This window comes from Anabrus simplex, chromosome 7 (assembly GCF_040414725.1).
Source record: "Anabrus simplex isolate iqAnaSimp1 chromosome 7, ASM4041472v1, whole genome shotgun sequence".
Lineage (NCBI taxonomy): Eukaryota > Metazoa > Arthropoda > Insecta > Orthoptera > Tettigoniidae > Anabrus > Anabrus simplex.
Window position 1 is genome coordinate 138,486,022 of NC_090271.1, and position 144,179 is coordinate 138,630,200.

The following is a 144,179-nucleotide window of genomic DNA, read 5'->3' on the forward strand; positions in this document are numbered from 1 at the left end:
ATTTTCCTTGATATTTTCTTCTCATAAATTGTTTTTCTTCTCGAGAAGTATTCTCGGCGATACTCATCTACCATGCCATTCGCGTAGTTAGTGACAGAGGGATGCAGAAACTTCTGCAGTATTATTCTGCTTTGTTCCTCAGGATGATCACTTATCCCACACTGTAGAATAGGACTTTTAGCAACACGTGGCAACAGTATTTCGGTTAATGTTTGTGCTATTTTTGGACTGCCCAGCGTTACCGATAACATTTCGTCCCTTACTTGCCCCAGTTTCATCAGCAGTGAAACAAAACTTGGCTCTGGATACCTGAGACGTGAGACCACCTCTGTCTTTGATTTTTATTAATGACGTTAGTGGAGATGGACTCTGGATACTACTAATTTTTTCAACACAATCTTCACATGGCATTTGGTCTTTGACAACTCTTACAAAATACCCTCCAATATATGCCATTGCAGCACTCGACGGAGCGGTCACTAGGGTTCCATAACTTATCCTTGGTACCACTTACACAACAGAATAAGGAAATTATCATCAGAACAGGAGCAATAATAATAAGTAACCTAATTTTTCCCGTCACATGATCTGTGTATTTACTGTACCATACCTTGTCTGCTTAGGCCTATTGCTTTAATCCATAATTCCCTAGTTGGCTCTTAGCAAGGGAATTCATGGAAACTAGTTCCAAGAACTTTATTTCTAGAGCCTTGTTCACAAAACGGAACGCAGCAGTACACCAGTGTAATATGATTGACGTATTTTAACAATACCTTGATTCCCATTTGGTTAATGTGTGAATTAAGCCGAAAGTGTCAGGTTCCAATTCATCCTCAATTTACAAGAGTTTACCCATTTCACATCGGATGGTAAAATTATATTCTGTGACGTTTGCAGCAAGTGGTGAGTGAAACTTGTTTTATATTTCCCCATAACGAATTATTATCAATTTAGCAAAATCAACACGGTGTTTTAAATAATGCATATTAAGATACGTAAAACTGCAGCTGTCTAAAAATATTGTAGAGCCTATTTGAGAGTCTGTTTTAGGCAGCTAAAATAACATTTTAGTACCTAAAAATCCGGGGTCTAGTAATCACCATATCAAGAAACACAAACACCAGTCCCCGAGCCAGAAGAATTAATTAGACGTGATTATAATCACCCATCCGGCCGGCAATCGAATCCGGGACCTTCTGAACCGAAGGCCTCAACGCTGACCATTCAGCCAAGGATTGGGACAAAACAAAATCATTATTGAGTTTCATTATTTCTATCAGTATTAACATTCAACTTTCGTAGTAAACGTCACCAGTAAGCATACAACGTGTAGAAATACCGCCAACGTTCATGTGAGGTTGAATTGCAGCGCTTCTAGCGGCAAATATAGCATCCACAGGGCGGACAGCTATGAGTGGCTATTGAACAGGCTTTGTATTCCTTGTAGGATAAGCACTGAGCTGTACTGTAATATATACTGGAGGTAGCACTGCATGATGTAAAACCGTGACGACAGAGTTCGCGGTCCGCCATGACAGTGAACGTATGCCTCTCGCTCACTTACTCGTGTCCTGCATATAGTCAAGCTGTGGCTATGTTGAACAGTCTTGCGCACATGGGGTCCCCTTGTAGTACAACATTTGTCTGCCTGATTTTGTTAGATGATGTTATTCCATCATCTACTACAATGTCGTTGTATGTCAAGATGTCTTCTATTATTTTACTAATGTAGTGTGTCTTTCCAATCATGTCTTCGATGTTTTGTAGTAGTTGTTTTCTGTATATGAGATCGAAAGCCTTTTTATAATCAATGAAGACTGCGTAGTATTTTCCCTTGGGCATTCTTAGTGCTGATTCTATTTCGTCCAGAAGAAAGTTTACAGCTTGTGTTGTTTTTCTACCCTTCCTGAACCCGAATTGGCATTTTGGTATTTTTGGGTCTACTTCCTGTTCAAGTCTCCTCGTTAGTATTTTAGTATAGATTTTGAAGGTGTTATTCTCCAGTGCTATTCCTCTGTATGAATTTGTGTCTTTTGTTTCCCCTTTACCTTTGTATAGCATTTTAATCTCCGCAGTTCTCCAGCTTTCCGGTATTGTCCCTGATTGCAGGCATTTGTTGAAGAGGTTGGTCCATAAAGAAAGTAGTGTTTCCAATGAGTCTTTTAATATTTCCATGCAAATATTATCTGGCCCAGGGGCTTTCTTACTTTTCGCTTTAGTGATGACGTCTGTGATCTCTTCTGGTGTTATCGGTGGTGGGTTTTGAGTCCGTTCCTCAGTTATGCTGCTGCACACAGCTACATTAATGTTCTGTTTATTTAGTATTTTCTTCAAGTGTTCTTCCCATTCCTTCATCGGTATAACTGTGGCTTGTGTTACATTTCGTTTCCTCAGGGCAATGCATGGGTCTTTCTTTGCTGCTTCTGCGATTCTATTCGCTTCCTCTTCCATGAATGCAGTTTGGCTAGGTATAACGCTTCTACTGTTTCTGTACGCATTTTGTAACATTTTTCATTAAACCAGGGCTGAGCTCTACGTTGTCTTGGTGGAATAAGAGCTTGTTGAAGTATGTTATTTATTAGTTCTAATGCTCCAGTTGTGTTGCCCTCATCTATGAGCTGCACTGAAGTTTCTATTTGCGTCTCGCTTTTGTTTGAGGATATTTATATCAATCTTTCTTGATGATCTGTCGTTGGTGGTCTTAGTAATGTATTTTGTCTGCATATTTTCTATTTCAAATGTAGTTTCAATGGGGATATGTTTTCTGATTGGTGCTGCAGAAGACGACCATAAACCTTATTGGGCCAGATTTCGGACATATTTTTCTCTATAAAATACTAAATCAATTGAACTGGTGCCGTTGTGTCCGAAGTATGTTTTGAGTTCTGGGTCGTTTACGAGTTTGAAGCCTTCCTCGCTGAGTGTTTCCAGCATCAGTTCGGTCTTGTTACTGATTTTATCTATTCTGCAGTTAAGATCTCCTGCTAAAAGGACTGACTCATCATGTTTCACCCACGTCAATGCTTTCATTAGATGTTCTATTGCATCTTCCGTTGTCCAGTGTGGGGGCATGTACAGGCCTACTGTTGTGAGAAGTGTTGTTCTTGTAATTAGCAAATTGTCTTCTTTCATGGCGCTGGTTATGTTTCCAATAGTCGGTTTGAAGAAGCATGAAACACCTCCCTCCGGCCTGCCGTCGGTAGACTTTGCGAATGAATGTGTACTGTAAAATCCTTGGATGTGTATTGGTTCTAAGAGGAAAGTCTCTGTTGCGATTATAATATCAATGTTTACAAGCGTTTCGTGGGGAATATGTATCAAGGCATTTCTCGCACCTTCAGTGTTCCATAGCAGTAGTTTTAGCCGTGTGGTTTTATTAGTGTTGGGGCGGAAATTCCCATTCATTTCTTCCCTGGCTTCGCATGAAGCCAAATCTTCGAAATACTATATCCTTTGGCCAGAAGTCTGCACTATATACAAGATCCATATATTTGTATGGTATCCCTACCTTGAAGGATTTCCTGTTGCCAACCGTTCTGAGTTCTTCACATTCTGTCTCCCCTTCTATTTTGTTTTTCTCTAGATATTTCTTTATTGATTCTGTTGAAGTTCCCTTGCTTGCTCTACCAATAAATAGACGACATTAAACGCCCTGGCAAAATGGGCACTGGAGAATGGTTTCGAGATAAACATGAAGAAATCAGCGCAGATGGCATTCAGGAAAGGGGGAGCAGCATCACCAAAGGACACGCTCTTATTGAACAACGAAGAGATGGAAGTGGTTAATAAATTTAAATACCTAGGCATCACCCTGCAGACAACGGGTCGATCATTCAGCTACCATGTGGAAGAAAGGACAACATAGGCTATTAAATACATATGTGGACTCAAGAACCTTCATCGCTTATCGCTGAATACAGCTATGACTCTTTTCGACGCCACAATAACACCAAAAATAACATATGGCATAGAACCAATATGGGAAAATCTAACGTACAAGAACCTAGACAGAATTGCAAAGGTGAAAGCAAGATTCATAAAGCACTGCCTGCGAATAGGGAAGTATGCAGCATCGAGACTTGCCTATGAATTAGCAAGAGAGACCTTCTTCATAGAGGATATCAGGTATAAGCTAAGCCTGCCATCTACTGACGTTTACCAGGCACTTCTAGCTGCTAGACAAAGGAAACGAATGGACATCGACTTGGAATTTTACAGTACCGATACAATGCAAGACAGATCATGGACAAACGCTAACGAAGAACAAAGACACACAATCACAAGACTAGCCATTCATGGCTACCACCACAAGTTATGTACCAATAAGAAATCCCACCTACCAAACGGGAATTGCATATGTTCGCTCTGTGGAAAGTGCTGCGAAAAATACTATATTGCGTTATGTTCAAAAAGGACCAAAAGCATCACGCAAATTAGCAAAGAATAATTTCAAATTTGATGTAAAAATATTGTATATGCCCTTTCGGGTGCTTTTCCTAATATATATATAGTCATGCAAACATTACTGGAATCATAGAAAAATATTGGCCTTTTTAAACCACTATTATGAACGAATATTTTGAAATTTAAACGACTTGATGTTTTTAATGTAAGTTGTGACGAAAATAATTTAATACCAAAGCGGTCTGTTAAAATTATTCGTTTAATCCGAATCTGGTGTGAATGCACCTTGAAGGTAAACGGTAGTAAATAGTCGCTTTTGAAAAAGCGGAAAATAGCTTTTCATTACAAACTTTGTGACATTACATTTTTTGGGCACTAATATTTTAATTATCTTGAGGCTGTCTTAAGATTATTTAGGCCTGTACGTGTGTTAACTACTTGCAACCAACCTTATGTGATCGCCCAACTAGGCAGGTTCGATCCTGGCTGTCCGGTGATATTTGAAGGTGTCGAAATACGTCAGCCTAGTGTTAGCAGATTTACTGGCACGTTAAGGAACTCCTGCGGGACTTAATTCCGACACCTCGACGTCTCCGAAAACCGTAAAAGTAGTTAGTGGGATGTAAAATCAATAACCTTATGTGATCAGCACACTTTTGGTAATGATTATAAAATTTGGTTGTTTGTTCTATTATTATTTAAATTTAAATCTTCCAGTAAAAGGGAACATTTTAATATTCATAGGTTTTATTAATAATAAATTTATTGGCTTTACGTCCCACTAATTACTTTTACGGTTTTCGGAGACGTCGAGGTGCCGGAATTTAGTCCCGCAGGAGTTCTTTTACATGTCAATAAATCTATCGACACGAGGCTGATTTATTTGTGCACCGTCAAATACCACCATACTGAGCAAGGATTGAACCTACAAAGGGGGGGTCAGAAGGCCAGCGCTTCAAACGCGTGAGTCACTCAGTCCGGCAATCTTACTATGTAATGTTGCTTCACATTACATTACACTCCCAATGTTCGTAACCCTTGATACTTCACAAACCCTACCTCCCTACGGTTAAATGCCCTTGTCTAATATAAGCATGTCGTATCTGAAAGAAATATATGAGAAAAGTATTGTCTATACAGTATGGGTCAGGGATTAAAAAATATAGACAGGCGTACCTACATAGTTGTGTATATGTAGGATCTGGCTATGACAGCAGAGGAGAAGGTACAGATTCTGATTCCCTGAAATATATGTCCTAAATGAGTTAATTCATAATTCCAATATAAATGGAAATAAGTTTTCCAGCAAAGTCATTCTTGGTTCCCAGCATTTCACCTCAGTGTGCCAATTTTGGCTCATCAGTTGGTAACTAGCACACCTACCAAGATGCATGACTAATGCATGTAGTGGAGGTTATCTATTCAAGATTTAATTCCTCCCCTACAGGGTGAGACAGGCCACCTAGTACGGGGGGATTTAAGGTGATGTGTTAGATGTGGGGGAGGGTAAATAGAGATGATAGGAGTGGGAGAATGGACTGTTTGCGTCTTGGCTAGGGAGTCCTGTGGTATACACATTGTTCTGTACGATAGTCTTTCTATTTTTCTCTCTCTCTTCTGGTTTGTTAATTTTTATTTTTACTGAATTAGTTTTGTTGTCTTCTAACATCTACATGTGAAAAGAAGATTTTGCTTGATTACGCATACCAAGAAACAATAATACGATAATACAGGCTTATTTCTTTAACAGCAAAACCATAGAAACTTCACTATTTTCTGCAGTATTATTAATGAGAGTATTTAAATAAATAGACCTAGTATGCTTTCTGCCACATAATTATATACAAATACAAAATTAGTGTTATTAGTTATGAAACGAATGAATAAAGTCAGCAACCTGCTAAGAGAATATTGAATGTTACAAAGTACTTATACGGTACATAATATTGATCTATATCAACTATATACAATACAATTTGGAACATGTACAGCTTGCCACATTTTAGCAATAGGCTACATCAGTTCTATACCTGGAACACATTCTGGGTTCTAATTTTGAGTTCTTGACAACATAACCAATAGCAGCTTAGCTATTTTCGCCGACTAAATGAATAGACTTCTGATACGTAATGTTCAATATATGTAAAGATTATTGAAACATATAATAACTGAAATTAAATCAACTGTATGCTATGAACGTAATGTCTGAGTAAATAAATTGGTGATAAAACATTGATCTATATTAACTATATATAACAGAATTTTAGGAATATATACATCCGAACAGAATGTCACGTTGTAGCAAGAACCTGATTTGTCTCTATGGCAGGAACACATTGTAGGCTCGAATGCTTGCTAAGTGTAACTAAAGGGGAGTGTTATTTCAGGGTCAATGGTGAGGTGGTCAATGTAGTGTCTAAGGAACTGGAATATATATATTTTTTTTGCTAATGGCTTTACGTCGCACCGACACAGATATGTCTTATGGCGACGAGGGGACAGGAAAGGGCTAGGACTGGGAAGGAAGCGGCCGTGGCCTTAATTAAGGTACAGCCCCAGCACTTGCCGGGTGTGAAAATGGGAAACCACGGAAAACCATCTTCAGAGCTGCTGACAGTGGGGTTCGAACCTACTATCTCCCGAATACTGGATACTGGCCACACTTAAGCGACTGCAGCTATCGAGCTCGGTGAACTGGAATATTGAAAAGTAATAGTGACCTATGAGATGGACTAGGCAGCTAATGATGTGTGGAGAGTGTGTGGGGTACACAGTCGTCTCTACAGGGGTGGCCGGTCTGTGGGTTGGATGAGGATGTGGTAAAAGTGGAGCGGCGATAAGCTATGTCGAGGGGCCTTAAAGGGTAGTGACCAGAGTGGGGATGTGACGGAGTTGTTGGGGATCAGGGTTTTATCGAGGATACTTTGGAACAGGAGGGGGACGTGGGTGTTCAGTTTGGGAATATGATATAGTGGTCCTCGGTGCTATAGAGAGGTGGGAGACGGAGAACAATGCAAACAAGGCAACATTCCATGGATGGAAGAGGCTCGTAGAGGGTGGGATGGGTAGTGGAGGCCACTGCGTAAGCTACTAGGAGCCAAAAGCAGTGCTAATGCACTATGAGAGACTTGGTCTCTTTTACGAAAATTGATGCCTGCTAAGCCATTAAATGAATATCTTGCTATTGGCTTTACGTCACACCGACATAGGTAGGTCTTATGGCGACGATGGGATAGGAAAGGCCTAGGAGTTGGAAGGAAGCATTTGCCTGGTGTGAAAATGGGAAACCACGGAAAACCATTTTCAGGGCTGCCGACAGTGGGATTCGAACCTACTATCTCCCGAATACTGGATACTGGCCCCACTTAAGCGACTGCAGCTATCGAGCTCGGTATTATTCAGCTGTAAACTACACATTGGAAAATAAGATGAGCTTTGTCAGCTTTCGTCGTACAGTAGCATTTGTAGCACTGTTTGTTACTGCTCTTGAATGTGCTCTTAATCTAACTGAAATATACTGTATGTAGAGACAATGTCTTTTAATACCTTGATCTCATGTCAATCTTCAACATCAATAGCAGAATTAATTGTGTGGTTAATTTGAACAATATTTGGGCAATGAAGATTAAAATAGTGAGACACAGAATAAACAAAGTGAGCATGCATATATGGCTTGCTCCAATCTGAAAACCCCATAAGAGAGCGGGACCACTTCTCTGAGTACTGTACTATTTTAAACATTGCTTCTGAAGCAAATTTAAGACCACCTCTGGAAACTTGCTGTGTCAAAGCAGTTGGATCTGATGCAGGAGTTTTAACCCTTTGGCACTCAGCCTACATGCAGGTGTTTGCTCGAAGACACTCAGACTAATTTTTGTGATTTTCCAAAGCAAATTACAAAAATTCAACACGTAAAGAGTTTAACACACATTAAAATAAAATTAATCACACTAATACAGAAAACTATGAGCATTTCAGAAATGAATATACTTTGGACGTATTGTTATTGGTTAAGCCCAAAAAAATTATTAAATTTCGAAAATAAACTTTAAAAAATAAATTATTGTTTTCAATGACAGAAAAATTAGACATTGTTGCGTCTTCCTCCTTTACTCTTAGACTTGAATGAAAGAACATTTAATTCTGAATAATTTGATATCAATATGATGCGTGTGCTGCAATTCACTCATGAAGCATTGCACAAAGTTATTCAGTGTACATGTAACGGTCTTCGATGTCAGGTCCTCGCGGTCCGATGCACGGTGAGCAGTTACGACCGTGTCACTTCCCACATAACGGGAATCACTTTCGGCAAAAGAAGGTCATTACTACTGTCCAAATCATCTGAAAATTCAAGGATATCGGCCTCATTTGGCCTTGAATATGGCCTAGCCATTACGATAAAAAGATGACGCAAGCACGTGCAACAACGGAGTTATGAAAAGGAGTAAAATTGTAGTTTACGAAGTACATCGAACACACGATATACAAAAGAAACGAAATAAACTATAAACAAAATTCATAGCAAGATCAACTTGTTGTATTCATAAGCCAATCAAAACAGATCCACGCAATAACAACTTCAAATAACCACAACATAAACATCCACGGTCAACAGATTCCATTTGTCGAAAATAAAAATATTTTGTAGGGCTGGTGGATATATCTGTTGAGTTAAACGCAAATTCAACGCTTTAAGGTACCGTCAGGATCAACTGTTACGATTTAACAGATACGCAAATGACCAAAATCCGTAAATAAGACAGAGCCGATGTATCGGCGCCGTGAGCGTTTTCGCCATAACCTCTCGCGCCGATAGATCGGCGCGCTGAGTGCGAAAGGGTTAAAATAAGCATGATCTATGGTCTGGTTAATAGACACTGTCAACATTGCAGCACATTGACAGCATTGTACGTTTTTTCTTTTTCTTTTTTTTTTGCAACTGGCTTTACGTCGCACCGACACAGATAGGTATTATGGCGATGATGGGATAGGAAAGGCTTAGGAGTGGGAAGGAAGCGGCTGTGGCCTTAAGATATAGTCCCAGCACTTGCCTGGTGTGAAAATGGGAAAATACGGAAAACCATCTTCAGCGTTGCCGACAATGGGGTTCGAAACCACTATCACACGGATTCAAACTCACAGCTGCGCCCCCTAACCGCACGGCCAACTCGCTCGGTACTGTATGGTCTTCAAAAATTTTTTAACAACAAAGCCAGCTACATAATAAACAATGTTGTTCACATAATCACACAGTTCTGCTGCATCCAGTGCATTACAATAAACTAAGCATTCTGAATCCAAATAGTTATCATTATTTGATTCTGATTGCACCTTACGAGGCATGAACTGCGCAACAGAGAATTCACAGTTTGATTCTAAATTAATCACATTGGCATTTGAACTAGCTCAACAGTGATTTCAGAGCTGACTGAAACTCAGTGGCGTATACTGAGGGTTACCAAGGCTATCGGTGAAGCCCACACCTCAAATGAGAACGATGGAAATCTAAAGCAGATTATAATGTTTTTTTTGCTAGGGGCTTTACGTCGCACCGACACAGATAGCTCTTATGACGACGATGGGATAGGAAAGGCCTAGGAGTTGGAAGGAAGCGGCCGTGGCCTTAATTAAGGTACAGCCCCAGCATTTGCCTGGTGTGAAAATGGGAAACCACGGAAAACCATCTTCAGGGCTGCCGATAGTGGGATTCGAACCTACTATCTCCCGGATGCAAGCTCACAGCCGCGCGCCTCTACGCGCACGGCCAACTCGCCCGGTATTATAATGTTAGCATCTGACACATTATTCCATTGACAAAATTACAAAGCAACTGGAAAAAAAAGTCGCACGTATTTCTGAGAGCAAGGCATAGGAGGCAGATATTGCAGCCCAGGCTCTGCGCCCCTTTCGCCTCAACCCACCTCGCGCGGCTTGCTTATATTTGCCCAATAGGTGCAGGGATCGCAGGCGGGGGGTGGTTGGGAATAGCTGTGCTAGGCTTCAGTCCATCAGATCGTCACTGCTTACTAACAGCCATGCTTTCCTAAAAAGAAATGCAATCTTTCAGGTTTAGTGTTCTCTTTTGTTGGTTGGAATCGAACCCGTGATCATGGGTTGTATAACACCACTGATCTCCCGAGGAAGCTAATAAACCAGTGAATGATGTGTACGATCTCTGGTAATGCTTTAAGATTCAACATTTGTATTTAATAATAATAATAATAATAATAATAATAATAATAATAATAATAATAATAATAATAATAATAATAATAATAATAATAATAATAATAATAATAATAATAATAATAATAATGGTCCATGGCATCTGTATAGAATTGGAGGTGACCTAATGTGGATGAAATGAATGGCAAAGACATCATAAAAACCCAGTCCCAAAGCCAGGGGAATTAACGGTACAAGGGGTTTGAATTTTAGAACTGATCCGGGGCCAATGGACCAAAGGCAAGCATTCTATCCATTTAGCCACAAAGACGGACTTTAATTTGCTAAACATTAGGCTACCATCTCCACTGATCAGGCGTTGAGTATTGACAGTAGCAGAGGCCAGGACAGTAGCTTGTGATGGAGCCTAGACAACACAGTAGGCTACAGCTCAAAACTCTTAAAAGGCATGACATTCACTAAATCAGCCATCGAAAAGGGGTAACGTAAGTAGGGAGTGGTAGCCCATGTCTTGGACTCAGCATATGCTACTGCTGAAACTGTAGTGTGTCTGGATTATTATTCCAACTACATCTAGCTAGAATATAGGAAAAATACAAATTCAGTATGATCTTGTAATACCTTGTATGTCAAAAAATATTTGAATGGGTCACTCTCTCTGAAAAGAAATTCTGGTACCAACATGCCTATACTTTTCATACAGAACAGGAAATCTAATGCGAATGTTTTACGGGGGTGTAACAAAATAGGAACATCATCAATAGTCAATGACTTCAAGAAACTTTCCATTTCATCAAAATAATTTTGATAGAAATTCACATTTTCTAACAATCCTACGTTGTCTGAATCCTTCACTGAAGACATTTTGAGAATTAAGAATGTCAAACAACCTATCTATTTTCCTTATAAGAAAGAAACTGTTGAAGCTGAACCTTTAAAATCAGGACGCTTATGCGCCTCAAGGAATTCAAGTGCATCTGCAACACTTGAACTCAAGGTCTGAACAGCAAAGGACACATTCATTTTTTGTTATAAGATTGAAAATGCTGTTTGATAATGAATTGTCAAACTTTAAGCAGTCACTCTCCTGTAATGAATGACGTTTGACAATATAGTCCCATTTCATATCTCCATCCACAGTTTTAATTATTTTCTTATCTGCTAGAGTATTTCTTGCTAATTTCAGATAATATGACATGGATCCAGTACGATATTGCATAAACATTACAATCAGTTGATGGTTGTTTAAAATGAGATATACAACACACTCACCTTCATAACAGCATCCCAATTTTCTCAGAGCTTGAACATTAACAAAAGGACTATCACACGAAACAATACGTATCACACCAACTTCATACAAGTTAATATGACAAGTTGTTATTAACTGTGTCAGTTGATCAGCAGGAAACTTATTTACAAAAAGATAGGCCACTCGTCACTTAAACTTTTCCTAGTGTGTCATAATTTGAAAAACTAGAGCTTCCCTAGCCAAATCATCTACCTCTGTTGAAACCATATGACCAAAATTAACATAAGCTCTTTAAAATATATTACTATCATCACATAGTAACTGCTTTTTAATCAACATACTGTCAAACACTAAAGCACATTCTTTTAAACGTGATAACTTATCACAATTTTCCTTCAAAAATTCAAACACATCAGAAACAAATCTTGGTTCACAATTCACTGATGAAATCCATGACCTAATGCGGTTAGGTTGTAGCAATGGAAACAGTGTTCTCGCATATTTGTATGCTCTTGGGGAATGAACGTGCAGTGTTAAATCAAAGTGTTTCATGATATCACTGTACATTCTTGCTGATTTACATACTTCAGAATTCTGAAACTGGTTCATTATGAAGTGCAACGGAAAGCCACTGAAATGAAATTTCAAAATTCTTTCTAAGTAAGTACTTAGATGCCCCTTCTTTTTCATAACTGAAATTAATTCCGCCATGTTACTTATCTTCTTATTCCTGCTATAAAAATCATCTGAAGACTTTTGATCTTCTTTATCAATTCTGTTTTCACAGGAGATTGTGGGACACTATCTATTTGAGTCTGATTGTCTATTTTCATATTATCGGGAAACTCTTGATCTTGTACAGAAACACCTGCCACTTCCTTTTATTTCTGCAATGAAAAACACCAAACATTTACATGCATAAGAATAATACCTTTGCAAAATATATTTTTCAATAAAAAATGTATGGGTCTCATACTAACCAGATTAAGGACTGGTCCTTTGAGAACCAGCTGTCGTCTTGTAACAAACTTTATTTGAAGATGGCCTGGAAAATTGAAGATTGATGGCACAACATCTTATTTCAGTAAATTTACAGGTGTGCAGTTCTTGACTGATAACTATTAGGTGTAAAATGTTTGCTGCATAATGTAGTTTTAAAAAAAATGCTGTATGCTATGGGTAACCAATAATTTCTGCATATTGCTTGAAACTACTTATTCAGAATATCAGGCCGAGGAAATGGATACCTGTATAAACAAGCAAATCATAAAAATGAATAAATAAGTAAATAGTCTTGGCCATGTACCGCCTGAGGTTATGTCCTACATCAACAAGTTTCCTCCTTTGTTACGTACTAAAATAACTTACCTGTGAAACTGAACTCCACATCCTTTTCTCTAGAGCTCTTTACAGCCATACACCACGCAATATTTCACCATTTTATCATTCAAAAATGACGAAAACTCATCTAGAAATATATTTTCCAATAAGAATCAAGAATGACAAACACACATTCAGTACGTACACAGTTGCCAACGTAACAAAAAACGAACGTCACGATTTTTGCCATTCCAAAGCATAGCTGTTGTGTATCCTGTTTATATATTGAGATCACTCTGTTGGGCTTAGTTTTAAGCCCGTACCCAATAACTACACCGTTTGGTAATGCATTTGTTTGCGATGAGTTGATATCCGTAGGATAGTAATCTTGGGAATTGCAAGTCTTGCAATTTGGTTTTCGTGAATAAGATTGGATCAGAATCCTGAGGGATTTATTATCATTCTCAGACAACTTCTTACATATCGATCACTGAGATTTAAATCGACACATTATACAATCCAGCCCCGGCAGGTAAGTAATCGGTTGCCACAGGGCGATATTCTGAGTGGCATTCTTTTCGCTTTTTTTATGAAGGATTTCGAAACGGTCATTCTCCGTCATGCTCGACTAAAGGCGTATGCTGACGATTTTTTGCTTTATTATACGCATGAGAATTTACAGCTCTGTAGGCAACATATTAGTTACACGCTTCACGAAGCTAGAGCATGGTTAGAAGCCCATGGGTTAAATCTTTCCATAGCGAAATGTCGAGCGATGATATTTACACATCACCGAACCTATGACCGATCACCACTTTCCTTTGATCAGTATGAAATCCCCATAGTTAGTTACCATAAATATCTTGGGTTATTTATCGATCAGAAACTTACATGGAAACAACATTTTTTATATTTGTGTTCGAAAAGCGAACGGTATATTCAGGTAATACAAGCTGTAACCCGTAGGCAATGGGGAGCAGATCCAGTTGTGGTGCTATCCTTGTATAAAACCACTATTAGGGCGATATTGGACTACGGATCACATATTTTTGACTTGGCATCGTATACGAACTTGAATACTCTTAACATTTTTCAATATAAAGCAATACGCTCCTGTATTGGAGCTTTAAAGTCCACACCTACAAATACACTTTTGGTCGAATCCTGCGAAGCTCCCTTACGTGTGCGTAGAAAAATACTTGCTACACAATATTTACTCAAAAAATTTTCTCTGACAAGTCATCCTTTAATTCCGAAGTTACAGTTACTCTCGGAGTATTATTCCTTACGGTGTCAGGGTTTACGACGATTGCCAGTTCTGTTTCATGCTTTTACTACATTGAAGTCGAAACAGTATACATTAATACACAGTGTTAACTTAATGCCCTATACCTTACCCTATACGGTTTCTTATTATAAGCCTCAAATAATATGGCCTATACGTAATGGCTCTACTAACGTTATTTGTTTGCAGGGGACCGAGAATCGTCCTGTTAAAAGAGTGAAACTTTCCAATATTCCACAAAGCATAAACATTTTTACAGATGGGGCCAAGAACATTACTGGAGTTGGGTCCGCTTATTATATACCTTCTCTAAATGTTAAAAAACAATATGGTTTACCTAGTGATTGTTCGATTTTTACTGCGGAGCTATTCGCTATACAGCAGGCTCTACTTTTTGTTCAGCGTCAGGGCTATACGCGAGTTACGATCTATACGGATTCGCTGAGTGCATTACAGTCTTTGGTCTCGTACGAGTTATCCTATAATTGGTATGTATACAATGTCAAGAGTCTCCTTTATATGCTTGACAACTTCGGTATTTACATAACTTTAGTATGGGTACCAGGCCATGTGGGTATCTTAGGAAATGAAAAAGTAGATTGTCTTGCAAAACAAGCTTCTCGTCTCCCTGTTCCGAATACTAACAATATTGTTCCTGCTTCTGACTATGTAGTTGTTATCCGACAAGCTGGTCGTCAAGAATGGCAGAATTATTGGCGACAGACTGCACAAGTCAAAGGTAACTTTTATTATCATTTACAACCAACAATTCTGGTTAAACCATGGTTTATACGAGGATCATATTATAGACGACATATTATTAACATCATTCGGTTACTGTTTAATCATGGCCTTACGCCACAATATAGATCTCGTTTCCATTTAACGCAGGATACAAACTGTTCGTGTAGAACAAATACTACTGACTGACAGAGCAAATGCAACACCAAGGAGGAATGGTTCGAAAGGGATGAAAGTTGGGGAAAAAACAGAGACGGCACGGACGAATAATTGATGTTTATTTCAAACCGATATGCAGGTTACACAATGCGCACGACATCGACTCAGTAGGATGTAGGACCACCGCGAGTGGCGATGCACGCAGAAACACGTCGAGGTACAGAGTCAATAAGAGTGCGGATGGTGTCCTGAGGGATGGTTCTCCATTCTCTGTCAACCATTTGCCACAGTTGGTCGTCCGTACGAGGCTGGGGCAGAGTTTGCAAACGGCGTCCAATGAGATCCCACACGTGTTCGATTGGTGAGAGATCCGGAGAGTACGCTGGCCACGGAAGCATCTGTACACCTCGTAGAGCCTGTTGGGAGATGCGAGCAGTGTGTGGGCGGGCATTATCCTTCTGAAACAGAGCATTGGGCAGCCCCTGCAGGTACGGGAGTGCCACCGGCCGCAGCACATGCTGCACGTAGCGGTGGGCATTTAACGTGCCTTGAATACGCACTAGAGGTGACGTGGAATCATACGCAATAGCGCCCCAAACCATGATGCCGCGTTGTCTAGCGGTAGGGCGCTCCACAGTTACTGCCGGATTTGACCTTTCTCCACGCCGACGCCACACTCATCTGCGGTGACTATCACTGACAGAACAGAAGCGTGACTCATCGGAGAACACGACGTTCCGCCATTCCCTCATCCAAGTCGCTCTAGCCCGGCACCATGCCAGGTGTGCACGTCTATGCTGTGGAGTCAATGGTAGTCTTCTGATCGGACGCCGGGAGTGCAGGCCTCCTTCAACCAATCGACGGGAAATTGTTCTGGTCGATATTGGAACAGCCAGGGTGTCTTGCACATGCTGAAGAATGGCGGTTGACGTGGCGTGCGGGGCTGTCACCGCTTGGCGGCGGATGCGCCGATCCTCGCGTGCTGACGTCACTCGGGCTGCGCCTGGACCCCTCGCACGTGACACATGTCCCTGAGCCAACCATCTTCGCCACAGGCGCTGCCCCGTGGACACCTCCCTATGGGTATCGGCTGCGATTTGACGAAGCGACCAACCTGCCCTTCTCAGCCCGATCACCATACCCCTCGTAAAGTCGTCTGTCTGCTGGAAATGCCTCCGTTGACGGCGGCCTGGCATTCTTAGCTATACACGTGTCCTGTGGTACACGACAACACGTTCTACAATGACTGTCGGCTGAGAAATCACGGTACGAAGTGGGTCATTCGCCAACGCCGTGTCCCATTTATCGTTCGCTACGTGCGCAGCACAGCGGCGCATTTCACATCATGAGCATACCTCAGTGACGTCAGTCTACCCTGCAATTGGCATAAAGTTCTGACCACTCCTTCTTGGTGTTGCATGTGCTCTGTCAGTCAGTGTATATACGTTTTTTCACGATTTTACGCTAAGCTTTTAACATTCAAAGACCGAACATTACTGCCTACTGGCCATGGGTACGTATTGCAAGGCGCAAGTATACTTGCACGACCGTAGTTCGGTAATGTATTTGAGGTTGAGCCAGAGGTACTCCTGGAGCCTGTAGTAATATGATGGGGAGGGCCCACGTAAAATAAACGGTGGTTAGTACGCGTGGATGTTGACGGGGTGGAAGGAGTGCCTTTGGTTGTAGGGCTGTTTTGTCTTATGTTATGTAAAAAAAACAAGGCATCACTGGAATATATGTTTAATTGATTGTACAGTTGAAGGTGTTAAGTAAAACTACCTCTGCCTACAATATTTATTCATGTATACAGGTGAAAAGTTATTTGTTGCCTAATGGCAACAGTATGCAGTAGATGGTTAAAATGCAAGCTACACACTCGAGAATAATTGTTAGGTACCCAAAGAGATCCTACTTTATCACCTTGCCTGGAAATAGCTTGCCACCACTTCTCTCTTAAACCGCGCTCCGAAGGGAAACTATGAAACGTCACATTTTCTTGCTTTTTAGCAGTATCGGAAGTACAAAGAGGTACACAACAGTTCTCCATCTTCTCAACCTCACATATACACACCGACAGAAAAAATACTGACAATAAATTGCACAAAATCAACACACCATCACTATTAGTCCGCGCATCACAATGTCTAAAGTCCGCCAAGAACAGAACGGAAACCTGACATCTAGCGGCCAAGCCGTGAACACGGTCGGGCCGCTTTTTCAGCGGCAAATTGCTTCCTATTTCCTGGCCTTGTGTATCTCGTAGGCAACGCCCTCACTCACCCCTTCACTGCTCAGTTCTTCTGGATCACCGCCATCTCGATTCTCCTATACTGCCTGCTCTATACGAGCATTTTTGCGACTACGCTGCGACAAAATTTCTCCGCTAGATGGCAGACATAGACGCACAATTTTCTAAACTTATTCCAAAGACGACAGCCTACAAAACACTATTCAGCATGGTCATACGTTCACTGAAGTTCGTATATTACATTAGTAATTTTAAACATCGGCAATATTACCTATATGAAGTCACAGTTGGCCCCTTCATGCACAATTTAAAGATTTTCCTGGACGAAGGCTTGGAGTGGGACCGTATTTTTTGTGTTCTTGCCAACGCAATATCAGTTAATAGAAGTGTTACGAACTTGGTTAGGATAATATCACTAACAGTTTGCTGATATTCTTTGACCTCACACTGTAAAAAATACATTCTGAAAGGGTTGTCTTACGTCGCACCGTCACAGATAGGTCTTTTGGCGACGATGGGATAGGAAAGGCTTAGGAATGGGAAGAAAGCGGCCGTGACCTTAATTAAGGTACAGCCCCAGCATTTGCCTGGTGTGAAAATGGGAAACCACGGAAAAACATCTTCAAGGCTGCCGACAATGTTGTTCGAACCCACTATCTCCCGGATGCAAGCTCACAGCTGCGAGCTCCTCACCGCACGGCCAACTCGCCCGGTATTCTTAAAGGGAAGACGTCGCAAATCCTCGTATTACGCTCGTACGTTTGAAGGTCTTCGACAATGGGGCACAGCAGCTTAAACGAACTCCTGCAGATGCTTCACCAGAGCAACAAAGCAAGGTTTTGGGTATCGAACTCCTCCTCTGTCTTGATGCATAACCAGTTCCATTTAGGGGTGTCGAAGCTCTAGTCAGTGAGATGTTGCTGACACAAATGTCACATTCCAGCCTCGCTTCAGCAACACGAACAAAGTCCCCGCAAATTAGGATTTGATTTCCTGTTTCTAGTTTAGTTGGAATATTGTCGTCTGGATATCTGAGGTTGTCCAAAATGTCTAAACATGAAGACGTCTGTTTTGTGATTGTCCGTCACAGTTGTTATCACAAGGAATCATCTATCCTCCACGGCTCTAATCACCTTCTGAAAAAACCGCAGCCTGTTTCCAGTCATTTGACCTGGTCAGGAATGGAATGAATGAGGCCCCCGTCTAGCACCGAGGATAGGAATTGTGCTGGCTCCCGAAGCCTGTCGCACTCCTCCGGGGCAATGATTAATGAATGACAGATGAAATGAAATGGCATTCGAGTGTGTTGCTGCAATGAAAGATGACAGGGAAAACCGGAGTATCCGGAGAAAAACCTGTCCCGCATCCGCTTTGTCCAGCACAAATCTCATATGGAGTGACCGGGATTTGAACCACAGAACCCAGCGGTGAGAGGCCGGCACACTGCCGCCTGAGCCGCGCAGGATCCATCACCTCCTTAAATAAGGTGTAAAGGCACAGATGCAGGATTAATCTGAGGATATCCAATTTCTTCCTTTATTAGGTCCTTGCCTAGATAAAGCCGAAACCCGCTTTTCTCTTAATTTCCTTCTAGACGGTATTTCATGGAGTCGTATCTTTTCTGGCTACGAATCACCTTGCCGAGATTGGCAAAATGGTACACAACAGTTGAATATTTCGGGGGAAAGAATCTGAAGTTTCAGTTCTGCGAAAGATATACCTTTGCACAAACGGAAACAAGTGCCAACACCTTAAAATCACTTTTGAAATATCTATAAGCATAACATGATTAATTAATTTCACTGTTCCATACAAAATATCTCTTGTACGAACGGAAGTGACCAGATACGTTTACTCATTTACGAAATAACTCAGGTTTTCACACACATTCGTGCACCAATAACACAGTGCTACACCAACACTGACAGCGAAGATTGTGCGTCTACTGCTGCACTCTTACGGCGACTTGGGGAAATATTGGTATTCGTGCCTTCCTGTGTTAAACTTGTGGCACAGAGCAGGAAGTATAAGAGGATCGAGACAGCGGTCTTCTGGATCCACACTGCGTTGTCCACTTCCACCTGGGTTGGTCTGAACCCTTTCCTGCACACCATCCCTTGTTGTTTCTCCTTCCTTCCTTCCTTCCTTCCTTCCTTCCTTCCTTCCTTCCTTCCTTCCTTCCTTCCTTCCATCTTGTACTGCTATCACTCCCACCTCGGTACTGACGTGTACGTCCATCTCTTTCAGTTTCGACACTCAATGTTCTGTAACCCCTTTTCTATTCGTCGCCACCAGTCTCTGACCTCTTATGCGGGCTTTTAGCCCTTGCGTTCTCACTCTCCAAAGAGGCCTGTTCATAATCTTCATATTTTCACCATCTTCTTTTCTCATGTCTCTTTTCACCCATACTTTCTGACCCTGTAAATTGTTACCGTTTCTTCACACAATTTCTTCCATTGGGGTAGAGAAAAACTTTACCCTAATTGGTCTCCGTCCTTTAGCCTTTCCCCTCTCTCCACATCGTCTATGTCAGCTTCACTGTAATTTATTTTCTTCCTATTCTGTATTACCTCTACCACCTTATAGACTATGTCAATCATACCTTCCTTCTCAACTTCTTCCACACCATATATAAATATCGTTTTTTTTTAATTCTCTCTTGACTGTACCCCTCTGCTTCTTTCTTCATCTTCATCACCTCCTCTTCTAGATGTTTTACCTTCCCTCTTAATAACTCTATTTCTTCGTCGTTGTTGCACAATGATAAGGCTTTTTGCAGATGATATTATTTTGTACAGAGTAAGAAATAATTTACAGGATTGTGAGCAACTACAAAATGACCTCCATAACGTTGTGAGGTGGACAGTAGGCCATAGCATGTTGATAAACGGGGTTAAAAGTCAGGTTGTGAGTTTCACAAACAGGACAAGTCCTCTCAGTTTTAATTACTGCGTAGATGGTTTGAAAGTTCCTTTTGGGGATCACTGTAAATACCTAGGTATTAATATACGGAAAGATCATCATTGGGGTAATCACATCAACATGATTGTAAATAAAGGGTACAGATCTCTGCACATGATTATGAGTAGAGATGGGAATTTGCCTATTTGCCTATTTTATTCCTGTGTTTAGAAACGTAGGCATTTGTGATATAAATCCGTTCTAGGGTCTTTTTAGCTATATTTCGTTGGTTTTACTGTGCCTATAAATGCATATTTCAGGAGTTTGCGCCTATTTGGTGTATAATTGCCTATTTGATGCATTTTGACTGTATATTTTACAACAGCCGATTTTCTTCCAGTACATTATATTGTAGCTAGTGTGCTCGACAGAATTATCTTCTTTTCTCAATATCTGTTTAACCCACGAACAAAAATGGGTATTCTCAGAAGTCACCAGAAATAGTTCTAGGGAAATTTCCATCAGGAGAAATAAGAACAGTTCGACCTCGAAGCCTTCAACCCCTCCAACCTCCTAAGACGTATGCGAGAACCAGTCAACGTCGAACTATCTTGCAGAACCCATATGCCCTGTACCTCCCTTTCGATGCGAACTGTTGTATGTGTACGCCGTTTGTTCAGAACGTGCTGTGATTTATTGTGAAGTGGGATAAGAAGAGGAAGAAGAAGAAGAAGTGTGTTTGCGGCAATGCCCGAAGGAAAATCGTCCAAGTCCTACTGACTGAAGCAGTGGATCACAGGGGATCCCAATTTCACTACGGATCTATCAAGCTTGCTGTAAGGAGGTAAGATATTTTATGTGATTAAGAACTATGATCGTATTTCATTGTAGCATATATAGGCCAATTAATTTATGTATTGTGGCAAGTTATTTTGTTAAAATTCTGAATTAGTCGTAAACTTTCAATAATTTATATTGCTAAAATGTTGTAACGCCGGTGGTCTCTTGTCACAGAATGGATGTAAATTAAATCGGTGTTTTGAACTGTGATTCATTTCCTGAGAAAATAGAGATTTAAAACTGAAATATGATTTTTAAAACTCCCTTTAAAAATCGTGAATTCTATTACACTTCCGCAAAACCTTCGCGAAACACAGGTTGCAGGTCCATGTGGCCCGGCTAGAACGATGCCACAGTGTGTTTTAAGAGGTTGCTAGGACTATATTTACAAGACCAGGCCTGCGAAAAGACCGTTGGTCTGGATTGGTGAGGTCCGGTAAGTTACCATTGTGCTTGGGTGGGGGGGGGGGTGGATATAGTCCGAGGGGCGTAAGCTCCCAGGTTAACAAGCCTCTAGCATCTCCTGTAGAGTCTTGCTATATTGTGACAAAAATAAAGGTTATAGGCGAATGCCACGACAATTTCAAATTACGTGGTTTTTAACTTTCAACGAGGGCGGAGGCCTTGTAGGCACACATGATGCAGAATCTATTGCAGGCAACATAAAATAGTCTTCATGACAGCTAACTAAAGCCGGCGAATAGAAACAAATTAAATGTTCACACATCTGAGATTTATAGTACCTCCGTTTTCATTCTTCTATATAAGTAAGAATATGTCTAGGGCCAGCTTGGCGGGTCCTTGGCAAGCAAAAAGGATGGTCTCTCTTTTACGCTACTCCGGTATCGTTTCACGTCTTTTTTATTATATTTTTCACCCGGTGAACTCGACACGATACTGCCAAATTATGACTGAAAATCCTTGAGGGCTAATTCCCTTGTTCCTACTTTAAAGTTTTGTACTTCTAGAAACATCATCTCTAATAGTCTTTTTTATGAAACAAATGCATGATATATATAAAGCATTATTGCCAATTACCCCAACTGTAGAAATTTAAGATATAGGGACAATACAATTTTATTATTTTTCAGATCAAATGTGAGAAAAATACCACATAGATCAACTTAGAAGTAATGCGATGCATCTGATACGAGTACAGATATCTGTATCAACGCAGCCTTTCTACCACTCCACTTTAGGCAGCGACCAACAACCATTTTCTTCAGACCTATGCACTGCCATGTTAGGAGCTAATATGCCCCTGCATAAACCGGAGCAATTGCCGGGATCAATAACCAAGTTGGAGAAGAGTGGTATGGCCTTGGTGGAGTCATTTAGGATTGTGGAAGATGTCAGGGGTAGTTTTGACCGAACCTCTGGGAAGGCAGCCGCTGTCAGCGAAATAAAACCAGATGAATTGACTTCATTGACGTTTTGTCCAATCACTTCATGTGTTGTTGAGAGATCTTTCTCTCAGTACAAAAACATTATGCATGAGAGGAGAACAAGATTCTTGCCGTAAAACATTGAAACGTTGCCTGTAAATTCCTTTTATGGTAATTGAGTGTGTTATTAATTTATAAGTAATTTTTCATGCCTATTTTACACGTTAGAGCCTATTTAAATGCCTATTTTGGCTAATTTAAGAGCCTATATGCCTGCCTAGTTTAACTGTTTTTAGTGCCTATAATTCTCGTCTCTAATGAGGGTATGTATGGGTTGTAGTAAGGATGTAAAGGAGAGGGCATGTCTCTGGTAAGACCCCAACTAGAGTATGGTTCCAGTGAATGGGACCCTCACTAGGATTTCTTGATTCAAGAACTGGAAAAAATAAAAATAAAACAGCTCGATTTGTTCTGGTCGATTTCCGACAAAAGAGTAACGTTACAAAAATGTTGCAATGTTTGGGCTGGAAAGACTTGGGAGAAAGGAGACGAGCGGCTCGACTTAGTGGTATATTCCGAGCTGTCAGTGGGGAGATGGCGTGGGAGGACATCATTAGACGAATAAGTTTGAGTTGTGTCTTTGAAGGTAGGAAAGATCACAATATGAAGATACAGTTGGAATTCAAGAGGACAAATTTGGGCAAGTATTCGTTTATAGGAAGGGGAGTTAAGGATTGGAATGACTTACCAAGGGAGATGTTCAATAAATTTCCAAATTCTTTGCAATTATTTAAGGAAAGGCTAGGAAAACAGCCGATAGGGAATCTGCCACCTGGGCGACTGCCCTAAATGCAGATCAGTAGTGATTGATTGGTTGTGTTATTCGATTCTTCAGTCTTCGTTTCTAACCATTTCTTCATGTTCCCTATCTCCTTTCTCTGCTCTTCCATCATGTCCTTCATTTCTTGCACCTTATCCCATTGGCAATTTTCTTGTACCCCTTCCCTCACTAACACCGTAAGTGCTGCCAAATCTTCCACGCTGAATTTGCCACTGGTATTTGGGCCCCTCCCCCCACCCAATGACCAGTAGCGCAGCTAACACTGCTGCTACCAGCACCGCTTCACCCATTTTTACCCCCTCTTCTGCTATTACCAGTCCATTCTTGAACTCCTTCTTCTGCTTCCACTGCCATCTCCCATTCGCGGCCCGGTACTGATCAGTATCAACTATGTTCACGGCACGCACTGCACAGCGTGATCTCGCTCCTCGCTTGCTCAAGCTAGACTGAGTGTTACAGTAACATTATTATTATTATTATTATTATTATTATTATTATTATTATTATTATTATTATTATTATTATTATTATTATTATTATTATTATTATTATTATTCCGCACTCCATCACAAGAAGGCTAAGCAAAAAGCAAAGTCATCTCCGTACAGGCCATGGAGGCCCTTGGAGGGGTGGAAGGAAAGGCTTCCACTATCCGAAACCTCGGCACCTTGTGGGGTAGAGTGGTTAGCCCTACGCCCTGCCGCCTTTGCCTCCAGGAATTAACCTGGTACTCATTTTTGGTGTAGGCTGAGTGAACCTCAGGGTCATGTGCGCCTCCGGAAGTGGATATCTCGTTTCTTAAATTTTACGACTTCCTGGCGGGGTTCACAAGGTGGTTAACGCCAACAAATATACATCGGAAGGAAGTTATCTCTGTATCCTACATAATTATGCATGACATTAAGATGACAGGGAAAACCGGACTAGCCGAAGAAAAACCTGTCCTTCCTCCGCTTTCTCCAGCACAAATCTCCCATGGAGCGACCGGGATTTGAACCACGGTATCCAGCGGTGAGAGGCCGGCGTGCCTCCGCCTGAGCCACGGAGGCTTAGTTTCGACCTATCAGTTGTAATAAAAGTACCCGTATACGTATTATTTAAGATTACTCCATAAGGTATACAAGAAACGTAAACAATCCAATGAGGAATCTAGTAATGATTCTAGAAAAAGAAAAGGAAAACTGCACGGAGTGCTTAGCAGAGTCCAATGACTTTCTTCCATGGAGCACTGTTATTCATTGACTTGTTGTGTTCTCGGTTAAATGGTTAAATTGTCAACAAATGGTCCGATAAGATCCAAGGGGTGGTAATGCTTTATATTTAACGGATATTTAAGCATATATTTTTTGAGTTTTAAGTGCGCTGCTATGGTTGATCGTATTCAACATTTACTCTGAAAAGATAAAATCGTTTAAAACTGGTAATTTATTGAGAACAAAGTCGAATAAGTTAAAATAATGGTGGTTATTTTGCATCCTGTGATGCAAAATAGTAATTCTTTATAGTTGGTACCTAAATAAATGGACCTCATTTCTCCCCTTTTATCGTGAGGAGATTAGACGGAAGTAAATCTACAATTCCACCTTCGTTTGAAATTTTTTGGTCTCTTGCTAGATTGTGTTCTGTGAAGTGCTGAAGACTGAAAAAAATGTGGTGACCATGGTTTAGACATATGCGGAATATTTATGTAAGAAACCACACAAACATTGTCTTGTGTGTTTGTTCCAGATAATGTTGTCTTGAGCGTGACAGTGCGTGCGGCGGTGTGTTATTGCCTAGTAATACTTTCTTCGGTGTTATCTGAACAGAATTCGAGCAATGGGTGGTAAATGGATTGTTTTGCTCGGTATCCTATTCTTCTCGTTTTCTACTTTTCCAGCTACTCCGGCATCGCCTCATATTCATACCCATCATCATGGGAATGAACGGGAAGAAGATGGAAGTTACAGTCCGAGGGATAGCAATCATTTTGCCGGTGGAAGTCATCATTCAGAATTCGACCATGAAGCAATACTTGGTATGATGTTTACTCACCTTTATGTGTATTTATATTGTCGTGAGGCTTTAGTCTAGAAGTTAGTAACTCAACAGCCCTGTACAGTATTGTTTACATTGTGTAAACTAGTCAACGATTAGGCCTAGGGATTGGTCATGTATGTCCAACCCTTGTCCCGTTTCCCTACTGGGTCGGGTATGAACTAAGATTAATCTTCGTAGCAAGTTTATGATCGGATGTCCGGCTAAATGGTTAGCGTGCTGGCCTTTGGTCACAGGGGTCCCGGGTTCGATTCCCGGCAGGATCGGGAATTTTAACCATCATTGGTTAATTTCGCTGGCACAGGGGCTGGGTGTATGTGTCGTCTTCATCATCATTTCAACCCCATCATGACGCGCAGGTCACCTACGGGTGTCAAATCAAAAGACCTGCACCTGGCGAGCCGAGCCGAACAAGTCCTCGGACACTCCTGGCACTAAAAGCCATATGCCATTTCATTTATTTATGATCGGATGCCCTTCCTGATGTCATCCTCATCAGAGAAGTTAATGAGATGAAATTAATGGTGATATATAATAACCGGAAGGGAGAGTACGAAACCTGGTGCCAGCACATAATATGAACAAATAATGAATGTATTAGTCCTCCAGACATGGTTACTGAAAGTAATGGACGACAGCAGCTAAGATAAACAAGAAATTTCCAGTGACGGTAGAGGACTTATACATTCGTTATTTGTTCATATTTGTTAATAGCATGACCAATTTATAATCATTGACTAGTTTACACAGTGTACATATCTGTGCATGGCTTAAAGTAATTTGATAGAATCTGAGGATGTTCTTGTAGAATGTAACATATTATTCTTTGTTTAATAGTGTTCTGTTTTTTTTCATGAATGTTACAGTGTTATACACTGCCTTGCAAAAAAAGTTAAGCACCCAGAAGAAGTAGTCCAGTATTATCCCATTTTGGTATCATGCATACCATTGATGTGTAAGTAAATGATTAGATTTACAATGATCTATAATGTGTAGAACGCCCACCAGAGTGCATTCGTGATAGCACCGTCCTGTTGTTGAAAAGTTGTTACCAGTCAACTAATGTGAGTCAGACAGTTAAGCAAGATTTGCAGAGAGGATTACATACAGAACGAATCACTCGCGATGTCTCACAGATGTGTTAGACACTCTATCCACCATTTGACAGAGGCCGCATTGTGGGACTGCATAAGGCTGGTTGGTCGTATCGTGCAATTGCCAGGCATGTCGGACATTCAGATGTCACAGTGGCCCGATGTTGGACTCTATGGGTACATGAGGGCACCCAGTCACGTCGTGGAAATTCGGGTTGACCAACAAACACTACCTTGAGGGAGGACCGCCGTATGTGAGCCAAGCATTGCAGGATCCCATAACTTTGGCACTTGCCATCCATGCACAGTATTGCCAAAAAGTTTAGGGACAACCATATATTTCAGACTTGAGCAGAGTGTCCCTATACTTTTAAACTTATTATTTATTTTAAGTACAACTGATATAAAGTACTCTAATATAATGTTTGTTAGAAAATTCAAGTCAAATAGTTTATGAGTTATGAATTTTTTTTTGTCTTTTATAGTCACCCAAAATTGACCTCGGTTTTGAAGAAACAAAATAATACAATTAAAAAGCCATCCAACAATGTATACTGATTGTTACGTGGTTGCTAGGCGATACCAACACCTTTAAAATGACCCCTGTTAGAAGGTGTTAATTGTATTATTTGTTTCTTCAGTATCAAGGTCAATTATGGGTGGCCATAATAAAAGACAAAAAAAAAATATCGTAACTCATGAACTATTTGAGTTACAGTCTTCAAATTACCGGACGAGTTGGATGTGCGGTTAGGAGCGCGCGGCTGCGAGCTCGCATCCAGGAGATAGTGGGTTCGAACCCCACTGTCGGCAGCCCTAAAGATGGTTTTCCGTGGTTTCCCATTTTCACACCAGGCAAATGCTGGGGCTGTATCTTAATTAAGGCCAAGGCCGCTTCTTTCCCTTTCCTAGGCCTTTCCTCTCCCATCGTCGCCATAAGACCTATCTGTGTCGGTGCGACGTAACGCAACTAGCAAAAAGAAAAAACAGTGTTCAAATTTTCAACCAAACATGATAATAGAGTACTTTATATCATTTGTACTTTAAATAAATCATAAGTTTAAAAAGTATAGGGACACACTGTTCAAGTCTGAAATATACGGGTGTTCCTAAACTTTTTGGCAACACTGTACATGTAGCCTACTGGAGACTCTACAACATCCTGTAAGTTCCAGCAGAGTGTCTTGATGACTCGCATTCACCGGGTTGGGGTCTTACCGCCCCATGCATCAGTTGGTATTGGCACCAGAACACCAACGCCTGCGTTTGGAGTGGTGCCTTGCCCGGGAGGCATGGACAAAGGACGCCTGATATTGCATCATGTTTTGTGAGGAGCACCGTTTGCTCATAAACGTCTGATGAGCATCATGTGTGGGTTGGGGAGCGTCGAGGGCAGATTCTGCCCATATTGTGGAAAGACACACAGGCGTAATCCCTGGCATAATGGTGTGGGGAGCCATAGGATATGCATTCAGCTCACCTCTAATAGTGCTTCAGCAGACTTCAACGGCACAGCAATACGTCACAGACATTCTGCGTCCGCACGTCCTTCCCCTTATGGCACAGCACCCTGGGTCATTGTTCCAACAAGATAATGCACATCCACACACAGCACGTGTGTCTATGGACTGCCTAGAGCATGTGAGGTCCTCCTGTGGCCAGCAAGATCCCCGGACCTCTCCATCATTGAACACGTGTGGGATGACATTGGAAGGGGACTCCGTCCCAGTAGTAACCTGCGGGATCTGGAGGGACAGCTGCAACAACTGTGGACGAACTTGCCTCAGAGAGGATCCAAAGGCTGTTTGTCACCATTCCAAACTGTATAAGGGCAGGTGGAGGGTGCGACAGCCCCCCCCCCCCTTAAAAAAATGCTATTTGTTTGGGGCGTCGACCTAATAGAGATCTTTTGCCCCTACTTGCACCATATGATATGAACCTGCATGTAATTGGAATTGCGGAAGAGTAGAGTCTTGAATGTGAGGAAAGGAACATCAAGAATGACACAAACACCCAGTCCCCAGGTCAAGGATATTAGTCATTTACAATTAAAAATCCCTGACTCTGCCGGGAACCCAGGGCCACCGCGTGACAGGCGGACGCGTTGACGCCAACTTTCCACCTGTAACTGCCAATGGCCTTGACTCTTTCATCCAATATTGTAATCAGTTCAATAAAGCCACATGGTTGTTCATCATATGTTGTTTTATTCACTTTCAACCACTTCTTCTGGGTGTTTAACTTTTCTTGTCAGGCAATGTATATTATATTTTGAACTTGTGTGTTCAACAGACTAAAAAGCTTTTAAATTAAATGAACTAAGTCAACACTGGAAAGTAAAAAAAGTATTGAGTACACGTTATGACTATCTGTGTTAACATAAGCAGTAGGCCTATCTATGCCAGGTTTTTCATAATCGGTCTGTGTCCATCAGAAATAAAGAATCATACTTGTGTAATGAAACAGTTTTGTAACTAATCTAGGGAATATTATATATCGGTATTAGTTTTTTAATGTCATCAATAAAGAAGGGGCTCGAGTAATGAAGGGTCCTACCTCCTTGTAGCAACTGTTGGTTGTCTAAACATATGGTTTCTACTCGGCAACAAATAGATGCTTACTACCGTTAAATTGCGCAGCTGTATCTTTACATGTTGCTGTTTTTCCAATAAAAATAATTGTATGGCCTCAGGTACCGTATGCAGTTCCGATATTTTAATTTGATGTCATGTAGGTAACCTGAGGTAGGATGATGAAGCGCTGATCCTGGTTGATAGTGCAGAAGAACTAGAGATCCTTATAGAGAAGCTGATGTTGACTAGAAGGGAGTATGGCCTGCATTTTAACAGAAGGAAGACAAAGGTGATGATTGTCGACAGATAGAAAGCCTACGAGCCTAGTGTGAGGGAGATAGCTGGTTTTGAGGCTCCACGATTTCTAATATAGGAGGATGCTTGGATGAAATCAAGAGAACAATAACCATGGCCAGCGTAGCCACAACAAAGTTGAGCAGAATATGGAAGCACCAGACTGTTTAAAAGAATACACGAACCCCACTGTCGGCAGCCCTGAAGATGGTTTTCCGTGGTTTACCATTTTCACACCAGGCAAATGCTGGGGCTGTACCTTAATTAAGGCCATGGCCGCTTCCTAACCACTCCTAGCCCTTTCCTGTCCCATCGTCGCCATAAGATCTATCTGTGTCGGTGCGACGTAAAGCAACTTGCAAAAAAAAAAAAAAAAAAAGAATACAAATTTGCAACTGGCTCACTCCTTCATATTCCCTATTTCCACCTATACAGCTGAGGCCTGGACAATTAAACAGGTAGATAAGGTGAAGTCAGAGTGCTTTGAGTTATGGGTTTACCAATGCATTCTCCACAATTCTTGGACTGAACACCATACTAATATGCCCATGATGTAAGAACTAGGCATCCAGATTAGACTTCTTGAGCATGTCAGCCAGGCTTACCTCTGTTACTTTAGACACAGTGCCAAAACATGCATCTTAGGCAATATTCTGGTGGAGGAAAAGGTCAATAGCAAACAATTCCGAAGAAGACACCTCAATCACATGGGTGAAATAGCTGCAGACCCTGGTGGGGAAATCTTACCGCGAGGCTACCCTGATTTCGACCGACTACCAGACTTGGAACAACCAAATCTGGACAGCAAAAATATAAACACTGCCATAGGATTAACACTAGAACCGCCGGAGCGGTCAAAATGACCGCTACACTTTTTCAAAGCCTTATATTGATCACATTTTCTGTCGTATTGCAAAGAGCTTCAGTGACTTTTCCTGATTACCGGTCAGAATCAACCGTATTAAATGTAATTAATTTTACGTCATTGGTTAGGACGTAGGTAACGAGTATACCTAGAACCGCCGGAGCGGTCATTTTGACCGCTGTATTGATTATCATAATAAAATATATTAGAACATGTGCTTATTCCTCTGTTTGAGATAACATTTGTTTATAATTATTCTCCCTGCAATAATGTAAGCACAACTTTGAAACTCTGATAGTATATCTACGGCCATTGTTCATTCTCTTCTTTATTCAATTTTCTAAAGGCGGCTAATGGGTCACTCTCCTCTGAGAGTAGCGAACATTCTTCCGCTGTCACAATTCCCTAATGATATACGTTATTTTGATGTCAACATCACAACCTTGATACTGAAATTCAGCAATTAGACTGCAATTGTGCCTGGTGTAGGCCAAGAACTGAAAGTTTTCGATTGTTCTATTACAGCAGTAGAAAATGCGATAGGAAAAGCTGGAAGAAAGAAGGGACGCATCAACACAAGCCTCCCAGGACCAAGTAATACGTTACTAGTACGGATGGCATCACGTAGTGGACTGTAGGAGAGTTTGTGAAGACTACACCTGGCAGGATGGCTTGTCACAACATCTTGAAAGAAAATCCAGGACCTACTCCATACTCAAAGCGGTATGTTTCTGACGACAGTGTAGCGTGTGCATGGCGTCTTTTTATTGATGAATCTATATTGAAACACATCAAACACCTTACGGAAACTGAAGCAAAACGCGTATTAGGAGATAAATTGTGGAGTGTAAGTTTAGAAAACTGGAGGCATTCATTGGCTTAGTGTATGCTCGTGGTGTACTTGGAGCCAGTAGCACTATACCTAATGAACTCTGGTCTAAAAAGTGGGCGCCACCATTCTTCAGTGAAACAACGGGGAGGAATTTTGTCGAGAAATACAAAGATTTTTGCGTTTCGACGTCAGAATTACAAGATTAGAACGTTTGAAAACTGATAAATTTGCATTAGTATCAAAAGTATGGAACAAATTCATTGAAAGTTGTCAATTGTCTTATATTCCAGGTGAAAATCTGCCTGCTGATGAGTAGCTTTTTACGGTACATACCCAACAAACCAGATAAAACTGGAATTACATTTTGTCTGCTTGTGGACGTTGACTCAGTTTCCGTGCAATGGGTTTCCTTACCTAGGAAAAGACGATCTCAGACCACGTGACGAGGCTCTACCCGAAAGTGTAGTAATGAAGTTAGTGGAGCCTTTTCAAAACACGGGGCGAAAAGTGACTACAGATAACTTTCTTTGCAACAGTGAAACTTGGTAAGAAGTTGAAAAGTAATAGTTCGAATATTGTTGGAACCATTAGACGATCAAAGAGAGAAATTCCTAAAGCTGTGAAGGCTATGAAAGCTAGTCTTTATGACTCAACTCTCCTGAAACGTTCCAATGACACACTTACTGTTTATCAAGGAAAACGAAACAAGAACGTCCTTCTATACAGTACTTAGCACTCAGAAGTTGAACTTCAAGCGAATCCCAAAAGGATTCCCGAAACAGAAGACTTCTACTACAATACAAAATATGACGTGGACATGGTAGATCAAATGGGAAGAAAATATACTATTCGATCCCTTACACGAAGATGGCCTATTCATGTACGATCGTATTTCATAATATTCTTGACTTGGCAGCTATCAACTCCTGGATGTCTGGCTCCATGGCTAAAAGGTTAGCATGCTGGCCTTTAGTCACAGGGGTCCCGGGTTCGATTCCCGGCTGGGTCGGGAATTTTAACCGAAATTGGTTAATTCCCCTGGCACGGGGACTGGGTATATGTGTCGTCTTCATCATGTGTCCACGGACACATCCCGGCACTAAAAGCCATACGTCATTTCATTTCAACTCCTAGATCAATTTCAAACACTGACAGGGAAGAAGATCAGTCGCCGAAATGACATCCTGAAACTAGCAGTGGAGCTTCGTATGGGGTACATGGGATCGAAACTTAAGTCTGTGGATACAGAACCCGAATTTAGGAAGCCTGCGGAAGGAAATGTACAGACTAGGCAATGCCAAATGAGGAAATGCAGGAATAAGACAAGTTTTACCTGCAGAAAGTGCAAACAGCGAGTGTGTGGTTCTTGCTCAAAGGACATAACTAAGATCGTGGTATGTAGTTCCTGCTTCTAAAGACGCAGGATTGCATCAGCGTGTGCAAATACACTGAAGGAAAAGGAGACAAATATGTTGTGGTACGTGGATTTGGCAAACAAGTTTCAGGTCATAAATTGTACTAAATGGAATGTTACAGTAATTCTATTTTCTGATAATGAGTAATAACTATTTTTACCGTTTATACTAATAGAATTTGAAGTAACAACAATGTTTTTTTTTTAGATAAGTGTGTTTTACAGAAACGTTTTTGTGTTTGTAATAAATTAGGAAAATATCACATTTGCAAAACTGTTAAATATTTTGAACCTTTTCCGTGTTAGATCCCATAATTTATGTTTTATAAATTTAGTATTACATATCTGAAACAATGACAATGAGTTACTATACGTATTGAGCATAAAAATAATAATTAGAATACAGCGGTCAAAATGACCGCATCGGCGGTTCTAAGTATACAGCATGTTCCGGCGGTCCTAGTGTTAAGGAGGAGGAAGAGGTTGCTTGTGCATGAGTTTCAACTTCCTGGTTTATTGTTCCGGAACAATCAACATCAGAATTAGTGATATACCACTAAGGCAAGTAAATGTCTTTACCTACTTAGGAAGTAAAATCACTCCAGATGGCAAAAGTTCAGTCAACATAAAGAGCAGAATTGCCCAAGCAAAGATTGCTTATTACAGGAAAAGGATACTACTTTCATCAAGGAATTTAAATGTGGAGACTCAGAAGAGATTTATTAAGTGCTATGTCTGGAATGTGGCCTTGTATGGCTCAGAAACGTGGACTATTAGTGCATGTGATAAGAAACGTCTGGAAACATTTGAGATGTGGTGCTGGAGGAGGATGGAAAAGATCTCATGGAGAGAAAAACTCACCAACGAAGAAGTTCTTCGATGAATAGGTGAAAAAAGATTCTTTTTACCAACAATAAGAAAGAAAAGAGACCAATTAATTGGCCATCTGTATAGGCACAATGGTTTCATAGTTCGTGTCATGGAAGGAATGATTCATGGTAAAAGAGGAAGAGGAAGACCTAGACTGCAATGTTGAAGACAGATCAGAGATGATGTAGGAACAGGTTCATAAGTGGAAATGAAGAGATTAGCGGATAACAGAGAAGAATGGAGAAGACGAATTGCTGCCAACCAATCTTAGGATTGAGAATTAAGAAGAAGAGAAGAGAAACACCAAATGTTTCGCCAGAGATGTTTTACACGTTGGCATCGTACAACATGGATTGTCAAACAGAATTTTATCTGCCTTTCAAAAATGCGATTACGGATTTGAATTAGAGATCTTGGAATCTGGATACTGACACTCTTGTTAAATACTATAGGCCTATATATATACAGTATATATATGTTGAAATACATTTTTGTCAATCTCTCGAGCTACTTTTTTCCCCACTACTGTTCAGTTCATCTTCATAGCTTAGTATGCTAAGAAACACTTGAACACTATGGCATCGACTACCCCTGCCAGATTTGAACCTGCGATCGTCGGAATTGGAAGCCAACGCTTTACCACTAATTCTCTAATCTACTGAGGGTAATAAAGGAGAAAATATTATGTTTGTCCGATTTCTGGTTATCTCAGAAGAAAACTAATATTTTGCAAATTAAGTGTTGAAGAGAGAGAATAGCTAAGAAGCTTTGACCTTCTTTTGGGATATGTCGGCAATTCAACTATTATTCTGTAACATAGCCCTTTTCAAGATGAAATGACCGTCTGGGTGGTCGCCATAGGCTACTGTTAACTTTCTTCAGTTTATCCCAGTTATTTCTGGGGTCACTGGAGCCTCGCAGGCTCATTTTGGTTTTGTCTGTGAAGAGACTTGGTGGTGGCACCAGTGACAGCTTGCCTTGCTCTGAGATTGGTGTTGTCTGGCCCTACGCTTAGTGACCCAGCCATTCTTCTGAATTTTCCGTTTTCAAAAATATGCACTCCCCATGGAGATACAATTTCAAAAATTCACTTCTCCTTTAACAGGTTAGCAATCCCTATTTGTTAACACGGCGGGACCACGCAGTTGGTCTTCCACTGCTAAGCAGAGTCTTGGAGGGGCGTGTCAATCTAACCTAGACTGCAATGTTGAAGACAGATCAGAGATGACGTAGGAACAGGTTCATAAGTGGAAATGAAGAGATTAGCGGATAACAGAGAAGAATGGAGAAGATGAATTGCTGCCAACCAATCTTAGGATTGAGAATTAAGAAGAAGAGAAGAGAAACACCAAATGTTTCGCCAGAGATGTTTTACACGTTGGCATCGTACAACATGGATTTAAGCAGTCATTATGTTTTGCAGTTTATTACAATGCTGTTTTCCTGTGAAATGCTTTTCAGCTGTTACTTTCATCCCCATAATTTACAGAATTACAGTACACAACCGGTACTAAATATTTTTGTCACCAAATTTTCAAATATAACGTCCAAAATTTTCACTGACTGAACTTCACTTGAGGCAATTCGATTATACACTGAGAGTGAAAATACAATGAATTTTGTTCAAATATACACTGGCATCAAAAGGTTTAAACTCACTTTAATAAATAACAAGCATTGGAATTTTCTTAGGCATCAGATTAGTGATATTTCAAATGACTTACTTTAAAAATCAAAGTACAAACATAGTCACCCATTATATACAAACCAACACATTATAAAGCAATTTATCCTAAAATAATGGAAAACAATATATTTTAGAGTTAAAACTCTGTACTCATATGTTCCCCTTTTGCTCTGATTACTGCTTGACAAATACGTGGCATTCTTCTGGTTAGTTTTTCTAACATCTCTGTGGCTACTGTTCCATGTGCTTTCAAAAGACATTGCCAGAGATCTCCACAACTGTTTATAGAAGTTTGTTTTGCCTTACGATTGGGTTCATCCCACAGCAACTTAATGGGTGATTAATTGGGTGACTGAGGTGTTTGTTTCTTACATACAACCCCTCTTCCAATATCTTATTTACTCGCGTAATCTCCCCCCCCCCCCCCCCGTTTTGTTTTGACCTCAAAAAACAGGGAGGGAAAATTATGCGAATTTAAATTTAAAATAGAAATGAAAAGATTAAACATAATTACCGGTACCTTAAGTTACAAAATTTATTTAGGCTTAAAATAGTACAAAATAATAAAAAATGTGTATTAACACAATTAATTTCAATAAAACATTGAAGGCAGTAATACGTTCCCTAGCAATAATTATAAGGAAACAGTCATCTTTTAATTTCACGCGAGAATTCACTGAAGATAGGAACCAGATACCTGAAATAAATTAGAGTATTGTATTGTGGTAAAATCTGTAAAATTGCCTATGCTAATATGTATTTCCTATTTCACTTCAAAGAAATAGACTTACCATTTAATTCATCGTCGCTTTCTTCTGAAGTCGTCTGCGATGAATCACTCCCGTTCTATTCCATTTCCCAAATGCAGTCATCCTCAGTTCCATCTAGTTTGTTGGAAATGCTAGTTTTCTTGAAACTTTTGACAATAATATCTTGTGAAATCAGTCCCCATGCACGAACAATCCACTCACATATTAATTCTAGTGAAGGCCTCTTGATCTTCCCAGTAGGCATCAGAGTATAAGAACCTCCCGCCATCCATTCAGAATCAAGGGTTATAAATTTCATTTTTTCCTTCCGTATTGAACTGAGATCACATATAATTTAATTTCACAAAAATTGTTTTTTCCATCTATTCAGTACTTCATATTATTTGCACTGCTGCATATATTTACATTACAATGAATCACTAGGGACTAGTTTCAACCCTACTTGGGGTCATCATCAGCCTTAATTAAGTACACAGGTCTCCTTATTGCTAGAGCTCTCCCTAAAATACATAAGGCCGGTGTTCCCATTCGCCCAATCACTAATTATAGACCAAGTCCGTTATACAAAAATCACAATTCATCCAAAGTTTTTTAACAAATAACTATCAATTTTTATCTAAAAAGTCTATCAAAAATACATATGAGCTAATAGATAAATGAAATAAGTTCAATATACAACCCCATCATTCTATTCATTCCTTTGATATCGTAAATATGTACCCCAGCATACAAGTATCAAAACTAATTCCTATAATTGAAAATAATTTAAATAGAAACATCCACCTAAGTAAATTAGAGATCCAAGACTTCATCACTATACTAAAATTAGTTGTAAACAATATCTTTTTCACGTTTGATGGTGTTATTTACCAACAAGATGGCTTGGCACTGAGATCACCTGCCTCAGGTATTTTGACAGAAATATACCTTTATTTCCATGAACACAACAAAATTGACAATAAATTTGACTATATTCACTTGTGGGCTAGGTATGTTGATGATGTCTTCGCAGTCATAGATGAAAAATCAGTTAACGCTACCACCACCCTCCTTAGGCTCAATAGTATCGTTCCCCAAATAAAATCACATTAGAATCAGAAATAGACCACAAAATAAACTTCCTAGATTTAACTATCACAAGACACTCAGATTCTTTAACTTACAAAATATTTAGGAAACCTATTCAATCCGTTTCTACTATTCATCAAGACTCAACGCACCCCCAGTCCCATAAATGAGCGACATATAACAGCTTAGTTCACCTAGCTTTCAAGATACCTATGACCAAAAAGGATCTATCAAATGAACTGAGCATAATCTGCAGTAGAGCGAAATTTAACGGCTTCAGCAGTCATTTCATAGAAAGTATAATTAACAAACATAAACATCACCCTAAAACAACACTTTACCGAGCTCGATAGCTGCAGCCGCTTAAGTGCGGCCAGTATCCAGTATTCGGGAGATAGTAGGTTCGAACCTCACTATCGGCAGCCCTGAAAATGGTTTTCCGTGGTTTCCCATTTTCACACCAGGCAAATGTGTACCTTAATTAAGGCCACGGCCGCTTCCTTCCCACTCCTAGCAATTTCCTGTCCCATCGTCGCCATAAGACCTATCTGTGTCAGTGCGACGTAAAGCAACTAGCAAAAAAAAAAAAAAAACACTCAGGAAAGAAGTACCTAAATCTGTATCATTCTCCACCTTCTCTTTTAACAATGAAATTCACAAGATTACTAATATTTTTAAGAAGCAAGGTGTTAAAATAGCTTTCAAAACCAATAATAAAAATATGAACATTTTACATAACACATCACATATCAACAAGATTAGCAATTTCTCAAAATCAGGTGTTTACAGGCTCAAATGTAATACCTGTAATAATATTGCGTATGTAGGGCAGACCAGGAGAAATGTTAATATAAGATACTACGAGCATATCAACGCAATAAGATATAATAAATTTTCAGCTATCGGCCAACGCGTTTGATTATAACCATAAATTCACCAATATCAATCAGGATATGGACATTCTTGACATAGCAAACAAGGGTCCTTTACTCAGTATAATGGAAAATTACTACATACACCTAGATCAATATTTTAATGCCAATTACAGCCTCAAGGAAATCTCAGAGAAATCCAACATTCTATTTGGTTTATTCATTACTTTTCTCAGAAATAATAATTTGGCTGACCAAAATTTGTTCCTAAGTTTAATTAAAGGTACTTCGCCGAAGCAATTGCCATTACTCCCTCATCCTCCGGCTCCGCCTTAAGTTACTCCCTTTCCCCTTCTTCACTTCCCTCCCCACGCCACTCTGCTCAACCCGTTTGCTCCCCCCACCTCCCCTTCCTTCCTCCTCTTTCCCTGTTCAACACACACTCATACTAGTTGCACACTACCAGCCAAGCTGCACATACTGCTGCACAAGATGAGTGTTTCCTCACTTTGTTTTTCTACCCTCTTCTTTTTCTTCGCAAACTTTGCATTAACTCTGACTTTTCTTTTTCTCATCATCAGGTTCCATTTGTTTCCGCTGTGAACTGAGAATTCCATCCACTCACTCCACCATATGCAGAGCTTTCTTGCAATTCTATGAGACTTTCAAGTATTTGTTTATATCCAGGCTGTATATATCTATTTCTGAACCCTTGCAAGCTACATTACCACTTGAACTTTAAGCAAGTTATATGTTACCCTCTGTGCCAGTGTCGTAAAAATAAAATTTCACTCAATTGATGCAAAGTGCAATCGAGCTACAGAATTTACTAGAAATATCTGGATATTGTACTCAGACTGTTAACGAAATTCTATACTTTCAGCATAATGCAATATTTGAATGTTCATGTAATATCTGAAGCATCGTCGTAAAATTGATGCAAAGTACAATTGAACTACAATTAATAGAACTCACCGACAACATTTGTACATTTAAACTCAGACATTTTAATGAAAATGTATACTTTTAATGTAATGAATCTGTATCACGAAATATTTTAATATTCATGTAACATTTCATGTATCTAACCACATATCATACGATTGTTATAGCACTGTACATAGAGCTCATATTAGTAGTTTTAATACTTTATAGAAAGGTATTGTTCTAGGACATTTGACAAAAAATGTGTACTTAATTAAGGATGACCCCAAGTAGGGTCGAAACTAGTCCCTAGTGACTCATTGTAATGTAAATATATGCATTGCAAATAATATAAAGTATTGAATAGGTGGAATAAACAATTTTTGTGAAATTAAATTTTATGTATCCATTCAGAATATACCCGCCGCACATCTTAAATGGCCTGTTGACGCTTACATCAAGAGGCTGCAAGGCTTCTGGTTGACCATTTCTTGGCAAACGTCATCAACAAGATGGCTACGGAAACTGTCCAAAACCAGGAGAGACCTTTGGTTTAAGAGATGGCCAGGCCATCTTCCCCACACAACGCGCAACCTTGATGAATAGAAGAACCAAGTGTGAGGACTCAGCCGTTATAGCATGGTAGTTTGTGACTCCTCCACTGCAGGCACTGCAAGTGATTCTGTCCAGCACGTGCTCCAGTAGTTCCGGCAAGCCGGGTATAGGAAAGTGAATTGTTGTATAGAGTAGTGAAGAACAGGAGTAGTGAGCAAGATGATATAAAGGCAATAGAACAGGAAACAGAACCTTGGTGCAAGAAAGGGATGAAATCAGGAGTGAATATAAGACCTTTTTCAAGAAGCTGTTAAATGGAGTGACAAGCACTATATCAGACAGTGAGGATCCATGTACTAGTAATGAGCCAAGTAGAAGCATAGCTGGAAATGGAGAAGTTACTGAAAACTATGTGGAAAGCAGTTTGCAGGAGTTGAATGCAGATATGTTGCGAGCAACAGGAACTCCAGCAGTCCATTGATTATATAGACTCCTCAATACAGTATGGAGGAAAGCATCCCAGAAGAGTGAAAGAAGGGTAATAAACAGAAATGCGCCAACTACCATGGCATTACGCTGCTCTCTCAGTCCACCTCCGGTGCGTAACGATTAGCACTATTAGCTGCCGTCCTCGGTGGCCCGGGTTCGACTCCCGGTACTGCCAGAAATTTAAGAATGGCAGGAGGGCTGGTATGTGGTTAAAATGGTACATGCAGTTTACCTCCATTGGGGGTGTGCCTGAAAAGAGCTGTACCACCTCAAGATGAGAACACGAGTATACTTAATAGCATAACATTTCTTGAAAAATCGTACAGAATACGGGTAGCTTATGAGGAATTGCAGAACCTTTATTGGAAGAGGAACAATATGGTTTTAGGCCTGGAAGAACAACTACAGACCTTTTCTTTGCTGTCAGGATGTTTATGGAGAAGCACTGGGAAAAAAGGGAAACCACTATTTCTACTATTCTTAGACATCAAAAAGGCTTGTTAGCATACCAGAGGAGTGCATGTGGAAATACCCAAAAGAGCTGAAGGTTCACAACGGCCTTATTGCAAAAGTAAAAATGCTGTATGGAACCAGACGTTCATGTGCAAGTAGGTTGCTTGCAGTACAAATGGTTTGAAACAAAGAGAAGAGCTTTGTTATCCCTCCTATTTATCACCTGATAGATGCCATAATAAAGGCAATAAAGACAATGTGTTGATTGGAGGTGAAACTGGAAAGGCTGCAGAGATGGAGTCAGGAGTTTGAGAGGCAGGTTTAAATACAGAGGTGGGATGATGAACCACAAATCATACTAAATGACACCAGACTGGACTGTGTTGGGTAGTATACTTGGGTAGTATAACATCCTTGCGAAATATGAGGTGGACAATAGAATTAGCAAGGAAACACAATTTTACCACCAAGCAAGACAGCTGCTGTGGGATAAATAAGTACTGTTGAAAGCTAAAATGGTACTATATAAATCCTATTATATCCCCATCCTCACATATAGCCTGGAAACTACCACATTAATGAGGCATGACAACTTAAAACTCCAAGCTGCAGAAATGAAGTTCCTATGCACCATGATCCAGGAAAAAATCTGAAAGAAGGTGGAAATGGAGACTCTACTACAAAAGATCCAGAATGCAAGAATGAAGTGGTTTGGCCATGTAAAGTGGAAGAGGCCACCAGGACTGCAAGAAGTGAATGTGAAAAGAGAATTAAAAAGAAAAAGACAGTTGACAGACCCAGAAAAAAATGGATTATCTAGTAAAGAAAGATGTTCGGGAGGGAAGACAAAATTGGGAGAAGGTTACAAGAAGAGAGTGGTTCATGGACAGACAAAGATGGAAGGGTCTCTTATACCACACCCGCACGACTGGTGTTTGTCAACGATGATGATGACTACTGAGCGAGTTGGGTACTTGGTATGGGTCGTACAGCTATAAGCTTACATTTGGGAGGTAATGGATTCAAGGCTCACAGTCTTCAGCCCTGAAGGTGGCTTTTTATGGTTTGTCATTTTCACATCAGGCAAATGTTGAGTCTGTACCTTAATCAAGACCATGGTTACTACCTTTCTAGTATCAACCCTGCCATCCTGAAAACCATAAGAAACTTCACTTTGTTCCGTATTGAACTGGGAACAAAATAAAGTTTCTAACTTTCATTGAGATAGCCTACCAAGCAAAGCGAAAGGCGTACCACTAAATGAGCCTGAAAATTAAAATCGCCAAATTGGGCAAAGATATCAGCTTCTTGAAGCAGTATATTACACATGATTTAACACCAAATTTTTTAAAAGGCACCGTTAAAGAACACTGTTTCGCACCACATTCTATCAAAACTCGTCAAAAAAACAATAAAATTTGGCTAAGAAATGAAATTCGGTTTTTACACAAGAAAAAATCTTACTTGAATAATAGACTTTACGAGACTCACCTTGAAGCAGCCAATTTGCTCCCTAGTGCCCAGTGGAATCTTTTCCAAGACCAAATTAATAATAGACTTTTTGACCTACTTTCGCAGAAACAACTTACCTTACAGAAAAAATTAAACACTTTAAAAATGAACACAACTCCACTGAAAAATCAGTTTAAAGAGACTAGTTTGTCTAAAAATGCAATTGAGAAATTCCACTCCCTTGTAGTTAACCTGTCTAAAGTAACTTTAAAATGAAACCACCATTCTATCGAAAGGCCCAAAGCACAACTGGCCTAACCTGAACAAAATGAACATCGCCACTACTTTAGTTATTGAGTCTGACGCCACAATCAACAAAATGCCGCTAGAACAACACGACAAACTTAAATTCAAAGTAAAAAGGAAATTAGACAAAATTTTTATCTCCGACAACGTAAACAAAATATTCTCCTCCATTAATCCCGCTCACAATAAGTCAATTTCCGAACACAAACAAATCGCCGAACTTAAAAAGAAAATCAGTAATAACGACCTAATCTATATATATAAAATAAGAGTTTTGTCTGTACATTGCTCAGAATTTGAAAATAATGGTATTTCTGTATCGGTCATGTCCATAGGCAACAAAAAAAATGCACTTTTTACTTTTCCGTAATTTCTGTCTGTCTGTCTGTCTGTATGTATGTATGTATGTATGTATGTATGTATGTATGTATGTATGTATGTACACGCATCACGAGAAAACGGCTGAAGAGAATTTAATGAAAATTGGTATGTGATGTTGGGGGATGATCCTCTACAATCTAGGCTATAAATCATTTTACTCACGCTGAGTGAAATGGTAGTTTAGGTGAAGGCCTAAAATTGAAATCGCAACTATTTATGTTATTAGTGGTCTAATGAAAATCGGTATGTGAAGTCGGGGGATGAGCCTCTACAATCTAGGCTATAAATAATTTTACTCACGCTGAGTGAAATGGTAGTTTAGGGGAAAGCCTAAAATTGAATTCTCAACTATTTATGTTATTAGTGGTCGTATTTTAAAGAAAATGGGTATGCAAAGTTGGGGAATAAGTTGCTACAATGTAGGCTATCAATAATTGTATTCACGCTGAAAAAATGGTAGTTTAGGGGAAGGCCTAAAATTTAATTCTCAAATATTGTTGTTATTAGTAGTCCTATCTTGATGAAAATCAGTATGCAAAGTCAGGAAATAAGTCGCTATAGTCTAGGCTGTAAATTATTTTATTCACGCTGAGTGAAATGGTAGTTTAGGGGAAGGCCTAAAATGTAATTCTAAAATATTTCTTATTAGAGGTGTAATCGATGAATGCTACATAATTAAGGTTATATAGTATTAAATTTCCTATTATTCATGTCTTATACATTGTTACCGTACTGGTTATGATCACAAACATATTCATGAATTTGGATTTTTGTTACTAAGTCCATATCAGCGCCGAGTAACGAGAAAATGGGTAAACAGTATTTAATGAAAATCGCTACGTAAGTCGGAGAATAAGAAACTCCAGTTTACGGTATAAAATATTTTACAAATCACAGAGTCGAAAGAAAACTAAATGTGAAGGCCTACAATATAGAAAGCCCCTAACATTGATCAACAATAACATTACATTGACCATTGTTTGTCGTGATGTGCTTTGTGTCTTCTGTTGCCCTCATCTCTGGTAGATAGGACTACTTTTGCGTACAGAATATTTTTTATTTGATTTACATCGCACTGACATAGATAGGTTTTATGGCGACGATGGGATTGGAAAAGGCTAGGAATGCCTTAGGCCTTAATTAAGGTACAGGCCCAGCATTTAATTGGTGTGAAAGTGGGAAACCACAGAATACCTTCTTCAGCGCTGCCGACAATGGGGTTCGAATCCACTATCTCTCGGATGAAGCTCACAGCTGCGCACCGCTAACCACACGGTCAACTCGCCCAGTCGTACAGAGTGTAACAGCCTGCCTGAATATTGATGGGAAGTAGCTGGAGAGTTAGACAACTTTCTTCTTTGGCATGCCATTCCCCTGGTTTATAAATTTTCTGATACTACTGGTTCATAACACACTGGATCATCATAGCATTCGGGCTATTCAATCCCTACTCTGAGGCACTGATTGGAATGAACAGTGTGCATATTTAGCAGAATAATGGCAGATGAGTGTTCATGGCAATCTGCGGCCTGGTCATCCCAGCTCTGGAACTGTGGACTATTAGACTGGCACCGCAATCTAACCGCAGCACTGTTCGTTAAAAGTGATAAAATGTGCGGCTTTCCATTTGATCGAGTATTTTATATGATAGAATTGCTTTTAAGTGCTACATTCATACTTACGTTTTTGTAATGACTTATGTTGATTTCAGTTAGGAAAACCACAAAGTCGGTCTTTCTGAGAATCCCGTAGCGAAGCACGGGTACATCAGCTAGTAGTCACTAAAGCTGATAAAGGTAATACCACAGTTATAATGAATAAAACCGACTATATCTCTAAAACTAAGGAATTTTTTAACAGCAGCACCTTTTCAATAATTAAGAAAGACCCAACCAAACGAATTCAGCGACAATTAAAACAAACCCTAGAGAACACTTCCTTTCTTTTCACGGACCACGAAAAATCTAAGCTTTTAAATATGAACCCGGGTCTTCCTACAGCTAAAGCCCTCCCAAAGATCCATAAGGCCAACATCCCTGTCCGCCCTATTATTAACTCTGTATAAAGCCTCTCAAGTTTCTTGGCTAAAAAATACTACCATTTTCTCGCCAATAAGTCTATTAAAAACACCATTGAACTAATTGACAAACTAAAGACCATCGACTTGCAACCCACTCCATTCTTTTGACATAGTTAACATGTATCCAAGCATACAAACAGCAAAACATTTTCCCATTTTTGAAAGCAACTTAAAGAAATACAGTCCTCTTAGCAAATTTGAAATACATGACCATCTCCATTCTGAAATTAGTTGTCAATAATAACTTTTTTACTTTTGACAAAACTATTTATCAACAAGACGGATTATCAATGGATCACCCGCCTCTGGCATATTAGCGGAGATTTATTTAGATTATCTGGAACACTAAAATCAACAACAACTTTCCTAACATTCTTCTATGGGCCAGATACGTTGATGACATCGTAATTATGAACGAAGAAATTAAGAACGCGGCTTCTACCCTTCATGATCTTAACAGCATCGATCCCCACATTAAATTTACACGTGAGTCTGAAACAAACAGGTTAATCAATTTTTTAGATTTGACCATTCATAGACACCCTTCTTCTTTATCTTACAAAATCTTAAGGAAACACAAACTGCAACTACCATCCGTCAAGACTCCACACATCCCCAAGTACACAAACGTGCTACCTATAATAGTTTAGTCCACCGTGCCTTCACAATACCCATGTCAAAGAAAGACTTGAACAACAAACTCAATAATATTCGTGCCATCGCCAAATTTAACGGTTACAATAAGCCCTTTATAGAACAGATTATCAACAAGTTCAAACACTGACCTAAGACTACTCTTACTAAAGAAAAATCTAAGAACGCCACTTCTTCCACCTTTACTTTCAACAAAGATGTCTACAAAATCACCAATCTCTTCAGAAAACATAACGTAAAAATTTCCTTCAGAACATATAACAGGAATTCTGAAATTCTGCACACTTCCCCATCAGTTAACATATCCAACACTTTCTTAAAGTCCGGAATCTACAGATTCAAATGCCATGACTGCAGTTCCTCATACGTTTGGCAAACAGGACGCAGTTTCACGGCTAGATATTCAGAGCACATCACCGCTATAAGATATAATAGGTTTTCAGCAATAGGTCAACACATCTCTGACTCCAACCACAAGTTTACGAACATTGAACATGATTTAGAGATCCTTCAAATGGCCAATAAAGGGCCTCTTATGAATATAATTGAAAATTGTTTTATCCATTTCAATCAATAATTTAATCCTAACTTCAACTTAAATGAAATTTCTGAGAAGCCTAATATCCTTTTCGATTTCTTAATTAACTTGTTTAAAAATATCAGATTTCCAAACACTAGCGCTATCTTTCAAGCCATGTGCAATACGCATCCCCGTCACTTACCACCACTACCTCATCCCTCTGCCCCACCATAGCCCTACTCCCCAGCTTGAGCTCCTCCTCTTTCCCCTTCCCCTCCGCTACTCGGCCTCCGTTATTTCTCTCTTCATTAGCCCAGCTCCTCTCCTTTCAACAGCTGTGCCTTCACGCTGCTCAAGGTGAGTTTGCCTCTTTTTCCTTATCTTTCTTTTGGCTATGTACATTTATATCATGCCTAATTTGGCTTTCAATTTTTTCGTCAGATCTCCACATTTCCATACTGAACTGGGAGTTGTGACGTTGATTCAAATTATGATCTTCACACGACCACATTGTTGGCTACGAAACCATCTGAATTAAGCCTGTTAATTACCGCACCTTAAGAGAACAAGGTTTATTCTTCCCACTGATAACATATGTTACCTTATGATCTATGCACCTCAAGCTGGACTATTCTCTTGTTTATCAAGACTCAACAACTGGGATACCTTCTAAAAATTTTATATTTTATGGTCAGACGCACCTCATCATTTCAACTGGTTATAATCTAACAGTGACTTTATAGGTGCTGTCATGTGTTTTAGATGGTCATATGCACCATACTCTCATCATTTTAATGTTACATTTAAAATTTGCCTTAGTAGATGCATTCAAGTGTTGTACACTGACTGACAGTGACAGTGCAACACCAAGGAGGAGTGGTTCGAAAGGGATGAAAGTTGGGGAAAAAACAGAGACGGCACGGACGAATAATTGATGTTTATTTCAAACCGATATGCAGGTTACACAATGCGCACGGCATCAACTCAGTAGGATGTAGGACCACCGCGAGCGGCGATGCACGCAGAAACACGTCGAGGTACAGAGTCAATAAGAGTGCGGATGGTGTCCTGAGGGATGGTTCTCCATTCTCTGTCAACCATTTGCCACAGTTTGTCGTCCGTACGAGGCTGGGGCAGAGTTTGCAAACGGCGTCCAATGAGATCCCACACGTGTTCGATTGGTGAGAGATCCGGAGAGTACGCTGGCCACGGAAGCATCTCTACACCTCGTAGAGCCTGTTGGGAGATGCGAGCAGTGTGTGGGCGGGCATTATCCTGCTGAAACAGAGCATTGGGCAGTCCCTGAAGGTACGGGAGTGCTACCGGCCGCAGCACATGCTGCTCGTAGCGGTGGGCATTTAACGTGCCTTGAATACGCACTAGAGGTGACGTGGAATCGTACGCAATAGCGCCCCAAACCATGATGCCGCGTTGTCTAGCGGTAGGGCGCTCCACAGTTACTGCCGGATTTGACCTTTCTCCACGCCGACGCCACACTCGTCTGCGGTGACTATCACTGACAGAACAGAAACGTGACTCATCGGAGAACACGACGTTCCGCCATTCCCTCATCCAAGTCGCTCTAGCCCGGCACCATGCCAGGCGTGCACGTCTATGCTGTGGAGTCAATGGTAGTCTTCTGAGCGGACGCCGGGAGTGCAGGCCTCCTTCAACCAATCGACGGGAAATTGTTCTGGTCGATATTGGAACAGCCAGGGTGTCTTGCACATGCTGAAGAATGGCAGTTGACGTGGCGTGCGGGGCTGCCACCGCTTGGCGGCGGATGCGCCGATCCTCGCATGCTGACGTCACTCGGGCTGCACCTGGACCCCTTGCACGTGCCACATGTCCCTGCGCCAACCATCTTCGCCACAGGCGCTGCACCGTGGACACATCCCTATGGGTATCGGCTGCGATTTGACGAAGCGACCAACCTGCCCTTCTCAGCCCGATCACCATATCCGTCGTAAAGTCGTCTGTCTGCTGGAAATGCCTCCGTTGACGGCGGCCTGGCATTCTTAGCTATACACGTGTCCTGTGGCACACGACAACACGTTCTACAATGACTGTCGGCTGAGAAATCACGGTACGAAGTGGGCCATTCGCCAACGCCGTGTCCCATTTATCGTTCGCTACGTGCGCAGCACAGCGGCGCATTTCACATCATGAGCATACCTCAGTGACGTCAGTCTACCCTGCAATTGGCATAAAGTTCTGACCACTCCTTCTTGGTGTTGCATTTGCTCTGTCAGTCAGTGTATATAGATACACCTTATGTTCTACAAACCTCAAGCTGGACTATTTTCTCGTGTATCATACCTTAACAATTGTGTTACCTTCTCTGATTTGCTTTCATTGTTTTAACTTATTACAATTTAACTTTTAACATTAGTCCTTGTATTTGCTGTCATGTGTTTTATATTTCAACTAGTCATAGTTTAACATTTGTCTTGTAGGTGCTATTATGTGTTATATATTGCTATTTGATAAGTTGTATTTTGCTCAATTGATTTGTTGGCTGATGATGACGCGCAATGAGCATCAAAACTAGTACCAATCTTCAAGGGCTTGCAGACTGAATGCTGAAAGGTACAACAGTCTATAATGATAATGTATGGATGTATGTATGTATGTAAAATCTTAAAAACAACGTGACATTTAGCGAGTAACAATAAAATAAAAATTTGAAAATAACTAATACGTAGCTCTGTTGTGAACTTGAGGTAGGTAAATTTGTATACATACACTGATGAGCAAAACAAAAACGCAACATCAAGATATTTGAAAAACTGAGATATAATATAAATAGTAACATGCTCTCCTATGAAACTTTTTACTATGTACTGAATCTTCATTTCCTAAGATTGCCAAATGGACTGAACTCAACATTAGGCAATAATAGCCAGCAATAAACCCCCCAATGGTACAGTTTATGCAGCTGAAAAGTACTGCCTATCACAAGAATGCAAGTTTTTGTTTCCATATCCTAATTGTTGCCTCCATGTGTGAGGAAGGGAATATTCTGACCTTCTACTAACGGAAGTGAAGATGTCTTTGAGCCCAAAGGATGTTGCTCAGGCACTAGAGTTGGTAGGGGATGAATGCAGCTTGTGTTATGTGGATGAGTTGTTACACTGCTCCATCAACAATTTTGTGTACCATGCAGAGGTATAGGGAACTGGGTTCATAATCTCACAGGCCTGGATATGGTAGAAGCAGGTAAACTTCTGCAAGGGATGATCCGTTCTTGTGCCTTCAATTCTGCGTGACTGGCGCATTACTGCGGTCCAAACTAGAAGTCGGCTTGAACAGGTATGAGGTGTGAATGTCAGTAAGTGGACAGTGGGGATGAGGTTACATGATTGTGATCTCTACTCCAGAAGACCTGCTACTGGTGCAGATCTGACACGTCAACATCAACAGAGTTGCTTACATTTCGCAAGAGATCATCGGGACTGGATTGATGAACAGTGGGGAACAGTTCTGTTCATGGATGAATCTCAGTTTATCCTCAGATCCCCAGATAGACAAGAAAGGGTGTGAGAAGATGTGGAAAAAGGTATTCTCCACGTAACTTGGATAGCTTTCAACAGTGGTTCTGTAATGGTTTGGGCAGGTATCTCCTTGGCTGCCTGATAAGAGCTTGTCTTTGTGGAAGGTGGGTCACTTATGGCCCATTACCACATGGAAGAAATCCTGGAAGAACATGTTCCCTTTTGCACCATTCATTGGTGAAGATTTCCTGCTAAAGTAGGGAAAAAATGGCCTGCACGCAGTTCGGATATCAACCCACTTGTGCATCTATGTGACATTTTAGGAAGAAAAATGCATAGTCATAGTCCAGAGACTATGCAGGAGCTGCAGGAAGTTCTTCAAGAAGAATGGGAGTTCATTCCTCAAGGGAACATTGCAGCACATATTAGAAGTATACCTCAAAGGTTCGAAGCTGTGATTCGTGCCAGGAGTGGCAACATATGTTTGTGTGTATGATCGTGCAGAAATGCAGTGCAATATTAACCGTAACATATGAGAGAAAGTAAATGAAAATGAACTGTCCTTAAACACCGTTAAATTTTGTTAAAAACAAGGGTGAATTTAGCAAGTTTTTTTTATCCCTTCAATTAATTTGCTATAAACTCTCAATTCTGCCAATGAAAATTATTCTGAATATCTCATCAGCAGTAAGTTAAATGACAATCATAAAGATAACAACAACACTCTCAATTCTTTCACTGTCTTAGTCATACTGCCTTGCTTTGTCCACAGTGTTCTAAAAACTCATGCAAATAAACAAGAAGTGCAGACATTGATAGAGAATTAATTTTCTTAAAAACTATAAAAGTCGTTCAAAAAAATAATTTGAAGAAGTCTAGTTCTGTAATATTTTAGCTTATCGGGGATAGGAACAGAATCTACAAATTTGGGGGAATTTACTGTAATGTGAACTCCTATCACCACCACCTGTTGTCGATAAAACAAAATCGAGAATACCATTGTTGTCTTTCATCACAATTGGTATTTTCATCATCACTAGGTTCACTTGAACTCGCATTATCACAATACAATTCTCTTTCATTATCATCATTTAGCAAAAAACACAAAACATTGTGCGATGAGGCAGCCATAGTGTAAACAAACAGCAGCTAGAGTCATTCTTTTGTCTCTAGTTCTGCCATTCAAGGAGGATAAATACTTAGAGCAGCACTACAGCAAAGAGAATATCTTTGTGATTCCAACTATGTGCAACAGATGGCGTTTGCATTCAATTTTGGCTACAATCAAAGCAATTAAAGCAACGTTGCAGAAGCCCAAGTACGTATTTGGGCTTATGCCGTGGCAGTAATGGGGAGCCCGAGTACGTATTCAGGCAGACAGCAAAGAAGTTAAGTAAGCAAGTCACTTTCTTTGCAAAATCTGAATTGTTGCATTTTCTTTGCTCGTCAGTGTATATAAGTTAATTATCATAATCTATGCAAGGAAAATAAATTATAATTTTGTCTATAACTTTCAAATTTTTGTCATGTACTTCATTTTTATCTTGAGTGAGGTGTATAGAACAATATATATTTTCTAATATTATATATCGTCGCTGCCGGGACAAAACCTCCTATGTGAAATCAATCAATCAATATTGATCTGCATTTAGGGCAGTTGCCCAGGTGGCAGATTCCCTATCTGTTGCTTTCCTAGCCTTTTCCTAAATGATTTCAAAGAAAATGGAAATTTATTGAACGTCTCCCTTGGTAAGTTATTCCAAACCCTAACTCCCCTTCCTATAAATGAATATTTGCCCCAGTTTGTCCTCTTGAATTCCAACTTTATCTTCATATTGTGATCTTTCCTACTTTTATAAACGCCACTCAAACTTATTTGTCTACTAATGTCATTCCACGCCATTTCTCCGCTGACAGCTCAGAACAACTCAGAGCAAACGCCTGAAAAGCCAACATCTAATTTTTGATCAGATTTTTGATATGCTCTATTGGTGGAAAAATACCTAATTCCCTCCATGGGAACTTAGAATTTCCACATACCACTTAGTCGAGCAGCTCTTCTTCTTTCTCTCAATTCTTCCTAACCCAAACATTGCAACATTTATGTAACGCTACTCTTTTGTCGGAAATCACCCAGAACAAATCGAGCTGCTTTTCTTTGGATTTTTTCCAGTTCTTGAATCAGGTAATCCTGGTGAGGGTCCCATACACTGGAACCATACTCTAGTTGGGGTCTTACCAGAAACTTATATGCCCTCTCCTTTACATCCTTACTACAACCCCTAAACACCCTCATAACCATGTGCAGAGATCTGTACCTTGTATTTACAATACCATTTATGTGATTACCCCAATGAAGATCTTTCCTTATATTAACACCTAGATACTTACAATGATCCCAAAAAGGAACTTTTACCCCATCAACGCAGTAATTAAAACTGAGAGGATTTTTCCTATTTGTAAAACTCACAACCTGACTTTTAACCCCGTTTATCAACATACCATTGCCTGCTGTCCATCTCACAACATTTTCGAGGTCACGTTGCAGTTGCTCACAATTTTGTAACTTATTTATCACTCTATAGAGAATAACATCATCCGCAAAAAGCCTTACCTCCGATTCCACTCCTTTACTCATATCATTTATATATATAAGAAAACATAAAGGTCCAATAATACTGCCTTGAGGAATTCCCCTCTTAATTATTACAGGATCAGATAAAGCTTCACCTACTCTAATTCTCTGAGATCTATTTTCTGGATATATAGCAACCCATTCGGTCACTCTTTTGTCTAGTCCAATTGCACTCATTTTTGCTAGTAGTCTCCCATGATCCACCCTATCAAATGCTTTAGACAGGTCAATCGCGATACAGTCCATTTGACCTCCAGAATCCAAGATATCTGCTATATCTTGCTGAAATCCTACAAGTTGAGCTTCAGTGGAATAACCTTTCCTAAAACCGAATTGCCTTCTATCGAACCAGTTATTAATTTCACAAACATGTCTAATATAATCAGAAAGAATGCCTTCCCAAAGCTTACATACAATGCATGTCAAACTTACTGGCCTGTAATTTTCAGCTTTATGTCTATCACCCTTTCCTTTCTACACCGGGGCTACAATAGCAACTCTCCATTCATCTGGTATAGCTCCTCTGACCAAACAATAATCAAATAAGTACTTCAGATATGGTATTATATCCCAACCCACTGTCTTTAGTATATCTCCAGAAATCTGATCAATTCCAGTCGCTTTTCTAGTTTTCAACTTTTGTATCTTATTGTAAATGTCATTTTTATCATATGTAAATTTTATTACTTCTTTGGCCGTAGTCTCCTCCTCTATCTCGACATTATCCTTGTAACCAACAATCTTTACATACTGTTGACTGAATACTTTTACCTTTTGAAGATTCTCACAAACACACTCCGCTTGTTCATTAATTATTCCTGGAATGTCCTTCTTGGAACCTGTTTCTGCCTTAAAATACCTATGCATACCCTTCCATTTTTCACTAAAATTTGTATGACTGCCAATTATGCTTGCCATCATGTTATCCTTAGCTGCCTTCTTTGCTAGATTCAATTTTCTAGTAAGTTCCTTCAATTTCTCCTTACTTCCACAGCCATTTCTAACTCTATTTCTTTCCAGTCTGCACCTCCTTCTTAGTCTCTTTATTCCTCTATTATAATAAGGTGGGTCTTTACCATTCCTTACTACCCTAAAAGGTACAAATCTGTTTTCGAATTCCTCAACAATTTCTTTAAACCTATCCCAGAGTCTGTTTACATTTTTATTTACCATTTTGCACCGATCATAGTTACTTTTTAGAAACTGCCTCATGCCTACTTTATCAGCCATATGGTACTGCCTAATAGTCCTACTTTTAAGACCTTCCTTTCTATCACATTTATTTTTAACTACCACAAAAACAGCTTCATGATCACTAATACCATCTATTACTTCAGTTTCCCTATGGAGCTCATCTGGTTTTATCAGCACCACATCCAGGATATTTTTCCCTCTGGTTGGTTCCATCACTTTCTGAATCAGCTGTCCTTCCCATATTAACTTATTTGCCATTTGTTGGTCATGCTTCCTGTCGTTCGCATTTCCTTCCCAATTTACATCTGGCAAATTCAGATCTCCCGCTACAATCACATTTCTTTCCATGTCGTTTCCCACATAGCTGACTATCCTATCAAATAATTCCGAATCCGCGTCAGTGCTACCCTTTCCCGATCTGTACACTCCAAATATATCAAGTTGCCTATTATCTTTAGAAATGAGCCTTACACCTAGAATTTCATGTGTCTCATCTTTAACTTTTTCGTAGCTTACAAATTCTTCTTTCACCAGAATGAACACTCCCCCTCCCACCATTCCTATCCTATCTCTACGATACACACTCCAGTGCCGTGAGAAAATTTCTGCATCCATTGTATAATTTCTCAGGCATGATTCAACTCCTATTGCAATATCTGGTAAATATATATCTATTAAATTACTTAATTCTATTCCTTTCTTTACAATACTTCTACAGTTCAACACTAACAATTTTATGTCATCCCTACTTGATTTCCAGTTCCCTTATCACCGCTCCCTAGGCCATCCCATTTCCTAGAACTTTGACTGGTAAGGTTCTGTCATCTAAGGTGCAATATTGTGAATATTGTCAAGGCATTCTCGCTCGTCATTAATGTATGTGCTGCAGGTCAGTATATATCCAAAAATATTATCGCTAAGGAGGTTTTGTCCCAGCAACGACGATATGCTGATAGTAATGGCCTCCTCCTTTATATTCTATAATCTCCATTTTTGACATTATTATTACTTTATTTGTATATTGGAACAGTAGCTTACAGCTACTAGTTCTAATATTTCTATCATGCATGAAAAGTGGAATGTGTTATCAAAAAAGATTACTACACTGAGCTACAAGAAAACTAAAGTGGAAGAGTTGTGAAGTCATCAAACATAAGCCAGATTATTTCCTTCATTTTTCAAAAAGTAAATTGTATACTTCTTTCTTTTATAGGGAGTGTGAAAGAAGCAGAAGAATTTGATCAGTTGGAACCTGGGGAAGCGAAACGGAGACTGAGAATACTGGTTAGCAAAATGGATCTAAACAAGGATAACGCAATTGACAGAAATGAACTACATGCTTGGATTGTACGATCTTTTAAGTAGGTACTGCTTTATATATGCATGATGCATTTAACAGTATATTTTAATGAGGAGGGTATGTCAAAAATTGAAAATGCTTTTGCAGTAACAATGGAGGGAGATATAATAATAACGTCACCATCTGCATAATTTAAGGGCTAGATTAACACTGTGCTATATACTGTAATGTGTATATTATACTCTCTTTACATGGACTTTAAAATCTTCTGTTTATTCTACATTACTTCAGATGTCTTATCCTCCAATAATGATGTTAGTATGAGGCACATTTTTTGAATAAATACTTTTTTTTCAAAGAAACACAATATTATTTTGAAAATATTTTCTTTTCTTTGGATTCCACACACCTTAAACTACTTCTCCACATAGGCACCACCATTATTAAGGCACTTGTCATAACAGGGCACCAATTTGTGTATGTCTTCATCATAGAATGTTGCCACTTAAGTGCCACTTTGATTGATTAAGGATTGACATGGGATATTCATGTCTCGTCTCCTGTAACAATGTTGTTTAACACAGCATATTGTTTTAGAAAGGCCAAAGGACTACCCATTCATTTGGCTTTGTTTTCCTCAGTGGGGTGTTGTGGTACTTGTTGTGCACACAATTTCTGAAATCCTACGTGATCTGTCACAATATAGTGGAGAACGGACTTTGAACATTGTGGGAAAAGTAGAGAGCGTGACAAAATTATGTTCATCTGTCATCATAAACTTTTGCTTCAACCGCACACACCAAATCTCTGACGGCAGATGGTTGGCTGCTCTGTGGGACATCAAGAACATGTTGACGACCTCTACTGAACATTCAAATCCATTTCCTCACCATTCCATCCATCATTGCATTTTCACCATACAACTCACAAACTTAGTGATGAATTTCAGCTGGTTTTATGTTCCATGCATTCAAGAAACTAATAACAGTTGGCGGGTTGATCTATTGTTTTGAAAATTTTAAACACTCACTACAAGATGGCCACAATATGTGAAAATCTCCAACATTGCATGTGGCATATTGACAGGCGAAGAAAGCTATTGCGCAGATTTGTACATTGACCTTGACTTGACTTATTTCCTTTAATTCCAGGTGACGTAGGGCCTCGACGAAATTTCTCCAGCTTGTTCTATCTGCCGCCAATGCTTTCACCTCCCTCCATGTCTTGTTAACTCCAGCAATCTCCTTGTCTGTGGTTCTCTTCCAGGTAATCCTTGGTCTGCCTTGCCTGCAAGTGCCTTGTGGATTCCAACTCAATGCCTGCCTTGTGATACTTTCTTGTGGTCTTCCCAGGGTGTGCCCAATCCATCTCCATTTTCTTCTCATTATCTGTTCCTGTAAGGGAGTTTGACTTGTGGCCTCCCAAAGGTCTTTGTTTGAGATGGTCTTTGGCCACCATATTCTCATAATGTACCTCAAACACCAATTTATAAAAGTCTGTAACCTTGTGGTAATGTCTCTGGTCGCTTCCCAGGTCTCACTTCCATACAGTAACACAGATTTAACATTTGAGTTGAATAACCTTAGCTTCATTTTTATACAAATGTCAGGAGATCTCCATATTGGTCATAACTGTGCAAAATCACCTTTGGCTTTATTTATACAACTCACCACATCTCTAAAAGCACCTCCATCCTTGCGTACCATGCTTCCTAAGTAGCAAAATTCCTCTACCCTTTCTATATCCATTCCATCTAGAGTCAAGCTATTGTTATGATGGTTTATGGGCATTTCCTTAGTCTTTTTGTTATTAATCTTAAAGCCTACTTCTTTAGCTTCTATTTTTAAGTTTGATTTCCATGTCCCGAAAACATTCTGCAAGAAGACGGAGATCACCCGCATAACCCAGTTCTTCCAATCGCTTATTTAATCCGCACTGAATGCCACGCTTTCTATTCGTTGCCTCTCTCAGGATACAATCCAGTGTCATGATAAACAAGATTGGCAACAGTAGACATCCTTGTCTTACTCCAGATTTTACAGCAAAAGGTCCAGACAGCTTCCCTGTATGTTCTACTGGTCAAGTACATATGTCCATCATACATTGTCTGTGTAAGACGGACTATCTTTTGTGGAATTCCGAACTGTTCCATAGCCTTCTACATTTTCCTCTGGTTGACAAGAGTCAAAGGCCTTTTCAAAATCAATGAAAAGTATATAGAGATGTCTGATACTCAGCAAATTGTTCAATGATTAGCCTTAGTGTGTTAATCTGATCCACAGTAGACCAACCTTCTCTGAAACCTGCCTGTTCGTGACATAGTCTCCTGTCAACGGCTATGCTTATTCTGTTCAGTATGACTCTTGACATCACTTTCCCCCCATATGAGAGCAACGTTATTCCCGTCCAGTTATTGCAATCTGAGAAGTCGCCCTTCTTCAGTATCTTGACGAGGACACCCTTCTTTCATTCCTCAGAAAGATGTTCTTCATTCCATATTAGAGTTAGAAGTGGCTCCATGATTTTCGCTGTTAAATCTGGATCTACCTTGACCTTAGCTTTACTAAAAGTGGGCATTGTCTTTAGTCCATTCCATGGGACGAAGGTTTTAAGACAAAATCTTCATCATCTTAGATTTCATCTTCCGCCACTTCTTCTGTAAATTAAAAATAGCAGGAAAAAGAAAAAATAAAGAAAGGGAAGCAATTACATTACAAAGGGAAGCAAGTTGTTATTCTATTGTTTAGCCTCCATAATCCCATTCAGTTTCTAGGAAATGTCAAACAAAGGAACAAATATTGTTCACCGACCTCAGTGGTGCAGTTGGTTAGTCTGTTGCAAAAGGGGTTCACAACGAGACCACTTGTTTACTAACGGGAGCAAATGTCATTTCACTCTTGAATTCTTTCTCCTCACACTTTGTCTTTCATCATCTCATCGATGCCCGTTTTCACATTCGGGAGTTCATTGCCCATCACTACATGGAAGAAATCCTGGAAGAACATGTTCCCCTTTGCACCAATCATTGTTGAAGATTTCCTGCTAATGCAGGTCAGCGTGCGCCCTCGTGTGGCAAGATGTGTCCTTCAGTACCTCAACAAAGTAGGGATTAAGCTGACAGAATGGCATGCATGCAATCCAGATCTCAGCTCACTAGAGCATCTATGGGACATGGTTACTATCTATACAGTATATATTAATTTTAAAGTTGAAAGAATATTGTTATTTTGTTGTGAGAAATAGGAGATGTAAACCTGTCTTTTTGTACCACTGTACAGTCTGAGAAATGAACATAATATGTAAAATGTAAAGTAATCAACATTGGTAAACAAATGGGATAGTTGGGTTTAAACCTTGGTAATTGCTTGTTGGGTCTAACTCTGGTGGTTTTCTGAGTCTTGAGGTTTGCAGTTGTGCTCTGCATTAGTTAAAACACACTAATGAAATAAAAAATATTAATATTATTTTGTGTATATACGGTGGTACATAAGCAATGAATAGAAATCAATAATAGATAAATTTATCTCCTCAGTAGACTAAGGGTTATAAAGTCGAGCTGTAAAGGCCTGGCCTTCCAAGGCAGGGAATCAAAATAATGTAAAGATGATGTTTGGCATTAATAATTGTGTATATTTCTGATTAAACACCTATCAAAACACATTTAACATGCAGGGCTACGTTAAATGTTGTTTTATTACCCTGTATTCTAGCATACTCTATACCAGGGGTGGCCACTAACGTTACTTCTGGGAGCCGCAAATTTAGGAGACAAAAAATTGGGAGCATGTTTAGAAAATGGTTTGTAAAATGAAGACACGTTTTTCATATTATAACAAATGATGGAACATTTATTTTCTACACTACACAGAACATTATTTTTCAGGTACACATCAAGGAATGAGATTTTACTTTTGAGAATTGCTTTTTCTGAGTGTTCATTTTTGCTGTTAGTTTTTTGAAATCTGGCTGATAATTGGTAAGCGCAGTTCGCACAATTTCACTTAAATGTTCATGAGTTCGTTCAGATCGATATGTAGATTTAATGAATTTAATCGTTGAGTACAGTGATTCACACACATAAGTAGTCCCAAAAATTGAGATTAGTCTATTGGCACACTGTTTTGTTAGTGCGTATTTTTCTTCTGGAACATTTTTCCAAAATTCTATGGTAGAAATGCCACTTCGTTTGAGTCCTTTTAATCCTTCATCCTCTTGCAGTTCTTGTACCTCCAACTCTACAGCTGCTGTATCCTTTGTTATTGGTGATGAAACAGGACTGCCATCGCTCACATCAACAGAAAAAGGATTTTCCAGGAATGATCTCAAATCATTAAATCTGCCATTGATTTCTTCAGCACAGCACATGACTGCCTATACGTGAACGCGACTGCTTCACCTCACGACACTGGCTCACTGACACACTCTCCCGCTCAAAGCACTATCAAATGGAAGGCGCCGGAACTATCTTCACCTCCCATGTGTTACCACTGACCTACAGCGCTAATAACGTTAAGCCGCACATCACTGCTACTGACTGACGCCAGCCGCGAGATGTCATTATATTCCATTAATTATATCATTTAATTTAACTCTAAGGTTGGTGTCAAGAGCCGCACAAGACTGACTCAAGAGCCGCATGCGGCTCGCGAGCCTCGTTGTGGCCAGCTCTGCTCTATACTAAACTTAGCTTTTAATACTTGTCAGTACCACAGGATAGCGCTGGGAGTGAAGCTCCTGTTCCGAGTGATTGACTGCAGCGCCCCTCCAGAGATAACCGGAGATATCCGAGTGACAGCGAAGTACTCGAAGTAGCGAGGGACACCAAAGTAACTGGAGGACGTTAGGAGGGAAGGAGTGGTTAGTACACAAGTGAGCCCTGTCCAGTATCCACATTTTTAGACTAAATGCTGCGACTTCAATTAGTAGTTTGGTCATTCTTCAAATGAGACACTGGCAAGAAGTGGGCCAAATGTAAAGTGTGTGAGCGTTCGTTTGCAACAGGAGGAACATCTAATTTGAAACGTGTTCACCCCAACAAGCTCAATTTGTACAAGAAAGAAGATGTGCCTGTCTACCAGCTGTTTTTGCAACGTGAGATACGGTCCAGACTGGACATCCTGAAACCGGATCCCGTTAAGGACGTGATTGAAAAAATGAGAAAGACAACATCCTTCTACAATAGATATTTCTCCGAAGGCGAAAGGGTAGCCATTTGTGACTACAGGTCTCCCAATTTAAAAAAAATGGGTCATAGGTGCAGTCGTAAGTAAGGGCGGAGCGCTGAACTACACGATATCTGTCAGTGGCTAATTAAGGTGAAGATATATCGACCAGATGAAGTCATGCGGACCGTCAGGTCAATAGACACCCACTATAGTCCTCGTGCCCTTACCTTTACATCATCCAGAAGAAAGACCAACCATTTTATTTTTTATTTTTTTTTATGCTATTTGTTCGGGGCGTCGACCTATAGAGATCTTTTGCCCCTACTTGCACCATGTGATATGAACCTGCATGTAATTGGAATGGAGGAAGTGTAGTGTTGAATGTGAGGAAAGGAACGTAAGACCAACCATAATGACAACAGTAACTCTACCGGCGACATTAGGATGTAAGTTTTGCAAGCCAGTTGATTTAGGATACCTTGCTGCATAATAATCAGAATAAAGATCCTACATTATCTGGTCATTGTGATCAGATGTTGCTCTGTGATATGTCACTTCTTCTTCTTGTTTTATGACCGCATAGGATCACTTAGTCCATCGTTCAGGTCTCTTTGAAGAGATTGTTCGGGCTTTGCGGTCCTCCCAGTACTTCTTCAGACACTCTGATCTTCATGCCCTTTCCTCAGTTGAAAATGTGAGTGTTGTTGGTTTGTTTTGCTTAAGGGTAAAGCGAAGGTTTGTATTCTTGAATTTTGTATTAAGTTTTATCATATTTGTGGTGTCTTCTGTTGTAAGGCCTATTTCCTTCAGATCCTTTCTTACTTCTCTGATTCATTTACATCCTGTTGTGGTAGTTTTTGAGATGAGATTGTGTTGTACTAGTTGTTTCAGAAGTCTCGAAGCCTGCATCCTCATATGTCCAAAGAATCCCAGTCTCCTCTTATGCATAGTATCTGTAATGGGTTCTAGCTCTTTGTACACGACTTTCTTGAGTATTATCCGCCTTTGTCCATCTTTCTAGTATTTTTTGTTGATGCAGGTTCTTCCAATCCTCCTCTCAGTTTTCAGAAGTCTGTCAGTCTTTGATTGTTTATTCAGGTGAACAAGTGTTTCTACTGCTGCTTCCGGTTTTATAACTGTTTGTAGTGTTTTATTTTTGCATATATTGATAGACATTTCCTTTTGTAGATGTCTCATGTTAATGTTAATTTTTGTGCGTTAGCTAATCTATTTGTTCTTGTTTGGATTGAGATTTTTTTCATCTAGGTTATGTGTAATTACTTCCCCAAGATATTTAAATTGAGTTACTATTTTGATTTTATTACCATTTATGTTAACTTCTTTTAGTTGGTTTTTGGGGCATAATTTCTGTTTTTTCAAACAATATTTTGAGGCCAATTTTATTTGCAATGTTTTGAAGTTCTGATATCTGGGTTTTTGCTTCTCTTATATCAACTGCTAGTAATGCTAAATCATTGGCGAAACCCAGGCAGTTTGTTTTGATTTTTCTTTATTTTTGGAGGACATTTCCTAAACCATTCCCTCATTACAATTTCTAGAGCACAATTAAATAATAGTGGTGAGAGCCCATCTCCCTGCCATAGTCCAGTTTTAATTTCAAATGACTCTGATATTTCACCCCTAAACTTATTTTATCATCTTTATTAATTTGGGATGTAGTCCAAGGTGTCTTAAAATTTTAATCAGGGATTCTCTATGGATGCAATCATAAGCTTTCTTGAAATCTACAAATGTTATCGCCATATCTCTGTTTCTTCTCCTGTTACAAAGGGCACTAGGAAAGTTTTGCAATGTTAGTGAACGCTTTAGTCTTTTTCAAAATAATTTCCCCCACACTCAATACACTTCTCCATATGTCGAAACCAGTCACTGAACCAACTCCGCCACTTTTCTTCGGTTACATTTTCACATTCTTGATCCCATGCTGCCAGAAGCTCCTCATCCGATGCAAAATGCCGCCCTTTCAGTTTCATCTTCACTTCTGGGAAGAGTGCGAAGTCACATGCGGCAAAATCAGGACTGTATGGAGGGTGATCAAGCACAGTCAACCCTGATCTGGCAAGAAAATCCACTGTTACATTAGCACGATGTACTGGAGCATTGTCTGATGCAAGAGCCAAGTATTGAGCTGTGACCTTGGACGGAGCTGCTTGAGAGCCTGGATGACCTGAGGCAGACAAGTCTCACTGTACCACTTCGCAGTAACTGTCCTTTGTGTTTCTAGCACAACCCGAGTCAGGATGCTCCGTTTAGTGAAGAATACTTCAATCATCCTTTTCTTCACTGACCTTGACTTTCGCACAGTCACAGGACTACCCTCATCTTCAAACGCCACACCTTGTTCTGGGATTTTGTTAGGACATTGTAATAATAAAGCCAAGTTTCGTAATCTGTAACGATGCTATTGACGTTACGCAAAGTCCCATTTTCAAACTGTTATAGCATTTTTGGGTACCATTTCACTGGATGTGCCATTTGTTCCACCGAAAGTGAATGGGGCACCCAAAGGGAACAAACCTTTCTAACATGGTGATGATCGTGTAGAATTGAATGAATAGCTGGTGCAGGGATGTGGAGGGTCTTTTCTACGTGCCGATATGTCAACCGCCTCTCTTGCTGCAACATTTTCCTCACAGCTTTAATGTTTTCCTCAGTCACTGATTCAGACTGTTGCTCAGAACGAGGTTCGTCTTCAACCCCAAAATTTGCCCTCTGGAACTCTTTGTACCAGCGGAAAATTGTTTTTCGATGTGGACAGTCTTTCCCTAGCACAGGAGTCCTTTCCTCCAGGCACTTGTCAACAGTTAATCCACGAGCAAAATTGTAGCGGATAATTGCGCGATATTCACCTTTAGACCACACTGACATCTTAACTTGCTTTCCGTCCCACTGCTTGGTAACAACTAGTGTGAAGGTCGCGCCTTGCTGTCTTCTAGACCGGTTTTCACCCCTCTTTTCATCCCTCACCATAACAGGGGTGTCCAGCCAACCATTTTTGCATATTGCAAAACTTTCCTAGTGCCCTTAGTATAGTCTATACTAATCAAATTAAGACTCATGATCTGATCAGGACAACTCCTCCAGCGTCTGAAACCTCTTTGATATTCTCATAGTTCTTTCTTGAATTGTAAACTTATCCTATTAAGCATGATTATTGAGAAGATTTTGTATGTTATGTCTAGGAGTGAGATTCCCCTGTAGTTATTAGGGTCGGTTTTGTCTCCTTTTTTGTGCAGTGGGTGAATGAGGGCTGTTTTTCCAGTGTTCTGGTAGTTCTTCTTTAATCCAGATAGAGAAAAGTTGTTGATGGAGGGCAACTTGTACTGATCTTTCTGCATATTTCCAGATTTCCACAAAGGTCTGATCTTCTCCTGGTGCTTTATAGTTTTCTCATTTATTCAGTGATTGGTAGACTTCCTTTATTGTTGGGGGATTGATGTTCTTTGGTGGTGTTCTTATTGAGGTGTTGGTATCCAAATGAAGGAGTTCTGTAGGTTCCTCGCAATTTAGAAGCTTGTTGAAATATTTAGCTAGAATTTCTGCATTGTCTTTATTGTTATGAGCCACCTTAACATTTTCATCCTTCATCAGTAGTGTTGGAGGTTCATATTTTCGGAGCTACTTTCTCAGGGTTTTGTAGTAGTCCCTTGATTGAGTTTTATTGAATTCTTCTTCAGTTAATTGCAGTGTGTCCTTATGATGCTGACTTTTTATTTTTCTTAAGACTTGGGTAGTTTCTTTTCTCTGTTTTGCTTGATTTTTATATGTCACTATTACCTGGCCACATGCTGTACAGGCTGACGTGAAATTTGTTGATTTTCTGGTGAGCTTTCACATGGACTAAATAAAAACGTTGGAGATTGATTTTTGTATCAAAGCCGTATGTCCTCTTACAAATTCAGTGATTTATTTTCAGATTTACTGTAAAACATCATCAAAGATAAGAAGCTAGAAAGGAGCACAATAACACGTGCAAAGGATAGACACGATAATATATTTCAAGATAGTGGTTTTGATCCTGTCTGAAGTTGGTAGCATTTTATGTTGTGTATATGCGACAACTATGTGTCATTGGATTCTGTCACATTAAAGAACTCGTGCTGAACAAAATTTGAAATTGAAGGAACGTAAGATAAATAATGTTATCAAATGTTCAGCAAGTCCATACATCAAATATTTAGGCTATATGTAATTTCCTGATTTCATTATTCATTGTCACAGGTAACTCACAGCAGAGATGTAAAGTACCTAAAAACTGAGCAGACTCTAGCAAGAAAGAATCATTGTTAAACTCTGCATACTTGGCCGTGTGCTTTGGTCTTTTGTAATAAAATACTTCTTCAAAAAATGAATAAAAATGATTTCCTTCTAGAAACCTTATTTTTTATTATAAAGGCAAAAGGCAGGCATTTATGTAAGTGGAGGCACATGCTTCTCCTAGTGCACCGTCACTGCATCCTCCTACATAAGAGGCTTGCAGTGGTGTCTCAATGGCGCACTAGCCGCCAGCATCTTGGAAAGGTATAGCAAACCAACTGATGAGCCCACTGCTACACTGGGGCAAAACGCTGGTAATTTAATGATTGAAAAATCCTAAAGAGCTTGATTTTTTAAAAATATTTCTTGTCTTACTCTTTAATATACAAGCCTGAGAAGAAGGCACAAGCATTGTTGGAAACCTCAAAGGGCCTCTCTCTAGTCAACAAGGCAGATTTTCCAACTTATATCACCTACAATGGCTTCAGTACAATTGATCTAGTATTCCACAGAGGACAAGAAGTAAAAATCAAACAGAAACACATACCATGCCCATATGAACACACACACACACACTGATACAAACCACCTTCAATTTGAGGACCAATATTGGATTGAATTTGATTGACCTGTGTAATAAAATCATACAAAAGACCTTTAATTCATTGCAGCACATTAATCACTTGCCACTAACGGATGGGCTTATAAATACTGGCAAGTCTAAGGTTATGAAGTACAGAAGAAGAGGCAATATTTCATGCTATTTGGAAGACAGTGGGTTTGAACCCAACTGTCGGCAGCCCTGAAGATGTCTTTTTGTGGTTTCCTATTTTCACACGAGGCAAATTACCTGGCTACGGCTGCTTCCTTCCCACTCCTAGCCCTTTCCTGCCCCATTGTCGCCATAAGACCTGTTTGTGTCAATGTGACGTAAAGCAACTTGTTAAAAACAAATATATAAAAAAAAATAATATATATGTATTTCATGCACCAAATATCCATATCTGCAGCCATGATTGGTTGGAATTTGACTCAGAAGCCTGAAACCAGAACATCAACAAGGATGAACTGATCTCACTTGTCAAGGCTGGAAATATTGATGGTGAACTGTCGGAACTAGAAGTCACCATTCTGGAATCGGCAGTAGAGTGTCGAGCAAACAGAAGAAGGAAGTCCTGGTTTGATGAGGAGTATTGTGTTCAGAGAAAGACTATTCTGGACAAACTGCACAGCAAGAGAGTTCATAAAAACGGAGGAAAAACTCACTGAGGAAGGAAGATTGAAATAAAAAACATTGCTCAAAAATAAGACTCCAATATGTACAGTAGAAAGAGCTGAAAATATTGTGTTGGTAGTGGAAAGATTTCCTTGCATTATTTTAGGACCCAGGAGAACAATATAGAAAGAGGATTTCGCTACAGTTTTTCAAACACCCGATTGGAGAATCGAAGCCCCTTTGACCCAGCTATAGTCATACTGGCTTCTGTCATGCCAGAAGGAGTATGGGTAATTTTGTCTGTACATTGCTCAGAATTTTAAAAGAACAGTAACAAGAAAATGCACTTTTTAATTTTCCATCATCTCTGTAAAAAAAATTATTCACACTGAGTGAAATGGTAGTTTAGGTGAATGCCTAAAATTTAATTCTCAAATATTTATGTTATTAGTGCTTCTATTGGTAAATACATTACTACATAACTGAAGTTGTATAGAATTAAATTTCCGATCATTTAGGTCTTGTACATTTTTACCGTACCAGCTATGATAACAGAAATATTCATGAATTTTTATTTTTGTTGCTGCTAAGACCTTATCAATGCCGAACCACGAGAAGATGGGTGAACAGAATTTAACAACAATCGGTATGTTAAGTCATGGAATAAAGTAATACAGTCTATACAGTCTGGATGAAATAATTTAGGGGAAGGTGCCTAAATTTTTTTTAAATACCTATGTTATTGGTCCAGTCGAAAAGTATAACACAACAAAAGTTATAGGGAATACAAGTTTCAATCTTTTATGTCATACAGTTTTACCACACCGACCATAATAATAGAATTCATGAATGTAGACTTTTGTTGCTTAGGCCATATCAACGCCGAGTATTGCTAACATGAAAATGTTATTTAACCCGCGAGTGGTCGCTATATGAGATTTTCTCTCATATTATTTTTTATTGTGATATTACTTCACAGTGATGAAAGGGAGGTGACTGTTCCCTCTTCTAGCTGAGTTTATAACTGTCGTGAGTTGAGTGATTCACATTTGAAGGGTAAGCACCCCCTCTCCTAGTCAGAACGAAGGTTCCTATATGTTTGTGAGCACTGCGTGAGAGTTTCTCTCATCGCGCGACTAATGACGTTGGTGTTACGTTGAAGTGGAGCGGGAAACTTACTCCTGTTGTACGTGTTAGTATTTGTATTATGAGCCCTTCTTGTTTTTGAAAATGTTATTTTGTTCAGAAACCTTGCTTGGTACGTAAATATGACTAGATATTATAATGCATGTGCGAGATTTTATTTTTTACAACTTCAGGACGGAAATTATTTTTATGTACACTGCATATGTTATTTTAAGTAGTGTCTTTAATAAACAGCTTATCATCTCATTTTTGTCTAAAATATATAAGGTAGAACTTGTGTTTCATTTCAGTAGTAAATTTCAGCCTTACGCCCAATAAAACTGTAAAAAATGTCATAAATATTTTAATGTGAGGGAAAGTCTCACGTGCGACCACTCAGTTACATTTCGGCTAGCGACCACTCGCGGGCTAATCGTGTTAACTGGTGATGGTTTTTGTCATGAGGTGTAAAACCGTCAATCCATATCGACATAAAAAATTGTGAAGATAATTATTAAAAATGAGAAAAAAGTTGTAAAAGAACTATTGCTTGAAGAATAAGATAAGAGGGAGTCATGAAAGAAGGAAGGACTCCCTTTGCATTAGATACCGTAACATCATAGAGTTGCAAAAAACTAAATGTGAAGGCCTACCCTATCGATAGCTCATAAAACTGATCAACAACAACATTACTTGTTGTGATGTGATTTGTCTCTTCTGCTGCCACTCATTGCCAATAGATGGGATTACTGCTGCATCCCAAGTAAAATAGCCTGTCGGAATATTGGCAGAAAGTAACTGGGGAGTTAGATAATTTAGCACATGCTATATGATTGTCTGGTGAACAGCAGGTACTACAGCTAGTTAAAAAATTAAAAAATCCCCTGGACCTGACAACCTGACCAATAAAGCATTGAAGGAATCATTACCAGTTGCAATTCAAATCTGGACTGCAGATTTCAGTGCTTGTCTTGAACCTCAGCAACACCCTTAGACTGAAGAGAATACAATAACATTCTGGACAAGAGAAAGGGGTCCAGAGGTCACAGGATTGCCCTTCAGCAAGGTAGATAATTTTGAATGTGCTTACAACCACAAGCCTTAAGGTACATGCCAGAAGAACATTACAGATTTATCCCAGGAGGATCCACAATTCATGCAGTAGAAGTAAGTTTTAACTGTTAGGTTCTTCAGTCTGCCAAAACAAATTTTGAATACATTTATAAAGTACCTGGAAAAAAAAAAAAAAAAAAAAAAAAAAAAAAAAATTCTCATCAAAAGAACATCATCAAATTCTGTCAAATCAAAAGTATGTCATTCTATTTAAATTAAATTGTTTCTTTTTCAGGCATAATTCTGTTACAATATGTTTTCTTTTTCAGGTAGTTTATAAACATATTAATTCAGAATTCGTTTTGGCAGACTGTAGAACCTAACAGTTATAAATTAACTGAGTCGAAACTGAAAAGAGATGGCTTCAGATATCACATGTGTTCTAGGACTCATCAAAAACAGCCAGTGGCCATACATACGCAGCCCTTGTAGACTTCACTAAAGTGCTTGATGGTGTAAATAGGACTATTTTAATGAAGAAATGGTGTGATATATTTGGATATAATGATATTTGATTAAAAATATACTGATTCATGATGGAGTAGGACATTCTGGTCTCATCGCACAAACTATCTATGTTAAGAGGACCTGTTGTCTACTGATATTCAGCCGTCCAACCATGTGGTTGACAACATTGCCACAGAGGATGTTAGGATGATCTTGTATGTGGATGACGTGATACTCCTATCAAGAAGCAGGCAGGCTATTCAATATGGACTAGACAAATTACATCATGGGTTGCAAACGGACAGGCTTATAAATACTGTCAAGTCCAAATCTATTAAGTTCAGACGAGGAGAAGATATTTCATGCACCAGTATCCATATCTGCAGCAATGATCAATTGGAATTTGTGACCTCATATTTATACTTAGGCCTGACCTTAAAAGTAACTGGAATAACATTCACCATGCATATCGAAGAAAGGTATACTACAGCAGTTAAGACTGTATTTGAGATTAAAAAATCTAGAAAAACTACCTCTAGAAACCACAGTATGTTATATCTTTATTAAGATTATCCCAATAGCATACTGCCACTCAAATTTTGACACACCTAAAACCTGCAAATACAAGGTCTTTATTTATGCTTGGCAGGGACTTTATCGCTCGAACTTGGCCACCGATGACAGGCCGCTGGCGCGCACGGTTTCCGGCACTTCTGCAGTTGCTGAGAGCTGAGCTCCGAGATAGTAGGGTGTTCAATGAAGCTACTGCGTACTGTATGTCGTATTGTATTGTGTTTTATTGTGATTGTGTATAGTGCTGTAATGTATGTGAAATATTCGTTACGTGAACGTGTATAATTGCACAATACTTACATTAAGTGCAGAAAATTGTGCGCTAGGACAAGACAAAAGTTTTGAGCGAAATTTCCAGGGAGACCCATTCCTATCAATCGGACAATAAAACAACTGGTCAAGAGATTCAAACCTACAGGTTCATTAAACAATAAAAATAGACGTAAAGGTCGTTATCTCCTTACTGAAGCGTGTTTGGTACGAGGTTCATAAGTAAAAATCTGTGGCCCCCTCGTAGCCCAGATTTAACGGCGTGTGATTTTTATTTGTTCAGAATGTTAAAAAATGTAGATTATGGGAACAACCCTCACACACTAGATGAACTTAAAGACAATATAAGAGTTGCAATTGCATCCATCAGTGCTGAAGAACTTGGTAGAGTAACCAAACTTCATTAGGGGATGCCAATTATTTTGGCAGCGCATGGGGAACATTTTCAGCATAAACTGTAAAAATGGTGAGTAAAATGCATGATAAATGTATGATAATACATGATAATGATTTTTGAGCATAAACTGTAAACATGGTGAGTAAAATGCATGATAGTGATTTTGAGCACCGTATTCTGCCGTACATACGCACATGCGGTAGCCGGCAACTGAACCATCACTGGCGGCTAAGGTCGAGGAAGAAAGTCCCTGCCAAGTATAAATGTATAAGCATACTAAAATCTGTAAAAGCTATATGTCTAAGAAAAGCTCTTCAGCTTCCAAGAAATGTACTGATTATACTGGTAAACTTTCTAACTGGCGCTGGCTCCTTCGCTAACAATTTACCAGCCACCCCAGCATATAAAACTTATTTAATGGGAAGAGAGCAGCAAGCAGCCTTGGTAGATCCTGAGTTCTTCCAAACACCTAGAGTAGTGCTCAGAAGTACTGTATTTTGTGGGTAGCATTTGTTTGAAATTCTTTTAAGTAAACTGTTTAAATGACATAATATTAGCACAAAACACATGTATATTTGCGATCAATTTCGTATTAATATCCATATCCACTTTCAGGTGTTGAGGTACAAATTTAGTACTTGTTCGCATATCTGTGAGCACTGGCTAGCAGCACGTTTTTGTGGCATAGAATCCTCAAGCTTCTGCAAAAGTACAGATGAAAGGGTGGGCCATTCCTCTTGTAAAGCAGCAAAGAACTTATCTTCATTTGAGTAATTTCTGCAATGTTACACATCAGTCCATTTCTCTCATATGTGTTCAGTGGGGTTTAGGTCTGGGCTTTGGCTTGGCTAATCCAAAACTTTGACTTTCTTCTCTGAAAACAAATTCCCCACATGGCCAGTGGAATGCTTTGGATAATTGTCTCGTTGAAGTAACCATTTGCAAGGGATATTCCTCTTTCCATGTCATATCATGTGACAATCTAGTATGTCACGATACATAAAACAACCCATTGCCCTTCTGTTCATGTGAGACGACCAACTCCATGTCTAGAAGAACAGTCCCACACCATGATACTACCACCTCCATATTTAATGGTCGGTATTTGGTGTCGTATATTATTTCTCTCTGGTTTGTCGATCAACGAATATACCTGATACCATCAGACGAGACAAGGTTGAACTTACTTTCATTGCTCCATAAAACCTTCACTCAATCTTGACTGTAACATGTGACATACTTCTTTGCAAACTCTAACTTTATGTTTTTTTGGACTGATCAGTGGTTTTCTTGCAGGTTGCCTACCATATAAATCTGCAGCCACTCAACAGCACCGTCAAATGGGGTAATTCCGATCATTTTTTAATGTTTTCTCGGATATGTGCTGCGTTATTTACGTATTACTTACAAAATTAAATATATAGCGGTAAAAGATTAATGATTCTTTAGCATTTATTTGACGTAATAACGAAAAGTAGTTGATAATATTGTAAAAATAAATAAAAAGATCAGTGATCAGTGTTACCCCATAGAGTGGGGTAATTCTGACCATATATTTACTTTTTTTAAATATTTCTTAACATATAAACCTAAAACATAGCAAATAAACAATAATTTAAATCACTAAAAATAATAAAATTGACAGAATTACACCGAAGATTAAATTTCTAAAAACACATTCTATTTTCAAGCTATTTAGTAAGACTATTTTAACCAATCATAAAGAAGATATGGAATATTAAGTTTGTTAATAGTAAAGTAAAACATACCATAATAAAAATATATTAAATATATCAGACATATTAAACTGGTTATATAAATAAAAATGTACATTTAAGAGGCATTAATTACAATTTTTTACTCAGGAACATAGTAACTTTCTACTCCACATCAATATGTTCTATATCAGAGAAAACAAACTCCTCTCATTTGCAGGATGCTGGTACAAGTTTCCTCTAAATTTTCCCCTTTTTGTTTTCCATTATGTTCTGAATTGTCTGGAAATACAAAATATGTTGTGTCCGCTAGGATCTTCTTTCTCAGAAAATTTTCTTTGAGTGTGCCCGGACTAATTTTAGTCAGCTGGCCAATGAAATGCCAAATTCTTTTCTTCGTTGGAAATGCAACAAGAATAAAGTCATTTATAGACAACTCATCTTCCTCCTCTCTCTCATGAGAAGCTACAGCTTCTACGGTGGAGATGGCGTGACATGGTTTGCTCGCTTGAAAACTTGAATTGTCTCGTTCTGATTAAGTTGATTCTTCTTCTGAAGTTACTTCAGTCTCTGTACTTTCATCATCATCCTTGTCGGCACCATTATTGGTGGCCAAATCTCTCACCACGATCCCTATGCCGGGAGGAACAGTCAGGCGCTTTGCACGGCAAACCGGTGGGCTTGTACTTGCCTCTCCAACGCAAGCCCGCTCAAGATGTTGAACGAACGATACAGTCCACGATTGTTGTCGATTCATATCATCAGCACTGTCATCATATGGAATCTGGCGTGGTATGTTTTCCGGACAGAAAGCAACAATACCCGTTTTCCTGAACCCAGATAAAACATTGGTTGCACAATAAATTTACACCTATCTTCTTAAATGTCTCTTTTAGAAGTTTAGGGAACTCTGATTTGTGCGCCACTCCCCTATTTATTTTCATCCATTCATCCAGCACAATTCACCAAGCCATCTTGAGGGGACGAAAGAGGGCAACATCAAAAGGTTGGCAAAGCTGGGTAGCATTTGGAGGCAATACTGTAGAACAAATTTGACCTCATGCTTTTCACACAGCTTGATTACATTAATTGAGAGATGATTCGACAAGTTATCATCAGTCATTACCTTGGGCTCCTGTAATGTCTTTACATAAGGCAACATCATTTTCTTAAACCATGCCTCAAACATCGTAAGATCAAACCAGCCACTCATATTTCGGCTATAATCAGCACCACTGATCCCTCCTTCTGTCCACGTGTCATATAGATGCTTACTTTTGTAGACAGTGAATGGTGGTAATACTGTCCCATCTTCAGCCGCAGCCACCGTAACACTGACTCGTTTTCAATGAGTCTAAAATTTTCTCTAGATATTTGACCCCTCGTTTTAGAACCACCTTTACATTCCCTGAGTCATCACAGAAATTTGTCTCATCATAATTTATAATATTTGAGACAGGCACTTCCTCCAGTGTGTGTTGCAGGTTTTGGAAATAGTCCATGATAGTATCTCTCGTAACAGCTGCCCTGGATCGTTTGGTGTTCTCCCCAGTTCTCACTGTGAGTTTGTGATTCCTCCTGAGAAATCCTCAAATCCTTTCTAGCCCGGGGCGGTTATCTGCGAACCTTTTCTCGACCTTCCCAGCATGGTTCAAGTAACCCTGCACGATATTACGCATATTGGTATTTCTGAACGGGAAACCCCACCTGGCACATAGCAGCAGCCCTTCGACAACAGTTTTTGCCTCCTTCCTGGTTAAGACTGTTGGTGCACCCACCTTGTATGAATATCTGTTCTTCAGTTTATCATTTAGTGTTGTATACAATACAGCAAACTGTTCAGGTGCTTTCCAGATACTCATTTTTCCCTGATGGACAGCTTTTACTGCATTCTCTAAGTGGATAGGGTTATATCTATTTAAAGTTAAGAACTTCTGCCAGGTCCCAGTTTCTTCACTTATGTCCTCACCATGATCGCTATTACCGTACAACAAGACAATTTCGTACTGTATATAAAATGCCGTAACTTTAAAGCAGTGTGTCGTACGTACGACGCTGTAACTGGTGTAAAACCTTCAATTATTATGTTTAATATATATTAATTATAGTTTATAGAAGGCTAAATTATCTTTTATTAAATGTTAAATATGATTAATATATGATTTCCCTGTAAATATGTAGTATAAAATTGTATAACCTCAAATACGTATTGTTTATAACCTCAAAATCTATAGAGTCGAAAGCAGTAGAAAATTCCATAATGTTGGTATGTTAGACTTATTGTACTTTATTTGGTATATATATGAAGGGTTCTGGAAACTTACTGTAAGGTTTTATTATCCAGATACATGTAGAGACATTACGAATGTTGTAGATATTTCCATAGGGGTTTTTAAATATTGAAAGATAGTTCGAGTACCCATTCGACTCTGTGTCGGTGCGACGTAAAGCCCCTAGCAAAAAAAAAAAAAAAAAAAAACCCATTCGACTAGCTGGTCGATCGATGTTTCGAGTGTGTTCCATTAGAGTGTTGTAAGAACTCTTCCAGAAGTCGATCATTCTAGATGGTTGCTCGAGTAGTATAAATATTGAGCTGTCAGTCAGTGAAGTCAGTTCTCAGTTCTAAGTTCGCAGATCTTGGTTCTTGGGACTCAGGCAAGTGATGGACTGGCAGTGACTGTTGGGCTCTGAGGTGGAGTCTGAGTATTGGGCTCAAGTGAGTGAGGCGGTGAATTCAAGAGAGAGTATGTTATACTGGGCGCATCAGTGTTGTTGATATCTGTACTGGTCAGAATCGACTTCAGGGTACTCCGCTATTGAGTGTTGTATATAGTATCATTTGCTAGTGTGTATAATTGTGTGTTGTGACGTACAGTGTAAATAAAGTAATTTATACAAGGAAGTGAACGTGTTCTCGTGTGATATTTATTTACGTCAAATAAAATCGCACTGTAGAACGATAAGTGTAACATAGAAACTCGCGCAAAAGTTTTATATGATACCACATAATATGGGATAGGATTGCAGAATTAACTTTTCATCAGTGTATGGTATGTGACGTTCTGAAACTGAATTTTCTGGTGACAGTGATAATTTAATAAATTTCTCACGTCTTAACAACCTCACCTAGTGAATTGTAGAAAAGAACTACACATATTCTTAGCACTAATTCAGCTAGCCTATAATGTTCCCTTCGTTAAAATGCCACGTAGTGGATCCATTGTTGTTGCAGTTTCGCGTGAAGGCTCAATTTTCAGAAGGAAGACTGAATGATCGCCTCGGAATTACCTCACATTATGGTATTTTACAAGGAAACCTGAAAATCCAGTCCATGGTGCTCTAGCAAACAATCCCTGATTTTCCTTGCAGATTTCTTGGCATCAACAACGGATTGCTTTCGAATTTTCATGTCCTCCTGTATGGTTGTTTTCTGAAGCCAGCCCAACCTGGGTTTTTGTTGTGTACTCTTCCTTCTTCTTGTTGATGTCAATTAGATACACTTGCCAGCTGTTGGTTTGTCCCAAACTCCCTAGCAACACTCGATTGGAATATCCCTTCTTTTAAAACGTTTAAGGGAAGCCTATTTTAGATCTACAGAATATTCCTTCTGTTTTGACATGTTCACAATAGCTTTTAAAAATTGTATATAAATATAACATATTTCCATTTAATCGTACAATATACCATTTGGAATACTTACGAGCCTATATAAAATGTGTTTTTATGGATACTACGTAGGTTGAGTCATAATTCATGACAACTATTTTTTTCTCGCGAACAGAAGACAACACGGAAAACCTAAGATATGCATTTGGAAACGTACTTATGTACTTGCGTATGATTGCCACTAGATGGTGTATGTAAACAACAGTGTGGGTCTAAGCATGCCCCGAAGTTCAGTGTGTGAGTGAGAGCGTCACAAAATGGAAGTGAAGAAGTAGGAGCAACGATCTTATATTAAAATAGCAGTTCTCCGCAGAAGAAATGCACGCCAGTGCCATGCAGATCTGGAAGCATTAGGTGTGGATGCCATGCCCTAAAGAGCAGTGGCGAGGTGGTTGGAGACGTTCAAACGAGAACGCGACAGCTCACACAGCAGCCATTGTTCAGTGTCGCTTGCAACAGTGGGGATGGGAGGTTTTTCCACACCCACCTTATTCACCTGATCTGAGCCCATGTGACTATGATCTAATCCCCAAAGTCAAGAAGCCATTACGTGGACAACAGTTTGCAAACAAAGAGGACATCGTAACAGCATTTCGGAGAGAGGTGTCACACGTTAGTGATACACATGCAGCGAATGGCATTCAGCGCCTGCCCCACCGCTGGCAACGCACAATGGAAGCCTTGGATGATTATTTTGGAGGTTTGTAACCAGTGGAGACCTGTCCTTTGTACGTAGTCTAGTGTATTTGCTGTCTATACCATAATAAAACAATGTTTACCAATAGCCTGTGTTCTGTCACTTTCCTACGAGAATCTCCTGAAGTCAGGCGAACATGGTAACATGCCACTATACAGGGTGAACTTTAATAAAACCGACAAACTGCAGGGACTGATTCCTGACTGGAAATGGAGGGGGAAATGTCCTACGAACATGTGTCCAGAAATGGACGGTGTGCGTGCAACGACAACAAATAGTCCCAGAACACAGTACATAGCTGAAACGCATCCACGTCACAGCAGATGTTCAAAGTGGCCTCCATGGGCTGCAATGCACGTATTCAGACGTTGTGATAGTACATATATCACACCCCCGAATTATATGTAGAAGTTAGAGATATTATTGTCAGTATTCGATTTATTATTATTATTATTATTATTATTATTATTATTATTATTATTATTATTATTATTATTATTATTATTATTATTATTATCGGTATTTCATTTGTAGGTTTTTGTCATTTATATTTATAAGCTGGAAGATATCCACATATGTAGGTATGAGTAATTTGTTTTGCATGAGTGGGAAAATATTGCTTTAATAACTCCGGTAATTTGAATGCGTCATATGGCTGCCCCAGTGTTTGTTGGGATGTACTTGTGTCGGGAAATTCATGAGTCATGTATATATCCCAGCCTGATGAGATGAGCTTGTTGTTGTATTAGGAAAGTTTGGTGATTCATGGAATATACCCCAGAGTTTGTTATTGTCTTGGGAGGAAGAAGTAGTTCAGAGCTTGGGCTTGAGAAGAGGACCACCCATGATTGGCTGGCAAGCACCAATCCAGACGTATCATCTGAGAGGAGGGGGATGTTGATGTCTATAAAGGTTGATGATACGGCGGCAACCGGGGACATTGTAAAGAAACATTGTAAGGGTGATTGTAGAGGTGACTGTAAAGGAACGAGAAGGAAGATAACTACAACTACAACTACAACTGAGGCACTGTACGGGAAGGAAGTGGTGCTGATACACGGTACTGGAGTGACACGGCTGCAATGGACTGGACTTCAAACGTTCGTGGAGCGTAGTCTAGTTATGTTCGTGGAAAGTGGCTGATTGTGGAGAGTGCTTGCGCATTAAGTATTGTAGCACTTGTGGCGGCCTAGCATTATATGTTGGTGAAAGCTATCTCAGACTTTCCATATTTATGTTGAGGATCGACAGACATGTGTATATATCTTTACAACAAGTGTTAAAATATGTGAACACAGTAGTACAAGGTACAGTATCTGTGTGATGTGATAACTGCCGATTATGAGGATCGGTAAATCGAATTAATATAGAGACAGTGAAGGGTGTTTATCATCATACATGTACATTGTTCATCGGACCATCTACAAATGGTAGCTTAGTTCTCGCTTTCGTTTTCCCACGGTTTTCATTATTGTTGTTGTTGTAAATATGGAGTCTTCCAGCAATATTTTATGTGTGTATTATATGTATAATGTTGTATGTTGATGAGGTGCTCATGCACGGAATTTGTTCAGAATATAGTTAGCTATTTTAGAATCAGTGTTATTGATAAACCTAGGTGCAGTTCCTACCTAATTAGTCGTTTTCAGGAGGTTAGGTAAGGCCTGCAGCAGATGTACCAGTACGCAGCATTATGTACACGCCCTGGGATATAAAGTTTATCATGCTCTTATCTAAATTCGAGGGATCCATTCTGGTGAACTCTGGCGCCCATACTACGGACATTTCGGTTAATTATGCTTATTAATTTTATTAAGTTTTTGAGTAATTTTATTTATATATTTTATTCATGATTTTATTTATTAATATCATTATTAAAATTACAACGTATCATGGATTGCCTCACTCTTTCACACGTTCCGGCCTCCCGCCAAATAGCGTCACATGCGTCGTGAACACGCTGTTGAAGGGTCTGCACGTCAGGAACTGGTTCAGTATACACAACGCTGTTCAGATGTCCCCAGAGGTAAAAATCCAGGGGGTTTAAGTCCGGTGATCTAGGAGGCCATGCAACAGGGCTTCCGCGTCCTATCCAGCACCTGGAGAAGATGTTGTTGAGGGTTGGCGAACTGTAATGCGCAAGTGGGGCGGTGCTCCATCGTGCAGAAACCACATAACGTGTCTTATTGCCAAAGGCACATTCTCAAGCAATCCAGACACAGTATTCTGCAGGAAGTCCAGGTACGTTCCTCCGTTGAGGCGTTGTGGAATAATAACTGGTCCAAGTATGTGGTCGCCAAGAATCCCTGCCCAAACATTGATGCTGAACCGATGTTGGTGAGATGCTTCAACCATTCCCCGGGGATTTTTTGTAGCCCACAGATGACTATTATGCAGATTGTCGATGCCATTTCTGGTAATGGTTACTTCATCAGTAAAGAGGACTGACGACAGAAATCCCATAACTGTGATGGCCTGGTGCAAAAACCATCGACAAAATCCTTCCCGTAGAGGGAAATGCGCTGCTGATAATTTTTGCACTCGTTGCAGGTGATAGGGATAATAGCGGTTGTCCTGTAGGATACACATAATCGTAGTCTGGCTTACACCATGTTGGCGGGCCACTTACCTGGAGCTTGTACTAGGGTTCGTCTCAATGTCCCGTAGAACCTGTTCCTCCAGAGCTGGTGTACGCACAGTCCGCCGCCTCCCCGCGCGTTCGGCTGTCTGAAAGGACCCATGATCACACAAATGCCCAAAAATGGCTTGAAATGTGTGCTGTGGTTGGTGTCTGTGAGGGTACTTGTTTTGGTATAGCCGTGCTGCCTCTCGATCGTTTCCATTGGTTTGGCCGTACACAAACACCATCTCGGCTTGTTCCCGACATAAATACCGGACCATTCTGCTTCCAACAGTACGCTGCTTCAATCACACTATCTGCAACAGAAGAAACACACTGTAAGTAGTCAAAGTAAATTTCATTCGTCAGTGCCATCTACCGTCGCAACGATGCATTTCCGGACACATGTTCATAGGACAATTTTTTTTCCATTTCCAGTCAGGAATAAGTCCCTGCAGTTTGTCGGTTTTATTAAAGTTCACCCTGTATACTGCATGACTCTGCAGAGGGTGATAAAGATGTTGATTCCCATAGGGAACCTGAAATATTTGTTCCGAATGAGTAAATTTATAATACCAATATAGTTGGTCCGTTATTAGACATTATAAATTTTCCAGCTAACTCATTCCTGGTTGCCAGCATTTCACCCCAGTGTGCTAAGTTGTGCTCATCAGTTGGTAAATAGCACACCTACCAAGACGCATGGCTAGTGCATACCGTGGAGGGCATTGCATAGGTTACTTGTAGCCACTGGCAGTGCCAATGCACTATGAGAGACTTTGTCTCATTTTCAAAAACTGATGCCTGCCTGGCCATTAGATGATAAAGATGTTGATTCCCATAGCGAACCTGAGGGCTCTGCCCTGCTGTGCCTACCTGTAAACAATGCTGACAACGTACAATACCTAATGACAAAATACTGTACTTTTGAACACTATTGTATCATGAAGACCAGCAAAGGGAAACAGGCTAATTTTGCATGGTGACGTGTTTTCCACTAGGTCTGCAGCGCTTGGATTTCGTTACAGAATCTGTGACCGGAGAGAATAACATGAGGACTCAATTCAAAGTACTTGCACGCTTTGTAAACAATGCTACCAACAGTATCATATTCCCGGCTGGTAAAGGACAAATTCTTTAGATTTTTATGCAGATGTTAGAAACGTTGCGTGAGTACACTTTGTAACTTCTTTATACATGTGCACAGTGTGTTTAATAAATCCCTATGTACAAACACTTCTCCAGTACAGAATTTGCCAATAAACGCCAGGAAAGTAGCAAACAGCGCTTATAGCACTTAGTAGCACATTTTAACATTTAAACTTTCTCTAAAAGCATAGCAATGCATCCTTTTATTGGCAAAATATAGAAAAAACTAGAAATCTCCATGATAATTTGTTCCCTCCCTTTGGTCTTGCATTCATAGGAACTTGGTAATTTTCAGTCAGTTACTTTTTGTGTAGGAAAGTACAATCAGTTCTGTTATCCATCACAGTCAATCAGTCATCATGATCTGCATTTAGGACTTTCACCCAAGTGGTAGATTCTCTATCACTTCTTTACCTATTCTTTTTCTTAAATTATTTCAGAGTTGTTGGAAATTTATCAAATATCTCCCTTGGTAAATTACTCCAATCCTAATTGCCCTTCCCATAAACAAATATTGCCCCAATTTGTCCTCTTGAATTCTAATTTGATCATCATATTATGATCTTTTCTCCTTTTAGGTTACATGGCAGAGGACCTTGCAATACGAGCACTTACATCTCTTGTGCTTCTCCCACTTCAGTCTCTCTTTATAACTCTACATTTAGTGATAAGATAAATGCTGTGAGTCTACCAACGGGGGCATCAGAGTTCATTTAAATCAAATGAAGTTATTTTCAAGAACTTTGAAATTTATCAAACATTTCACTTGATGAGTTATTCCATTCCCTAATTCCTCTTCCGATAAACGAATATTAGCCCCAATTTGTCCTCTTGAATTCCAACTTTAACTTCATATTATGGTCTTTCCTACCTATAAAAGCTCTACTTAAGCTTATTCATCTGCTGCTAATGTCTTCTCTCCACTGACAGCTCGAAACAGCTTAGTCAAACAGCTCATCTCCTCGCTCCCAAGTCTTCCCAGCCCAAAATTTGGAACATTTTCATAACACACTCTTATGTCAGAAATCACCCAGAACAAATTGTGCTGCTTTCCTTTGGATTTTTTCCAGTTTTTGTAATCCTGGTGTGGGTCCAGTACACCGGAACCATTAATTGAGGTCTTACAAGAGACTTACGTGCCCTCTCATTTACATCCTTACTACAACTCCAAAATGCCCTCATAACCATATGAAGAGATCTGTAACTTTTATTTACAACCTTGTTAATGTGATTACCCCAACGATATTAACACCTAGATAGTTACAATGATCCCCGTTACGTACTTTCATCCCATTAACACAGTAATTAAAATTGACAGGACTTTTCCTCTTGGCGAAGCCTTTTATCCCATTTACCATCATACCATTGTCTGTTCTCCATCCCACAACTTTGTCAAGGTCTTTATGCATTCGCTTAAAATCCTGTAACTTTTTTAATACTCTATACAGTATAACATCATCTGCAAAAAGCCTTATCTATGATTTTAGTTTGTTACTCACATAATTTTTATACGTATTATACAAAAGAAAACATAAGTTTCCAATAATACTGCCTCTTAACACTGCAGTGGTCGCGCCTCATAGCATTACGTGAATGGTCCCGAGTGAATACAGGTTAATTTTTTTTTACACTTGTTAAAATAACTTTTATCAATTATTTTGGACTTGGTGTTACATGATAAGTGTTTTTGTAAGTGTCATATCAGCATTATTTTTACTTAATACACCTGAAAAGTGTCCAAAGATATCCAAAATTTTAAAAAAATGAACCTTTCTTTGTAATGCCACTTTGAGGAACAATGATTTGCTACAGAAAGTATCTATTCATGGCAGTCGTCACACACGACTTTCTGGTGGTCCGGGTACGTCGTCACACACGACTTTCTGGTGGTCCGGGTACACCCATCTCTGGCATGTTTCACAAGTCTTCCTCGTTCATTTATTGCGACACCTGCCGCAGAGAAAACATTTTCCTACTGTACCAGCTTGCACTCTTGGCGCTGGAGCTTCTTCAGGGATATGAAGCAAAGGTTTTCCTCTTCCTCGTATCTCTTTTGGCAAGGTTTCCATGGCATCACGGCGTCTTATTGCTGGTTCCATCAGTTCAAATGCCAAATCCTTCAAAAATTGCCTACGACTGATATTTGCATCATTCTTGTTGGCTTTGTAAATGTTGATAGAGTTCACACCCGCAACATTCATAACATGAAAAAAGATTGTTAGTGGTCATCTGCGGGAATTCCTGGACACGTCAAAATGTCTACTCATTTTATCTGAAATGTCCACTCCATGCTTAGTCTGCTTGTATATTGTGAAGATACAAGGCTTCTTCTCATCTTCAGTGTCACCAACAATTGCCTTGTTGTAGTGCATGGTTGATATAGTACACACTGCCTTGTTCTTCTGTGGAACATAGGATACAAGTGTACACTTGTCTTGAAATCCAAAAAGGCTGGTTCTAGGTTCCCTATCTTTGTTCGGTAGAAAACATTCAGGAATCTCCGGCTTATTTTTTTCAAAGTCCCACATAATTCAGAGATTTTTGCAAAAGGATTCTAGCTAGAGGGATCGATGAGAAGAAATTATCCGCTGTTATATTTCTGTGTGACCCAACTATCGGTTCAACTAGACGACACACGTGATCATTTACCTTGTTGCTCTTGCGAAACGGGCCATCTGGCTGTTGCCCTACATACACTTCTAGATTAGTGGTATAATAGTTGGATGAAGACACTAGGCCATAAACCTTAATTCCAAACTTGGCGGGTTTCTTTGGCATATATTGCCGAAATGGGCATTTTCCACGAAAAGCCACAAGCTGTCCGTCTATGGTAAGATAATCAGACGGTTTGAAGGCATTAATTAGCAGAGTTTGAGACAAATTTGTCGAAAATTAGCCTAATAGCAGCTAATTTATCCAGAGCTCTACATTGTTCTCTGACACGTACGTCATCGAATCTTAAACATCGAATTAGGAATCTGAATCGATGCTCACTCATCGTGACATAGATCACCTCACAACCAGTCCCACAACTATTGTCCCAGAGCTCAAACACATTGCGCCTGCTTGATTTTAAAACACCGCACATATACATAATGCCTAGCGGAGATTTGATTTCCAACTCATCTGTATATTTAGCATCTCTATCTCTGCTAAATGTATTTCTTATCTTATCTGTGTATATATCTTTGTGCATGAAACTACATGTTGAATCATTTCATCATTGATAAGATACCATAATGATGCTAATGGACTTGTTGCGTGTTTTGCATTTCTTTGAGAGGCGCAGGCCTATGAAAAGCCGGTATTATGTTGAAATCTGGTGTTCTTGAAGTTCATGGAACTAAGGGTTCTAGATACCAGCGAGATGGTTGTTTCCTTTCTCTATTTTCTCTACCAATGTAAAACCCACGCATAAACATTGATGTTGCATCTGTATGTGTTGCTCTAACAGCAGGCTGTATCGGCACGGGTTCTTCGTCTTCTTCTTCTTCTACTATTGGTCCTGGTGTGTCCTTTATATCACTGTGTTCTGCAGTTGCTTCTGCAAAATCCTCCTCTAGATCGTCTTCATCCTCAACACCAAGCACACTTTTATTATCACTTTCTGCCTCCTCCAACCACATTCGCACTTGCTCCCTGTCACATTCCGACATTTTCAATTTATATAATCATTCCGTTGCCAAAAAGGCCATGGAGAGAAAAAATACATGTGAGAATTACGAAACACAAATGGTACATGAGTGATCATCATGCGATCTACAATAGTAAAACACTACATTGTTGTTCAGCTCAAGCTGAGTACGTGACAGCTAGACGTGCAAAACTGCACTGTGGTACGTGGAAGGGTATGGGGTGAAGGTACATTGACCCTCAAGGCCACAGGTGTTGCCAACCGCTCAGGGCTGGAAAAGATATTGATCTGTTCTACAATAGTAGAACGCACGACCACTGCAGTGTTAATCATTACAGGATCAGATAGTGCTTCACCTACTCTAATTCTCCGAGTTCTGTTTTCTAGAAATTAAGCCACCCATTCAACCACTTTTTGTTAAGTCCAGTAGCCTTTATTTTGGTCTCCTATGATCTATCCTATCAAAAACCTTGGATAGGTCAACAGAAATACAGTCCATTTGACCTCTTGAATCTAAAATATCTGCTATAATGTGTGGGAATCCTACAAGTTAAGCCACACTGGAATAACCCTTCCAAAAGCTGAACTGTCTTCTATCAACCTAGCTAGTAATTTCACAACTGTGTCTAACATAATCAGAAAGGATGCTTTCCTAGTGCTTACAAACAACACATTTCAAACTAACTAGCCTGTAATTATTTGCTTTATGTTTATCACCTTTCCCTTTGTACAAATTGGCTACTATAGCAACTCTTGGTATAGCTCTTTCATGCAGACATTGTCACATGCGCTGGGTTGCTAGTGGGTTGCAGGGGTATCATTCCAAAATTATTTCAACAGTTTTGTTCTCATTTTCATCTTGGAAATAATCTATATAAAGATGTGGCATTATTAACCCTCCGTCGGTCATGCTCTAATTTCGACACAATAAGTCGCGCGGCATCTAGGAGGTGCCATTATGTTATTAGTTTTAAAAATACATTTCCTGTAGACATGTTTGGATATAATTGAGTTAAATAATGCTGACATTCCTTTTACTCCTTATTTCCATTGTTAACAGCAACAATAAAGTCCTGCAGGTTATTTTATCTCCTTTCAAATATTACAAGAATGCTCAGTATTATATCTCTTAGCTAGTATTTATTTCACACACAATAATATACTCAACAATAAGAACTATAGCATGATTTACCATAACTGTGTTAACAGAATTTGAAGTAGGTAATAATAACTTAAAAACAGAAAAGTATGCAATGTAGTACAGAACTAATGAAAAAATACAGAATGAACTGTTCATCTTTCCTTTTATTTTCCCAAGTCCAGATTTTCGAAGCATTCATGACAAATCATTCTTTCGTGTTTCATGCAGAAATGTTTCTTACACTTCCTGCAGCTGTGCCTTGTCATTCTAGTGATCCTCTTCGGTTTAGCGAGCTTGCAAGTGTCACATCGTTTCTTTTCAGCAAGTGGAGGAAGTTTAGTTCCAGTGGCTATTGCTTCTTTGTCTTGCTCTGCAGGTCAGTACTTTTCAAATTGGAAAAGCAGTATCGAATGGAGACCTGTTGGATTCATGCTCCTTCGCCTAATCTCTTCTGACACCAACTGCTCAGATAGTGTTCTCAGAAACAGTGTCCTCCTACCAACATTCATTCCGTTCCCAATAGCCACTACTTGAGCATTTATGCCAGCTACATTCAACATAGCAAAGAAAATAACTAGTGGCCAACGTGTGGTATTTCGGGCTACATTGTAACTCCCACACATTTTATCCACGACATATACTCCACCCTTTGTCCCGTTGTAGCATGTCATAATTATAGGTTTGGCATTTTCTCCAGTTTCATCAATCGAGTCGTCATCTAAATGATGACTGGAAACGAGCAGGACAATTCTGTTTTTCTTAGGAACATAGGAGACTAAAGTGGCATGTTCATTGAAACCAAACATTGATGAGTTTACTGTCCTTTGTTTCACATTTGTAAGCTCAGGTGGCAGACATCTTTTATTCTTTCAAATTGTGCTGACATAAGATAATCTGGTTTTGATGCAATATACTGCTTAAACCGGCATCTTCCAGAAAGGCTTCAAGCTTTTCATCTGTTGTTACGAACGCCCCAAGGGAATAGCTCTTCGTACAGCTGTCAACAAATGATTGAAATACTTCCCGGATAGCTGCCAACTAGTCTAACTTCTTACGCTCCTTTCTTGTAACCCTGTCGTCAAAATGAAAGCAACGAAGCAAAAATTTAAAATGCCTCAGACTCATAACAAGACAGAATTTTTCCACTCCATTGCCTTCCGTGCCCCACAAGTCCTCCAGCATTATTTTGTTTGCATGTAAAGTACCAGCCAAATATATAAAAGTCCTAACAATGCCTTTATTTCAATAATATCAGTCATTTTTGCATCTCTTTCCCTTTGAAAATGCTCTTTTACATGTTCTATATACTGATATGTATATCGAATGGCATTGTGTAACATTCCGTCAGTTATAAACAATTTCCAGCACTCGCCTTCATCTTTTACGTGACGTGCATCACCAATAACTCCTGGCAGTTTGATGAGCAAGTTATATGGGGGTGTTTTCTTCCTACGATTAGATTCAGGGTGCTTACCCGATTTTGTGTTTCCATCCTTCCCTGCATAAAACAGGATGTCCCTGAGAAGAGGTTCATCTTCCGTTCCAATTTCCTCAGTATTAGAGTTGTCTTCTCTGCTCTCAGCCAGAAGATCTTCAGCGTCAGTATCACTCTCCTCTTCATTCTGTTGCTCTTTGTCAAAATTATCATCAGTAAGTAAACTGTGCATTAATTTCAGGTCACTAGGATTGTTTAAATTGAAAAACTGACATTTACCGGCCATACTAAAAACACGGAAGGTTTGGGTCGCGTGGCATCCAGTAGGCACCAACGTTTAGTATCCCAACACTAATGTTATCAACAATGACAACTTCTCAACTGCATTGTAAGACACTGGGAGCTATGAAGATACTGTGAGTCAGGTTCACCAGACGCATGCGCTGTGAAGTAGGGCGCGAAAAACTAGTGCTGCCGCCTTCTGGATAAGGCGCGACCGACAGAGGGTTAAGAGACTCTCTTCAACTTCTAAGATATCATCTTTATAACTAGCAATAAATGTATTGGTCAATTTTTCTTTTTAATTTTATAATGCATTTTGTTTACTGGGAAGTATGAATGAATGAATAAATAAATAAATAAATAAATAAATAAATAAATAAATAAATAAATAAATATTTCTGATAAGGCACATTGTTAGAAATAGGAAAGAAAACTATTGTATATTCTAAAGACAAACAAAGAATGAAAACTAAGCTTCTCAGAATAATTGATAAAACTGAGTAAACTGTTGTTTCTGAACTTGTTGTATATAACCTACAGAATGTTATCCAAGGAAGAATCACACGATCGGTTTGAGGATGCAGATGAAAATGAAGATGGCATAGTAACATGGTCAGAATATGTTGCTGATGCATATGGAATTCAAGGAGATGAAGATATTTCCCTGACTGGAGAGAATGTGGAAGATGAAAAGGTATGTATGTTGTCCTGAAGTTGACTGATGAGTAAAGAGGTTCAAGTATTCATGGTTTTAGTATCATGCACAGATTTTCTAAATCTGTATGTATTGTAATTCCAATATGTTTCTAAATGGGAGTTTCCCATTGCAGCTTATTAAAGAAGACAAAAAGATGTTTGAAGCAGCAGACAAGAATAAAGATGGTTCTTTAGATAAAGATGAATTTCTCATGTTCACTCATCCTGAAGAACATCCTGAAATGTTACCGCTTATTCTGAAACAAACATTAGAGGAAAAGGATTTAGATGGTGATGGCTTCATAAGTTTCCAGGAATACATTGGCGAGAGAGGTGAGAGGATATTTGATTCATACTAATCAGGAAAATTTAGTCAGTGTTTTTCTGTTAATGTTGTTAACACTATTCATTAGATAATGGTAAAAGAATTGGAACCAAAAATTATGGAAGGGAGCTATATTTACTATTTTTTTATAATTGGCCATACATCACACAGACACAGATAGATCTTATGGCGACGATAGGATAGGAAAGGGCTAGGAATGGGAAGGAAGCAGCCATGGCCTTAATTAAGGTACATTCCCAGCATTTGCCTGGTGTGGAAATGGGAAACCGCAGAAAACCATCTTCAGGACTGCAGACAGTGGGGTTCGAACCCACTATCTCCCAAATGCCCCTAACTGCATGGCCAACTCGCTCGGTATTTCATATTGATAAGACGTTATGATGTTTTTGTGGTTTACTGGCATAATAAGCAGTCTGAACATGAAACTGGTTTATGCATTGTGAACAGGAACACACAACGTTTGAAAGACGTACAGATTATTCTCACTCACAGTGCTACCTACTGTTGCAAAATTATAAGATCACCCCCCTTTCCTTCTGATAATAGGAATGTTGTTTAAAATTTTATTTCCTTTTTAGTTAGGCTATATATGCAGTATGAGCTACAGGTACCTCCTGCATTTTATGTGTGTGAAGGTCGCAGGGCAAAGTCAAATGGGCCAGAAGCACAACTGTACTGCTTCAGGCAGGGACATTTTACAACCTACAAAGAAGAGGCAGTCTTTGTTGGAAATAGCGCAGAGAATTGGCAATCATATACTGTGGTAAACAATTTCCTACCGAGCTCGATAGCTGCAGTCGCTTAAGTGTGGCCAGTATCCAGTATTCAGGAGATAGTGGGTTCAAACCCCACTGTCGGCAGCCCTGAAGATGGTTTTCCATGGTTTCCCATTTTCACACCAAGCAAATGCTTGGGCTATACCTTAATTAAGGCCACGGATGATTTCTTCCCACTCCTAGCCCTTTCCTATCCCATCATCGCCATCTGTGTCGGTGCAATGCAAAGCAGCTTGAAAAAAAAAACAATTTCCTGAAATTAAAATAAAATTATGAACAAACGGAGATGCCTGGAAGACCACAGAACACTTATAATAAAGATTATATTAAAGATTTTACTGCAGCCAATGGCCATTAAAATATGTTTACATGACTAATTACATTAAACAGAATTTGGTTAGTCCCGTCTGTCTTTTAGTATATGTCACAACATGATATAAGTCGCAAGTCTTCTCGCACAGTACACATATACGTTCCTTTCTCGGGGTGTGAAAAGTTTTGTTAGGACACACGCAGTGATGAAAACTGTGTTGCTAATCTAGTAACTTTGTGCCTGAGTTCATAATTCGCCTTCATCCAATCCGTACTGGTCATAGCCTCTGTGGTGTAAAATGTTTCCCATATATCTCCCTTCTTGGTTTGCAGCTCTGTTTGTAACTGGTTGAATGCATCTGTAGATGGCAATATTAGTTTGTGATGTAGTTCTTCTGTATAGAAGAGTTCTCTTGTCAGCTCATTACATAGTCTTGAAGGAGTGAATTTGGACAAACATAATACCTTTTTCATGTAGATTGCTTTTACACTTTCAATGTCTCGAATATTTCTTTTACTGAGATGTTCCCGTATCAATTCTAATTCGTACGTCATTATCGGGGATATTTTTGGATGGAACAATTTCATAGCGACTTCACAGAACACTTAGACCCAATTTCATCTCTGAATTTGACTTTTAATTCTGTTTCAACAAGGAGGGTTAGTTTTAATTCTAGGTTTTTAAGGTTGGGGTTAAGTTAACACCTCCCTTTGCCTGGGTTAAACTGTCTGCTGGAGGCTGAAAGCAAAATGGCCTCTTTAAATCATGCGTAAGAAACATAGTTACTATATTTAGATAGTAATTTACAGAAATAGGCCATTAAGTGGGATGTCTGCCTCCGAAGTGTAATGGTTAAGGTTGTTAGCTGCGGTCCTCTGGGCCCCGGGTTCGATTCCCAATACCGCCAGAAATTTAAGAATGGTGGTAGGGCTGGTATGGTGTTGAAATGGTATATGCAGTTCACATATTTTGGGGACTTGACTGAAAAGAGCTGCAGCACCTTGGAATGAGGACACAACTTTACTTTTTCCGCCTCTGTAACATAACGATTAGCACTATTAGCTCCCGTCCTTGGAGACCCAGGTTCGATTCATGGTACTGCAAGAAATTTAAGAATGGCAGGAGGGCTGTTAGGTAGTCAAAATGGTACATGCAGGGGTTGTGCTTGAAAAGAACTGCACAAGCTCAGGGGGATGAGGACACAAATTTATTTTACTAGGAGAAATTATTTTTCAAATTCTGACAAACAACGTTTGAAAATAATCATCAGTAAGATCGATGAAATTCACAAGTGGTTGGAATACACAACAGAATGAAACAAGTCATCTCTCCTGTACTACAGACATTGATTGCATTAAGATTTCATGCTGCAGGGTCGTTTCATAAATTGGTCAAGAGACATCATTGGGGTATCAAAAGCTATGGTCAGCAGAATGGTCTCTAAAGTATTGTAGAACTGTTTAACTCGCTGGTTAGTTTGCACTGTTGCATGGGCAGTGTTGTTAAATTCCCCTGTAATTTTTTCACATGTGTCCTCTTTTTCTTTTAATCTCACATCGTCAGTCTTCTTGCATTCTATCACACTTTGATACTTAGAGACTGACGTGGTGAGTAATGTTTTTTTCTAAAATAGGAAAATTGTGTGCCTTTGTTTCTCTTCTGAATCTCTTCTGCTTTTTTGATCACTGCTATCAGGCCTTATAAAAGAATAATGCAGGCTACCATGGAACTGTGGAAGAAAAAATTTCACACAAAAAAAGAAACAAAACAACCATGCAAGAAGTGTGGTCATAACCTCTAATTTTCAGTCACAGCCTCTTTGATTGGTATGATAACTGTTTCTGGCGAGCGTTAATATGGTGTGCCAAAACACTTGAATATTTCAAATACAATTCAAATAGAGAAAAGAAATGTTTCCACCTGTTCAATACACTTTTATTAATGTAAGTGCTTAAAATATTATGGTACTAGTTGCGACCTCCATTGAGATCATCTTCAGCCATGAGAACCATAAAACTGACATGAATATGTACATTAAACGAGTATTAAAAACTGAGTTCTGTTGTAAAAACTTGAAGATTAAAATTTAAAATCGTGATTACTACACATTGTTGAGTTGAGAAATGACATTAAAATTCCATTCTGGAAACATGAAATAAAGTTTTCACATCTTGGCTTGTGGTTGAAAATAGTTAACACAGAATATTCAATTGAAAAGTTACATCATAACACGACTTAATGGTATCTGACTGTTTTGTATTTGATTAAAGTGAAACAACATGATTAAATATCCACTGGGGGCATCTTGATATACAGTACAGTAGTTCATAGGAGTACATAAGAAGTGCTGGAGTTGTTTTCATTGCAGATCAAGTTAAGAAAAGTGTGTGAAAGAGACGAACGGAGAACGAAAATTAGCTGCGTTATTAAAAAGATTGAAGTTTATGACGTAATGGTTAAAATGTGACTCACTCCCTGATTGTGGAGTCCAATGTTTAATGTCGATTCCATAACAGAAATCACAATAACATGAGGTTGAATAGATGTAGGTGAAGGGAAAAAGGGGAGGGTTGGTGATGTGAGGCGTGGTTACCGCTATGGCGGTGCTGAGGGGTGCGGGATGGTGGGAGGTTCCTGGAGGGGTAATCTGTTTTTATCTGATCTTTTTTCATTATGGATCAGAATAGTGATGTCAATAAGATACTTGGTTTTTCAGATATCTCAATGAGATTGAAATTAGGATTAGAATAATAATGTTATTGGTTTTACGTCCCACTAACTACTTTTACGGTTTTTTGAGATACCGAGGTGCTGGAATTTAGTCTCGCAGGCGTTCTTTTGCATGCCAGTAAATCTACCGACATAAGGCTGACGTATTCGAGCACCTTCAAATACCACCGAACTGAGCCAGGATTAAACCTGCCAAGTTGGTTTCAGAAGGCCAGCGTTCAACTGCCTGAGCCACTCAGCCCGGCATTAGGATTAGAATATTGCTCTAAATGGATAAAGCAGTTTTCCATTATGTTAAGCATAAAGCCTTTAGCAGCCACTTTAAGAATCGTGTTTTTCCCAATGGATGTAAACTTGTGATTGAATTCCTCCATATGCTGGCCCATGACAGAAAATATGTTGTATTTGTTTGCATTGACATGTTCTGAATACTGTGTAGTAAAGCATTGATACAAAACACGTGATTCACAAGAACGAGTTAAAATATTAACCCGAAGTTAACATATGCAGGGTTCGAGTATATTTAAACTTCTTGATGAAACCAGGCCTTAGAAATGATTAGTTATTAGGAAACAGTGCTGGTGGAACAATGCTGGGATAATAAATAAATTATTGTCATAAACTGTTGTCATAGTGAATGGGGGTGTGATTAGCTCAGTAGCTTAGCTGCTGGCTTCCCACCTGGAAGGCTGAGGTTCGAATCCCGGTCGTTCCTGGGTTGAGATTTTCATCTCAAGAATCACGTGGCGTCAGGAAGGGCTTCCGGTCTTAAACCCCCAGCCAAAACCAAAATGAGCCTGCGAGGCTCCAGCGACCCCAGAAATATCTGGGATAAGCTCAGGAAAGTTTTTTGTTGTCATAGTGAATGTTGGGACAACTCTCACCATATCGTACTATGATGCTCACACGTCTAAAAGGCAGTCAGAGCAACATTGAAATACAAGAAAAAAGAGAAGCAGTCGTGCATTGCAGTATTGCATTAGGAGAACAGCGTTAACTGAGCTAGAGAGCCTATGACTTGGACAGAAGAATGGAAACATGTGATCTTCAGTGATTAAAGGAAATTCCGTTTGGATTATCCTAATGGTTTGGCATACTATGCTCGGCGACAGGGTTAATGGCCCTTGGGCCATGGATTTGCAATAACTTGCCCCTGTCACAACCAGTCGGCGCCAGTCATGCTTCGTAGCTGTAAGAACCTCAGTGCAATATGAGTGCGTTTACTTAAATAACAAGCATAATACTGTAATAGAGTTATCGTGTATTTCTTTGTATATATAGTGTGTTCCTACAATGGCTATAAGCTACCCAGTGTGCCTTACGGAACCATAGTGTAGTGGTAAAGGAGTGGTGGAGTGGGCTTGCGTGACAGGTGGAAATATTTGTTCAATACGTACTGCATGCAATGAAAGTTCAATACCCGCTTTCATGCAAACTGTGTGTGAATGAATGTGTTTGTGGTCCTAAGAAGGGCCGATCAGTTAGCAGGCCGGACACATACAGACTGGAAATAATAGGAACACAACTGCCCTGACAATGTTTTATCGCAGCAAATGCTCACTGTGATGATGACCGTTTTGGTTTATGCACATTATGGCACATTATGGACTGTCTTGCACGCTGAAGCATTCCAGGTGTAATTGCTCGGCAAGCGTCCATGATGAGTTCCTGGAGTGGGAAGTATTCCATAAACAGACCAGAGGGTTCATTTAATATATCGATCTGTGTGAATATGATGGTGATTCATATGGCAGATGGGGTCATTAAGCCTTGGACGGATTCCATGCTGCTATTTCGTAGTAGTAGGCAATGTACCAACACGGGGTTTTACCCTCTCCCTACCTCTTTATTATCATCACCTCAAACCCAACAAGCCAAACATGTCCTTGGACATAGTAAAATGTCAATTTATTGTTACTTGATGTTAGAATAGATGTAAAATAGTGACGTGGCTCCCTACCTCTTTATTATCATCACCTCACACCCAGCAAGCCGAACATGTCTTTGGGCACTCCCAGCACTTGAAAAGCCTTACACTTAATAAATAAATAAATAAATAAATAAATAAATTTCAGGACCAAATGTGATATTTCTAATCAGTGTGTTCCCAGTTTCGTGTTCTGTGAAAAGAAAGGAGAAAGGACTAACACTGCTTTACCACATGCAAACAAAAACCTGATTGATACAATTTGCTTTAATAATAACTGTTTACAGCACCTGCGTCTCCACCAGTATTCAAGTCACAATTAGAAATTGGCTTTGAACACTTGTTAATGATAGTGAACAGTCCAACAATGATACACCACTTATCAACCCCTCTGTCATGTTTCATATCTCTCTCTCTCTCTCTCTCTCTCTGACCTCTACACAGTGGCGGCGCATGGATAAAACATTTCGTGGTTCATTGCTTTGAACAAATAAATAGTAAAATGTTCAAATTGATTGTTACTTGATGTTAGCATAGATGTAAAATAGTGACGTTGCTTAATTACTAACACAGTTTTCCTTTTAAGGCTCACGACTGTAGCTCGAAGAAGTTACCAAAACAATGAGAAATGAAAGAGAGAGAAAATGATGTGCAATTACCTTTAGCTAATCCAGTTTTATCTGATGTTGAGAACGTTGCTGGCATACCAATAACAGCTTCAAGAACGTGTTAGGCAGACTAGTGTTATTTATGTCTTGGAAGTATTTTGCTGTTTACTTTTCATAAAACCGTAGTACTAATAAAAAATGTACATTAATTACATAAACTTATGCTACGTATGCATATTGAAGCTGTACAAATCGTAATTACCAAAACATTCTGGTTCATTGCAGTTAATTACATCAAAAATCATCATCATCATCATCATCAACATCATTTCCCAGCTCCAGTTTCCCGGGTGTGGTGTACAAGCACTCACCATCTCCTTCTGTCTTCATACATCTTCTGATCCAGTACATCCTCCCATTTGTATCCTCTCTCCTGCACATCTGATCTTACAGTCTCTATCCAACATTTTCTTGGTCTTCCCTGTGGTCTTCTTCCTACGAGATTAAGGTCGAAATATTTTCTGGCAGGTCTTTCCCTGTTTATTCTCATTACGTGCCCATACCACTGAAGTCTGCATTTCTTTATGACACTGATAATAGGAACCTCAATACCAGCTACTTTCCTATTCACTTCATTTCTGATCTTGTCCTTTCTGGTTGTTTGGTTCATGGTTCTGATGAATCTCATTTCAGTTGCTTGGATTCCACTGAAGTCTTTGTTTAGTAGGGTATATGTCTCTAAACCGTACGTGAGGATTGGTACGAAGTAAGTGTGGTACACGATTGTTTTCGCTTGTCTGGCCTTCGATATTGTGCTTCCGAGGTACTTGAAGTGGGAAGCTGATTTGATTTTTGCTCCTTCCAGAAATATATTTGAGCTTGTTCCTTCCCTGTTGATGGTCATTTCCATTGTCTTTGTTTTGCTCATCTTCAGTCCAAAATTTTTGAATGTGTTGTTCCATTCGTTAAGTTTCTTCTGAATTTCAGCTTCTGTCTCTCCCCATAAAAGCACATCATCAGCAAATACCAGGGCGTTTGGTTCACTGCCAATTTTCTTGATAGATTTGATGACCTTGTCCATTACTATTACGAACAGGAGTGGTGACAGAGCACTTCCTTGTTAGACACCTCTCTTTGTTTCAAACCATTCTGATTGTCCGTTGCTTATCTGGACACAGCTGTAGCATTTCTGGTATAGCATCTTGACTTCGTCAATTAAGTACTTTGGCACCTTTAGGTCTTCCAGACATTCCCATATCTTGTTTCGAGGAACACTATCATATGCTTTTTCAATGTCCACAAATGCAATCACAAGATTTCTTCCATATTCCCAGTACTTTTCTGTCAGCATCTTTACTGCAAAGATAAGATCCACAGTACTTCGACCTTTCCTGAACCCGTGTTGTTCTTCCTCAAGCAAAGGTTCCACTGTCTTCTTAAGTCTTGTTTCTATGATCTTTTCCAGCAGCTTCAGTGAGTGTGACAACAGTGTGATGCCTCTGTAATTTCCATATTTCTGTCGGTTGCCCTTTTTGAACAGCAGGATGATGACTCCTTTACTCCAATCTTCTGGAATTTTTTGTTACTTTCAAGAACGTTGATACTTTCAAGAACTATGATATTAAAATCCTTTCAAAACCTATCACATACGGCAAATTTTAACCGCATGCTTTGAGACAGTGCTTCAGCTAATTTCGGGGCTGTCCGATCTATCACTGTTTCACTCGTCAGTGATACCTGTGCTGTGTTCTCCTTGCTTCTCATAGATCCATACCTTGCAGACCCTCCTTAGATTGCACAACCCAGCACCCTCAAGTCCTGAAATTGAACCTCTTCGCTGGTTCCGGAGACCAACCCAGTATTGATGTTAAAATTATCGCTACGTGTGCAAATATACAATGCTAATTAAAGGAATAGGCCTTTGATGAACAGTTTAACTAAGTGTTATCTTTTTCTAGGGGGAACTGAACCACTGAACATTTAGAACGTGCCAGTTCCTGTAACCAGGGAATATCATTTGTACTTCTAATACATTACGGAGTGTATTCTCCTTTAAGGGACCCAGATGTTCTTTTCCCTTGGCTTGCTCCACATTTTCATTCATTGCGTCCTACCTTCCACCTTAACAAAGTTTGTCTCACAGAGTGGGGATCAGCACCCACTTAAAGGAATTCCTCTGTTCAAAGCCATTAGCCCCTGTAGAAAGTTGGGTTATATGCCACCGCCCAACACTCGGCATTGAGTTGCTGACTGTAGGGTCTACTCCATCCCATAGCAGATAACCCAGCGAGATATACGGACATTTTTATACTAAGTATAATTCTAAACCCTGCATGTATGCTACATTTCTTATGTCTAACAGCGTACCCATTATTTTGGATACAAAATTTTACTACCTTTCATGAAATCCTGTATTAATTATCTTAGTTAAACATACCAAATTAGCTTTATTGTATGGTGTGCTGTAACATTTCCAAGTTTTCTTTGCAGTGAATTCGACAGATTGTTATCATTATTGTGAAAATGTTGTACTCTGTGTTTAAATATAAAAAGTAATTGGATACACTCTTAAATTACAGGGAAGCTTCAAGACAAAGAATGGTTGGTAGCTGAGAAGGACAAATTTGATCATGAATATGACAAAGATGGAGATGGAAAATTGAATGGTCCTGAAATACTATCATGGGTCGTTCCGAGCAATGAGTAAGTTTTTATATTGAGGTATATCTTCAACAAAAATAGTTGGTAGAGATAGGGACAATGCATTGACTGTGCACCTGGGGAGATAGGTATCTCCATTCATATAATTGCCTTCTCTGGCTATTGTATCAAAAATTTTCTTAGAAGGAAACAAAGGAGGTTTATAGTGATGTTTCAGTAGCACACTAATCATCAGCATCTTGGAAAGGTGTAGCAGTACAACTGACAAGCCCACTGCCACACTGAGGCAAAATGCTGGTATTTCACAATTGAAAAGGCCTTAAGATCTTGAATACTTAAAAAATAATTTGTTTGTATTTAGTGTTATTTTTCAGAATACGTGATGATGATGATGATGATGATGATGATGATTGTTTAAAGGGGCCTAGCATCTAGGTCATCGGCCCATTCAGAATACATCAAGGCAAAGACATGTACATTATCATAGTAATTCCCCCTTTTCTAGATCAACTGAGTCAGAGAAAATGGTTTTTTCCACTAAACCTCCATCTTTCGCCATGTTCTAGTCTAGGTTCTGTTAATTAGTGCTCCCCTTTAACCCATATCAACCATTGTAATCTGGGTCTCTCTTCTTCATCATCATCATCTAACTATCTCCAGTTTCCTGGGTGCAGTGCAAGAGCGCTCTCGACTTATGTCTCTGCAAGTACACTTCTTCTTATTCTTCAACTATACACAATTCCACTCCTCTTCCCTAGAGATCCATCATGTCCTTGGTCTGCGCCTAGGTCGCTTTCCCTCCAAATCTTTGTCAAACCATTTTCGTGCTACTCTCTTCCTCTTCAGGGGAGGCTTCTTTATCCTGTATTTCTTGTTTGTTTTTTATTCCATTAATCTTCTGGTATCTCAGTACAACTTCAACCTAAACACTTGAGTACGAAGTCAGTAGCTGAAGAAATATGAGAGATGAGATAAAAGGTTAAGGTATAGTTAGTATAAGAAAAGCATAAAATTGATTCAAGATAAAGGTACTATCCTTGAAGACAGCATCTCACTCACGATAACTTCCAGTCATAGAAAATGAGGTTATACCAAATACTGTATAACGCCATTACCAAACACTCGGCGCTAAAATGAGAACAGCTGCTACTAGTGCTCCAAGCGGTCTTAGCTAAAGCAATAGTTGGATGCTCAGAAGAACAATTGCTGCCCCTGAGATTACTAACAGATGTTTTAGTATTTTTATATTCAGTTATAAAGTTGGAAACATGTGTTTGATATATTTTTGCAAAGAATATCAATGGCAGCATGGAAGTGTGCCAATTGCTATGAAATAGGAGTGGGTGTCTCGGACATATTTTGAGTCATGACCCTCCTTGTGCTCAGGCAGCTAGTACTGTACAGTCCACCAGTGGTACCTAACCCGTTAGTGGAAAGATTCTCACTGGAACCATGTGTAAATAAGCAAGCCTATGGAAATAACCAGAGTTTCACTTCCATTCAATAGATTAAGGTACCTTTAGAAACAACTTGGCAGATGAAATGAAATTCGATGGGTAGCTAACATTTTTTTTTTCCAATTTGCTTTACGTTGCACCACCACAGATAGGTCTTATGGTGACGATGGGATAGGAAAGGGCTGGGAGTGAAAGGAAGCGACTGTGGCCTTAATTAAGGTACAACCCTAGCATTTGCCTTGTGTGAGAATGCGAAACCACGGAAAATCATCTTCAGGGCTGCCGACAGTGGGGTTTGAACCCGCTATCTCCCGATTGCAAGCTCAAATTTGCACGACCCTAACCGCATGGCCAATTCTCTTGGTCATCTATGATGGCCATCCACCATATGACCAATCACCTTGGGCACCATGACGTTCCAAGTGAGAAGTCATAAGATGACTAAGATCGCAATCGCTCGCCGGAAGATTCGTCCTCAAGTTATTTAATGGCACTGGCAATTCCCACCACCTGGCTGTGACATATAATGTAACTGAATTCTCACAAGACTGCTAGGGGGCTTATGTTAGCCAGGAGAGAAGGATATTTAAGCCCTAGGTCAGTAACTACTCTCGTAGTTTGATTGTTGCCTGGAAGACTTTCAGTCGCAATGACAAAGAATACTGCAATGTATTTGAAACGACAGTAAACTGTATGGTATGTACAGAAAACAACACGGTTCAGCCCAGAAGAAGAACTAAATAACTCTATACACCGTGGAAGCTTTACTTCTAAGATTGTCGTGTAGTTTGGTTCCCCCTACTCCCAATCCCATATTTATCCGGCCCTGATGTCAGATCGGTCCTTTGTAGGGCAACATATACTGTTGTTCACCGAAAATATGCATAAAAGAGGATATTTCATGTACAATGAGGTAAAATTTACAAAAACCGAAATTTAATTTAGAGAGAGCACTTGTGATTTCCATTGTTTAATAATGTTACATCATAACATCTTCCTATTATGGTAAGGCGGTAAATGCAAAGATATCTGTTTATTTTTGCTGTGCATACCAGAAAAGCTGATATTTTCTTGACATATATAAAACCGCTGGTTAGTTGGGCTGCATAGAACAAAATTAGTAGGTGTTACGTTTGCTTGGTAATCAGAGTAATAATAATAGTAATGATTCCTAAGAAAAGAGGGAGGGGATGACTCCCTCAACCATACGCTAATGTGCTGTGATAGAACACCAGACCAGGCAGAGTGCAGGGAAGCGTGAGGTATGAGATAACTACGTATGAAATTATATTTTGGGCCTTTTCCCAAAGAGGAATTCCGTGGTAGGTACACTTAGAATAAATGGGAGGGGATACAAGAATGATATCACCCGAAACAACAGGTTTCAAGTAACAGATTGTATTATAGTAGCATCAAAAAAGAGATAACATGTATCATACAAGAGTGAGTAAAATAGATTATCTTTGGTATACACAGGTACAAGAAAAATGGGAATAACAGACGATCAAACACAAGTTATCATTAATATTTTCATTGTTAAGGTACAAAATGACTAGATCAGAAGAATTTTACGTGAATTGAAGTCATTCAAAGTCGAACTACGAAGAAGTTTTGAGGAAGCGTAATCAATTTTTGGCACAAGTAGAATGGAACATTCCCTAAGCTAGGAAGAGACCAAGTAAAACAATATCTTATCCCCCCCAAATAAACACACTTTGCTTCAAATAGGAAAGAAGATAGAATGTTTCACAAGTAAAGAGAAGGTATACTATCTGATTCGCAGACCACGATTTTACCATTGATTAGCTTTTAAGATCTTCATAAAGTAACATAGAAAGAAAAGAGGGAGGAAAGGACGAGGGAAAACACCAGTAAAAGAAAAATAAGGAAGCGAAAGAAAGGGAATGGAAAAATAGGTAGGGATCAGGCTGCAAAGTCCCAGTTCAAAATGATGGAAAATGACGTTCACTACACCACACGAAAAAAGTTCCAGGTCACTTATGAGGTTGCCGATCCACAACTCCTTTTCCTTCACACTCCGATAATAGGTCACAGAAGCGAGATTTAGTGCACCATAATTTTTGTTGAGTCCTGAAGGGACTAAAATTCAGAGTCCAAACCAGTGGCAAAGCCTATCGAGGCAAGAAAAGGGCAAATATGAAAGCATAATAAGAATAAGTCTGCTCACCCGGTCTGAAGAAGAAGATTGAAGGTAGGTTAAAACCAACACGGACCAGCCGTGCGGAAGGCACAAACTCCCACTGCTTATTACAATATGCGAAGCAGACCTGATCGCCGGTCGAAGGGAAGCGGCGAGTTATATAGGCCAGGGAAGGCAGGCCTAGAAAGTACTGGAGACAGATGACATCACGATGTGACGCGAGGAGGGGCGAAAGCCCAAGCAGTAGTGAGGGAGACTAGCAAGCAGATGGAACGAAAGCAGAGCAGTATAATGTCTACAGGAACGGAGCGATGAAGTATGCACAAGGTAAGAGAAAGGTTGAGATCAGGAGCACGTAACATAGGTGCAAAGAAAATCATTTGGTATATACATGATAGTATCAGTAAAGAACTGGAATCAGGGATGAGGCTTATTGCGGATGATGTTATACTGTCTTCTTCTTTTTCTACCGCTTTTCCCACGCCTGCAGGGTCGTGGGTGCGAATTGTGTTGTACATGTGGATTCAGCCCTGTTTCACGGTCGGATGCCTTTCCTGACGCCAACCTTATATGAAGGGATGTAATCACTATTGTGTATTTCTGTGGTGGTTGGTAGTGTAGTATGTTGTTTGAGTATGAAGAGGAAAGTGTTGGGACAAACATAAACACCCATTCCCCGGGCCAGAAGAATTAATCAAAGGCGATTAAAATCCCTGACCCGGCCAGGAATCGAACCCGGGACCCTCTGAACTGACGGCCTCAACACTGACCATTCAGCCAATGAGTCAGACGGATGATGTTATACTGTATAGAATAATAAATAAGTTACAAGATTGTGAACAACTGCAAAAAGACTTTGACAATGTTGTGAGATGGACAGCAGGCAATGGTATGATGATAAATGGGGTTAAAAGTTAGGTTGTGAGTTTCACTAATAGGAAAAGTCATCTCAGTTTTAATTACTGCATTGATGGGGGTGAAAGTTCCTTATGGTGATCAGTGTAAGTACCTAGGTATTAATATAAGGAGAGATCTTCATCAGGGTAGTCACATAAATGGGATTGTAAATAAAGGGTACAGATCTCTGCACATAGTTATGAGAGTATTTAGGGGTTGTAGTAAGAATGTAAAGGAGGGGGCATATAAGTCTCTGGTAAGACCCCAACTAGAGTATAGTTTCAGTGTATGGGACCCTCCCCAGGATTGCTTCAGTCAAGAACTGTAAAAAATCCAAAGAAAAGCAGCTTGATTTTTTCTGGTTTATTTCCGTTAAAAGAGTAGCGTTAAAAAAAATGTCGCAAAATTAGGGGAGGGAAGACTTGCAAGAAAGGAGACGAGATTCTTGACTAAGTGGTATGTAATAATAATTATTATTATAAATTATTATAATTATGATTATTATAATTTTAAGTTTACTAATTTGGAACAAATATTTCAAGTTCCCTATGGGAATCAACATCTTTTTTATAAGTGGTATTTTCCAAGCTGTCAGTGGAGAGATGGCATGGAATGACATTAGTAAATGAGTAAGATTGAGTGGTGTTTTTAAAAGAAGGAAAGATCACGATTTGAAGATAAAGTTGGAATTCAGGAGGACAAATTGGGTCAAATATTTGTTTATAGGAAGAGGAGATAGGGATTGGAATATTTTACCAAGGGATATGTTCAATAAATTTCCAAATTCTTTGCAATTATTTAAGAAAAGACTAAAAAACAATAAATGGAGATCAGTAGCGATTGATTTTTCTGTGACAGTGAAATAATACAAGTTAACAAGTCTTGCCTTAGCAAATTATTCACACACCTTGAGTGTCACATGTTCATGAAAAGTTCAAGTTCGTAAGTTACACTACAGATTGCATACTTTGTATTTTGCACTACTCATATGTTATGAGAACAGTGGTCTTTGTAGAGCTTTTGCCTCAGTAGCTTGGCTGACTAGCAAGAAGGAACTGAATGAATGACCTGCTTCTCACCAGGCTTATATAGCTATAAACATCAAAACAAGAATAATAATTTATACCACCTTTCCAATACTTATCTTTCCTTATATTTAGGATATAAACATTACAACTGGTGTTGTAAGTTGGGACATGTTTCGCTTAACTGTCGTAAGCATCATCAGCCGAAATAAATCTTAGCCTAAAGTTAGGTCAGGGCCCCGAACCCAGTGTCCTTAAAATATATGGTACCCTAAGAATCAACATTTACATTATAGAAAATCAAATAGGCTTAAAACTAGTTTGAAAACATATAACAATATTCGACATGGCTAAGAGAAAAAAACACACAATCGTGTTGACAGAGGTTAAAAACATAAAGTACAACCTAGAGCTGGTAGTGAAGTAATTAAAATCATATATGATATCATTGCTATTAGTCAATCAATAAGAATGTTCATACATAAAAATGATTATTTTTTTATGTTCAATGGAATAAAGGTGATAAGAATGGTTAACTAATTAAAACTCATTCTTGCTTAGACACCTGAGTCGGGTACGAGAAATCACATATTGTAGTTGACTTGGAGTAGTAACACTTCAGACAGGATTGATCACGCCTGAAGCTGCTTATAGGTATAGGCCAATATCTAGTTCCTCTAAAATAATGGTTAAAGCCGAAGACAGGTGTCATCATTTTTAGTGGGAGTTTAAGTTCATAGATGGAGAAATAAGACGCAATGAGCATGAATTGAAGTCTGGAAGAATGGAAGTCTCCACCGCCAACTTCTAGCGCTCTCATTGTTGCACCTACCCCTCCCCTCCCGACTTGCTCTCCACCCAAGCAAACACACCGATAACAACACACGTAGCATCAGGCAGACGTTTACCAGACCCCCTCGAACGGCTAAGGAGACCAGTCCTAGCTCTTCCAACATAAGAGGTAAGCGGTCTTAGACTCTCATTTTTTAACACTATTTTCAAGGTACCGAGTACAACCTTTTCTCTTTCCATTTTCCAGACTTTAATTCATGCTCATTGCATGTAATTTCCGGGTTGAACCATGTTGTACTTGTACGCATATCACGTACAGTTTGCCGACGTTTCGAATACATTGCAGTATTCTTTGTCAAGGCGACTGAAATACCCCTACTCGATCCGAGGTAATCAGTCTCCCAGGCAGAAATTACACTACTAGAGTGACCTTGATCTTTGACAAGACCAAGATCCTAGCAGCTATCCCTTGGAATCTGGAAAGGAAAATCCGTGAGGCTATCGAAATCAAGAAACATCCGAACAACATAAATTTAGAAGAAGGATACAAAATCAGTAATTCTTGGATGCCTATCATTCATAGTTTAAGACATACAGACCACAACATAAAGACACGGGCCACAACCCCATTACATAACAGCACGGGCAAGCCCCCACTACCTGGCTGTGACATATACTTTCCAGAAGTCTCGCGAGACAGCCAAGGCTTACGTCAGCCAGAAAGGCTAGGATATAAAAGGCCAAGATCAAGGCCAACCTAATTCTTTCTCTACAGCTGATTCTCTACAAGATGAAAACAAATAGGTAGCACACAAAACAATATATGGTCGTCTTTTAAAAATGGGAATCAACATCTGTATCATCTGATGGCCAAGCAGGCATCAATTTTTGATAATGAGACGAAGTCTCTCATAGTGCATTGGCACTGCTGGTGGCTACAATTAGCCTACGCAGTAGTCTCCATGGTATGCACTAGCCAGCGTCTTGGTAGGTGTGCTAGGTACCAACTGATGAGCCCAGCCTGGCACACGAGGGCGAAACGCTGGCAACCAGGAATGAGTTAGCTGGAAAATTTTTAATGTCCAATAACGGACCATTTATAAATGGTATTATAAATTTACTCATTCGGGACAAATATTTCAGATTCACTATGGGAATCAACATCTATATCAATTTAAATCACTCGGACTTGGTGCTAAAACTACACTTGTGCCATAGGCACATTTGCTCTGAAACCTAGCATTTATAATTTACATATTAATGAATTTTAAAAGGAAAATCTGTCACACCACGTGCCATGCTAATAAAATATACTCATACTCAGCCTTTGTCCTTTATCCTCATAAATGGCCGTTCATGTTGGGAGTTCGATTTTGAGGTTTCTAGTTCGACATCCTCTCCTGGTAGACTCCCGTGATGACCAGATCCTGGCACCTGCTTCTCGGATGTGGATCCATAATCCTGCAGCACTTGTCTCCAGTCTTAATGCTGCAGCACAAAACACCCATGATTATGTTCAATCCGAAAGTCTCCTTTTAACGCTCACTTTATGACACAGTGTCTCTGATTTAAATGTCCCGGGATCAGATATTGGAATTTAGGAATTTTAATTAATCACTCATATCTAATTCTTTTAATTACAAGCATACATTCGCACTGCAATGATCTCAGTTCTAATTCAGATCACTCCTTTTGTTTCGAGTAATGATGATGATATTCTGTATTCGTGCATAAAATTGATCAGATAGTTTGTCCATGCACACGGTTTCTTTAAATGGTAATTTATACTGATCCTAGATCACTCTTAATAATGTTTTCCCCTCAGAATATCTGCATTAAATATTCACACAAAGGAAAGTGTTCCATGAGACCTTCACACATCTGTCCTGCACAAGATAGTTTATTTGAATGTCCCTGGAAGGGGATGCCTAGGTCCTTATATGACATCAGTGACAAAATGGCAGTAGTCAGGTAGACAGTACTTTTAGATCAGATTGAGATTGGTCCATAAGGATCTGATCGAAAAATTTATGAGTTATGGGCATATTCATTCTCCCTTCTTGAAGGTAATTCCCATTTTAAGAACCTGCCAGGTGCTAGCCAAATGGCGAGTGGAACTTCTGCTGTTATGATATTACCGTACATGTTTTGACCCTTATTTTGAGTCATCTTCAGTGGATTTAAATCTAAAAATACATAACCTACAATCCAGAAATGTGCACTTCCGCCTATGTATATAGGAAAATGGGTAGAAGCTTTATTACAAAATATACAGAGCACTATAACACTAACAAACACAACCGATTCTCGGCTATGAGTGAACATCATGAGTATATGAACCACAAATACACCACAATAGAACAGGATCTAACAATTATGCGGCTTGAACAAAAGTGTCCACTACTGAATATTCTGGAGAACATCTACATTAACATCTCAATTCAAGATCCATATTATAATTTAAACGAAATTAATGACAAGTGAAACATACTACTAGATATTTTTACCCCATTGTAAACAATACCAAAATAAACTCCACCCACAGCACACGAGATTGGCACCTCCTCCTGCACACGAATCCCTTCCCATCCCTACTCATCACCCACTTTCCCAACAAACCCCACTGCTCCCCTCAATATCAGTCCACATGGCCACTGGTAAGAACAGTTCACCCATCAGAACATGTTCACTGACAGGAAAACTCTGTAACAAACAGATTCTAGATGGATAAGTGGGACATGCGAGTTTGATATTTCAGTTCAGTCACACACAATTCAGACTCCTTTACTAATATACCGTATAATCTCGAGTACCACCCGAATTGTTTTTTTTTCTTTCGAAAATATCACTTCCAAATTTGGGTGCGGGTCTTATTTAAAATTTTGGGAAATATATCTTTCCGAATGCGCGTAAATCAGGCATCACCGTCAGCGCAGCTTGGCAACAATGCTCTCTCCGCTCTCAATATACGCTACTTCTGCGCTTGGCGTCTCACGCACGTTCTCGGAGTATCAGCATGAATTCCACAAAGCGTTTGCAATCTTTTACTGCGAGTGAGAAACTGAAAGTAGTTCGGGAAGCCAAAATTATTGGAAATCCCGCCGGTAGGAAATACGATATTGACGAGTCGTGTATTCGGAATTGGAGAAAGAAGAAAAATGTGCTGTTAACATGTAGTGGTGATTATAGAACTTTTCGTTGACTGAGTGTACAGTTTCCAGAAATTGAAAAGAAAATTATAAATATGTAACAGAAAGGCGGGAATTGGGGTATGGTGTGTCAACCGAAATGTGTCAGCTAAAAGCATTACAGATCGCAAAGGAACTTTCAGCGGAAGCGTTTAAGGCAAGCAGAGGATGGGTTTGTAATTTTTATAAAGGAAATGAGTTGAGCGTACGAAGGCGTACCTCAGTTTTATAGCGTCTTCCTGGTGCCTACGATGAGAAGTTATTGTCGTTTCAGCGTCACATAATTCGGTTGCAGAAGGAAAATGGATATTTGCTTTCCCAAATTGGCAATGCAAATCAGACGCCAGTCTACTTTGAAATGCCAGTGGACAGGACTGTGAATGTTAAGGGTGCGAAAAGTGTTACAATTAGAACAGGTGATAATGAAAAACAATGGTGTACGTTAATGTTGTGTATTCTCACTGACGGAACCAAATTGCCGCCATACATTGTTCTCAAGCGAAAGACTCTTCCTAAAAATCTACTTCGCTGGTGTTATCGTCAGATCTCAGAACTCCGGCTGGATGGACAGGTCACTTGTGGAAGACTGGGTAAAGTGTCTGGCTACGTCACCCTGGTGCATTATTGGGACAAAGGAGCTTGCTTGTACTCGACAGTTACCGCGGCCACACAACAGATACTGTAAAGAAGCATATCAAGGATGGGAAAACCGACCTAGCAGTCATTCCGGGCGAGATGACGTCTATGCTACAGCCGCTGGATGTCTGCGTGAACCGTCCATTTAAAGCAGCCTTGAAACAGCTCTATACAGAATGGATGGCGGCTGATAATCACACACTGACGCCAACTGGTCGCATTCAGCGCCCGGAAGTTCAGCTGCTGTGTTCGTGGATTTTGACGGAATGGAATCGTATCCCTGGAGACCTCATACGGAAGAGCTTCAGGAAATGTAGCATTTCTAATGCTATGGATGCTATGCGATGATGACATTTTGTGGGAAGGTGATGGTTATGAAAGTTCCGAATTTGGTACCGATGATGATGGTGATCATGTTGATGAATTAACTCATTGGATATCGTTCTGGAAATGTTTGTTTACTTTTATTTGTATTTTCTAATCATTTGATGTGTGTTAGTAAAGATTGTAAATAATTTTGACTTCACTTTTTTTTTAAATGTTGTAATTTCGAAATAAGAGTGCGGGTCTTATTCAGTGGCGGGTGGTATTTGAGATTATACGGTATATTTACATAGCTTTGCCATCCATTTGCAGATTACATGGACGTTCTATTGACAGTACTCGATTAACATTATGCATATGACAGATTGTAACATGCCACTTACCTCCTAATGTCACTATATAGGTGACTACGACATAGTTTTAAGAAATTAGTTCAACTTAGGATTGAAGATTTAGAGATTTTAACTACACAGCAAGATTTAAAAATTTCAAGACAAGAGATTATATCTCAAGCAGTATTCAAACTATGTTTTACTTGTAGATAATTAGGATTCAAATGAGACCCATTGTACTAATGTTCAATAAAGTTCATTCATAAAATTACTGGATTGTAATTTACGTATTTTAAGATTTTAAATCCACTGAAGATGACTCGAAATATGGGTCGAAACATTTATGGTAATGTAAAAACAACATTTTTATAGATAAAGTATATTATAATGTATTGAATAGGAGGATTCATTAGACATTTATATTATACAATCGAGACTGTCAATACTGAATGAAGTTAATATCATGTAATAATATCCAGTATTTTCATTTTAATTTAAATATTAATATTCTGACTTTATGTTTTCATGTCCCACATCGTAGTAATTAAATACTTTGGGATTAGAGATTTCATGCTTCAAAACCCCATGAACTTCCCCCATAGGCAATGGAATATACTTTCTCATGGATCCTTTAATCCTTGGTACATGCCCTTGCCAGGTACAATAAGTCATTCTCTCCTCACTGGAAGTTCTATGGCTGTTGTACTTTGAATAGCTGGAAGTAATTAGCATATTCAGCTCAGAATAATTACTGTACTGGTGTTACTGAGAGAGAGAGTGTGTGTACGTAGGCGAGTCATAAGTCATGGCAACTATTTTTCTCGTGAACAGGAGACAACACGGAAAATCTAGGACATGCATTTGGAAATATAGGGCATGTACTTTACCTGTTATCGCACTTGCATCAATTTTTACATCATCTAATTTGAGAATTGTGGCACCAATTTTTCTTCTTTCTGGCCTTAATCCCAATTTATTGAGGTCAACAATTGATATTGATTCGGCCCAGTTTTATGGCTGGGGATGTTTTCACTAGTTTGTGTTTTTCTCGTGGTGTGTAGTGTATATATGAAGAGACGTGTATTGAGGCAAACACATATCTGATTCCAGAATCAGAGGAATTAACAATATGCAATTAAAGTGCTCAGCCCATGCGGGAAGCGACCCAAAAACCGGTATGCTAACCATTCAGTTAGTTGTTGCACCACTTGTGTTACAGTGAAATTGTGGCAATGCTGTTCGGAGGGAGAAAACATTTGTAAAATATGGCTACAAGATACCTGAGGCACAGCTTACCAAATCCATCATAAATGATGTTAATATTTGTTAATTGTTTATATAAATATGATGTAGACAGTCACTACAGCGTCTGGAACTATGTTTGCCTCTAAGAAGCTAAGGTTTTCCTTATTTATCCCTAAACTAAACAGTACGTTTGCCACCAGTTGATAAATAGTTCTCTTTGCATTAAACAGAAGGCCATGAATAAGGAAGTTTCTGTTGCTGTAACTTCTGCAACATTTGTCCTTCAAAAAAAAAAAAAAAAAAAAAAAAAAGAAAGAAAGAGCATCGGTTTAATTCATATTTCTTGTCTGTTTACAGTGAAATTGCAGAAGATGAAGTAAGCCACCTATTTGCAGCATCTGATGATAATCATGATGAAATGTTATCTATGGAGGAGATTCTAGATCATCATGACACATTTGTTGGAAGTGAAGCTACAGATTATGGTGATCACCTGCATAATATCCATGTATTCCAGGATGAACTATAAATGTATATTTAGTTATACTTCAGAGAGTTGACAGAGTAGAGCTTTACCTTATAGTATTAATTCAGTTGCAGGCAAAATGTGAGTTTCTAATGCTTTTGTAATTATTTACTATTACATTGTAAAGAAAAAGATTACTCTACAGATAATGTCTTATCCATTTAGACTACACAAGTAATTGCCCTGTTGGTCATTCACCTGTCTTCATTAACCATTTTAGTTCAGTGTTTTGCAAGGACTGAAAAATGTTTAGTTTGGAGTTTTATTGTACCTTAAGAAATATGAGCCATGAAAGAGGTTAGTTTCCTTTTAAAATCTTTTTCAGAGCATGATATACATGCGTTGAATCTCCTTAAATATATTTTATCTTTCCACTTTGGTGCTTAAGATTTTATTTATGTATTTTTTTATTTATTTATTTAATGGCATTTTCTAAAAAATTATTATATGCACAAATATTGCTTTGTTTATTTATTCCCTGCAAATTACAGAGTTTTATACATAACGAGTGTGAACTTCGAGATGTGGAAATTAATTTATTCTTTTCGTCCTGGTTTGAATGTAATCATTATAATATACTTGGGATGTTTGCGAATATTTTCTGATGTTAATATTCATGTATATGTTTATTTTCTGTTGGAGGTGGAATGCTCATTTTTTAAAATATTTAAGTTGAATTATTTTACTTTACAGTGTATTGCAAATAATATATTGTTATGGAAAAATTCTCATCCGAAGAAAGATGTACAAAAATATATTTCATCTGATATACAAGATAGCACTTCAGTGTTGAACAGATATACCAGGCAGTTATATGTGTGAGCAATTCACAATATTTGAGTTTGTTTACACATGATAACAGAATATTTATAAACCTCATACTTGTCTTTTCAAGGATATAATGACCACGTAAACAAGGGTAGTTAATAATTACAATATGCATTATTTTTCCAGAAAATCTTTAGCATGAATTTCTCAGGAATATAAAATTTAATTGTAACAAATGATACACATATTATTAACTCAGCTATCGATGTATTCCATATCATGTCAATGACATTATTAAAGTTATAAGGAGTTTGTTGAATACTATATGGTATGGAAAACATACATCTGAGTATAATAAAATGGAATACCCATCATCACACCCGAGGGTCAATCTTGGGTTTACTCACTCCTGTTTATTTCTAGTCAACAACTACTGTGTTTATCAGGGAGGAATGATGATCCAGACTTAATACAATAATTTCAGAACAAGAGAATCTATATTATTAATTCACCAAAAGTAGCATATGGTTGGTTATATTTTATACTGCTGAAAAAATCTTATTGTATTTTATTGTGAATTTATTTAATCACAGTATAAAAACTGTTAACTTATTCAGCTATTTTTTCTTTAAGTGACAATTTCCATTAATATATTATAAGTTTTGTATGAGCATGATCTGTATCATTAGTTTTTATTTGTAAAATATTATGTACAGTCTTACTTCTGTTCTTCCAAATAACTATACATTTATTTTGTAATTTCAATTGTTTAGAATGAAATGTGTGTGAACATGAACACCTAGAACTAATTTATTGGTTTTTTTTTCTTTCCCATTTTGCATTCATTTCTAATTTTACTTGCTACACCTCTAGACTCTTAGATTAAAGGTTACAATAAACAGACCGCGTACATAGGGGCGGATGGCAAATGGTCAGATGAAAAAGGAAAATTTTAAATGTACAGAAATTGTTTTACATTTTCATGTCAAGTAGCCCTTAATACAGCCCCCATCTGGGGACATCGTGACCTTGACATCGGTGGGGGGCTTGTGTGCTTGTTGATCACGAGAGCTGTGGCAGTTCAGGGTTACCCACGCTGGATTGGTGTTGGTGTGGAGCCAGATTAACTCATTGGGCCCGAGCCACGGAACCGTTCCGTGCTTCGTCTCGGTGGACCAAACGCCGGACCACGGAACTGTTCCGTTGTCTCATTTTACTACGTAATTCTACTTTTCCTCAAGAGATGGCAGAGTGAGTTGCATTTGTGATTTGTGTAGGGACTCTTTCTTTGCAATGTTATATGCTCTTTGGTAATATATATCGATAGTGTGCTTGGTAATATTAGTTTGAAGTGGGCTATCTCTACCTTTGAGATTCGCTTGTAAACAAGATGGCTGCCAATATAGAACTGATATTTACGGATATATAACCCCTTTTAGGAAGTAATGATGAATAGGAATGTAATTTTTTCAGTGAAATTAGTAGTAATATTAGTACTAGTGTGAGCAATGCTCCTGAATAACAAATAGATGTGGAAATCGAAGAGAAAGTGCAAAGAGAAAACTGGGTTACAGCTCAGCAGGCGGACTGAGTAGGCCTACGGTCCCATGATGCTAATAAAATAAAGTGTTTTACTGTATTCCTTGTTCCGCAGTTTGTGGTATGGAAGCCTTTTGTGTTCATGTATATTTAAATCTTCAATGGTCTTGTAACTAAGAAATTTCTCATGGTATGAAGCGACACTATATTTCCTCCAAAATAATCCCAGCGCCAATGCAGTTTCAATTCAACAAATACGCAGGGCTCAATGGGTTAACAAGGTGACCCTGGAGGTGCCTGAGAGGTGTCTGTGCTCTTTTTTGTCTTCATTTCTATTTCTGCCTTCCTATCCTAACCTTCTTAAATTTCATTTCTCTTACTACAGTCTAGCCATTCTCTCTGTCTCAGGTAGTATAAGTAGTGATGGGCAATGCACTCGCTTGAGACTGATGTCACAGATGATATAGATATTGATTCCTATAGGGAATCTGAAATATTTGTCCCGAACTCGAGACCAGTTCTCCTGTGCTTCGATCTATGCAATGTCCCAGTAACTGTGAGTGTAAGCTTCATAGTATACCATAAGCAGTTATTGCGTGAAATAACGTTCTCATATGGAAACGTGTGCCAATAAATTTTGTCAAAAGCCTGCAGAAGTACTGCATATTAAACCATGAACCCCATAATACCTTTAACGAAAGTGAAAACAGAATTTCAGTGTCTTAAACTGTTTTAGACTTATTTGAGGTGGACATCTTAGCTGAATAACCCTGAAGAATTTGTGAATAACTGTAGGTAGGATGTACTCCTACTTGGATACTAGAGGCGTGCAATATTTGATCGTGAGATGGGACAAGATGCGCCTTGTTGCATATGCAACTACCATTACGCATGAGTGGAACGTGTAATCTAAAATGCCTGAGATTGCTCCATTTCTTTTGACAAGGGTGATGGGCAACGCTCTCAAGACCAGTTCTCCTGTGCTGCGATCTGTGTGATGTCCCAGTAACTATGAGTGTAAGCTTGATAGTATACCATAAGCAGTTAGCGTGAAGTAACGTTCTCATATGGAAACGTGAGCCAATAAATGTTGTCAAAAGCCTGCAGAAGTACTGCACGTTCAACTATGAACACCTTAATACCGTTAACGAAAGTGAAAACAGAATGTCAGTATTTTAAACTGTTCACGACTTATTTGAGGTGGACATCGTGGCTGAATAACCCTGTATAATTTGTGAATAACTGTAGATAGGATATAGGTATACATCGTTGCCACACCACATTCAATATCGTATGACCACTGCTTGTGTTTGCCGATATTTTGCTGATGAAGAAAAGAATTCCTTACAATGTTGCAGAGTATTCGCGTCATAATTATGTACTTCGGTATATGATAGTGCAACATGTAATTCTGTTTAATTATACGTGACAAATTTAAGATGATATCCGAAACGCAACTTAAGTTGTGGATATCTTTTATTTTGAAGAGATGCCACATTGCACAGCCTGCTGTGTTGTTTGTTCAAAAGAAGTAAAATACGTCATCAGAAATACTTCTGGGATGATCCGACACTTAAAAACACACAATATCAATGAAGAGAAATTGTCACAGAAAACCTCCAGCGTGGTCTACTTTACAAGAAGCTACCCTGTCGGCAACAGTTGCAAGGTATCCACGTAGGTGTACATCCTATCTACAGTTATTAACAAATTGTAATGGTTATTCAGCTCAGATATCCACCTCATATAAGTCATGAACAGTTTTAAATACCGACATTCTCTTTTCACTTTCATTAATGGTATTAAGGGGTTTATGGTTGAACATGCAGTACCTTTGCAGGCTTTTGACAAAATTTATCGACACGCACATTTCCGTATGAGAACTGCTGATGATATACTATCAAGCTTGACTGAATATATTAGTGATGAGCAGTCTGAGGTGAGGTCTCGAGATTTCTCGGGATTTCTCAAGACTAGCGCAGGTACTATTTCTCGCGAGAAATTTCAAAAGATCTCCAGAGCGTTGTCCTCGCATTGTGTGGTGAGGAGTGTGTCGTAGGCCTCCAGATAGTCGGAGCTGAATGTTGTTTGTGCTGAGTATGCGAATAGCCAACCATGGGCCTTCTCAATTTTGTAAATACATATCAACAAGCGACTAGGGCGTTCATTTCTACTAAGGTCTATTTTGAAGCAGTTATAAAGGATACGCATTCTGGCATTGTATGCACTGGTAGGTACACAAAATAAAGGTTTAAGTACAGAACCTGATGGCTACTGTAGGGTACATGTACCTGGATACTAGAGGCGTGCATTATTCAAACCCGAGACGAGGCAAGATGCGTCTTGCTGCAGTGGCAACCACCATTACGCACGAGTGGAATGTGTAATCTAAAATGCTTCAGTTTGCTTCAGTTCTTTCAACAGGTAGGTGTACATCGTTATCAGACCCCACATTCAATAACACATGACCACTGCTTGTGTTTACCGATATTTTGGTGACTAAGGAAATAATTCCTTACAATATATTCGCGTCATAATTAGGTACTTCGATATATGACAGTGCAATGTGAAATTGTGTCTAGTTGTATGCTACAACTTGAAGACTATGTCCGATGTCGTGGATGTCGGTTATTTTGAAGAGATGTCACATAGCACAGCCCACTGAGTTGCTTATTCAAAATAAGTAAAATACGTCTGCAGAAATACTTCTGGGATGATCCGACACTTAAAAACACATAATATAAATGAAGAGGAATAGTCACAGAACACCTCCGGCCCGGTCTGAATCACAAGAAGCCACCCTGCTGACGATTGTGAGGCATCCAGGTAGGTTTACATCCTAATAACAGTTATTAACAAATTATACAGGTTATTCAGCTAAGAAGTCCATCTGACATAACTCGTGAACAGTTTAAAATACTGGCATTCTGTTTTCACATTTGTTAATGGTATTAAGGAGCTCATACTTCAGCATGCAGTGCTTTCCTAGTCTTTTGACAAAATTTATCGTCACACACGTTTCCATATCAGAACTGCTGATGATAACTATCAAATTACACTCATAGTTAATGGGACATCGCAGAACTCGTAGCACACGAGAATCGGTCTCGAGAGCGTTGCCCATCACCCCTGCTGAAAGAATTGGAGCCAAGTCGGGCATTTTAGATTACACGTTCCACTTGTGTAATGGGGGTTGCATATGTAGCAAAGCACATCTTCGCCGTCTCAGGTTCGAATAATGCACGCCTCTAGTATCCAAGTAGGTGTACATCCCATCTACAGTTATTCACAAATTATGCATGGTTATTCAGACATTCTGTTTCCACGTTAGTTAATGGTATTAAGGGGTTCATAGTTGAACATACAGTACTTTTCCAGGCTTTTGACAAAATGTATTGGCTCACACGTTCTCATATGGGAACGTTATTTCACACAATAACTGCCAATGATATACTATCAAGTTTATACAATTAGAATTGGGGAAAGGTTCAACCTCTTCAATACTAAGTATGTTGTATAAGATGTTTACAACATGTTATTTATTAGTTACTAGAACCGGTTTCGATGCATAGTGGCGTCATCTAGAGCTGGAAGTTACAAAATGGGCAGGGTACATAACATAACTGTGTACATCATACATGCAATGCAAAGTACAAACGGTTAACAATTTTTTACATTTAAGGCTAAATGAACAATGGGTAAAATAATGGAGTAATGTAACTTTAAGCGTACTGGCCATAAACAAATATTTGATGGCCTTGCCATCCATACACAACACTGGACCTTGACTTAAATCTCCATTGATAACAGAAGAGTGGACCTCAATTTTATCTCACCGTTTTTCTTTATTATATACATCAAAGATTTTTACTCTCATTCACAAACCAATTTTTATTGTATAACACCAATGTACCATATTCAATAATCAAGAATGCATAGGTTAAAAAGGTGTGTTGGTGATAAGCTGCTTGATACGGGTGCTTTCATCTTAACATTCAACGCCCAATCATTGCTTGAAAGCAGGGGCGGCTTTTCAGGTGAAGTAGGTGAAGTGCCACTTCACCATTTATTTTTACCAGAATGATTTTTTTAAAATTTACTTTTCTTATGACATTTGTTGGTTTTATGGAAAGAAAATGTTTTTTGTATGGCATTTGGAGCACCAAGAGTTCGCATTACTTGATGAGAACTAGGGGAACTCACGAAAGCGCCGGCTGTTGGCCACCCACAGTACGGCGCGTGAGCTTGAGTGAAGACGAGAGATTCAGCAGCTGACTTTACCTCCCAAGTGCCGCTTGGCCTTGGCCTTTGCCATGGCAACCATGACGTCACCCGCGTACTTAACTCGGTGCGAAATGTACAAGTGAAGTTGCGGGAAGATCGGAATGTTTTGTCATCCTGTGTGAAGTACGAGTACTTATGCATCGTGGTTCATTCGTAGTGTTGTGCTGTTTTATTTAAACATGTATCCTGTTTATGACAGAGTGTGTATTTTATTAGAAACACATTTTCACGTTGGAGAAACGAAGATCAGAATGAAGTTCTACGTTTTGGTTGCCCTACTGAATCACTGCGAATTTGTGCTACAAAAGAAGTGAAACATTCCGGTAAATCTTACAATCTTAGTTTCAAACGATCGTGGTTTAAGCAATTTCTATGGTTGTGCTCCTCTCCAGTTCTACAGAAGTTGTTTTGTTGGCCCTGCTTGCTTTGTATCAATAAAAATAACATTTGGAATAAAGAAGGATTTTCAGCCCTTTTGAACACAACACGTTCTTTATATAAGCACTCAAACTCTGCAGAACATTTGAGGACTTTGGAAAGAAACCAAAATACAATCTCTGATGCCCTGAAGGAAAATGGTAGACTGTATATAGTACACTTCAATGACAATGTGCGTTTAAATATGCTTTTCCTTCAGTTGGTAATTGATGCAGTGCTCTATTTAAGTAAGCAAGAAATTAGCTTTTCGTGGTCATGACGAAACATTAAATTCAATAAATCGTGGTAATTTTAAGGAATTGTTAACATTGCTGGTATCAAGGAGCCCTGCAGAAATATAAAACCAGTATTCTAAGATAAAAAGTGTGTTTAGTGGCGAATCAAAGAGTATTCAAAATGAGTTAATCAAGTGCATTTCAGAATACATCGATGATTTCGTAAAAACAGAATTGACGAGTGCTGATGTTTTTTATGTTCAGGTGGACGATATGACAGATATCACACAGGTGTCTCAGTGTTCTGTAATTGTGAGGTTTGTTAATGCTGACGGGGCTATAGTGGAACGTTTCTTAGGTTTCCATGATGTAAGTGCTGACATATCCTCAGATGCTTTGTTTGCTTTATTGGACAAAATTTTGGGACCATTCAATTACGAGCACAAATTAGTAGGACAGTGTTACGATGGTGCTAGCGTGATGTCTGGCCATTTAAATGGACTCCAGAGAAAGCTCATCTTGCAGTATTTGTACACTGTTTGGCGCACCGATTAAATTTGGTCTTACAACAGAGTTGTAAAACAATACGAAAGTGACGTATATTTTTTTCATCAATTTCTGGAATACCATCCTTTTTCCATCACTTGGCGAAGAGAACTTAACACCATTTCTGCTGTATCGGGGCCACGCATTCCAACCGTGACTCCTGTCCGCTGGAGCTCGAACTCAAAATTATTGTGTAATTGTGGATGACTGGGAAAAGCTGAAAGAAGTTTTCGAAAATATAGTTACCAGTGAAGAGTCCGGTGACAAATATATTCTACTTGCCAGAGGCTTTCTTCACGACATGAACAGTTTTGAATTCACTTTTCTGGCAGAAGGGTTTCATGACATTTTTTGTTTAACTGATATTCTTTATGATATTTTGCAAAAGAAGTCATTGGATGTGAACAATTGTATATAAAAAATAAGAACAACATGTGATCTTCTAAGAAACAAGAGGACCGATGAACATTTTCTAATTATATTCGAAAAGGGCCAGCAAAATGACGGATATGCGCCAAACCCGAGAGTATAGCACCCTTACTCAGAACTAATGTGTTCAGATATATCGAGTTTCATATTTTGAAATTTTGGATAACATTTTGATGGAAATTGATGAGAGATTTCGCGATTGTGATAAAATTAAATTTGTTTGCTTAGCCGATTACACAAAATTTGAAGAATACAACACGTGCTTTCCTTCTAGCGCTCTTGAAAACGTGCAAAATTTCTTTGGATCTGCGTTTCCCAAGATGCATCGCTTAAAAAACGAACTCTCTATTTTGTATGCCGATGAAAAGTACAGACATGTTTCTACTGAAAACATGTTCCAAATGCTTCACGGAGATAAAGACATTTTTACGGACGCTTATAAATTGTTCTCCCTTATTCTGTTCATCTCATCTACTACTGCGTCAGTGGAAAGAAGCTTTTCTTGCCTAAAACATATAAAAACATACCTTAGAAATGCAATTTCAGAAGAGAGACTTTCTTATTTGGGAAATATTGCTATTCAGAAAGAACTACTTCTGCAGTTAATGAACAAACAACCATTCTGTGAAGACATTACCGACAAGTTTGCAGCTTTAAAGGACTGGAGGATCGACTTGATGTACAAAAAATAGGTGAGTTCAATTATTAAGAAAACAATTAATGTAAATATATGTATTTTCTTTACTACTATAACTTTTTCGGTTTCTAGTGTCAGTAAACAGCCATTGTAAAGTAAACAGCTGTGCGTCGTAAATGAAAACACGATAAAATGTCCAACTCTTCCTGAGGGTGCCGCGCTTCCATAATTGTTAGTCTCCCGGTCAGATCTTATCTCTACTTTGCATTGTAGAGCAAAGGCAGCTACATGGTTGCCGCGCTGTGACGTTACACAGCGCTCCGGTCTGTATACATTTTGGGTCACGTGCTGATCCCTCCGCCAGTCACAGGTACGAGGTACGAGTACAAAACAACCAAAAACAACACATTGTTCCTAAATCTGTCGTTCGAAACTGAACGGGTTATAGCTCTTCACCATACTTTACAGCCACGAGCCACCACTGCCTGAAAGGATCAAAGTTGCCATTTACCATCTGACAATCTGAACTTATATTTCAACACCAATGAGGTGTTATACCTGTCTAAAATTTGGCCATACCTCATTGCATTCTCAAGGTTTGTCGACCTGTGGGCTTTGTGGAAATTTGGAACATGCTGATGTCCAGCGCACACCACCGCCTATGTGTGTCACAACTGCACTGGTGAGCATGCTCCAATATCCAAGGACTGCTCCACTTTCAGGAAGGAGAAAAGGATCCAAGAGATCAAAACACTGGATAAACTATCCTAGATGCCCGAAGGAAGTTTAACTCTATGGGTGCTACAGACTTTTCCGTCTCCTTCACTGAAAAGGTCGCGCAAGTATGGATCTCGCCAGAGAGTTTTGTACCCACAGCAAGCACTTCTAGAACTGAAACATCAATTAGAAGCCACCAATAATCAACAGCTATGCAGAATAGTGACGGTCCCAAGAAAGTACCCGTACCTTCGGGGAAACCATCTAGTGTGTTATTTCCAGCCCTCCTATCAAAGCCCCGAGACGGAGGAGAAGGGGAAGCCACAGCGTTCCCCTAAAAAGTTGGAGAAGAAGCCTTCTCCAACCCAATCAGGGGTCACAGGATCCCTGAAAAAGACTGGCAAACCATCTGCTAGCTCCCCTTCAAATATAAAGAAACAGTGGGTAAGAGTGAGAGGCCCTGATGGCCTCCTTTTTGATCCCTTTCTGGGAAACCCAGTTCTCCCATAAAGAATGCCCACTGTTCCAAATCAGAGAGCTCACCATCTACCGTATGGAGCACTCATTCTCCAAGTTCTCTACTGTGGAGACAATGGAGACTGAACTACTCAACATCATGGATGGTGAGGAAGACACTGACAAAGATGGCAGAAACTGGCAAGTAGTGGACTGAAAGGAGGACAAGAAATAGTCCTAATTTCATTCCGCTATGCATCCACACAATGGCAGTGGAACTGCAATAGTTATCATTGTATCCATCTCAGTAGACAACAGTGTACAACATGTACTTTCCATCAGACTACAATCTACGAATGCCTGAACTCCAAGATTTGATCGCTCAGTTACCTCCTTTTCTGTTGCTGGGAGTCATGAAAGCCTGTAACACCCTCTGGGGTTCTCCATCTTCCTGTGCTAGGAGGAGGATTCTTGAGTGATTGATCAACCAGTTCAATCTTTGCGTGCTTAACACAGGGGAACCTATACATTTGAGTAGCGCACATGGCACATCCTCGCACCTGGATGTCGCCTTGTGTAGCCGTGCACTAGTTCCGCTGTTACGGTGGCAAATATACCTCTGTGATAGTGACCACTTCCTGATACTTCTCATGCTCTAGAATCAAAGACACTCCAAAATGCCTAAGCGCTGGTTACTTTCGGCAGGCACGGCCAGAATTTTCAAAACACGCCGTTTCTTCCATTACAACTGGAATTCTGGCTGCTGAAGAGCAAACAATTCCTTCCACATCTGGTATCCTTCGCTGGAAACAGGCTCCATGGTGGACCGATGAAATTGCAGCAGGCATATGTGATCGCCGACAGGCTTTTAAGCATTACTGTCAGAATCCTACGATGGTCAATCTTATCACATTTAAGTGTCTGTGCGCTAAAGCCCATTTCTTGATTCAAGAAAGTAAGAAAGCTATGCGTCTTCCATGACGACACATACTCCACCATCATAAGTGTGAACTGTTGGTATGCACAACTTGCCCTCAGTCCATGGAATCTCAGTTAATGAGGATGTTGTTTTGATTTCTTCAGTTACTGCAGATCACAGCATATTACATTTTGCAGATATGTCCAGCTCTGGGGGATACGACCCTCCATTCTTGCCTATTAAGCGAGAAGCAGGAAGTAGAGGCAGACCAACTCTCCTTTGCCTCTAGTGCAGACTATTTATGTTGTGCAGGGACACGGCTCCTGAACCGGACAAAATCCACAATCAACTACTTAAGCATTCCCAAGCCAGGTAAAGGTCCAAAACTTCTGGATAGTTATAGGCCAAAAAGTCTTAGAATAGACCTTTATAAGCTATATAAAATTATGTTGAACCAGCAACTCGTCTAGGCCATGGAAAAGGAAGGTCTCATGACTAACTACCAGTGTGGTTTCTGCTCTCGCCATGTTTTTTGATCGGGAAAAAGCTTACAACATTGCCTGATGATATGGGATTATCTCCACGCTACACCAGTCGGGGTTTCGGAAAAATTTGCTGACAGTTATTGAGAACTTCATGTCCCTCTGGCTCTTTCAAGTCTGAATAGGGAATGCATTTTCTCAATATTATGTTCACACTGTTCTCGCAATCACCATATACGGCATCGCTGCTGCTGCTGCTGCTGCTGGGCCTGCAATCGTTCCATCGCTGTATGTAGACGATTTAGCTCTACATTATAGCTCCAGAAGGATAGCGTTTGCTGAGAGACAGCTACAGCAAGCCATTAACGAAGTCAACAGATGGGCCTTGCAACATGGTTTTTGATTTTCAGTGGTGAAAACCTGTTGTACATTTCTGTCGACGTCAGCTTGTGCATCCTAAACCAGAGATCTGCTTGCGAAACAGTATAGGGAGGTATAGGCACCTGCAGGTTCCTGGGTCTATATTTTGATAACAGACTAACGTGGCAACCTCACATCTGTCTGCTTAAGTTTCTCAGCGGCACCTTGTTGGGAGCTGCTATGTTTCAACACGGCAACTGTCTTCTTCCGAACAGACTATGGTAGTGCGGCTTATGGTTCAGCATCAAGATGTATGCTAGTACTAGCCCCATTCCCAGCCTACTCGCTGAAGCAAGAGTTCCACCTTTACAAATTACAAGGCAGCAGTTACCCCTCGTGTATGCTGCCAAAATTCATGAAATGCCGCTACATCCAAACTACCAATGAATCTTTAGTACCTAATACCACCAAAAGTACCAAAACCGGTAAATGCTGCACGGCCGGCTGGGTTCTGAATAGATAGCTTTTGTCTTGTGTTAGATGTGACTATCTGTGGTTGTCTTGAAGGGACTTCTAGGGAGGTACCTTAGTGATTAGTTCAACAACCAGATATGAGGCTAGGTCTACTCCATTGAACCAAGATGAACATGGATGCCTCTGTTCATCTGAGGTATTTCCAGGACTTCATTCACCAGTATCCGGCCGTGAGACAGACATGTCTTCACGGATGGTTCAAAGATCTTAGAAAAATATGGGTTGCTCTTTCGTCATTGATAATATTAGCATGAAGATCCCACTTCCTTGAGTCAGTAGAGTGCATTTTGCTACCTTAGAAGCTCTGCAGTTTACACTGGGTGATGAAAGAAACCACTTTTTCGTGGGTACCGACTGAAGTTTTCTGCAGTCCACTGACCCCTTTACCCCACAACACTCACTGGTACAGCAGATTCATGACCTAGCCGGGTTGTGTGATGTTGGCACCAGAATCACTTTCACGTTGCTTCCAAGCCATGTTGGGATTGCCGGAAATGAACTTGTGGATGAAGCTGCAAAGGAAGCAGTACTTTTACCTCCTACACCTGTGAGTGTACCTGCTAGGATATTTGTTCTCAGCCATGTCAAACCATCTTGGCATCCTGGGAACTCCCAACAGATTAAGAGCAATTAAGAAGACAACTACCGTGTGGCAGTCCTCTTTTCGGCCTTCACGGAGAGAAGCCGTAGTTTGGTGCAGGCTCAGGATAGGTCACGGAAGATCTACGCACTCTTACCTCCTAAAGAGGGGAGACTCGCTAGTGTGTTCTTGTGGTGCCAAATTCACCCTGGCTCAGATCCTCGCAGCGTGCACAGATCTCTATAGCCTAAGATGGAACCTCAACCTGCAGGACTCATACTGGCCGATGACGTGACTACTGATGATCTCGTCATTCGCTTTATGTGTGAGAGTAGATTAATCAAGGGTACATAAATTTCAACTAATAATAATATTTCCTTTACGACCCACTAACTACATTTTATCGGTTTTTGGAGACGCCAAGGTGCCAGAATTTAGTCCCGCTAGAGTTCTTTAACGTGCCAGTAAATCTACCGACACGAGGCTGATGTATTTGAGCACCTTCAAATAGCACCGGACTGAGCCAGGATCGAACCTGCCAAGTTGGGGTCAGAGGCCAGCGCCTCAACCATCTGAGCCACTCACCCCAGCTAAATTTCAAGTATTCTGTTACTCAGGAAACTTACAATGCCTTTTTGATTCATTTGTGACCTTTTCGATTTAATACAATCATTTTTGTTTTATTTTGTAATTCATTTTGAAATTCCTTTGTTGAATAAATTATTTTATTTTAAATTTCTTTTCCACTTAATTTGTTCAGAGGGGATGATCACCTGGTTGTACTTCCTCTTAAAACAAAAATCACCACCGCCACCACGTTGAAACAGCTCATTGTAGTGAGAGCAATCTTGCAGCCGAAGGTGCAATGGAATTGTGGTTCAACATCAGATTCCTTGACTCACAGCGAGCTGATTAATGAAGCAAGAGCTCAAAATGGCTAGTATGCGCGTTATCATTTGCATTATGGGCAGCTTCTTTGTTATCACCAGACAACACTGGCCCATCCTGATCAGATGGTTCCCTCTCAACAGACATGTCGTGCAGGCATCTTTCAAGCCTTCGAAATATATCTGCTGTTTGTAGGCTTTGTCCAGGAAACTGTTGGTATAAGTGCCGTACTTCCCATGTATTGCATTTCCTTCTCCGTAGCGTAATTTAAGATCCACTAACTCATCACCTGAAATACATGGTGGTTTTCTATACAAGAACTGCGACTCAAATGCTTTGCTGCAAACGCCAAAGTGTGTTGAATAATCATGCCTCATTTAAGCCCAGATAGTTGTAACATTCCTAACAAGTGGAGTATGTACCCATTAATTGGTTGAATGGGTCCAGTATAATGTTGACAATGGTATACATAATGCATTTGTCCATATTTGGTATTGGCAATATTTATGTCTACTTTGCTTATTACTAACTATTGAACCTATGATTGAGGTATTTTTTACAAGTAATATATGACATGTTTAGCCCGTGTTGTCAACTTTGAAGAGTTTAAATATATTAACATTAAAAGTTCCACCTTTACAATAGATAGAAAAGTTTTTCTTCTTGAAACGAAGTTGTAGGTACAGTACATGTTTCGTCCCCGAGGTGGAACTTTAAATGTTTATATCTTTAAATTATTGATGAATTTGTTTTTATACAATTGCAGTGGCAATGCTATCTAGCAGAGATGAGAGGCCGTCAAAGAGAGATAACACATCTTCACATTGTAACATTGTTTTTCATCTTAATAGGTTAGGACAATCTAGGCTACTGCAATTAGTTTTCTTAAGGCTCATTGATATTAGGCCATCCAAGATAAAGGGAATCTTTCATTTCTACCTCACTTCACGACTCCTTCTTCGTGTACTACTTTTTTCTTTCTCATTTTGATGGTTATCTTAATCATCTTCCCAATCATTATGAGGTAATGATCATGGGGTTTTGTACTAAAAACAATCCAACGACCATCATAATCATGTACCTCAGTTCCATAGCATTTGAACCATATTTCCATGGCAGCAATGTTCGGCGTTGATGGACTTTGCATTAAAAACCAGAATTTGTGAATATATGTTATTATAGCCCATGTGGTAAAAATGTACGAGAATAAATTATCCAAAATTTTAGTTCCTATAACTTTTGTTATGTATAGTATGAATTTTGGATGGATTAATTACTTCTGGAAATATTAGAAAGTTTGTGAAAAATTTAATAATTGCAAATATTTCTGTTATTATTATTATTATTATTATTATTATTGAATATTGAATTTTCACGACTGCATTCTAATCGAAACAGACTTTCAACGTATTAGGTCGTGTTACGTACATGTAGTGCGTGTTGAAGAGATGTTAAGTACAGAACAAAAATGGCCAGCCGAACACCAGTGGGATCCGAACCCACAACCTCCCGATTTTGCGTCGGTTGCTCTACCAATTGAGCTATGGTGGCCTAGGCCATTGTTTCCTGGATTCCCACGATATGACTCCGCCATACATTGTAAAGGCAAAGTCAGTGTATGATCTGCGATCGTTGATGCATGCAGCCCAATCAGCATCTACATAGCCAGTTAAATTACTGGATCGGGCCAATGACCTTCGATGTTAGGCCCCTTAAAACAACAAGCATCATCATCATCATCATCAGCAAATTACTGGTATCGCTTCCAAAGGTGATTCCCACATCAGAAGAACCCTTCAGATACCTCAGTACCTTCTTTGCTGCTTGCCAGTGTTCTTTGCCAAAAGAATCATTATATTGGCTTAAGATACTCACTGCATGAGATATGTCTGGATGCGTTGCGATTGATAGATACGTAAGAGCACCTATGAGCTCTCTGTAGGAGAGCCTCTCGCCATCATCCTTGGACCAAGTACTTGATCTTGACAGTTTAGTTCCAGCTTCAATTGGTGTGGCCACGGGCTTGCAATCAGACATTCGAAAGCGATCTAAGATGTCCATAACATAACCTTTCTGTTTCAAGGTGATACCGGATTCATCTCGAGAAAACTCAATCCCGAGACAATGTCTTCTAGGTCTTTGACCTCAAAGGACTTTTGTAGAAATTTGTGGACCTCGTCAATTTCTCTCGAGTTCCGTGACAAAACTAAAATGTCATCAACATAACCTATGATTAGGAGAGCATCAGCATCAGAACCCTTCACACAGATGCTCGAATCGCCGGACGTTGGTTTGACACCAAGCTTTAGTAGTTGCTCGTTCAAGCATCGGTGCCAACAGCGGCCAGCTTGCTTCAAGCCATACAGAACCTTTTTAATACGGCACACACAATCCTTGTTCAACATCTTCAGCATCCTCTTGGCTTCAGCTATGATCTCGGATGATGCAATGCTTTCCTGTACGATGAATTCAAGTATTTCTCTGGTGTAGTTTGGTACTTCCATAAAGATTTCCTCTTCAATGATTCCATTTAAGTATGCAGTTGCTACATCGAATTGTCAGACATACATTCCATGATGAGCAGCGAGAGCAATAGCCACTTGTATTGAGCTGAGTCGTGCTACTGGTGCGAATGTTTCAGTATAATCTATACCTGGTCTCTGGGAAAAACCCCTGGCCACGACTCTTAGCCTTCCTTCTTGTGATCTCACCATTTGCTCCGTACTTATTCCTAAGGACTACACAACTTCCAATTGTTGTCCTATTTTCTGGGCGGTCTACGAGATCCCAGGTCTTGTTTCTTAGAATTGAGACAAATTCATCTGCCATGGCCAACATCCACTCATTTTTCTCTGGACCTGAAAATGCCATCTGAATTGGAACCTCAGCCAGACATACCGAATCAATTTGTCCTCCACCGTGTTCCTGGTAAAGCTTTCAAGGTCTGCCTCGTGTGCCCGAATGAATCATTTTTGGTATTCCTGGAGCATGTCGAGATTGTCGTATTTCTGGTTCTGGTTCATTTTCAAAACCAAGACATTCTTCTTCAGAACTATCCAGATCTTTGGTGCATTCTGTACGTTCTGTCTCTAGGAGTTATGTTTACATTGATGAAAGGATCAACCTGCTCTGGCTCTATCCTGGGATGATCTTCATCAAAATGCTCTACATTTGGGTGCTGACTTGGAAAAATATCAAGATTGTATTTTTGCTCTTTTCTGTCTCCTTTCAAAAACTTGACATCACGTGAGATTTCCACTTTTCATTCCTGTGGTATCCAAATTCTGAAACTTTTGGACTGCTCCGCATATCCGAGGAATATGCCCTTTTTTCCCCAAGGGTCAAATTTTCCAATATTCGGCGATCGATTTAGGCAGTAGGTTTCACATCCAAATCTTTCGAATTTACAAACATTTGGAACCTTTCCAGTTCAGGCTTCGTAGGGAGTTCGTCCATCCTGTTTACTTGTAGGACATTTGTTCCTAATGTAATTCGCCGCTGAAATAGCCTTTGCCCAGAAAGAAGGAGGAAGTCCGGACTGCATTAATGAACATCTGGCCATCTCGACGAGTGGACGGTTTTTCCTTTCTTTTTCATTTCTTCATTTCGCACCATCCAGTCGCGTCGACGAATGTGACGAAGTAATGCGCGTTTCCATTCAAGGAAACCTCATTGGGCCACAAATATCGGAATGAATCAATTCCCCTGGTTCCATTCTCGTATCGGACTTCTTCGGAAAAGGGGTACGTGTCATCTGTCCTTGGAGACAAATCTCACATTCAAAATCCTCTTCAGTGTCGATGACTTTGATTACCTCTATCCTTTTATTCTTCACTGCCTGACGTAGATCCGTTATGTTTAGATGCCCCAATCGAATGTGCCAGTCCATAATAGACCCTTTTCGCATAACTTCTTGGGCAATTTTTCCCTGTTCTTCGGCGTACGACCCATTAATGTAATAAAGTCCGTCTTTTCAATGTGCAATGAATAAGGTACTATCGTTCGCATCTGTAACTCGAGCGGATGTTTTGTCAAACACTACGCGGTGGCCTCTATCTACGATCTTCCCGAATGAGAGTAAATTAGTTCGCAGATCAGGTACGTATAATGTATCGCATAGGTTGAAACTTTTATCACAACCATGAACGTTCATTGACATTGTCACAACACCTTTTGCATTTATTTTTGTTGTAGAACTGTTCGCTAATTTTAAATCGTCAGAAACATTGGATTCTACTTGTGAAAAATAGTCCAGATTTTTACACATGTGCGATGTACAACCGCTGTCTAGGCACCACACTGTATTTGCATCGCGGTCCGTCAGTTCAGTTCAGTTCTGATGTAATATATAACGAGGTACTTCCTTCAGCCTTGTGAGCATTGTCATGATAATTTTTACTCGATTTGCACTCCTTCGCCTTATGACCTATCTTTTTACAACAATATCAACGAAGAGATGTGGATACTCCTTTTTCGCCTTTATCGACTTTGCTTGTGGGCTTTTTATAATTCTTGTTCTTACATTTTCGTTCAACAGTCATACAGTTTTGCATCACGTTCCGATCACTGCTCCTCGCATAACTTTCTTCGACAATTTTTATGTGTAATACCTCGGTTTGGAAGTTCGTTGCAAGATTCTATCGCGCACCAAAAGTATTCGAAACTGGCTGGCAAGCTATACAGAAGTAATATGGATAATAAATCGTCATCGATTGCCACATCCGTACCATTGAGCTTGTCTACGGCATCGAAAAATCTCCGCAAATGATCGCGTACATCCCCATCTTCACTCGTTTTTTGAAGCACTATCTGCTTTAATAATGTTGCTTTCCGCGCTGGCCCCTTCGATTGGTAAATCGACTCTAGTTTTTGCCACAGTTTGCGCGAAGTGACACAGTCTTTTACCTGTTTCAATTCCGAGGGTTGAATCGCCAAGATGATATCTGACATTGCTTTGCTGTCACGTTCTGCCCATTCTGTACTAGCGGCCACGTTCTCACTGACCGGTTCAGGTTTAACCAGCTACGTACGCCCACGTACGATTTTTTACTAACACAGCCTTCATGTGAATTTTCCACGTGTCAAAGTTGTCCTTTGACACTGTTTCGATGCGCACCATACTTTAAGTGCTCATCTTCACACACTATTTCTTCGCAGAAGACACTTGGCTAAAGGTTTAACTCAACCTCACCAACCGTGCGAGACACGATATTTTCACGCGTCTATTTTTCAGTGTATTTTATCACTACACATTTACCACTTTCCAAACGTGCACTCTGGGCCCATAACCTGTTGAAAAGGCACGATGATTTGAAAAGTAATAAGGTCAGCATGGTTTATATTAAAATGACACTATTTATTACATACGTAAATCACAAGATGGATGCAGTGAAAACAATGGACATGGAGATAACAATCGTGACGTGTCAGAATGGACAAAGAAAACGTAGTGTATAGGTGGTGTTACTTGATGGTGGCTCAGCCAGAGTCATATGAATATATATAAATATTCTCAACAGTTCCTGAAATATGTATGATAGAATAAATCATTTTCAATTATTAAAAGTCTTGACAAGGTGGACCCAACATGAACTATTTTAAATAGTTTATTTAATAGATTTAGACAAGTCAAGACAGGATCAAATAAAATACCTATTATGTTTATCAACAGTAACAAGTCATTTGGGAGCATGCTTGTCATACAGTCCGGTAACAAGAGAATTAAATCTGTCAATGTTTGAGTCAATATCATCAGCAACATACATTAGGTGATCCTAATTAATGTCTTTTAAAATTCTACAGGTGATAAACTTTGGCTTGTATTTAGGTACACAGATGGAGTAGGATAAGTAAACATGGCTGTGAGTTGAGTTCCATGGAAAAGGAATTTGGCCATGGTTTAGAACTTTCTGCAGATTGTTAGTTGTGATATGATCGATTAGTGTATGTGACAACTTATAAACTTTTTTTGCTATTTTGCTTTACGTCGCACCAACACAGGTATGTCTTATGGCGACGATGGGATAGGAAAGGCCTAGGAATTGGAAGGGAGCGGCCGTGGCCTTAATTAAGGCACAGCCCCGGCATTTGCCTGGTGTGAAAATGGGAAACCATGGAAAACCATCTTCAGGGCTGCCGACAGTGGGGCTCGAACCCACTATCTCCCGATTACTGGATACTGGCCGCACTTAAGCAACTGCAGCTATCAAGCTTGGTTAATTTATAAACCTCATTCTGTCCCGTATTGGCATCAACTCAACTAAGGTTAGGTTCAATGGGGAATCACACATTCCAATACTTGTTTATTTTATTTTTTTACTGTTAGTCCACGTAATTATGAAACATAAGCGAGCTTAATTGCATTATTTAAGTACACGTTTCGTTCATAATGTGGAACATCTCCAACTTAAAAGGATACGAAAAAAAGGGCAAAAACGAAATAAAAATCACTTATGATGATGATGATGATAAAATAAAATGTTGGGTTAAAACCTCAACAATTCAATGTTCAAGTTTGAGATTAAAAAATCTGATGTAAGGGATCTTCTTTCTTCAACAGCTGGAGAAATGTGTACTTTTAATATCTTGAGGATAGACTTAAAATTTAAAATGTAAAATTTTAAATACAATGATCAGGGGAAACTCCTAAAGAGTAACCAAAGTTGAGAATACATTTTTGTTATAAAGTTTTAAGATGTTGAGAGGAGTCTGTAACAAAATAAATGAAAATTGTTTTTAAAAAAGGGAATAAAGGAAAAACCTTGTAAATATAGAGTGGTGAAGTGTTGAAGGAACACTGCATATGCTTACCTCCCTGCCGGTCCCGCTATGTTTACTTCTTCCCTTATGTCGTCAGCTGATTGAATGTGTATGGCTGTGAGAGTGCATGAGGCAAAAGAGGGGAAATGGAGGAGAAAGTAGGGGAAATGTCATGAAAAGTGAAGCCGATGGGAGGGATATGTACGGAATGTTTCTCCGCATTCTTTTTGATGGCCTTCCTACATAAATATACACCGACTGAGCAAATGTCATGGATAGCGGAGCACTGGTGTGCAGGTGTGTTGTCGGCGCACCACACACCCCCTGTGCCAGCGGCAGTTGTATAGGAGACCTTGTGAGCAGTGGCTGTGCATGTGACAGGTGTAACACGGAACGTCGTCGTGAGCTGACACTGTTCGAACGGAGTATGGTGGTCGGTGCCCGACGGATGGGAAGTGCGATTTTGGAAGTGGTGCGGGAATTCGGCTTCACGCGATCAACCGTGTCCACGGTGTATGCGGGTGTCACCGTCCACAACAGACGAATGACTGGCCGGTCAGCCACTCTTGATGACCGTGACCGGCAACATCTGAGACGGATTGTCAATAGTGACAGACGGGCAACCATGCAACAAATTACGGCTCAATTCAACACAGGCCGTGCTAGACACGTCTCCTAGTGGACAATCCGTAGGAACATGGGTTATATGGGGTATGGGAGCCGCACACGGGTGCCACTGTTAACCCAACGTCATCGGCCATAACGATGCGCATTTGTCGCCAGTCACCAGGGATGGACACTGGAACAATGGCGTAATGTGATATGGTCGGACGAATAATGATTTCAACTGCTTCATGCCAATGGGAGGCACCGTGTATGGTGCAGACCGCATGAAGCGATGGATCCCGCCTGCCTCGAAGGTGTGGTCCAGGGCGCTGGTGTCTCTGTTATGGTCTGAGGTGCATTTTCCTGGTATGGAATGGGCCCCCTAGTTGTTCTGGAAAAGACTTTGAATGGTATGCGGTATGTTGAGTTGCTCGGAGACCATCTCCACCCATTTTTGGCCTTCCAGCGCCCAGACGGTTCTGCGGTGTTTCAAGATGATAACGCGCCGCCACATCGCTCCCACGTCGCCCGGGAATGGTTTCAGGAACATGCAGCGGATGTCCAACGACTGCCATGGCCACCTAGGAGCCCCGATATGAACTCTATCGAGCATATCGGGGATGTCCTGGAACGCAGGCTCCGTGCCATGGATTGGTGGGGTGTTTATTCTGGTGAAGGAAACTTACTGTTCACATGAATGGTTTACCGATGAAAGGGATGAAATATTAGGGATAAAATTAGTTTGTGAAAATATGAAGGAGGTGGGAATTATAGGAACATACAGGCCTAGAAGAGAGGAAAGAGACATGGAAATCTTTGAGAAAATAATAGATTATACTCATAAAAACAATAATAATGATATGGTAATAATTGGGGGAGATCTAAATTTGCCTGAAGTCGAATGGAATGGAGCTGCAAGTGAAGCCCATGAACAGAAACTGGCAAATAAGTTAATTTGGGAGGTAGGATTTACACAAGTAGTACAAGAACCGACTCATCTCAATAACTTACTAGATGTATTCTTGGTTAAACCATGGGAAATTGTTGATAAAACTGAGGTAATTGAAGGAATAGGAGACCATAAGGCTGTAATAATGGATGTAGGACTCGTACCAAAAAGGCTTAATAAGAGGGTTACACAAGACAAGAAAAAGTTGATGAATTTGGGACTTACCTTAAATCACAATTCAGTTGTTGGATAAGTGAAGGGAGTAACGTGGATACACTTTGGGCTAAATTTAAAGGAATCATTTGGGAAGGAGAGAAGAGATTTGTACCTGTTAAGAAGGGTAAAATGACCTCAGACCCTGTTTATTATACAAGGGAAATAAGAAAATTAAAAAGAAAATTTAGAATAGTAAACAGGAAAATCAAAGAGGGTAGGGAGAGTAGAGAAACTAGAAAACAGCTAATGAGGGAACTGAATAGAGTGAAAAAGGAAGCAAAAGAGAATTATATGAATGGCATACTTCAAGAGGGTAATGACCACAAAGGGAAATGGAAAAAGCTGTATTCATATATAAGGAATCAAAAAGGAAAATGAATCCAAATTCCTACAATGGTGGGAGAAGGGGGTGAACACTATTTAACAGATACTGAGAAAGCAAACCTATTTAGTAGGGAATTCAGAAATTCAGTAGATGATTGTCAAAAGTTGGAAACCGAAACAGAAGATAGAGAGGGAGAGACACAGAGGGAAACAAGAAGCTTCTCATTCACAAATGAAGATATTTTCAGAGAAATCCAACTGCTTCAGCAAGGAAAAGCAGCAGGAAGTGATCAAATTACTGGGGAGGTATTAAAGACAATGGGGTGGTACATAGTGCCTTATTTAAAATTTCTCTTTGACTATGTCATAAATAATAGTGTAATACCAAAGGAATGGAAGGAATCTATAATAATACCAATTTATAAAGGAAAGGGTGATAAAAGGAAACCAGAGAACTACAGACCAATCAGCCTGATCAGTATAGTTTGTAAAATACTGGAGAGTTTAATATCGAAGTACATCAGAGGGATATGTGATGATACAAAATTGGTTCATGAGGAGCCAGTATGGATTTCGAAAGAAATTTTCTTGTGAGGCACAACTGGTGGGATTTCAGCAGGACATATCAGATCAATTGGATTCAGGTCAGTTAGATTGCATAGCCATAGATCTTTCCAAAGCCTTTGATAGAGTGGAACATGGAATATTATTAAAGAAATTGGGGGGAATAGGATTGGACGTAAGGGTTACACGTTGGATAAAAACACTTCTAAATTCAAGGGTTCAGAAAGTCAAAGTAGGAAATAATGTATCTCAGGAAGAGAAAGTTTGGAAGGGTAGTATAATCGGTCCGTTACTTTTCTTAATATACGCAAATGATTTAGGGAACAATATAACATCAAAAATAAGATTGTATGCAGATGACATAATTGTTTATAGGGAAATAAACAACATTGAGGATTGTTCAGAATTACAAAGGGACCTTGAAAGTATCCAACAATGGGTTGAAGAAAATAATATGAAGATTAATGGAGACAAATCAACTGTTACAACTTTTACAAACAGGAGCTTTAAAACTGAATTTGAATATACTTTGGATGAGGTAGTTATCCCAAAAAATGGCAAGTGCAAATACTTAGGTGTGAGATTTGAAAGTAATTTGCACTGGAAGGGTCATGCTGATGACATTGTTGGGAAAGCATACAGATCATTACATGTCATAATGAGGCTACTTAAAGAATGCAACAAAGAATTAAAATAAAAAAGTTACTTAAGTATGGTTTGTCCATTATTGGAATATGCAAACAGTGTTTGGGATCCTCACCAAGAATACCTAATAAAAGAAATAGATAGTGTGCAGAGGAAAGCAGCAAGATTTGTAACAGGGGATTTCAGGAGAAAGAGTAGTGTATCAGAAATGTTAAAGGAACTTGGGTGGGAAACTTTAAGTAAGAGAAGGGAGAAAACTAGACTTATAGGATTATATAGAGCCTATACAAGAGAAGAAACATGGGGAGATATCCGTGAGAGGCTTCAGTTGGAAAATAATTATATTGGCAGGACTGACCACAAATATAAAATTAGAAGAAATTTTAGCAGATGTGATTGGGGTAAATTTTCATTCATTGGGAAGGGTGTGAAGGAGTGGAACAGTTTACCAGGGGTAGTGTTTGATCCTTTTCCAAAGTCTGTACAGATATTCAAGAAGAGAATAAACGGCAACAGAGAAAATAAATGAAGTGTTAGAGGGCATTCGACCAGTGCAGGTTATTGTAAATTAAAAAAATGTGTGTGAATAAATTAATTCCATCCCCTGGTCTAAGGAGTTTGGACAGCCAAAGTAGGGGACTGCCTGTAGGGGTGAAGTACAGTGGGTACTTCGAGGGCCCTGGGACCGCTACTATAGCTGTGAAGGCCCTTCAGGAACTCTGAAAAGTGGTGGTAAAAGGGACTCTGGTTAACCCTCTACTGCATGAATTATTTTTCGTTTTCGTTTGGTGAAGAAAATTTCAAACTTTAATGTTCAACCTACCTTCAGTGTATTAGATGTACCAGCAATTCTTAATTGGGGCTAATAGCTTAACACTCATATGTGATGTGGATTGCCATAGTTGAATATATATACGACTTTTCACGATTTTATGCTAAGCTTTTAACATTCAAAGACTGAACATTACTACCTACTGCCCATGGGTACGTACTGCAGAACTGTAGGTCGGTAATGTCTTTGAGGTTGAGCCAGAGGTACTCCTGAAGCCTGTGGTAATGTGATGGGGAGGGCCCACGTAAAATAAACGGTGGTTGGTTCGCGTGGATGTTGACGGGGTGGAAGAAGTACCTTTGGTTGTAGGGCTGTTTTGTCTTATGTTATGTAAAAAAAACAAGGCATCACTGGGATATGTGTTTAATTGATTGTACAGTTGAATGTGTGCCGTAAAACTACCTTTGTCTACAATATTTATCCATTTATACAGGTGAAAAGTTATTTGTTGCCTAAAGGCAACAGTATGCAGTAGAGGGTTAAGACGCAGTAGGTCGCTATGCTACTTGGGTTCCAGAACGGGTAAAAAAAAAAAAAAAGAAAAAAAATAGTAAATAAGTAAATAAATGCAATGTAAATATTAATCTTATACCAGTTGTATAGTACCATTTGAAGTAATTACACATACTGTATATCAGTTGACTATATTTGTAAGTAGTACAGGAGATATTATAAGTAGAATTTTGTAAACAATATAAATTTATTAAGGATGAGCTGTGTGTTTAATAGAAAACATTGTTAGCGTAAATTGTATTATAGGAAAATTTTCTTCTCTTGTTAATTTAATATTTAGTGCTTGACAATAATGTATTTTAGTGTACCATTTGCCACCGAGGTAGACACCTGATTTGCAAAGAAAGAGATTTTGATTTTGATTTGATTTTTGTGCACCCATGAACAGATCAGCATTGGCGGTCGCTCTGCAAACAATTTGGTGTCAACTGCGTCCAGAGGACTACCAGGGACTTGTCGACTCACTTCCACGGCGTCTCGCTGCAGTTCGCAGGTCAGAGGAGGCCCCACACGCTATTAGGTGACTATCCCATGACATTTGCTAAGTCAGTGTAGATAGGAAGCCTTTTCCAACAGTATATTTATATTATCGGTTATTTCATCTACATTCTGACTAGGGTTTCATTTTTGATCAATCTCAATATAAATGTTTTCTAAAATATTAATCTATTTACCCTTATTTAAAGTTTGCAAAATGGTTAAGTCTCTTTCTGTTGTAGTAAAACTATGACTGTATTCGGTCATGTGTAAGCTCATGGCCGAATATCTGTTGTATTTTTCGGCATTTACATGTTCCTGGTATCTCACTAGAAGAGTTCGTCAGGTTTGCCCAACATAAAAACTTGAGATTATATATCACCAAATTTAAAAATCTATTATTACTTGCAACACTATGGTGATTAAATATTAGGTGTTGGCTATTGTTACTGGTACGTAAGGTTATATTGAAACTAAGTCTCTCTAAGATGTCAGGGATTTGATAAGTATTTCTGTTATTATAGGTGAAGGTGGCAAAGTTTTCCTTTTTATGCTGTCTTATTGTATTTATTAGTTTACTGATGTAGACTTTTTTGTATAACCTTTACTTATCGCTATTTTGTAAATATAGCTAATTTCTTTCTGAAAATTGTTCCTAGATAAGGGGATATTACAGGCTCTATTCAACATGCTTAGAAAAGAACTTTTATGTGCTTCAGGGTGGTGTGAACCTTTCCGTGTAGTATTTATGGTTTGAGTTGGCTTTCTGAAAATCGATATGGATAGGTTTTTCCTTTTATTTTGATAGTTAGATCCCAAAAATTTAGTTTTTCATTATTCTCAGTCAATAATATAAATTTTGTAAAAGGGTCTAAACTATTGATTTGGTCTATCAAATTGGCACTACTATTGATTTGTTCAGCTACAATTACAAAAATGTCATCAACAAACCTTAGCCAGACAACAGTACCTTTTTCTTTGCTTAGAATTTTGTGTTTATCTAAATAATCCATGTAATCAGACCTTTTTGTTGGTACACTGTGTCATTGAAAGAAAAATAATTGTTGTTGAGGGTAATTTCCAAAAGTAGCATGAATTCTTCAATTTCATGGTAAATAAGCTCTTTGTGTGTCCTTAAGTTTTTCTTGATTATGTAAAGGGTCTCTTTTGTTGGGATGCTGGAATACATATTGGTAACGTCAAATGAATTCACGGTGAAAGAGCTTCAATTTTTTGTTCTTAGTAGTCTTGCAAAATTCAATTGAATTTCTAATTGTAGATTTCACTTTGAGAGGTGTAGTGCTTTTTTAAGAAATCTATATATATAAAATAAGTGTTTTGTCTATACATTGCTCAGAATTTGAAAAGAATGATATTTCTGTATCGGTCATGTCCACCGTAACAAGGACATGCACTTTTTACTTTTCCATAATTTCTGTCTCTGTATGTAGACGCATCACGAGAAAACGGTCGAAGAGAATTTAAAGAAAATCGGTACGTAAAGTCGGAGGATAAGCCACTAAAATCTAGGCTATAAATCATTTTATTCACGCTGAGTGAAATGGTAGTTTAGGGGAAGGCCTAAAATTTAATTCTCAAATATTATATTATCAGTAGTCCTATCGATAAATACTACATAACTAAAGTTATATAGAATTAAATCTCCAACCATTTATGTTTTATGCAGTTTTATCATACCGACTATGGTAAGAGTGGTATTTCAAAGTTGGAAGAAAACTAAATGTAAGGCCTACAACATTGAAAGCGCATAACATTGATCAACAATAACATTACATTGACCATTGTTTGTTGTGATGTCCTTTGTCTCTTATTCTGCCACTCAACTCCGATAGATGGGATTACTGCTGCGTACTAAGTATAACAGTCCAACTGAATATTGGTGGGAAATAAATGGGGAGTTAGATAACTTTCTTCCTTAGCATGCCATTCCTCTGGATCATACATTTTCTGACACTACTGGTACGTAACACACTGGTTCATCATAGTATTCCAGCTATTCGATCCCTACTCTGACGCGCTGTTTTGAATTAACATTGTGCACACTTAGGCCTAAGGCAGAGACAGTAGTAGTAGTAGTAGTAGTAGTATTTTTTTTTGTTATGGCAGGGGAAAATCTTGTAAAGACACCACCACTCTGTGTGGGAGTTGGATTTCCACCAACTAAAAACCCCTGCCCTCTTCACTCAGCCCATTCTGGAACTGCTTGTCGGCATGACATCAGGATGGAGTGATGTATATTATTAAGTTCTTCCTTTTTCTTTTTCCTTCATCCCCATAATGCTTGTCGCCATTGCCTTTACTGTGTTCCAGGCAAATGGGCTCTCTAACATGATCTGAACCAGATTCCCTGGCGTGAGTCGTCAGCCAAGTTGTTGGCAGGCTTTCTTTCATTCTTCTTCCCATCGAACGCAGTAGAAAAAAGTGTGTTCTACTGTATCCCTTCCAGAACAGTACCGACAACCATCTCCCTGCGTCTTTCCCATCTTCATGGCGTATACGCCGAATCTTCCATGTCCTGTCAGGATCTGCGACAGATAGTAATCTACCTGCCGATGTCTACATTTAAGCCAGTCTCCTATGTCGGGTATTAGCTTTTTTGTCCATTGGCCAACATTGGTTGTGCCATCCCATCGGTCTTGCCAGTCCAGTAAGAGTTGGTTCCTCAAGGCTTTCTTTTCTTCAGCAGATATAGTTGCACCCCTTTCATGCCAAAGTTTTCTCTCTACAACGAGGAGGTCAATGGGAATACTGGCAGCTACAACTTGTAAAGCTGCTGTCGAAACAGTTCGATATGCACAGGTAACTCTGAGCAGCATTTTCCTCTGTACTCTTTCCATAGCTCTTCGGTGAATCTTCCTCCTGAGTGCATTGTGCCAGATAGGTGCAGCATAAAGTAAAATGGAATATACTGCAGAGCACATAATCTGTCTCTTAACTGTTCTTGGTCCCCCGATGTTAGGCATAAGTCTGGCTAATGCCGATGCCTTCTCTCCCTTTTGGGTTACTGCCTTCACATGTGCACCAAATGTGCAATTCCTGTCAATAAGAACCCCAAGGTATCGCACAGACTTCCCTGGGATAATCACTGTATCATTTAATAAGAAACGGACATTTTTCCAATTCCTGGAACCTTTCAAAATTACAGCCTCAGTCTTATGTGGAGCCAATCTCAATTTATTATTTACCATCCAAAGGTTAACTCGTCTCAGTGATTCATTTACTCGGAAGGTCAGTTCTTCTACATTCTCTGCTATTACCACTATTGCAAGGTCATCTGCATAACCAATAGATGTTGTCCCTTTTGTCAGCTGCAGGCGTAAGACACCATCATATAGAATGTTCCACAAGGTGGGTCCAAGGACACATCCCTGTGGAATGCCAGCACTCATTTCAAGGTCTTCTAGATCATGAAGTCGTATTCTTCGTCCTTTGAAGTACTTAGCGATTATTTGTTGTACATACCGAGAAATGTTCATCCTACGAAGTTTTCTCTCAAAATAGTGCTCCAAGAAGCAAAAGCATTTTTGACATCAAGGCAGCCCATTTCTCACTGCTTTCTGCCTGTATTTGAATCACCCTCTCCATAGCTTGGGTTGTGGTTCTACCCTTTCTAAACCCAAACTGGTTCGAAGAAAGTCCTCCCTGTTGTTCAAATTCTTTCGCCAGTCTAGTTTTAATCAATCCTTCGTAAAGTTTGCTCAAGGTGTTTAATAAGCAAAGTGGCCTGTACGCTGATGGATCTAATGATAGTTTCCCTGCCTTCAATTGAAGGTGATAGTAGTAGTAGTAGTAGTAGTAGTAGTAGTAGTAGTAGTAGTAGTAGTATAACCTGGTCTAGAATAACAACTTACACCTATTCCAAATTATAACACCACAATTCACTAACACAAAATTCAACCCTGAAAAGAGCTGTTTCTTAAGAAAAGCTTCTTCCTCTTCACTTTTATTAAATTATATATTCATTTTATTCCAAATTAGGAGTGAAGAGGGGGTTTCTCTTCTGGCTTGGAGGAAAAATTTGCCTCCAAGTCAGATAGATTTTTCTGCCGCCAGTGTAGTGAATTGAGATTTTCCAACTCGTTGGGTACTTCTAGGAAACAGATTAGAAAAAGGACAAAAGGGCATAGTTTTTGCCCTGGGACTCTCCTCTATTCGACCCCCCACCCCCCACCCCGGCTGAAAAAATCTAAGAGTGTTCACGGATCACGGCTGTCTGCGGCTTAGTCATTCCAGCTCTGGAACTGTGGACTGGTAGATCGGCAGTGTAGTACGAAAATGTGCAGTTTTTCATTTGATCAAGTATTTCATATGAAAGCACTGCATTTAATCGTGCCATTATAATGACCTATGTTCATTTCAGTTGGGAAAACCACTAAGACAATCTTTCTGAGGATGTAAAAAGGCACGTGGAAAGTGTGTCTGCCATTATAATGAAAACTCCCTAACCTGATTGTGACTGATGATAGGCAAGCAGGCCTACCATTACAATGAAAATTCCCCAGCACAGACTTCATATAAGAAAATACATTTGGTGACTTCCCCGTCACGTTTCTAGGGTAACGTTAAGAGCTATGCAATTTAATACAATCTTGCTCACAATGTGTCCACTACCATACCTAGAATTCTGTAAACAGTGTAGGATTCCGTAGCAAAGCACAGGTACACCACCTAGTTGTGAATAAATTTAGAGATGTTATAAGTGGGCCTATTTTTTAAATTAATAATCAGTCTTATGGGTATATCAGGTTTGTGTATTTTGGGTAAAACTCTTGCTAAAGGTAGTCTTGGGTTCATACTAATTAAACCCAAAATTTCATTATAATTAAGGATGAAATTAATGTTCTTTAGTAACTGTTTCAATTTTCTTTGGATAGAGTTGGTAGGGTCTTTTCATTTTAGTAAAGGTGTTACTTGAAATTAATGTTTTTTCTAGGTATTCTTTCTTGTACATGACGACTGACACATTATTTTTCGGCCTTTGTGATTATAAGATTGTTGTCATTTATTATTGTTTTAAACTTTTGAGGTCTTTTCAAGGAAAATGGGCATATTAACTCTCTGGTCTTTAAATAGTTGTGGAAGTTTCTTTTAACCTTCATATTTAATCTCAGTTTGTTTATTTACTGGGAGTTGAGCTATTACATGTTCCACTTCAGCAATGGAATTTGGAGTTTACCATCAACAACAGTTTTCCTTCAATGACACAGTGTACCAACAAAAACGTCTCCCGATGGGAGCCCTGGCATCGGGCATCTTAGCTGAAATTTACATGTATTAGTTAGAGAAGCACAAAATTGTAAATGATGAAAAAGGTATTGTCGTTTGCCCAAGGTTGCCTGATGGCATTTTTGTAATTGTGGATGAACAAATCAATAATACTGCCAATTTAATAGATCAACTCAAAAGTTTAGACCCTTTTATAAAATTTTCATTAGAAACTGAGAATAATAATAAAATAAATTTTCTGGATCTAACTCTCAAAAGAAAAGAAGAAAACCTATCCTTTTTGATTTTCAGAAAGCCATTCAAACCATAAATACTATACAGAAAGATTCACACCACCCTGAAGTACAAAAGGAAGTTATTTCCTAAGCATGTTGAATAGAGCCTTTAATGTCTGGCTCCATTCCTAAATGGCTAGCGTGCTGGCCTTTGGTCACAGGAGTCCCGGGTTCGATTCCCGGCAGGGCCGGGAATTTTAACCATCATTGGTTAATTTCGCTGGCACAGGGGCTGGGTGTATGTTGTGTCAATATCATTTAATCCCCATCATGATGCGCAGGCCACCTACAGGCGTCAAATCAAAAAGACCTGCAACTGGCGAGCCGAACTTGTCCTCTGACACTCCCAGCACTAAAACCCATACGTCATTTCCATTTCAGAGCCTTTAATATCCCCTTGCCTAAGAATGATTTTCAGAAAGAAATTAGCCTTATTTACAAAATAGTGACAAGTAATGGTTATATAAAAAAAAACTACATTGGTAAATTATAAAACAAAATAAAAAAGTAAACCTCATACGCAGCTGAAAAGAGAGTATAGGAAGAATAACTTTGCCACCTTCACCTATAATAATGGAAATATTTATCAAATCCCCAACATCTTAAAGAGACTTAGTTTCAATATAACCTTTCGTACCAAGAAATAACCAAATCTAATATTTAATTACCATAGTGTTGCGAGTATTAATAGATTTTTAAATTCAGGGATATATAAACTCAAGTGTGTAGACTGTGCCATTTTTTATGTTGGGCAAACAGAACGAAATTTTCTAGTGAGATACCAGGAACATGTAAATGCTGAAAAATACAAGAGATATTCGGCCATGAGCTTACACATGACCGAATACAATCATAGTTTTACTACAACAGAAAGAGACTTAACCATTCTGCAAACATTAAATAAGGGTAAATTGATGAATATTTTAGAAAACATTTATATTGAGATTGATCAAAGACAAAACCCTAGTCAGAATGTAAATGAAATAACCGAGAATATAAATATACTTCTGGAAGAGGCTTCCAATCTATATTTACATAGGAATGCCATCAAAAAGGATCTGGAGAAACATCCCGTTCATCTCCCATCCGCCGACTTCACTCCTCATGACATTTCCCCTACTTTCTCCTCCATTTTCCCCTCTTTCGCCTTATGCTCCTCTCACAGCCATACACATACACACTCAATCAGCCTACGACGTAAGGGAAGAAGTAAACATAGCAGGACCGGCTGAAAGGTAAGCATTATCATCGTTCCTTCGACACTTCACCACCATATATTAACAAGGTTTTTTCCTTTATTTCCTTTCTATAAAACAATTTTCATTTCTTTTGTTACAGACTCCCTTCAACATTTTAAAACTTTATAACAAAAATTTAACCTAGTATTGGAAGGTGGGATTCTCCATTCAACCAAATCTTAGTTGTAGTGTATGTGAGGTGTGATTATTTGTACAATTGGTAGGTTTAAAAGGAAGGATAGCCAAGTTACAAGAAGACATATCTACTAATTTTTCACTCTGGGCTGATTCTTTCATTAGGTTGATATTAAAGTCACCTACTATTATTACATGCTCATAGTTAGGCACGAAGTCAAATAAACAAATAAACAAGCTTCGAACTCAATCATGTTCATTATGTCAGGAGGTTTATAGACAACTGCGATGAGAACTTTCACCACGCTCACAGTAAACTCAACGAACATGAACTCGGGTCCTGGCTGAGCACTACACAATGACGTACATAATACTTTACCTTTTAATTCGTTCCTATAATAAAGGGTTCTGCCAGCTGTCATTTCTTGATGGATACAGTACTTTTGCATCCATCTCATGGCACAGGCCAGAGCAAAGTGTAGTTTCCACTGAAGTGGCTGTGACAATATGGATGCTGCTGGGGTATGGGTGGTGCTGATTAATGACATTCAGAGCACAACCAGTGTGTCTCTGGCACTCTAGCACACTCTGGCCCAGTGAGGAAAGCAATGGCAAACTACCTCACTCCTCATCTTGCCTAATACGCCTCATTTTGGAACTGCCATTGGTTTTTGTGGTTTCCCTATAACTACATAGCCTTTGGTGACGCTATTTGAGGATCCAACCAGCCTCTGGGCTGATGACCTAACAGACAGACAATAAAGGGTTACTCCACCCCCTTTTCTACCATTGGATCTGTCCCAGCGAACCAGTTCATAACGACCAAGTGCTACCATCAAAGATGGAATGGTAGAGGTGAGCCAACTTTTGCTAATATACAAGACGTGTAAGATATTATCATCAACAATTGCCTGTATTTCATAAATGTGTGCGGAAAGAGAGAAAGCGTTCAAATGACCACATTGTAAGACTGTTGTGGCGGAAAGGGCCTGCTGAGAAATGATATAATGGATGCAGAAATTTTCTCACAGAACTGAAGTGTGTATTGTAGAGATAGAACAGGAATGATAGGAGGGGAAGTATTCATTCTGGTGAAGGAGGTATTTGTAAGCTACAAAAAAGTTAAAGATGACAAATATGAAATTCTAGGTGTAAGGATCATTTCTAAAGATAATAGACAACTTGATGTCTTTGAAGTGTACAGACCGGGAAAGGGTAGCGCTGACGCTGATTCAGAATTATTTGATAAGATAATCAGCTATGTGGGAAACAACATGCAAAGGGATAGGATTGTAGTGGGAGATCCCAATTTACCAAATGTCAATTGGGAAGGTATTGCAAAAGATAGGAAGCATGACCAACAAATGGCAAATAAGTTAATATGGGAAGGACAGCTGATTCAGAAAGTGATGGAACCAACTAGAGGGAAGAATATACTGGACGTGGTGCTGGTAAAACCAGATGTGCTCTATAGAGAAACCGAATTAGTAGATGGTATTAGTTATCATGAATTTGTCATGGTTAAAAATAAATGTGTTAGAAAGGAAGGTCTTAAAAGTAGGACTATTAGGCAGCACCATATGGCTGATATATCAGGTATCAGGGAGTTTTAAAAAGTAACTATGATTGATGGAAAACGATAAAAATGTAAACAGACTCTGGGATGGGTTTAAAGCAATTGAATCGTTTTTTTTGAAACGACACATGTCAAGATTTTGCCACAATTGAGTTAAGGCAAGTAATACAGTCTTTAAGTATAGATCTATCGTTTTCTGCAGAAACTACACACATCACTGCATTGCTTTATCCAGTAGCTCTGCCTGGGAAATAATAGTTTGTTGGAGAAACAGCACTTGTCACTGACACTGTACGTTTTAGGTGGATATCTCCAAACTAAGATTTATTGACATGTGCTGTTTCAAAAAAAAACACGATTCAATTACTGAGGAATGTAAAAAAGGTGGTAAAGAATGGTAAAGACCCACTTTATTATAACAGAGAAATAAAGAGACTAAGAAGGAAGTGCAGACTGGAAAGAAATAGAGTTAGAAATGGCTGTGGAAGTAAGGAGAAATTGAAGGAACTTACTAGGAAATTTAATCTAGCAAAGAAGTCATCTAAGGATACCGGTAACATGAGGGCAAGCATTATTGGCACTCATACAAATTTTAGTGAAAAATGGAAGGGTATGTATAGGTACTTTAACACGTCGAGTGCCAGACAAAAATTCATAGGATTGCCGTCTAGTGCCATGAACTAATAAGATCGAGTTACTCCCTGGTGCCAAAACGTTCACAGGCTTAACCAAGGAAATGATCACTGAAATGAGGATAAATTTATGATATATTAGGTTAACTTATTATGTATATTAGGTAAAATGTTGCGACCCCGAATGGGATCATATTGGTCATTACGAATTGTACACGTACATGTGTCCCCATATGGGGTTGCACTTATACAGTAGTTACTGCCCCGATGCTCAGTCATATTACCTTTTCCTTTGCATGGACGCATTATATGCCGTTGATTATGAGAAACCTGTTAGCTTGTTCATACTGGAGCCGTAAAAATGTACGGTCCCCGATTTTAGGTCAGGAACGATTTGTAAATGGCGATTTTCTGATTTTAGGTTAGGAAATGTTTGTATAAAATGTTATATAAAGTAGTGAAAATCATGTGAATTTGTTAAATTAGGATGTAAGAGAATAAAATTATAAGAAGAATTTGTAGTTAGGGGATATTGAATATGTATATAATTATGTTTGTATAACTTTTAATTTTGGTAAGAGAACCTAGCAGCGATGCCTGTGGAGCATGGGAAACCAGTGACTATATCGTTGAAGACGGTCGTAAGTGTTGCAACAGCTGGCTTGGAAACCTGGAGTACAGTGGAGAAATGTATGCTAAAGATTGTAATGCATCAATGTTGATGAACGATTGATGATTGATGCTTGTTGTTTAAAGGGACCTAATATCTAGGTCATCGGCCCCTAATGGTATGAAATGAAACGACAAATTAAAAACCCAAAATACTCCACTGACCACAATTCAAAACGTGAGGACGAAGAATGAATGGGTGGATGGAAGGGTATGAATTTAAAACGATCAGTGGAACCTACTCACAGTGTCCCACATGCACAGAAGCTGGCGTAAAACAATAGCATTGCTGACCAAGGGACTGCTTCTATAGCACTATACTGAATCGATGCTCCTTGTAATCGAAAGGAGTCCAAAATCCAAGGCATCAGCCCCTCATAATGGTACTTATCACTAGAAAAGTAGAACCATGGTATTTGTCATGTTGCGGTACTAATCAAGAGTAGTATAGACTCGTGGTATTCCACACATTATGGTACTACTCACTCGTAATGAAATTCACACATGTATTGCAGGCCTACTGTGTTTCACACATTGCGGCGCCATTGACAGGCAACGCAAACCTTGATGTTCATCACCTAAGTGTACTAACCACAGGGACTCATACTATCCTGTGGTGTTCCTCATATAGTGGGTACCAATCACAGGCAAGCCAGAACCATTGGTTCCGTCATCCCATGGTGTCACTCACATACAGTAGTGTTACTAATCACAGGTACTGTAAAAGCCGTCATGCTCTCATTTGCTACTAATCACAAACCTATTTGGTACCTAACATAGTGGTAC

At 39.3% G+C, this 144,179-nt stretch overlaps 1 protein-coding gene and 1 non-coding gene across 2 annotated transcripts; one reads left to right on the forward strand and one right to left on the reverse strand.

Annotated features, from left to right (window-relative positions):
- Positions 1 to 24,827: 24,827 nt before the first annotated feature.
- On the forward strand, positions 24,828 to 109,515 carry LOC136876974 (reticulocalbin-2). Its single transcript, XM_067150746.2, has 6 exons — positions 24,828 to 25,585; positions 54,295 to 54,442; positions 85,845 to 85,998; positions 86,135 to 86,333; positions 95,280 to 95,403; positions 107,776 to 109,515. Exons 1-6 carry the CDS (start codon positions 25,387 to 25,389, stop codon positions 107,945 to 107,947), a joined length of 996 nt encoding a protein of 331 aa, XP_067006847.2. The 5' UTR covers positions 24,828 to 25,386; the 3' UTR covers positions 107,948 to 109,515.
- A 13,695-nt stretch (positions 109,516 to 123,210) lies between these two features.
- On the reverse strand, positions 123,211 to 123,287 carry TRNAL-CAA (transfer RNA leucine (anticodon CAA)). Its single transcript has one exon. It is a non-coding gene; the product is annotated as a tRNA-Leu (tRNA).
- Positions 123,288 to 144,179: the final 20,892 nt, after the last annotated feature.

Bases quoted from the DNA above. Each gene is read 5' to 3' on its own strand.
- LOC136876974 (XM_067150746.2), top strand. From the start codon at position 25,387: ATGGGTGGTAAATGGATTGTTTTGCTCGGTATCCTATTCTTCTCGTTT. The intron at 85,999-86,134 runs GTATGTATGTTG...TTCCCATTGCAG, and splicing joins AGAATGTGGAAGATGAAAAG to CTTATTAAAGAAGACAAAAA. The intron at 86,334-95,279 runs GTGAGAGGATAT...CTTAAATTACAG, and splicing joins GGAATACATTGGCGAGAGAG to GGAAGCTTCAAGACAAAGAA.